A 123,880-nucleotide genomic window follows, 5' to 3' on the forward strand; every position below is an offset into this window, starting at 1 on the left:
ATCTATCTGTCTCTCTGACACACACACACACAAACATACACAAGCTACTGCCTCATGCCTTTCACGTGAATGACTACCTTATGTGTCATTGTCCTTTACAGTGTTTGCAGCTGCTCAGCTGAGAGCTGCATTCCTATCCCTGATTAGAAGATGACATGTTTACATATGTTTTCCTCTGTGTGGGTTAGTGCACATTTCCACCTTAGGATGGTCAACATCTACTCACAGCTTTCAGAGTGTGCAAAGGACATGGGTACAAGTAAGAAATCTGAGGCAGGAAGGACCTTTGGCAGCAGTCAAGAAAAGGTTAACAGAGGTGAATCAGCATGGTACTGTAAAGCTGGCATTACAATTTTAGGACAGAACAACAGGTTTTTACACACGAGGACATGAAAGGGCAGTACATTATGTTCCAGCAGAGACAGCATGACTTTTATTTTTTTTTCTTTAGCAGTCCTAAATGAACCACGACCCACTGCTCTCTCCTTTCAACTCCCGAGTTACATAACAAGCAAATACCTTTGTCTATTCTGTCTGCCCCCCCCCCCCCCACCTTCGAGTCACATCAGTCCTTTGTCACGCTCTCCACACCTTTGTCAGTCTTCTTTTCCTCGCTCTCTCTCCCTGTTCTAATCAGTGCCTGTGGTGAATAATTCACTCAGAGCAGTGGGGACTGAAGGTCTTTGATTGGCAGCTTTATTCTCCTGTCTGTTACATTATTAACATACCTCTATTGGGCATTGTCGCTATGGTAAAGGCCATTACAGGCCAGAGGAGAGTCAGTAGTTTAATGGATCGACTGAATTGCACACCCTTCATCTCTTTCTCCGTCTATCCCTCCATCCTTGTTTCCATGTGTCCTTTCTTTTTCCTCTTTGGTTAGGTTTGTCCTCCTGAAGGTCACTGCTTTCTAGTAGCACAAGGGGCTGAGCAAATGATTTCCAGATGTCCTTTTGATGTGTGTGTTTAGCTAGTCTGACTGCTATTGTAATGGACTCAGAGGTCAAGTATACTTGTTGCCCAGTCTGGACACATTCAATGTATAGAATATTGCAAAATAATTGAAATTGATTATGTGCTTGCTAAAGAAATAAAATAAAAAGAATTTTAATGTAAACAGTTTTCCTCATGTATAAGTTTTAAACTGTCTTTGAGTTCATTGTTTTGGTTTATCCATATGCAGTTTTGGTTCAGTCTCATTACATTTTGTGCAGCAAGTGGCTGTGATGATAATGTATGCTATCTCTCCAGCACCAAATGACAGATGTATACATTTTGTGTGGTGAAAATAGAGGAGCATTTAACAGCAAAAGAGTTAGTGGGAACAAAAAACAGGTTTAAAAAGAAGTGAAGACAAAAACAAGGCTCAAAATAAAAGCTAATGTTCTGCAAAGTCTGCTGAATGTAAACAGGCAAAGGTTTTGACAAATCAAAAGGTGATAATATGTCAGTGTTGTGATTAAAGCTTGTTTCTGCTGCACCCAAATGGCCTAAACAAAAGAAGTAATTTTAGACATTTTCTTGTATTGTAAACAAAATTTTTAGTATATGTGTAAAAGCTATTAAATAAAAACACTGGGTGTAAAAAAAAAAAAAAATAGACTTGGACTTCTTATGCAAAATTCGACATCTCACTCATATGAAAGAGCAAATCCCCAATCCCCTGCACATCCCATGTGCCTCACCTGAGCTTCTTCCTCCCAGGTGTACTTTCCTCCCATGTCACCAATATGTTCAGCGATGGAACCCTTGAGCCACTGTGTAATTATGTAAATGAGGTCAGGCAGAGACATGACAGTGAGATTACAACTCTGAGGCCTCCTTTCTGCTATATGCATTTGAAATTATTTCCCTGAGAACAGTCACAGTTCCTGCAGCTTCAGTTCCCCTGTGCCAAAGATGGCCTTTTTTAAATATTTCAAACAATCCCTTAGGATAAATACCCATATGAGCACGTATGGATGCACAAAAAACACATGCATCCAAAAGAGCACACAGAGATACATCCAGGATAAGGCTACAGTGGGAGATGAGCGGAGGAGTGGTGATTAAATTGAAGGATGGAGGAGACGAAGGGTGAGAAATGAAGGAAGACCAGAGAGGCATAATGGAGGACAAAATGACGCAAGGTCTCATAGAGATTGAGGACACCATAGCTGCAATGTAATGAAGACTTAACTGTGCCAATGTCATTCTGTTTATGGACTGTGTGGGTGAGTGTGCCCCTCTGTGCATTCGTGTGTGTTCATATGTTTCTCTTTCTTTTTTTTTTCTTCAGAAATTCAATTCACACCGTCTCACTTCCCCTTGATGCCCGAGGAAGTCATCTGTCAAAGTGGGTAGCTGGGGAGGTCTGTGGTGAGCGAGTATGTGTTTCTACAGCATGTATGTCTATGTGTCTCTCTGCCTGTCTTTGCTGGGCCGTTTGTGTTTGCTCTGATTCCTCCAGTTGCTCCGGCCTCCCGCAGTCTCAGTGCTATTAGCCCTTTGCCCTGTTCTGAGGGGGAAGACAGAGCAGAAATACCCCATGTACTTGGTATAACTTTATACCTCCTTTTTTGTCTTGTCTTGTCTTCTTTTGATTCTTCTGTTCTGTTCTGTTCTCTTCTCTTTTTTCTCTGAGTAGAAATAGCACTGTGTCCCAGGACAGCAGCCTTTAGTTCACCAGAGGTGAGTGAAAAGCACAGATGTACTGACTTTGTAATCTCTGAATGATGCCAGTCACTAAAATAGTATGCTGGACTCATTATGGTAAATTCTCAGGCCGTTTTAAAGTATTTCTATTTTGACTATGTTCCCAAAATAATTCAAGGTATTCGGTCTGCATCGGTGAAGTTGAAATTCAGAAATTGTCTTCTTCTTCTTCCCCTTTTGTAATAAAATGTTGTTAATAATAAGTTTTTATGGTACATATAGTTGTTACCATTGTTACAACGACGGTTACTGTAATGTAATGCAATACTGTAAATACACATGACTATTGCATTGATACAATCTTTGTATCAGAATAATCCAGTGTGCTCCGGCTGATCTAAAACGACAACCCAGCTTCCCACAGTCAAATTTCAAAGCTGATAGTGCAACATCATTCAAACAAAAGTAGACTGCAGATTTCATTAGAAATGTAAATATAAATGTGATGCTCTATTTTTTTTCCCTCAACCCAGTAGACCCCACCTGTGACCTCTTTTATACTCTGACAGATGAAACAAGTTTTTTTAGAAGCGAGTGAGACCCTTTGGTAATTTGAACGTGGCCTTTAGAAGACCAAAGTGTGACACATGATGTGATTTGTGCTCAGAGGTTTGCAAAAATGTGTTTTAGAATTTATTTTGGAGTGAAATCAGTGGAATTGTGCTACAGAGTTTCTATGAATCTTTCATCACATAAACTTTGAGTTTTACGAACTGTGTGAATAAATTGAGCTTTTTGTGTGTGCAAAATGAAGAAAAATTGTAGTACAGCATTATGAGTCCATCTGGAGAGATTTTTCTATCCATACCTGCAGAAGGAGAAATATTCAGCTGCATGACCTGACGGTATGTGTGCGTTCCTTTATGTGTGCATGTGTGAATGTATATGTGTGCGTGTGTGAACTTGAGGTAAACGTATTAGCAGTTTTTTATGGGAAGCTGTGAAAAATTGGGTTAGTTCTTTCATCACATTTCTCACAATGGGGAACAGAAAGCTTGTTTGTCTAATTATCAAGTTGAAAATCACAGACACACAACGTACCACATGACAAATACGGATTTAAAGAAAAAAACAGTGGAAAGAGAATTTAGCAATGCCTTTGTTGCACATTTACTTATTGATTTAAAAAACAGGTTGGCAATCTGTTGACGTAAACTTTAAAAAAAGCAGTGACAGTGAACGGTTTGACAGTCATAAACCTCTATGGTGATGAAACACTATAATAAAGACATTTGAAGAGCCTTTGGTGGAATAAGAGATGACTTTATCCTCCAGTAAAACTCAAGCTGCATGACAACTATGTGGGGTGGGAATTAACTGTCAAAATTTCCGCCTTAAAACAGTCCAACTGCAAATACAGTTTCCCCTAATATTCCTCTTTTATTGTAATTAGTGCCAGGCCTTCCCTTCCTTTTATTTCCATTGCATGCAGAAGGAATCACTTTGGAAAATGGCTCCAATAGCCTTTTAGATGTGCTTCTCTTGTTACTATGTTTTCAGCATTGTTGTAAAAATGTTGATGCTTGGCAAGAACAGATAGTTTTTAGAACTGCACTTCTAATGTGCTGTCATCTATTGCACAGTCCTTGGTGCTGCTTTATTGTATTCTTATTATGTTTAATCAAACTGTCCTGATTTGTACGGTAGGCGACAACTTACGCTGTTTTCATTGAAGAGTTTGTTTGTGTGATCACTGTAGTTTTGTATTCAAATGTGCGCTGAATGAATCTTGTATGCTTTTGTGCCACTCAAATCTAGAATAAAATCCTCATTTTGTTGGTGCTCAGTTTGTATCGATTTCATTGTGCATTTTTATTCTCATCGATTTCTGTTTTGAAAGCTGTGACATGCCTCATGTTTACAAAAAAGCACTGTGCTGTCACTAATTCTGTGATTGATTTTTTTTTTTTTTTTTGTTACATGTGCAGAGAGGATGTAACATATGCTATGTTTATGTGACTTGCACATTTAAATGCATGTATCTCTCTTCACAAGGGCAGAGATTTCCAAAATCCCAAACTGAATAATTTATCACGTCAACACCTTTCAGAGAGGTCAGTGATGGGGGATCAGAGTCAGATGGAAAGAAGATGAGTCAGATGAGTGAAGCAGTGGTGGTCAAGAGCAGACAAAGAAGGAAGAATATTAGTGGACCACATATGCATACAAACAACCAGGAATTATGTGGATGTAGGTTTCTGAGTGCACATTCATTGTGTGCAAATCTATTGACTGCTGAGGACAAAAGCTTGTATTTGGACAGGCTCTGGGCATGCATGTTAATCTGTAGCAGCTGAAAGGCACTTGCTGACTGAATACATAAAAAAATCTCTTCTTATTTAAGATATGATCTGATATGATTTAAATAATGAAGCTTTAATGAATGTTAACATTCATCATGTTTTTCAATGTAAACAAAAGTACATGCAAATCTAGTGACTGGCATCCCTGTGGTGACACTTTCTCTCTCTCTCTCTCTCTCTCTCTATATATATATATATATATATATATATATATATATACATACACATATATATGTGTGTTGTAATATGTTAATGAAAGTAAATTGTCATTAAAAAGACTGCTGAATCTGCATGAAAGCGAAAGTGGTCTTGACTGTGTGACCTCGTACTCAACCGAAATAACACTTTACTCATGGATTACTTAAATGTCCTCACACTCACATGCACATTTGTTTAAGGCACAAGATGTGCTGCAGAAGCCTAATAACTCAGGAGCTGATGGCAAAAATAGATGACACGAGATTAACACAAACTGATCTCAAGAGGTAAAGAGTGTGATCAGAGGTGAAAGAAGCAAAAGAAAAATAAACCAAAGGAGAAAAGTACATGTTCACACAGTTGCTGTTGGCAAAGACAGGCTGACCCACTTACTAAGGATGTATGGCCTAAGACAGAGCGTAGATGGAGGCCAGAGAGGCCACCAAGGAGCTCCAGCCACAAAGTGTGTGTGTGTGTGTGTGTGTGTGTGTGTGAGAGAGAGAGAGAGAGAGAGAGAGAGAGAGAGAGAGAGAGAGAGAAAGCTTGGTTCTATTAATGACTTATTGCCTCTGTCGAGTAAAGGCAGGCTTTGAAAAGGTATTGAACCTCCCAGGGCACCATCACTCAAGCACACACACCACCCATGCAGACACACACACTGGGCCTCAAACACTTTCCTTTTCCCTTTTCATCTACGTGTTAAACACAGCAGGAGAAAGTCACAGAAGAGAAATATGGAAATTGGGCTGATGGGTGGCCTAAGGTGGAAGCCATATTTCCCATCCTTCCCAGCCTCTGTTCATTCCATGCAGCACATACAAAAACATCCTAAGCAGGACAGCCAAGGTCCACAGATTGACACAGCTGTCACATTGGTAATAGCAGAACATGGGTTCTTGGATGCTAACAGCATGGTTCTCTGGACAGCGATGTTAGTCTGTCTGATGTATGTTTTGTTGGTCCATCACTTTAGTTCAGGCTGCAATGTACAAGTGCTGAATGGATTGCCACGAATTTGCTGAAACATCACAGCAACTGTTGGATGGATTGCAATAAAATTTGCTATGTACATGTGCAGAGGATTTTCTTTAAATGGAAGGTAAACATTGTGTCTAACAATTACATGCAAACCACATCAAACTCCCATGAAGTCAATGCTAATTAGCAAGTGTTACACTAATCTAAGATGGTAAACATCAGCTGGTTAATTTTGTCACTGTGACTATATTAGCATGCTAACATTAACATTTCGCCTACAGAACTACTTTGCCCAATTTTAGCCTCAGAACTGTTAGAAAGACTGTAGACTCTTCCTTTTGTTTCTGAATCAGCACAACTTTATAATAAGATAAGATAAGATAAGATAGTTATTAGTAGTTAGTAGTAATTAGTCCTGCAGTGGGGAAATTCTCAGCAGAGTACCAGTATAGCACCAGCTCCATGTTACATGCAAGACATGCAAACATATTCATTTAAAGCTACACTATGCATAATTTGGTAGCTCTATGTGGCTGGGTTAGTGTTTAAAATTTTCTCACTTAATAACCTGGAAGTCACTTGACATACACTGATGAAACTGTGGGCCCAATATAATTGGTAAATTCTTATCTTCTGTTCACGGCAATGAATCTCTGAAGCTTTCTCTCAGGGGAGTTCAGGCAATGTGGTGCCGTGATGTTTTCAGAGACAGTCTGCGATGGCTTTCCTGAAAAGATCATTGGTGGAAACATGTCAAAGAGAGGTAAAATGTAAACACAGATGGGTACAAATTATGTCCAGTTCATCAAAATATTCTGTTAACAAACGTATCAAAATATATAAACAAGCATTTGCAGCATTCAGCAGTTAAATAACATTAAAAGTAACAAGCTGATTTAATCTTTAATTAATTTTTTCCTTTCTTAAGCTTCATGTAAACCAATGAGCACTTTGATCTTGGTTGCACATACTTTTCCATATTAGTGAGTAATAAAGTTGCAGAAAGTTAGTGTTCTCAGTAAAGTAAGGAAAGTAAAGTAAAGGTATGTTGGCATAAGAGTGAGGAGCAAAAAAAAAAAAAAAAAAGGTGTGTTTTGTCCCCAAGGAGAAAACCGAAATGTTAAAAAGTTGATGAGAAAAAGATTATGAGGTGGGGAAAGGAGGTGAGAGACATAAAGGAAGAGAAGAAGATGATGTGAGACATTAAAGTGTGAGCAATGGCAGCCTGGAGACAAGTAGGGATGTTATGACGCTCTCCCATTTCTGCCTTTTTAATCCTGAGAATCCCACAAACATGACTTTCCAAGCTCTTTACTATCAGATCTGCCACCGTGGGTAAGAAAACACATTCTGTTTCATGTTTTATAGACTGACACATTAAGTGTAATGCACTTATCCAGCAGCTGTTCTCATGGTTGTACCTCTTATTCCCTCTGACTCTCCAGTCTGAGAAAGATTTGGTTTCTAAGTAGGCCAGAACATGAAGACAAACACTCTAATTAATAGATAATTACAAGGCTTTATAATTCATCAAAGTCCTGTGTGGTCTCCAGAGCTTCCGTATGGACAACGGTTCAACCAACTTCAGCCTTGCAGTATTTTCTCCTGCAAAAACATTATTTCTGTTTCTGTCCTCATTCTGTGTCTAGATGGAACTGATGGATGGCGTATGAGGCGGGGAAGCCCCTCTCTGCTGCAGCTGATATGCTCGGTTGGGACTGTATCTATTATGCATACATATTGCCTGCTGCTGCATCTTCATATTTGTGACACTCCAGTCATGTTGGAAACCTTCCTGGATCTAAGACAACCTGGTAAAAAAAAAAAAAAAAAAGCAGATGCCTTTAAGTGACAAAATCAGGTTGAAGACCATTAGAAAGCAAAGCAAGCAAAGACTGATATTGTATGTAAATTTATGTGGGGGGAGCTGGGGTGGAGGATGGTTGTTTTTGTGTATCCACGTGTGGTGATCCACATGCATGCTTACCTGCACCCCCATTGTTTGTTTATCCCTTTGCATCCACTCAGTGTGTAGAGATGATCATCAGGCACAAAAAAATAATAGACTGCCACAGCCAGCCGAGCTTCAGCCACACAACTCCTTCTCCCCTCATCCTTTTCTCCCCCATCCCTCCCCTGTTGCCGGGGTTACAGCAGGACCTGATGCAGCTTCTGGCCAGTCAGGCTTTGTTCTACAGATGGCTCTGTCCTCTCTCCCTCTTTGCTTCTCCTCCGTCTGCCTCCTCTGTGCCTCTGTCATGTGCAGCTGCACTCCAGCCTTGATATCTAAAGTTATGCTAATATGAGCAGTTGATTAATTAGTCCACACACATACACACAGGTGCTTTGTCCATATGGACCCCTCTTCAGATTACAGCACCCCTGTGTGCTTTTACTGTTTATGTCCATGTGGATAGGAAGAGGATGTAGGATAGATAAGGGCATGTCACTGGTGGAGTAACAGGAAGACACAGCTTATAAAAAGTGGACTGATTAGAATCTGGATCTAATTTGTCATACAGATTACTGCCGGATATAATTAGTTGTCAGGGGGGTAGTAAAGACTTGTGACTATGATTGTCAAATCTCACAATAGCAATTCATTGCATTGGCTAGGCTTTTTAACATTAATTAATTTTTCTTATTGACATGACAGGAGAGCTGCTACAGAACTGTTTAAAAGGTTGTTTCACAAATTTAGAATTTCTATGTAAACCTTACATGACATGACTCAGTAACCATATAAATCAGACTCCCACTGCTGTTCCGTTGTGAATAAAAGATGTCTTTCTGCCTGTCTCTCTTTTTCTCTGACATTAGTCTCCCTATAACTTCTCAAGGCCTCTCCTGGGAAATATAACCAGAGAAGCACTTAAAGTTTCCTCACGGCTCAAGAGACATGTGATCAACTGTCATTTATTCCAGACACACACACTGACAAGATGACTCAGTACCATCTCCTCCTCTTCTTATCATACAAAGCCCATCTTTTAGGGTTATAACTGAATATGTTAACAGATGCCCAGGCATATTTTTACCACTGGATCCTCCTGTGGCTAGCTTTGGGAATCAACATTGCAGAGAACCTGTCATGGATATCACACATCTCTACCCTGGTGAAGAAAGCTCAGAAATGACTTTGCTTCTTAAGGACACTTAAGACGGAAAAATGCCAATGCCAAGTTCCAAACTTCTTAACTATTACAGAGGAGCAACAGAAAGTATCCTGACTGGAAACTAAACAAAATGGCATGGTTTGTGCACCACCCACAACAGGAATGCACTGCAGCGGGTAATTAAAACCAACCAGAAGATTATTGGTGGTCATCTACTGAGCTCCCTGGATATCAGTGAGGTTGTGCCTGTGCAGGATACAAAAAGGATAAAAAAATACAACACCCACCCCAGCCACAGCCTATTTAATCTGCTGCTGTATGGCAAACGATACAGAAGTATCCACTGCCATACCACCTGAGCAGCTATATTCCTCACGTGGTGAGACTCGTCTACTTCTACTATGAGTAAAATTAAAACTAATAAACTCAAGTTTGTTGTGTCACTTGCCTATTATTGTTATTGTTTAGTTTATGTAAGTTTTATTTACACAGGGAACCATAAGTCAAGTTTCATTATAAAATCTTGTGCTGTATAATGGCAATTAAATTAATTGTGAATATTGCATATTTATTGTATTTGTTTATTGCATCTATAAACCATAAGCAAGTTAAAGAATTACTGTTTATGTCAGGAACATGCCTCTAGAGACGTCAGTGTTCGTCTTTAAGTCAGTCATCACTTTGGTTCAAACTTAAATATTTCAACAAATGTTGGATTGATTGCCATTAAAATTTGTAAATTCATAGCTGAGTCCTGATGACTTTGGTGATTCTCTGGCTTTTCTTCTAGCACCAGTAAGTTTGTGGTTTTGAGTGCACTGTCTTAAGTACATACTAGCTGGCTCAGACAACTCTCCTTTCACATGGACGCAACTATCAACATGGCCATAAAGTGATTTCAACCTCTTGTAATAATTGTTCTGTGCCAAGCTAAGGGCTGTGTTGGTGTTGGGATTATATATCGGGAGAGACAAGAGATGTAGTTCACTGAGCAGTAATGCTTCACTATTTTTTATGACAAATCAGTTGTAATTTGTGCTAACATGCCAAACTAAAACTGAGAACATTATATCTGCTAAACATCAGAAAGTGCATTGCTACTGCAGTTAGCAAGTTGACCTTTGCATTTACTTCAAAGCCCCACTGTATGTAAGTACCATCACACAGAGCCACTAGCATGACTGGAGAACTTGTTGTTCTTGTTGTGCTTGTTATTCTTTATTAGTGCCGCCTTTTTCTAGCCGATACAACAGACGCACAAGGAAATTGGCACTGACCCATCATTAGATCTGTTGCGAAGGGAAGAAAATCCAATGAGATGCAAGGAAAGCATATAAAACAAACAACAAGCCAAACAAATGTTCCATTACAGCAGTAGTAGCAACAGTGCAGTGTGTGGTTGTGAGGCAAATGTTAATATTTCCAAAAGAGATGGCCTCACTTTTTGAGAGAAACTAATGCACTTGAAGTCTACTTGTGAGAACAGAGCTTATGACCACATCTCATAGAAGTCGTGACAGGTTGCCAGATACGTGTTTGCACATCTTTAGTTTTCTCTGAAAGGCATTAACTTCACCCTTTTTCCAGTAATTGTGTGAACAGATTTTTCTATGCATCTCTTGCAGAAGATCCAAACCATCCCATTTTCTCAAGTGCAACCAGATGTCCATGACCTCAGCCAGCTGAGCTGTTCTTCCTACAAAATGACCCACTTCCCCCTCACATGCCCTCTGGGCCTCTCAATGCCTTTCAGTCAGACACATTCCAGTTTGAGGCATTCAAGTGCAGTGTGCAAGGTAGCCTAATTTCGTAGGTTAATAAGGGAGTTGGGGTGGTCCTATATTTAACATGGAGAGTGGAAACCACATTAAAAGGCCCTTTGGCTGTCCCTGAGTTCTTTCCCTGTGGACCAACTGGCCCTTTTAATGCAAGGCAGCTTCAATGTGGCCTCATTAAGAAAACAGACTTTACACAGTCAGTCACAGTCAGACTCCTTACCAATCACTGTTATTATGTCTATAGGCATATAATTGTCAAAAACTAAACATGCAGAACCAGAGCAAGAATAACCATCACTGCAACCTTTTTCTTAATAAACTTACATTTCATTTCCTCCTCCTACATTGTTCATTTGTGCTGCCAGTGCTGGCATAAACAAATCTCGATATAGTTTTAGTGATTTTGGAGCAATGTCACTGTAATAGAGGCAAATATTAAATAGGGAGGTTGATACTCACATAATTTATAGTTGACACGTAAGTGAAAGAGAGACTGTTTTCTTTCTTTATTTTAGATTTTAGGTCAGTTAGATGTTCCAAAACAGAAAATATATTAAACTATAGCTTCTGGATTGTAAAACTGTTAAAATCCCCTCTCTCTCTCTCTCTCTCTCTCTCTCTCTCTCTCTCTCTCTCTCTCTCTTCCCCTCAGGAGCGAAAAACTGGTTTTCAAATTCAATTCAATTCAGTTTATTCATATGGTGCCAATTTACAACAAAGGTTATCTCATGATACTTTCCAATTAGAGCAGGTCTAGACCAAACTTTTTGATTAAATTTTGCAATACGGAGAACCCCACATTCCCCTTTGAGCAAGCACTTGGCGACAGTGGTGAGCAAAAACTGCCTTTTAGAAGGCAGAACCCCCAGAGCAGACCCCAGCTCCTGGCCATCTGCCTTTACCTGTTGGGTTACCTGTTGGGGGCAAGTTCAACTTAGTGACAGTATAAATGATGGACAGACCCAATGAGTCTGAACATAGATGACAATGCAAAAGTGCCTTAAATCTGCATTCTTTCTTCTGGCCAACATGATACTCATTTGGTAAATTACAGCTACATTTAGAGCAAAATGGATGATAAAAATAGGGTGTGCTTCCTGTGATTGACAAGACGCTGTTGCTACACTTGGTTAGGATTGGCATTAGTCATGTTGCACTTATGATCAAAGTTTGGTTCAGCCATCAGGGAATAAATGTAAGTGAATGCAAATTTCCTTTCAGTACAGGTTTGCATGCGTGGGCAGGTGAGGGTGGGAATCCCTGTCAGGTTGGGTGTTGCCGCACATTGGCCATGTTGATGGGCAACTTCTCAGATTAGTCCAGTCATTTGATGCTCATTTAATTTAATCTAGAGGAAGCAAAAGCTCATGAGCAGCAAACACAGTCATCCCTCACAATTAACCCAATGTTTCTTTTCCTCTCCTCTCGTTGGTATTCTGTTCGTAGCACTTGCTGATATATTGCCTGAGTGTGTTTGTATGCAAGACTGTAGTGTACAGGGTACGAAGGTAAAATACAAAGTATTACTTACTCTGACTACATTTGTCTCCAAAGCCAGAGCAGCTCTTTGCAAAATTAGAACTTTTTTGTCCTCACTTTGGGAGCTTGTTCTCATTTCCTTCAACCTTGTGAGAATGTATTGTAGGCTTACAGTATATAAAAGCATTGAGGCCACACACTGGTCAATCAGGTCATCAAGTTCATGTGGTCATGATACTGAATAAAGGGGCAGGTAGCCTATTCTACAGTGTAATGTTTGTCCATTTGAAGTATTTAATAATTCCATCCTTCCTAAAGGTCCCCAGCTGTTTGTGGTCCACGTGTTAACCCATAGGTGATTAAAGAAAATGAAAATCAAGCCTGAATAGGTGCAACCAATAAAAGACCATTTTTGAGCATTTTGTGGCTATAGTGTGAAAATGAGCAAAAAATGCACTCAGGTCAAAATGTAAATCAAAGCAAACACCACAATGATTCTTTTCCATATAATTCATGCCCAGACCATTAGCTATTAGAGATGGCAGCTTCGTGGCTATGCCTGACTTCTTGTTTTTTTATTTTTCACCAGGCTTTAGTGTGGTTACTGTAATGCTTTGTCTCTTCCCACTCAGGTTGACCCAATCAATGTGACTGTTTCTGTCTCCAGGAGAGTTTTGCCTCAGAAATATTCTTTTTTATAAAGAAAAACACAGCAACTCTCGTTTTTCATTTCAGCACCTCGGACAGCAGCCCTCGGGGGCCTCACTTTATTAAATCCCCGCAACTAGAATCACTGGACAGTAAAATTATACAGGAGACAACTGGAGTTCCACTGGAGTGAAAATATTTTGTGGTAGTTTTATTAACGGGCAATTGAATCATTTGTCCACTTTCTATTTTCTTGCTTGTTCGTACATTATAATGATGACATTTCAATATGATAACACACAAATGTAAAGTAGGCTTTGTGGGAAAGGTAAGGATCACCTTCTCCCTCTCTCTAACTGCCTGCCTGTCTGCGTGATTATATCCAATCAAATTTGCCTCAGTATGGCGGTGGTGTGCACTGTAGATACTGGGGATAGTTTGTTGTGTTCATTGGTTTTTCATTTAGACATTGTACTTGTTTATGCTGCATATTTGTTATTGTTCTTCTTACTGAAATTTTATTTGAACAGCACATTTCTTTCTATCGACCTCTTTGACCTCTCTCTTCTCTTCCCCTTTATGCTCCTCCTCACTTTGCCATCGCCACTTCAGATTTCAGATGGGTTGCCAGTCAATCTGTTCATCTTGTGCGTAATTAAGAAACCAGCGTTACCATATTCAGTTTCCAAATACATTTAATTCCACCATGACACACCCAGTTCTTCGATGAAGCAAATATTTAACAAAAGGCAGCGAGTCCTGCTGGTGCGTGTTTTAAGATTGTCCAGGAAAAAAAAACAGGCTCTCATATATTTATGAGTAACCTATTTAAAAAATGTCCTATCTGTGGGTAATGACCTTGTTTAAAAAGAAGACTCGCTCAGTGTGTGTGTGTGTGTCGCCTACAAGACGGAGAGAAGGATAGAGGGAGGTGGGCACGCCCAAACGTTGGTGTTGAGTGACGCCCGTCTGTTGCTTCTTGTGTTCATCGGTGCGTCCTGCGATTGGCGGAGGGCAGGGAAAGGTACCCAGCGCTGGCGCGCCGTGGGCGGGTGGAAGGCCTGTTTATAAACCCAGATCTCTCCTCGTGGGCGGGAACAGCAACAGTAGAGAGTGAAAGTGAAGCGAAGGAAGAGAGTGAGAGAGAGACGGTGGAGGAGACGAGGCTGTGGCGGCGGCTGAGGTTGACCGGGGTTCGCAGAGGGGGCGAGGCGGCCGCCCCTGTATGCGTCTTCAACCGCGCATGGACGACCACCTCAGCCTCCTGCAATCACCCCCGCCGAGCTTAACCAAAACCCGGGCTGACAATCTGGTGAACCACGGATACACCGAGACAGAGGCCGACGTGATGACGGTTGTAGCGTGTGACAATATGCTAGAAGAGTCGGCGGCTCTCCCGGGCCACCACTCTCTGGACCGTTATGAACCAGACCACGAATGCTGCGAGAGGGTCGTCATTAACATCTCAGGGTTACGCTTCGAAACGCAGCTCAAGACTCTGTCCCAGTTTCCAGAGACGCTACTGGGGGACCCTAAGAAAAGGATGAGGTACTTTGATCCTCTCAGGAACGAGTACTTTTTCGATCGGAACCGACCCAGCTTTGATGCCATTCTGTACTACTACCAATCTGGCGGGCGCATCAGAAGACCCGTTAATGTGCCCATTGACATTTTTTCTGAGGAGATTCGGTTCTATGAACTGGGTGAGGAGGCTATGGAGAAGTTCAGGGAGGATGAGGGCTTCATTAAGGAGGAGGAGCGGCCGTTGCCAGAGAATGAATTTCAAAGACAGGTGTGGCTGCTTTTTGAGTACCCGGAGAGCTCGGGTCCTGCACGGGGCATAGCGATAGTGTCTGTACTGGTCATTCTCATCTCCATTGTCATCTTCTGCTTAGAGACATTGCCGGAGTTCAGGGACGATAACAGGGATCCGATCACTATTGCGCCTGTGATAAACGGCACACTCCCATATTTCATCACCCCCTTCTCAGACCCGTTCTTTGTGGTGGAGACGCTGTGTATCATCTGGTTCTCTTTCGAGCTGCTGGTGCGCTTCTTTGCATGCCCGAGTAAAGCCACGTTCTCCAAAAACATCATGAACATTATTGACATTGTGGCCATCATACCCTATTTCATCACCCTGGGCACGGAGCTGGCTGAGAGGCAGGGAAACGGACAGCAGGCCATGTCGTTAGCCATTCTGCGCGTAATTAGGCTCGTTCGGGTGTTTCGCATCTTCAAACTCTCACGTCACTCAAAGGGGCTTCAGATTTTAGGGCAGACATTGAAGGCCAGTATGCGTGAGCTGGGCCTGCTTATCTTTTTCCTGTTCATCGGTGTCATTCTCTTCTCCAGCGCTGTTTACTTTGCTGAGGCAGACGACCCAGATTCTAGTTTCAACAGCATCCCGGACGCATTCTGGTGGGCTGTTGTCACCATGACCACCGTGGGCTATGGGGACATGCATCCCGTGACAATCGGGGGAAAGATTGTGGGATCTCTGTGCGCAATCGCCGGTGTGCTTACCATTGCCTTGCCTGTGCCCGTCATCGTCTCCAATTTCAACTATTTCTACCACAGAGAGACGGAGGGCGAAGAGCAGGCACAGTACCTGCACGTGGGCAGCTGTCAGCCACTGGCAGACACAGAGGAGCTGAGGAAGACTCGCTCTTCGTCCTCACTCAGCAAGAGCGAGTATATGGTAATAGAGGAGCACGGGATCAACAGCGCGTTCAAACAGCAGCCCAACTTCCCCACCACCACGCAACACAACTCGCAGAATTGTGTGAATATAAACAAAAAGATTTTCACCGACGTGTAGCCAATTTAAGAGTCATGGCCCTGAACACAGGAGGAGGTGGTGTGTCAACACTCAGCTGGTTCTGTCGTTGCGCACCAGCGTGTGGAAGCAGCGGTAGATCAGACGAAGAAAGAAAGGAATCAAAGAGAGAGAAGAGGAAAGAGGGAACCCTGTCTGTTCAGAGACGCTGCTTTGTGCTCCATTCAAAGAATCAGGATTTTTCATTCCAGTGATCTGAATTCATCATTCTCTATGATTCCACTCGCGCTTGGAGAGAAAGAGCTCCTGGAAGAATTAGGCCTACTATTTTCTAAGTGAGGGAATGGACCTGTTGTGCGTTGTGCAATAGCCAGTATATTATCACAACAGGTAGTGTCAGAAGCTTTATTACTGTGAAAGATAAGTACAAAATGTATGCTATTCGAAGGACACTCACGTTGTATGAACATGCGTTATGAGTCGTGATTCGTCAGTCATAGCCTATGTATAATATTCAGAATCATTTAAATATGTATGTGTGTATTTAAACACATGTGATGTCTGAAAAACACAGTTCTGCATATTATTCAATTAGACCGTTCTGTGCTATGCCTTTATTGTGCGTTAAAGTCTAGTCCAGATGCTGCTGTCTTTAAAAAAAATAATCCCGTATAATTCCTTGATATGATCTGTCCTGATAGGCTACTTAATGCGTAAACGGCATCATATAAACACAGGGGCCAGCCGACTGTTAGCGTCTCATTATCGGTGCAAGACACACGTGAAAGAGGAAAACAGCCCGTCTTTCACGCACACACACAGCGATCAAAGATGGAGCGTGCTTCTCTTTGGATGCCTCAAATATAGCCCGCTGTGAAGCAGTCTCCATGGTGACGGTCGTTTCCTCGGTAACCCTGGTCACAGTTGCCATGGCTTCCTTGTTTCCACAGTAACCTCCCAGATGGCTTGGAAGCTGAGATTCTCGTCTAAAGCGCTTGTCTTCAGTCTCTAATAAGACTGTTTTGTACGTCCGTGAAAAAGACGAGTCCAAACATGACCGGCGCCAATCAACAAAACTCACCCAGTGACTTTAACACTGACACAAAAAACCAATTGGAGCAAGAAGGTCTTGTTACAAATTGCCACTACGAACTGAAAATGAACGAGGCTCAACTCAGGAGAGGTGACGAGCACGAGAGGCGGAAGGAGAGGCAGCGCGTGAGGAGTTATGAATGTACTGGGAGCACATTGTTTAGCTGTCTGGAGTGCTACTACTGCGGGCGCTCAGCAGAGGCTGCTGTTCTCCCACTGATGAAACCGGTAAGTTCTGATCTCTTTGTGAATTATCCCTTTACCGCCCCAGGCACGAAATCAGTGTTGTTTTGCATATTTACAAAAGTATTTTATAGATTTGTCAATTCAGGCAGAACAGTTCTACCCAGAGAATGAGCCTGAACAGAACTGTACCTTGTTCTCCAAACCAAATCTCCACTCACAGGCGCAAGTCAAAGTAGTTACTTAAGGTTAGTGCAGCAGCTTTAATGCTAATATCACAAAATAATTAAGTGAAACCTCGGTGGAAGTGTTTGACAATGGTGCAGTTGCAGACATGTACATCAGCCTCAGAGTGTGGGCTTTCCTATTGTCCTAAATGTCCTTGATGTCCCTGCTGTGTACCCAGGTTGTCTTTAACCTTCAACTGACTTTGTCCGTGAAACGAATTAAGGGAACCAACAGCATGTACGAAACTAGCTTATCTCAGGGCTGCCCCCTGGTGGTCACCATTTCGTGCTACCTGTTGTGTGACCTTGTTCCTCCTTTTTCTGGCTCTTCAAAGAGACATGGAGGACAAATAACATTTAGATACCAGGCAGGCAAAGCAGCGGTCAAATACTGTTAATGGTAAATGACAAACTGTGTGCTGTTTCTTGTCAAATATTTGATGAATGGAGATTGTTTGCTTTTGCAGACAATTTATTCCTTATTTCATTTGCCAGAGCAGTATGTTATGACTTGTGTGCTTGTAACAATTCATACTGCACCGTGTGAATTTTGGCTGCAGTGCCTCTATGTTGCCTTTGTTTCCCTGCATTCTTGACACAAATCTACTGCACTGCTATCCCTACAGTTTATGTCTAGATTTATGATCACTCTCTTCACTCAATGTGATTACTCTAACTGAAACAGAGACAAAGGTGAGAAGGATATAAAATTTTCAGTTTTCAAAAAGACAGAATGGGGAATCTCTGAGCCATGTTCTGAATGTATTTCTTCTATTCTTTGTGTGGCAGTACACTAGTAATATGTATACATCTCCAGTCATGGTTGAATGATAATTAAGGCGGTCTCATCAGCTGGCTAACCCTAAAGGCAGAGTGGGAGTTCCCACAGAATGACCTCTTCATCGATTATTCCTTTCCACTTTGACCCCTGACCTTGACTTCATGTTTTGTCAGTGAAAACCTAGAAATCAGTTAAATGGCCTGCTCATTTCTCAGGCCACATAAAAGCTCCAGTGAGGGGAAACACTAGTCTATTGATCAGTAAGCGAGATATATTATGGATGAGACGGGAGCTACTTGTTTATCGTCTAACTAGATTGGTCAGTCTGGAAGCTAATTTCATGGGCGCAGGCGGGATGGACTGTTAGAGACAAAAGTACAGACCACAGTAGTGTACAATGCTCACCATTCTTTTCAGTTCTCATTCTGTCCACCTCAAATGTAGCACATTTGAATTTTGCATTTGTTTCTGTCACAGACTCTAATGTCTTCCCCAAAGGTCCTCATGTCTTTCTTTAAGTTCACTACAATGTAGACATTTAGTTGACACTCTTATACAGGGTAAATAGCGGTATGTGACCTGTTAGGGTTTGCATCTGCTTCACCCAAAGACAGTGTAATGGGAAATGTGGCTATTGAACCTTCAGTAGGGACACTTATAGGTAAATTTTGTCTCCCTTGTCCAAATGTTGCCTGCCTACTCTTCCCCTCTCCTCTCCTCTTCCCTATCCTCTCCTTCTGAAATGACAGTGTTTACGGATTGATTTTTGCATGAGTGATAATGAGACAGCAGGGAGAAGAAGAGCAGTCTTGCGTTGTTAATAAGACCACTGAGCTGTGTGATGGGTCTAGCTCTAACAATTTTCCTTTTCCTTTTCCTCCTTTCCCTCCTCCTCCGCCGCCTCCTCCTTCTCTATTTCTCCTGCTCCCAGGTGAAAGGTGTTCAATTTTTTTGCACAGACCTCCTGGAACCCCTGATGATCCCAATTAGGCTGCATCCTATTTAGGTAAATAGACTGTATTTTGTCAGGAGAGTAAATATGACATGAGTGAACTTCAACTAACATTAAATGATAATTACTAAGAAAGGTTTTCTCATGTTAGAGCTGTATAGATTACCTATTAACCTGCAGTGACTTTTTTTTTCCTTTTAGGAGCGCAGTGACTCTCGTCTTCCTGTTGGGCCTGATGGGCCAAAGTTAAGAGTTGAGACAGAACTCCCACTGGATCAATTTTTCTTCCCCTACCCTCCTCTTCCTCCTCCTGACCCGTGTCTTCAAACATGGTCTTCTAACAAGCGGTGCCTAGCAGGTCTTGCAGGCCTGCCCCTCCTCTGGATCACCACAAAATGCAACAAAATGCAATTGCAAGAAGAAAAAAAATAAGTAAATAAATAAAAAAAATCCACGTGCAGTCTTGTAGCTGCAGTTTTATAACTGCTTCTGTTCTGGAGTTAAGATCAAAATTGAATCAGGTCATGACAGAATTCAGCTGGAACTGTGTTTTGGACATTTCTCCATATTGCTTTCTATATGAATTTCAAAAGGACAGATTCAGGAAACATCCAGCAGTTTTGCAGAGCACATCATTCCTGGACCTTACATGGATTTCTACATTCTGTATTCATATTTCTGGGTAATGATATTCATTACGGACATTAACTGACTAACAGCTTTTGCTTCAAGTCAAAAGTGGCAAAGGCTGAGGCCAGCCGTGATTTGCTGATATGAAACTGTGATACAAATCAAAGACTGTTAGCCATATGCCTTTCTTAGCTCTGTGTGCTCTGTATTGCTAATATGTGAAACAAACACACAAACATACGTGTGCTGGTTGCAGCCATTCCCTTGACACGGAGAGCAATACAAAGGCATTCACAAACACACCCACACATGTATGCACATGCCTGTGAATGGCTCTCTTGTTTCCCAGAATGCACTGGTGTCCTTTTTTTGGGGGGGGGGGGGTCACATTATTGTCAGGGGAAGGCTGTGTATTCCAGTATTTGTTCTGTGTTATTATGTGTGTCTTAAACATGACCCGTATAAAGAGATTATCAGTTGTAATGTCTTTATTTTGAGAGGGACTTCAGCCTGCTTTCATTCAATTATTGAGATAATGGTACTCATTTATGTCTGGCAGATTATCTAGGGTCAATAACTGACCTTGTTACCTATTCTGCGTGCATACAGTACGTTTCTATTATGTCAAATATGACTAGAGACATTTAAAACAACATAACCCTCTCTGCGTGGATGTGTCTCTACAGTTTATCCACTTCAGTCATTCACTCCATTATGTTGTTTTTATTCTTTGTTTCTATGAGCAACCTATTCAATTTGTATTTCATTGTTTAACAGGATAAAAGTGGCACACAGGCAGAGCAAAAACATCAAATAGCTGATAGTAAGGCACTAGATCAAGTGATCACTGTACTTTCACGATATAAAAAATGTGATTCTGTGCATGATAAAAAAAAAGAGTGGCATTCAGTGTTGCTCTAATATGTTCATAGGAGCATTAATGCCCATTAAAATGCTATTGATGTACTGGAAATGTCACCATGTAAGATGGTGTTTCCCACACAGAGTCTCACACAGTGACAGTGTTTTACAAGTGAAGAACAGTGTTTGGCTTTCAGCCCTCCAGAGGGCTGGTACAGAACAACACATTCAGACCACAGAAGTCTCCTCTGTTGTGCCAAACAGACAGAACAAGGCAATCTTTCATGTAACAGGGTGAGTGGGCCAATTTATTATGAAAGTGTACTGCATCTTCTTGTAAACACGACTGAAACAGAAAGACAATACAAAAAATGAAAGACAATATTCTGTCTGACAGATTTAAGAACTGTGTATAATCAGAACAACCAGGGATTTATATTTGCCTTGAAAGAATAAGAGATGGTGACTCCCAGAACATCATCTCAGATTGCCACACATTTGGCTGGTCTCTGAATGACTGCACCTTACAGAGAGCTTAACTGTGTATGAGCCCAGTGGAAAACTTCATATCATGCCTGTTCTGAGGAGGTAAATATTAACATTAACAGAGGTCTGAAGCCATCACACTGTCATCCTGTGTATCAGCATGTGTGTTTTATTGCTCTAGTGAGCCTAACAGCTTGCTAATAACTCTGCCATCTCTCTCAGCCATTGCATGCTCACGATTATCAAACTGCCTTTCCGTAAAGGAATACCGGAAATGCAGTGGTAGTGTTAGCCAGACCAAGCCAGACTTTATCATTACATCACAATCACTGACAAATCCTCACTCAGACTCTCTCTTCTTTTGCGGGCTTTGGTACTAGACCTGTTAGAGATAACTGAGTTCACAACAATACCTGATGCCTTCTGTTAATCTCCAGTAAAACACAACTGTTCACAGAAAATACCTATGATGTCATCATAGCTCGCCACCAGCCACGGCTCTACAGCAGGAAATCTACATAGCAACAAGGGAGGGTAGTTGGAGGATGTAAAGAATGACCATATACAGATTCAGTCCTCTACATGTGCACCACCTGTGTTAGTATCAGCTGGTCTACTGTATATGTCTGTGTGTATGTGTATGTCTGTGGCAGAGAATCAACATGTTGGCCCACTGGCAGGTTGGGGTTCCACAGCAGGTCTAAGTGGAGTAAAGACAATGCCAGCACAGTCCATTCATGAGCTGACAGAATCATGTTTCTGGTCACTTGGATAACAAATGTCCTCTTTTAGCTCCCTTTTTGGTCTCAGCCAACTCCTGACGGAGCTCTCAATTCTTCTGCTAGTTCAGGTTCAAATATGTTTTACAGCTAATCACTGACTGTGTCTATCTGCTGTTTGGTGCTAAGCAGGTAGTGTACATTAGCAGAGCTTTGTTGCCAGTGAAGTTGTGGCAGTGGACAGCTACACAATGAGACGAAAGTCACAATAAAGCTCTGTTAAACCGAGCTGCAGATTCAGGTGATAATTCTCTTTAGGTTCATCGTATTGACCAACCCTTTTCAAATAATCGCATTGTTTATTATGTTGATTGTAAAAATATCTGGTATAGCTAAGTTGGATGTTATTTAACTTGAAATACCTTTTAAAGTAAGTATTAGAGCCACTTGCACATAAAATGGCGTAAAATAAGACAAAACCCTTTTTAAACTTTGCTGGTACGTTTTTTGTGACATTCAGTTATGTGATATTTGCATGTTCACTATAGCAGAGCCACACCATTGCTAGCTGGGAAGGATGGTTGCTAAGGTGGATGGTGTTGTTGCTAGTAAAAATTTGATTATTTCTGGATTCTGATTGGCTGATCGGTGTCCAATTTTCAGCCACAAGGGCAGGAGACAAAGTGGGACTCCCTGCCCAGACATGTGTTCAGACACACTCTTTAGATATAGACATAGACACACTCTTTGACCCACATGTTAAAGCACATTAACAATTTTTCCTAGCTGTTGAAAGGGGTGCTCTGCTGCCAGTCATCTCAGTTTTTGCTGTCACAACAAACAGATGGTGGGGACCGTGATAGTGTAAAACACACACACATACACACACACACACACACACACACACACACACACACACACACACACACACAGATGCTGCTGTGCTCTACTGGATGACTCATCAGTCTGTCACTGTGACCTTTATCTGCTACCCTTTCCACCTCTGCTGTTGCAGTCCTCCCCTTCATTTTCATTTTCTGCACATGCCTAACTGCATTTCCTGCTGACTATGTTAGTCTCCCTCTTAAACTCACCTTTCTTTCCTGCCATTTGGACATTTCCCTCGTGTATATGTGCACATTCGATCAACTTTTGCCAAGTCTCACTGCCAAGCCTCATTGTAAAGGAGGAATCAACATCTACAATCCATATTTAGTCTTCATATCTATTCATATCAGCATAGATAAAATACTGCAAAATTTCCTCTTTAAACTAAGCCACACCTAGAGAGGTATTGATTTCCCTCATTTATTTATTTATTTATTTTTCTTTTTTTGTCAGGGTGAAAACAACAGAAAGAGAAACCATACCTAGAATCAATAGTAGAGTACTCTACTCTAAAGGTAGGGACATATCTCATCATGAAAGCAGTGATCATTACCAACATGGCTGCTCTCAACAGGCAGGTAGAGAACTTCCAAGGTCAGTCTCTAATTATAGAGGGACCCTAGAGGGAAACATGCTGAGAGAGAGAGAGAGAGATGAGAAAAAAAAGAGGGAGGAAGGGTCAAAATATGCTAAAATGGTAATTAAGTTCCTTGGCTGGTTTTTGTAGAGAAGAATGCCTGATGTTAAGTGTTATTTAGAGGCCCGCATGCCATAATTAATTTGGAACAGAAGGACGATTTCTGCGTGTTCACAGTGAATTTACTGAGGAATACCTATGTAACACAGACGAAACGTGCCACATTATATGTATATGGGCGCATTTGTGTCTGTGTATTCAGTTTAGTTTCTTCATTCTCTATAAAGTTTCCTGTCTTGTAGGCTTTAAAGAAACATTGTGTCAGTGTGACCCTGTATAAATGTGTGCATGTATTCCGGTGGTGAGCGCATACACATGCCTGATAGAGCAGCTTATTACATCTGAGTGTGCGAGTGGGTCGTAGCCTGTAAGTGAGTGATCACCTGCTGCAGCATCAGCAGAGGTCACCCAGGACGAAGCTCCTCCCCTGCGGTCTGCTGTCATAAGTTGGATCAACACCCTCTTCTCTCCATTCTGTGTCTCACGCACTCTCCTCTCCCTCTCTCGCTTCCACATTCTTCTGCGCCATAGAAAAGGGTGGAGATTTTAGGTGTGCAGGTCTGCTGACTCACATACCAAAACCAAATACGCTGGTCATCTGACGATATATCCGAACAGAACTATTTGTGTGAGACTGGAGTGAAAGTGCTCTCTAAGCAAATTGCCTGAAAGTGAACATTTCACTGGAATAATGGGTTCTGTCCACTGTATGGAGTTTCACTTTGCTGTAGTTTATCAGTATTTCCTGCCAGCTAGCGCAAAGTCCCGATTAGAAATTGACAAATTAAATTAAAATGTTTTCATACAGTGGAAAAAATGCTCGAACGTGGCTACAACAATCATGTGGGGTCATTAGTTGGAAAGCATTCTTAAGTTTCTTTGTGTGGTTCCATCTGGTCTGCTCGGCTAAACACAAAACAGAATCAATGGTCCCTTTTTGAGACTTGGCACGATCTGAAGGTGAGAGGAAAATGGAGACAGAGCTGAGGAGCTGAAATGGTTGATGGGTTAATGGCCTTGAAAACTCTGGGCCAACTGTGTGTCAGTGATATGAAACTACTAATACCCCATATAGCCGGTGCAGTGAGTTTGAGGATTTAGCTTAATTTAGTTTTGAGGATTTAGCTTAATAACATCTCCTGTATCTATGTTCACACACATATGTTCTCTTTGGCTAATTACAATGCTCCCTGTGCTAACATGTCTCTTCAACATGTTTTCTCTAGCTGCAAAGCATTCAGTGTCGGTGTTTCTGTTCTATTTTGTTTTTTCTAGAAGATCTGGATGTGTCACCTGAAGATGTAATCCATGTTTGATAAGGTTAAATAATGGTTCAGGTGTAATGTGCATAAGAGATCATTCATTTATGATAGTGTTGTTCAGACCAACTAACCAAAACCAGTTCATGGTCACGATCATGAACTTTGAATTCTAACATGCTCCAGATGTGTGCAAACTGTTAATGCACAATATTTGCAAGAGTGAAATAAAACATTACAGTCACTTAGAGGACACAACTCACCCCTCCCCCAGTCCCAATAAACTCAGCTCTGTCTCATACCCTAAGTGCTTGGTCCTACTAGTAAAACTATATTATAAATGACTGCTGTGAGTGAGGTGGTGGATGATGAATCATTACGCTGCTGACACTCAGCATTGGATATCGGTGGCTGTGCTCTTAGCTGCACCAGGTTTAGAATTGGGTCCTCTTCATTTGCATTCACAGAAGACGAGGATTAAAGAGTTTATGGCCATCAATCAGCTTGTTTATGTAAAGGTGTCGATAGCTCCTTATTGAGACCTTCATCCAGAGTGGCAATATGTGTGAGAGTGAGCTACTGCTGCAGTCCCTGTGGTACCATGTCGCCATATTAATCAGTATTTTGACATTTTGATTGGAGTGAGATAGCATATCATGTTGAACCTGACGCTGGGCAGTAGAGAATGGCCCAGTATGAAGAACACACAAGGGAAGACAAGTGGTATTGCTAAGATATTCTCTCAGGAGTCTCTTTTTCTTTCATGTACCATTTCTGCTCTCTGTCTGAAGATATATCTGGATTTTCACCTGTCCCACTTTCAAGCAGACTGTCTGCAGGAAAACTTCACTACCGGAGTTAAGCTGGCTATATTCATAGGACTCTCAGCATGAACTTCATCCAGTTTGTGACTGCCTTTAGAGCTGTTAGCAGCAGTTCTCTGTGCGTGAGCGTGTGCCTGAATGTGATTAATAGGTCTGAGCAGTAATTAGTCCACTGTGATACAGTAAACAGGTCTGTAAATGATCAGAGCATAATCACTGACTCACCAAAATATACTGGGGCCTGTGAGTGTATCCTGCATACACTCAGGACACCACATGTGACACACACACCCATTTAACTTCATATGTTAAGTTTGTGATTATTCCTGTGTTTCAAGCACTAAAATCATGATTTGTGTAAACTATGATAAAATGATTCTCGGGGGATACTGGGTAGGTAAAAGGGACTTTCACATAGTGGTCACAGACGTGCACAGATACAGTATGCTGTCTCATTATCCCTCATACCGCCCTCCTTTTAGATCACAAGATTTTTCTTGTAGATAATTTCTCTCTTTTTTTTTTCTTATTTTCCCTTATGTTTTTCTGGACCAAAAAAATCAAGATATTGTTTGTGGGGAACTTGTGTGTAGGTTGTCAAGTGTAGATGTACCAGGCCACGCTAAATAACAACATTTAAGGAAGATCTATTCCTCATCGTGTTGTCTTGCGTTTCTACCTTCAAATGCTTCAAATATTTTATTCTCTGTCCTCTCCTCAGACTCGCAGGTTTTGTATATATTTGTATCCACCCTTTGGTGGGCGATGCTTCCCCTTTAATGTGAAGCAGTGAGGACAGGAGTATCAGGGAAGCGGGGAGCGCAAAGGGATGGGGCGAGGCGCGCAAGAAGCTCTTAGTATGCGCTGCGATGCCCTACTGCAGCCCACGCGTCTCAACTATGGTGAATTATGGTGAAATATGAGAGACATGGGAAGAACAGTTGGTCGTGATGAGATGACACACCTGCTGGACAGATTAGTCAAATGAGGGAAGAAGGACAGATATGAAGGAATGGACAGACGAACCTCAAGGCGCCTTTTAAGAGGAGACAAACTGGATAAAAAATAAATGCGTCTGCGCACCAAGAGAATCAGGGTGAATTCCTGCATGTCATTATCTGAAATTATGCTGTAGTCCGACAGATAATGCTATGCTGCTTGGTTTAGTGCATGGAGTCTATTGTGGCTGCCCATGATACACACGGGAGAGAGCTGCAAATGGCTTGAGCATGTCTGGCACTTGCCACTCCAAACTAACTCATTCGCGCTTGCCAGTAACACCGTCATATAATGTCTGAATATCTCAGTGCATGAACTTGGCTGCTTTGTGTCATTTTTTTTTTTTAAAGCAACATTCTTTCACCAGTAAAAATCAGAGGAGCTGCGTTATTCTATGGATGAGTTGTGAGCGTAAGCCTCCATTTGTTACTAATGTGCATCATTGGTGTGTTCATATGGATATTCCCTATCAGGAAAAAAAACATGGTGGAGTTTACGTGAAGATTAATCAGAAAATAACAGTATAATATGCTAAAATGCAGAGATGCAAAAAACATCCGGGCGAAATACGAACCTGTCTGGGGATCAAACAGGTGATCTCGCTTTAGACTAAATCTGCCAAAGAAATGGGTGCTTACGACTAGAAAACACTGAGAGCAGCGCCTCCTGCAATCTCCCTTCCCCAGAAAGTCTCTGCAGATATCAGACTGGAGGGCTGCCTTTGCTGTTGTTGTAGGCGTATTGTTCTGAGATGAGGGCGTCATATTTTGCTGGTGCCAGCATTTAAAGATTTGCTTTGACGAGGATCACTCCATTCCCACCACAACATCGTCGTTCTCCACCAGCTTCAACCTGTAGCCTCGCTGTCTCACAGCCTGTATCTGCCGGTCATTGAGGCGACGGAGGTAACTCCTACATCCTTACGCCTTGTCCCCTCTCCCACTCCCAATGCTGCGTTGCTGCAGAGCCGGAGCTTCCTGGCAGAAAGGAGCTGCTTTGACCGCGGGGGCTGACTTTTGACCGGACACTTCTGCTGACCCGTTACGCAGCACCGTCACAAGACACAAGTGCCTGTGCAAATAGGTAGGACTTGTTGATTTTTATCATTGTTTTACAACCGTACTACACATCTGTGGCTGTGTCTCTAAAGCAAAGTAATACCATATTCAACACTACATCTTCATGCATAAATATATGCATACATAATTAACTAATAACTTGATAATTGATTTGATTGAGGTTTTTTCAGCTTTTGGGGGGGAATGTTGGTCACATCACACATACAGAGAGAGGAAATTCCTCTCAGAGACTTTATGGAGCACTCAGCACATAATCAGATTTGTTGGTTGTAATTACACCCTGGGAGAGCTGATACAGTATTACTGGCCAGCATATTGATCCTGCATTGTGCTCATATGAGAGGGGACTCATAACCTAATACACATAGACACAATGGAGCCAATTCACTCAAATGGTTCTGCCCCCCTCCCCCCATTGTTAGTTTCTTCTGTCCCACTCTGGCCTGTTAGCATCTCTGGCAATTACTGTCAGAGTTATAGTTTTATTCTGTGAAAGATGCTACGTTTAACAAAATGAAGTTGGAAGTATATGCCAGTGAAGTTAATAGATCAGTTGTGTGAGTTTTCTTTATTATCGCATTCATTATTGTAGCCTTTCTGCACTTTCTGTCCTCTTCTGTAGCTCTTTGCTGCCGGCACCTGAACCCACGAGCGTGTGGAGCCATTATCTCCTCGTGGCCCAACGTGGCCCCACCCTGTCTGAAATCTGCAGGTCCCATCTCCTTGCAGCATGACGGTTGCTACAAGCGACCCTGCAGACGAAGCGGCAGCACATCCGGGTCAACCTCATGACCAGTATGACCCAGAACCAGACCATGAATGCTGTGAGAGGGTTGTCATCAACATCTCAGGCTTGCGTTTTGAGACACAGCTCAAAACCCTCTCTCAGTTTCCAGAGACGCTGCTGGGGGATCCCAAAAAAAGGATGAGATATTTCGATCCTCTCCGGAATGAGTACTTTTTTGACCGGAATAGACCCAGTTTTGATGCTATTCTGTACTATTACCAATCAGGAGGGAGGCTTCGTCGGCCTGTCAACGTGACCCTGGACATTTTTTCTGAGGAGATCCGGTTTTATGAATTGGGTGAGGAAGCTATGGAAATCTTCAGGGAAGATGAAGGTTTCATAAAAGAAGAGGAGCGGCCATTGCCAGAGAATGAGTTTCAGAGACAGGTTTGGCTGCTGTTTGAGTATCCAGAAAGCTCAGGCCCTGCCCGCATCATTGCCATCATCTCTGTCATGGTAATTCTTATCTCTATTGTCAGCTTCTGTCTGGAGACACTGCCAGTTTTCCGAAATGAAGATGAAGAGATGTACACTTATCCATTCCAGTCCATGTCCAATGCCACCTCTACCTATGACAGCACAACATATTTTACAGATCCTTTCTTCATCGTGGAGACCCTCTGCATCATCTGGTTCTCCTTTGAGTTCTTAGTTAGGTTCTTTGCCTGTCCAAGTAAAGCTGGATTTTTTGGCAACATTATGAACATCATTGATATTGTGGCCATCATCCCCTACTTCATCACCCTGGGCACAGAGCTAGCTGAGAGGCCAGAGGACAGCCAGGCAGGGCAGCAGGCCATGTCTTTGGCTATTCTTCGTGTCATCCGTCTAGTCAGGGTGTTTCGTATTTTTAAACTATCGCGTCACTCCAAAGGGCTGCAGATCTTAGGACAGACTCTGAAGGCCAGTATGCGTGAGCTGGGCCTCCTCATCTTCTTCTTGTTCATTGGTGTGATCCTCTTCTCTAGCGCTGTCTACTTTGCAGAAGCAGATGAGCCACATTCCCAGTTCAGCAGCATCCCAGAGGCCTTTTGGTGGGCAGTGGTTTCCATGACCACCGTGGGCTATGGAGACATGGTGCCAACAACAATCGGAGGAAAGATTGTAGGGTCTCTCTGCGCAATTGCCGGCGTGTTGACTATTGCCCTGCCTGTACCCGTCATTGTGTCAAACTTCAACTACTTCTACCACAGAGAGACAGAGGGCGAGGAACAGGCACAGTATTTGAACATCCCAAGTGTGCCTAAAGCCAGTTCGGCTGATGATCTGAAGAAGAGTGGTGGTCGGAGTGGCAGTGGATCCACGCTCAGTAAGTCTGACTATGTGGAGATCCAGGAGGCTGTGAACCACAGCACTGAGGACTTCAGACCAGAGGGCATGAAAACAGGAAACTGTACCCTAGCCAACACTAACTATGTAAACATCACCAAGATGCGCACAGATGTATAATGTGAGCTACCCTGGATGGTTAACTTCAGCTGGCGTCTACAGGGACTGTAACAGAGCGGAAGACTTCCAGTACTGACCAATGGAAGGCGCCAAGTATTGGAGCCCAGAGCAGATAAGTGAGATTAACTTAGGGAAAAGGTCACTAGAGAGGACCTCATGTTAGGATGATCACATCCTAACATCCTACGGCGCGTATCATAGAACTGTCACCGTCTTACTTAGGACATTGTCAGTATCTGCATGGAGCTAGTCCAACCTATGTGACAGTAGTCATCCTGCTCGCAACAGTAGCCAAATAGTAGCCTAACCAGTAATAACCAATATTAACAGTGTAAAGGGATCAGTAGTTTTTAACCTTCTTGCTCAAACTGCCTCCAGGAGAAGATGCACAATACCAATATTTTAGATCAGCTCAACCTTTATTTTTAAACGTAATTTAATATATTAACTTGCAATTTAAAAAAAAAATGCCATTCTATCAGCCCTCTTGAGCAACTTTAATTTGCTGCTCAAACTGCCAAGGTCCTGACTCAGAGAAACACAAAATCATCACCAAGATCACAGCTGTTGTGTCAGGGGAAAACTGAACTAAGCAGCACTGAGTGAATGCTAATATGCTTTTGGCCAAATGGTCATTTGTTGCTTTCTGTGTCAGAGAAGAAGCCTGAGTGCACTCACATTCCTCCCCTGGTGCAAGCCTGTGGCCTCTATAGTGACCAACAGATAGATGACATCGCTGTGCTGTAATTCTGGACCACAACAGCAGACCACCTTCTTTTTCCTGCCATTTTTCCTCAGTGAAGCTCTAGTGGATTTACAGTATGTACACTCTTGCCATGACTCTGGCTTTTTTTTCCCCAGCCAGTGCAGGCAACCAGGTGGACAGAAGAAATGTCTCTTTAAACAGAATGAATGTCTTTTTAATTTACTAATGTGTGCTCATTTGTTGAAATGTATGTGTTTTTTGTTTTTGTTTTTTTTGTAATATGATGAATGTGTCTTTCTCACCTACAGTTATTGGTTAAAATACTTGATGTAGGAGGAGAAATAGGGAATACTCTCTGTGTAGCATCCTGAGTGAGTCCCTATTTCTCCATCCTGTTAACTGCACCTTTAAGGGTCTCTTTTAAGAGTCTAAGTGTTGAGTCTGACACCACTGACCAGTAGAAATGATGCTAATCTTAACTTCATAGCATTCCATGTTTGTAGAAATAGATAAAATGAGATTAATGAACTGACATGATTAATGAGACTGTATTTTGTTGTTTTTAAGTTTCATGGCAGCAAAATTAACTAGTTTCATGTCTAATTAATGAAAGTATTTTATTATGTTAATTCAGAAAGTTTAAGATTTCAGTATTTATAAAAGGTCCACTATCAAAGAAAGGTCTCAGTGATCAACTTAAATGAATTTCTGACACCCTTAAGTTCCATCTACTGTCATAGATGGAAATGACACCTTTGTGTTATTCAGTTTTGCAGTGTTAAGCAATGTGAGTACTAAAGTCTGCTGTAAGCTGACGGCATGATGATATCCATTTGTTCATTGGCAAAGCAGGTAAAATTGCACTTACCTTATCAAACTGATTCAAACTAAAATCATTGTGTCCTTTCTCATATAATCCTCCCTTTAAACAATTCATCAAAATTAGTGATCTTTGCCTGCCTGTATAACAAGTAAAATACAAGAAAAATACATTATTCCACTATTAGATTTTATAAAGTTTGCAGCACAGGTATGAGGTTACTGAAGGGAAATGTGCACCCACCTGGCATACTGTAACTTGGGCTGTAAATTATATCGATTTTGTCATTATTTATTTTCGATTTTTTTTTGGTACTTGAACAACCATTCCATTGGTGAGTTTTTCCTTTGTAATGCAAAGGTTATGTGTCTTTCATCAGCTTTATATCGAACAGATGCTATTCTGCTATTGTAGTGCTGCATGTGCTTTGAAGTATTCATTGTAGCATGAATCAGTATGAATAATACTTAAAAAGCAAACTAACATAAATATGTATCTGTTGAGGTATTAGCGCTATGTGCAATATGCCGTATGAAAGACAAATGTATGTTTTAGAAGTGTGTGTCATGCTGCACATATGTATCTTCTTGCCATTGCTATCAGGAATGTTGTTGAGTCGCAATCCGTGTGAAGATTTACCTGAGGACTGAGGAGGTAACAGCAAGTTAAATGAGAGAGGAAACAGAGCGGCTTAGAAGAAAAAAAACAGCTAAGTGAGATGAGAGTCCAAAGCCACGCTGACTATAGAACAGGGATAACAAAATGGTATACACTTCACAGGTTAACTATTATCTTTATAGTCAGTCTTTATAGTCCGGTTCAAAACCCGGTAACTGTGTCTCATAGTGAAAGCAAAACAACAGCTCATATCTGCTGCCAGCCTAGTGGATGCACAAAGATCCAAAGAGTCAATCAGTCAGACTTTTTGCTCAGCCAAGTGTATCATAATGCTCCCTGGGACTGTCTGAGTACCCTTATCACAGATGTATAGGTCCATCAAGCTCAGTGTGCAGTGTTGTCTGTGTATATGTGTATGAGAGAGAGAGAGAGAGAACGAGACAAAGAGACTGAGTGAGAAATAGGGAGCTTTTAGATACACAAGATGAGCGTGTACAGCTTTTAGAGACAATGTAGTAGAAATAAATCTAAAACACTGCTCTTCTTGACTCCAGGCCAGAATGACTGTGGTGCTCTATATTCTATTTCAGCCTAACACACTGTTTACAGCCTGTGTATATATTCAAAACATGCATAGTATATTAAACAAAGACAACTGAAAAGAATGCCCTGCTACACTCACCGGAGAGAATATCTGCAGACATGTTTTGACTTGTGAAAGAAGCTGCAGTATCAGCAAATGCCAGTCACTGGGAAATGAAAAGAGGAAAGACTGGAAGGGAACTAAGATTAAAACTGCCCACAACCTCCTTTGCTTTGTACTCTGACGTGTACTTGTATTTTTCTAAACTTCTCTTGTGTGCTGGAACACCTATGTGACTTTATGTGGCTTGAAAGTGTCATCTGTACTGCCGTATTTTCCACTTTTGTGACCAAACACACCAATGAAGTGACACTCCATCAAGACAAAAATCACTCTCTTGGAGAAACCAATGGGATGGCACACCAAGATCATCTGATCCAAGGAAAACACATCTTTGCTGTACTCGACAACACAGACAAGAGGACGCTTGACGCACACATACTGGCAGGCTGGCCTTTTGAACACATCTTGATGGCCACATCTGCTTTCAGGACAGACGCCTGTGGTTCTATCAAGTCCGCAAAGTAAATAGACTTAAACCTACTGCTGGTGGTGAACACATAGCCATGTAAACAATGTATCTAAGAATTCCAACAGCTGCTTTAAATGATGTCTTAAAATGCCTAAAGCTTCAGCTTTAAAACGAGCTCCTGCCATGTACCGATTCCTGTGTAGCAGGGAATCGAAGTGTATGCTTGCTGAATTAATCCAAGAAACAAAATTTGTATAGTATGTGAATTATCTCTTAGGTTTAATATGCTCCAGGGACTAAGGATGGAAGTATATTAAGAAATCTGAAAAGAAATATAATTTCTATGAGAACTAACTTATTTGTGTCATCAGACACTGCATAATCGATTTTTTTTTTCATTGTAATTTCTATTTGAATGTTATGATTGACTCACCTTTGAGCCTCACACAGTGCAGGGGCTGAGGTTTAACTGAAATACACATGCAGGCCTTGGTCAAATAGATGCTGTCTGTGCTGTCTTAATACATATTTATTCCAAAGCAGCCACCTCCACTTTCTCCACTTCCTCCAACTTCTTTCAGCTATTTGCCGGTCTCAAACGTGTGTGTATGAGATCGAGATAATCCTCAGCTTCTTCACTGTCTTATTTTCAGTCATGGTGGTACTCAACTCTGTGTATAAACCCTGTGTTGTTCCTACCATTGTAAGGAAAGAGAAGCACACTGTCCATTGTTATACACAAAGGAAATATGCATCTGAACGCCTGCCGTGCCCTTTATGAGGACCAGTGAATATAAACTGATGACCAGAGAATACATAGAGATGCTTTCATCACTCAAAACAATTGTAAATTATAAAGATATTATGAATAATTATGATCTTGACGATAATATCAACAATAACATCTTTATGACAACCTCAAGATAGTGCTGTGTCTTTCTCCTGCTCTGTAATAGGTTCTTAAATGAAAATTTAGCTAAAAATGCAACATGAATTATATATGAGGATGCCAGACCAAACCAGATGTTTGGGTGAGTGATCTATGATATTTTTCACATAACGATATTCTTTGCATGCCCAGAATTGAGTATGTGATTCCAAATACTTTGCATCGGTGACTGCTTACATATTATTCAACAACTTACTGTGAGTCCTGGGGTGACTCAAACATGCAGTTTGCAACAATTCTTACTTGTTGCTCTTAAAGCAAAGCAAATAAAGGGTTGAGAAGGAAACCAGAAAGTTCCATATACAATGTAAACTGATGTAAGCGGAGCAGCTGCTTTCATGTCCATTACCAATATATTTGAATTGACTATCGACCCTTACCTCCTCAATGGTTTTGTTCCCCACTCCTCTCCTTAAGTGAAGCTTATGCTCTCTGTGGTCTACTGAGAAAGCAAAGTGGTCTATTTACAAAACCAGCGAGGGAGAAAGTTAGGCATAGTGATTTAGGAGGAGAGACCAGAGCGAAATGCTCTTGACTCCTGGTTCAACACAGAGTGGGACAAGTACAAACATTTTCAATATCAGTGCTATTTCATAGACTCTGACACTTCCCCTGGCAGCTGGAAATGTTTGCCTCTCCTTTCGTTGTCTTTCCCTTCTGCTCTCATCTCAGCTACTTGAGTTTGTTCTCGCATTCCCTCTCTATTACTTGCCCTTCTCATATTTCATTTCCCACACATTTTCTTTTGTGTTCATCTCTCTCCATCTCTGGCTCTCCAGCAGCACTAAGCACCAAAGTAATGTGCAGTGGGTGATCTCATTCTCCTCTCAGACATATCCCTCCCTCTGGCCATCTCAGTTGGCTGGGTTCCGGTATGTCAGCTGACAGTAGCCAGGCGGCTTTCCAGATATCTGATGAGTATTGATCCACTGATTGCTGGTTGATTAGCTATGTATTAAGCAGGAGCGTTGCTGAAGTTCTCTTAGCAGCCAGACGTTCAATATTCCAACTACGTCAAACATCTGTGGTTTCTTTCACAATGTGTGTGAGGTTGTTCCCTGCTCTTGTCATGATTTACGCTTTTATTTTGTAGGGAATGTTTCGAAGAAGTGGCCACAAGAAAATAATAACATTAATATATTGCCAATAGCTTTCCCCACCCAGTTGCTCTCTGGAGGCCTGTCAATCTGATGGACGCAAGTGCACTTGCATTTGCATGTTGAGGCAATATCCAATAGACTGAGTGAATGCCTGGCATGCTCTGAACATTCGCCTACTGCAGTATGAGTTGATTTGTAGCCTAATACGCCACCCATTTGATGGCCTGTCAACCTGAGCTTTCTTTATAGCGCACCAGATTCTGTAAGTGTGTGTGTGTGTGTGTGTGTGGTGGAGGGGGAACCCCCTTTTATCAACCTCCTCTATAAATAGCACATACAGCAGGGTTCCTTTCGCTGCAGTGAATGTTGTCTGCTTGCTACTTAAACTGCCAGAGGAATGTGTGTGTTGTATAGATTATATTCATTATAAGGGTGAAGAAATATTAAGATAATTTTGCAAATAATGCAAACTGCAAGGTGAAAATAATATTTTTAAATGTATATATGTCAGCTGCGTATGTCAGGGGCAATGCAAAGGAAAAAGGGAGTGAATAATAGTGTGGGCCGAGTGGGTGCAGGGGTTAGACTTTGAGGAGAGGAAGAGATGTACAAATGAGAAAAGAAGAACACCACTGGGGAGCTTCAGCCTGTCAATATGTTTAATGAGCTGGATTGATTTATGGCTTTGGCCTACATTCTGTAGGTTACTCTTCATCATATACTTTTACTTACAGCCAAACACAGCACTAAGCACAGCTGTGTTCAAGATCAGACATTTTTACATAATTAATGAATTTCATATTTTGGCATTTTGGCATTTTAGCATTAAATTGTTTAGTTTAATTTCTGCAGCTGACTTGCTGTTGGTCTGGTAGATAAGAACAATTCATAATGGAGGAGGAGGCTTTTATTTAATTTGGTAATTTAGTGAGTATTTGTTTGTAGTAATTTGAGCAATGCTACTTCTTTTCTATACTCCATCCATCTTGCAACAAAATTAAAGATGTGGAAGCAAAACAGACACAAGGCACAGTGTAACATGTGGTGAGGAATAGTAAGCTAATCAACATACCCTAACCTACCAAGCACTGCAGTGACCTTTAGAGCAAATGATTCCCAAGAATGATGCATGATAAAATAAAGGAGTAAAGGAAGACACATGGTGCTCCATTACCTGTTTATAGTATAAATATTGCTGCTTAAAAGTCAAATGTACTGTCTGAGGTACAGAACCTCACTTACTCGTGATATCAGTTGAAACAGTGAGAAAAGAAAAGATCATGTCTTTGAGATAAACAAATTGATTAAAATAAAAAAAAGTCCTGAAAGACTCAGGACTGTGTGTTTGCCTGGATTCACCAAGATGTTGGCTAACCCAGCTGCCCTTTCATGAATTAGCTGAGGAAATGAAACACAGAAGGGGACACACTCACACTATATAGACAAAAGTATTGGGCCACCTGACCATCACACCAACAGGGACTTTAATGACATTGCATTCTAAATACATAGACAGCCCTGTCGCTAAAACAGCTTCCTTCAACTTAGACTTAGACTTAGACAGACTTTATTGTCATTCAGCATGCAACAGCTTCCACGCTTCTGGGAAGGCTTTCCACAAGATTTTGAAGTGTTTCTGTGGGATTTTTTGCCCATTCATGCAGTGGAGCATTTGTGAGGTCAAACACACATGCTGGACAAGGAGGCCTGGCTCAGGCTGTTTTTGACTTCACGCTAGTTTTGAGCCATGTCAACCGAGTCAAATCTAATGACATCTGTCCTTATCAGTCAGCAACATGTGGCCTTCTGTGGAGTTTAAAGATTCCTTTAAAGATTCACTTTTTGTCTTCATGGGCCACATGAATTCATTCAGTGACTCACACATAAATAGACACTTCCCTCGGTCATTCCCTTTTTTGCCATCCTACTTTCCTCCAGCGTCCATGAGCAGTAGTTGTTGACCGTTGATGACCATGAACAGCCTGGACAAGCCACTACTGAAAAATCTCAATTCCTGTATGTTTAGAGAAGCAAGATTGAGTGTGTGTGTGTGTGTGTGTGTGTGTGTGTGTGCGTGCGTGTGTGTGCGTGCCTGTTAGTACAATAATAGTCTCCACAGTGAGGAAGCAGGCAAACGATACCCACTTCCTCTCCTCTCTGTGCCTTCACCCACTCATTGCTCACAGACTTGATATGGGGGGCTTAAAATATCCCACCCACATAAATAATTCATAAACTCATAACTGTCCTCTACAATCCCTCCTGGTCCCCATTTTTCTTTTCTGTTTCTACATAGTTCTTTGGCCCCTTTCAGTAAATTCTGTCTTTCTCCAGGTGTACATTTACTATTCTGTCTCGCAGGCTCAAGTTTTATTCTGTTTTATTATATAAATAAATTTTATCTGCCTTGTGTGGCCATATCTAAGGCCACTGGCCCACTGGATACACAGACACACACACACACTAATCAGCTTGTTTTTGTTCACCGTACCTCTTGGCGTATTGATCAAGTATGCATCAGAAGTGGGTTACATAATAGGGTGGTGATTGCACGGCATTAGCAGTTGATGGTTACTTATCTTCAGTAATTCTATCTCGAACTCAAGTGTTCATTTACTCCCCCTCCATCAGTGTGGTCCCCAGTGTTCAAACACCCAACCCAAGAAGAATGAAGCTCTTTTTAGATTTAGCATTATGGCATCCTTTAATGGGTCACAAAGTCATAAGAAAATCTGGGATATGGCTGGAGAATATCAGGAACATATAAAGAGCAACCCCTGCCCCCCCCCTTTCAGCTATGTCTTGGTTGTTGCCTGCCCCCTACTCTCTCTGGCCTGTTTTTGTGCCTCTACAGGGAAAACAGAGCAGAAACAGAGTGTTGGCAGTAGCAGCTTTGGGAGAAATAAGAAAAACACAGAAGTGTGAGTGAGTGAGAGAAGAGCAGAAGATCCAGCCTGTTGAGACATGCAGTCTAGGCTTCCTGGAAGCAGACAGTGCTACACATGAATACGGAAAAAAGATTATAAAAAGGCCTTCCCCGAACTGTTGGAACATAGTTGGAAGCATAGCACTGCCCAAAATTTCTTGGTATGCTGAAGCATTAAGAGTTCTCTTTACTGGAAATAAGGGGTCGAGCCCAACCTCTGAAAAACAGCCCCATACCACACCTGAATTCAATAATAAGGAGCTGTGACCATGTAACTTTTTTCCATGTAGTGTACATATCAAGGAGTGTGCCTATTCTGTAAATAAGATAATGCCTCGATTAAATCAAGAAGATAAGTCTAAACTGTATGATAGGGCTACATGAATTTGGGCCAAACATCAAAAATAGGAAAACAACAACAACAACAACAACAACAACAACAATAATAATAATAATAATAATAATAGTACTGGAACCTGAACTGTGACTATGCAGTCTGCATCTCTATGCCCATTTTATACAAAAGAAAAAAAAAGAAAAGCAGGGGCCAGCTAATCAGTATGCATGTGGCTAAACAAAAATTAGACAGGTCACACCTAAAAAAAAAAAAAAAAAAAACACAAAATCAAATACAACCCAAAACTTACATTTGAGAAATGAGAATTGAGAGTATGACTGTGTCAAAGTGCAGTGGCACCAGAAACCTGCAGAGGGAAGCCTATCCATACTCAACACCCCATGTGACTCAGTACCGATCAATGCTCAGTCAGTCAGGAGCCAGACAGTGGCATCTTCTCGCCTGTCTGAGGCTTCAGGGGTCAGCCAATGCGAGCATCTGTGCCAGACGCTTCCATTTTAAGATGATGGGAGATTAATATGACAGTAAATGCAGTGAATCTTATTTAACCATGAAGTGTTCACCCTTTTGACCCGCGTGGCTATTATTACAATGCAATATGGGTGCTTTCTTATAATAGATAGCAAAGTGATTCTGGTGTACTTGTCAAAAGCAAAATGGCTATGTGGGATGCAGGACCAGAAATTGATAAAGGATGCGCTAACTTAGAACAACACTTAAATGCCCATATGTGGTTACATTTAAAACATTGTGGGTCACTCTAATACTGCAGTAAGGCAAGGCAGCTTTATTTATATAGCACAGTTCATACACACAGTACTTTACAAAGGCAAAGAAATCCTTAACAACCTTAAAAGCAATAAGCATTACATGGCAGAAATAAAAACAAGTAAAAAACTGTTAAACTGTCTTTTCTGAAAGAAACTTTAACATAAGAGATGACAAAAGCTTAAATTCTTTGTATGGTTCAGCAGTCAAATCAAGTCTGTATTTTCAGCATTTTAAAGGGAATTTTACGCATCATTGTAAAGGCTAAAGTTGCTCCAGGAAGAGCTGCACAAAAGTTGCCTCAGGTGATGCGTGACTGGAATCAGCCATGGCTGGGTCTGAAAACTATGAGTCTGAAAATAAAATAAATGTTGGGTTGTGGAAAGAAATGAGTTCACTGGACATCTGTGGCACCTCACCTCTGCTTCATAGGCTGGTGGTTCAGGTCTACATTGAGAGGTAGGCTACTAACACCATATCTCTGACAGAACTGTGTGCTGTCAAGCTACAGGTTCGACAGTATATCCCTACCCTTTTTAAACAGTCCACTATGAGCCCAGCAATGCTACATGAGCACAAGGCTAAATAACTGGATAACAACTTTTAAGTACAAATTTAACGGCTTATATTAACATTTCTCCTTCTCAAGAAAATACTGGGAAGTTAAAGGAATTTCTCAATCAAAAACTACAAGTTGGAAGACAGAAGTCAGATCAGCTGTATTTTAAATTCAGCACAGAAGGAGGAAATTGGACTTTGACTTGCTTAATTGATTTCATTGCACATATGAGCTTGACAGTGGCTCAGTTGCTCAGTGAGTAGAAATGAGAGTTATCGTGACTAATGGTGGTCAAGAGAGCATAAGGCAGCCCGAGGTTAGGAAACGACCCTTTTTTTAATCTGCTCTCCCTCTCTCCCTCCCTCTCTCTCTCTTTTACACTCTCTCCTTCTTTCGCACTCTCTCTCTCTCTCTCTCTCTCTCTCTCTCTCTCTTTCTCTCTTCCCCTCGAGAAAACGCGCCACGGCTTTGTTTGGAGGACGAAGAAAAACAGGGATTTTGCAAGCGGGGAATTGGCCAAATTAAACGTAACCATGCTGTTGTTACATCACTGTCACATCTGGCCCCGGGGTGAGTGGCCAGGGCATCTCCGTCGCGCCTGCTGCCTGTGTTGTCAGCTCGGGGGGGACATGACGAGCGTTGTGGTCAGTCGATTCGGTGCGCACTAATCATGACTCCGGCGCGGCCCGGAGCGCCAAACTTTAATCAACAACACCTGGAAGTTTGTAGGATCGTGACGCCATTGAAGGTAGGCCTCTTTTCTCTTCTCTAACAACATATTACAACAAGCCCTACAGGTTTCTGGTCGCTCCTCCTGTCTTTTTTTTTTCTTTTCTTCATTCAACCGGTTGTTGCACAATTGCGCTTGCATGAGCGGCGCTCCTGTCTGTCGCCGGAGCAACAGAGAAATCACAGCTTGACTCTTTCTTAGCGTTTTTAACTTCTTTTGTTTCTAAATAAATGAAGGAGAGGGAAGGTAATATTGATACAAACAGAATAGAGGGAAATGGCGCCTGGTTTATTCTTTAGAGCAAGGCCACCTTAAACCTGACCAAATCTGAGTTAATATCTTAAATCACCAACTTAACTGCAGAAAAAAAACCTCAAACGACATTTCTCTATAGTTTATTTGTTATTTCCATCGTTGCCTTTTCCACAGTGCAGAGTACTGAACACAGTACTTGAGGACTACTTTCACATTCCTATTACCTGTTACCTATATCCTGTTCCTGTTTTCCACCTCAGTTGTTTTCAGAGATGTTAAGGATTGAGGAAAGCCCTCACCAAGGCCTGGCATTATGAGTTTAAATGGCGACATGTAGTGTTTAATGATTTGTATGTGTGTCATGTGAATGTGCCAAGTGGTTGTCATAAAACTTGTCACAAAATGTAATGGAAGTTGAAAGAGTGATGTTTATCTTTGAAATGTGTGGAAAGGAAACCCTCAGCTGAGGAACTTAACTTCATTACTTCCTGCCTCTAGCCAGAGGAGATAAGGTGCTCTTTGGTACATGTGTGTGTGCATGTCATGAACACTGAAATAGTTTGACTTTAAGATTTTATGCAATATTTTATTTATATCTGTCTGACGCAAGGTTTCATGCAGCCATCCCCACAGATGTCCTTTTTGATTAAAGTTCAAACATAGAAATCTGAATCTGGGGTGGGAGATCTTGTGATTTTTAGATCGTGATCTTGACCTCATCATCCAACAATGGAACGTGAATTATATCTATAGCATGGTGGATGAGGAGCTTGCACCGGGAAAAGGATTATCTTTAATACAATATTGTGTTTTAATGGTAAAAATTGAGAATTTCGTGGAACTATTTCAATCTGGCTATGGTACAGGGCATCTTAAAATTGAGAAACATAATGACACATTTAGATTGTGAATTGCAATTGCTATTAAATAGGCTATGATATTATTTTTTGGCCAGATCAGCCACCCCTAATCTGAACTGAGATTCCTTGAATAATTAAGCGTCTCATTCATTCCCTCATTTTCCCCACAACCCCTCAAAACTCCACTGGCCCTCTCCATCCTCCATCCAACTGTAATGGCAGGCACACTCCATTCACATCATTCACATCTGTATAGATGGAGCAGAACGTTTGTTTGAGGAATAAGAAATGTTTTATTGTAAAGGAGGCCTGGTCTGTAGGTGTGCTTAAATTTTACATTTTTCTTAAAATATAAGCTTTTTTTGCAAGTGATTGATTTTTTTTTAATTTGTGATGATCACCAGGTGAAAGCCATAACTTATCCTATTGTCTTATTGTACACCATCAGCAGTTACATATTCAGCTGGGATGAATACACCAGCAGACTTGTTGCTTTGAGTCTGTCCACGCTGTCCAAGTTAGCCTTTAGCGGTCAAAAGTGGTACAGTGAGTGTCATATGGTTATTACTTAATGTGCATGGTGCATTTTAGCATCTGCATGTGCGTGTGTGTGTGTGTGGTGGGGGCCAGAGGTGGTGGGGTGTGTCTGGATGTCGTACACACGGGTTGCTTGTTTGTATGCCACCTGAGATTAGTGATATGTAATAGAGAGTCAGACCAGATGGCCATATTTTCCTCGTCTGGATCTGGCACAAAAAAAGGCTTCTAAAAAAACAACATAATATTCCTGTAATGAGACGGACTTAATCCCCACTGTGGAGGAGGGATGTCAGAGTGGGAGGAGGAGGGCGGCCTGGGCACACAGTGCGAGGGATGAGAGTGTATCTGTTTCAATGCTTTTGAGGTCAGATTAAATGATAATATTTAACCTTTTGGCTTTGTGGGCAAATAACCTTCTTCTCAGAGATGATAACTCCGCTTCAGTTATCCTTGTTGCAGGAGTTATGAGTGACAATGTCTACAGGCAGATCACTCACAATGACAAAACAGCTTTTAAAAGGCAGTGAAGAACTGTTTTCTTAATTCGGAATGGGAATGGAGCATTCTTTTGCCAAAATTGTTTGTTTCATCAGTTTTAGTTATTTCACACTAGAGATTTTTGTGTTTGTCTGTTTTACATTGTCACGCCTCAGCTGGAAAATCATAAGTCCAATAAGGATTTAGCAACTTTTGAATCAGTATCTGATAACTGACAGTTGTTCACTTGTTTGGTCACTGTCAACCAGTGACCAGTCCTGAATTTTTCATCTTGAATATTTTATATTCTAGAAAAAGGATGTTTTTTCAGTGCATGATCTGATGTGCTATAAATCTGATCCTGTCTTTGTCATGAAGAAAGACTTGTAGAGTGTACCGTTTGTGTACAATTATGCTTTGATAAACATTTCTGTATCTACGTGGTGGGTATGTTACTGTGTCATTTTCAGTATTTACACACCCATGCTGTCACATCAGTCTTTTTGCCAACCTCTAATTTAGGATGTCCTGTCAAGACAACAAGAGTTGACCTGTCTTCCTTTCCTTTTTTTTTTGTGACTTCACACCAGAGTCAGCCATGGCCGGAGGCATTATAATTTTGGGTCGTCATTCGTCCATATCCAGTAGCAGTGTCAGTTATTCCTCTGACTGAATGACTGTCGGTAAGCCCCTTTAATTGCCTTAGGTTTTGTCAATATCTAAATAGGCCTGCCATGTGCTGTTTTTAGATGCACTATAGGAAGTTCTTAATTCATCAGGAAGTGATTTTGGCTGTACTTTGCTCATAATGTCGTTGCTGCGTGTGTGTGTGTAAGTGTGTGGGTGTCTTGTCAAAAGGCCAAGGGAGGATTGTGGTCCCAGCTGCTGTGCACTGGGACTTGGCCTGGAGCCTGCAGACACACCCACGTCAGTATCAGCAGCTTACATCTTCTGAATGCCTCGCGGAGGCTGCTTGTCAACCAAAATCTGCTTCAGACAAACATATACCACAGAGATGGGTGATGTGGGCAAAAATAATATTGAGATGTTTTCGAGATGTTTTCTAGTATTTTGTGAAGATATTCCCCTTCATCTCTCTTTGATTCAGCTTAATGTGTTTGTGATGTTCAAAATGATGTATCAGTGAACAGTTTTAACTTCTATTCCCAGAATTCTTGATGTAACATATGTGAGACATTCTTGGCTGCACTGTGGATAATAATCAATCATTTTCTCTTGGAATAAACTTCACAGACAACACATTAAGACACACAACATAAGACAGCCAACTTCCATCACTTGGTGTTCACATCACACTCACGTTTAAACTCACAAGTCCTACAACAGCAAGTATTGATACCTTGGTATTTTGTACAACGTCTGACTGGTTTTGCCTTCATCATTGTGTCAGCCTTTATCTGGAAGTCCCACAGGAGCTTGGTCATTCTCAACCACCTTAGTAGGTATCTTCCATCCTGACCTTGGGACTCCCAGTCCATACTCAGTGCAGATGTTCCTGTTTACTATGCCAGCCGCTTGGTTATGGCGTTACATGTACACTGTTCCTGCCTGCAGCTTATATCCTGCTGTTATGTACCGAATTGTCTCAGGGGCATCTTTGCACAGCCTGCACCTGGGATCCTGTCTGGTGTGGTAGACCTCAGCCTCCACTGATCTTGTACTGAGTGCCTGTTCTTGTGCTACCATAATTAGTGCTTCTGTGCCATCCTTCAATCCAGCCTTCTCCAGCCATTGGCAGGATTTCTTGGCCATTGGCAGGATTTCTTGATATAAGCCATTTTCTTCTATCTGTCAGTGGTGCCCTATCCCTCCATGGTTGTGCCTCCTCTTTCTACTCTTCAATACCAGGTTTCTGGTGCCTGAGGTATTCACTTAGCAGTTCTTCTTGGAGGGCCATCTTCCTGATGTATTTCTGGATCTTTGTTGTTTCATCCTGGACAGTGGTTCTGACACTCACTAGTCCTTAGCCTCCTTTGTTCTGCTTAGTGTACAGTCTCAGGCTGCTGGAATTGGGGTGAAACATTCTGTGCATTGTGAGGAGCTTCCTTGTCTTGATATCAATGGCCTCTCTCTCCTCCTTTGGCCAATTTATTATGCCAGCAGCGTATCTGATGACTGGCAGGACGTATATGTTTTGATAGCCCAGACTCTGTTCTTCCCATTCAGTTGACTCCTCAATACCTGCCTGGCACTCTGTAGGTATGCGATCGAGACTGAGGTATTTGAAACTGTCCAGAACATCTGTAATGTTGCTATCTGGTAGTTCAACCCTCTGTGTTCTGATCTTTCCTTCGTTACAGCAGTCTGACCACACTTATTTAGTCTAAATGACATTCCAGTGTTCAGTGTCAGTGCTATAGATCATGATGATGTGGATGGTATCATGGTTAATGGTATCAATTATATACATATATATATATATATATATATATATATATATAAGTTGGTGTATTTACTGGGGACGCTACAGCTCATACTCTGTTAAATCAGCATTGAGGCTGGCTGTTTGTTTTACTAAACAAACGTAAGAAAAACACAGACACAACAGGAGCTGTCCCAAAATACAGCCTGTAATCTTGTCTCAAACTGTTAAATCATATAAGGCTTTTCCATTGTCACTTTAGCCCTTCAGCACTCTGATAAACAAAGATGGTCCTTCTGTATAAATAATCCTATCTCATGTGTGTACATTAATGAAAACTTGGGAACAAATTGTATCTTGTGCACGCTTAACATTTTGAACATTGAATGTAGTGAAACTTGGCTTGTACATGTAAGCTATGTATTTTTATGTATTTAAATGTTACGACACATAATTTACAGTATTGCTGGACATGGTTTTCATACACACATGCACACACACACACACTGACACTACAGTACAGACATACAATATAGTGTCATCTCATATAACTGCCACACGCTGAAGATAATTTAGGGTCCATTTTGCATTTTCTATTTTTAGCTCCCCTTAATGACAGGCGTCGTTTGGCTCTGGGCATATAAATTGCATTAACAAATGGCCTTTTGTAATTCATTCATCAGTAAGTGATTTAAAAGCTCAAGAGACTGGGATAAGGTAAAGATAGCCCAAAAATCTGTTACTTGGATAATAGGTGTTTGATAATTAAAAATACACTCTCATGTGCCATCTGCACTACTGTCTGAAAATGTCCACAGCAAGCTTGTGTGGATTGGACTGAAATTTCTGACTTTGTGTACAGTAGGTTTGTTTGTGTATTTGCATACCATGTAGCCATCTGCGCTATGTCTGTGCATCTAAAATCATCCTTTCCACATAAACCATAAATATTCATTATGGCAGTGGAAAACAAGAATTTTGTCTCCTGTGAATTATATGCAAACACCACTTTTCTGCTTTAGCAAGCTATTTTCAGCCATGTAATGAAATACCTTTAATTTGACCAACAGTCCAAAACTCAGATGTTCACTTTACTGTGTGACAAAACAAAGAATCAGTGGTTACTGGTCTGAGGGATTGTATTTCATTGTTGATCAAAAAATAAATCTATTGATTTGATCTGTTGATCAACCAAGTCGTTAATGGACTAATTATTGCAGTTGTACTTTTTATTCTTATTTATTCTTTATTCTAACCATGATCACAGTCTTTGTTAAGTAGTTTTAATTGTTTAACCCAAACTTGAATTATACTTCACCTTCCATGTAAGGATGTTTAGAGCTCAAAGGCATTAACAGTGACAGTTTTGCTTGGTCATTTTTTATATTCTGATTCATTAAAAAATATGATTCGAGCAGCATTATATTTTCCCTCTGTGTTTATCTGTGTGTGTGTGTGTGTGTGTTTGTGTGTGTGTAAGAGAGAGAGAGATAGAGAGAGTGCTACTTTCTGTGTTTGTGTGCCTGTCTGTGATGGCTCACTAGTATCTGTGTTGATCTGACGGAAGAGATCCCTCGGCTTATTGCACTGAGCTGCCCAGCCTCTATTAATCTGCTTAATAGGACCAAAACTCCGATCCAAAAATACCAGCTCTACCAACCAATGCCGTCATACAGCCAGAAACTCCACACCACATCACAGGAGCACAAAAAAAAGAACACCAAGAAAGGTCACATATAGTACAGTATTTACCGTAAATTGATGTGAGAATGCCCTTTAGTTCTTACACAGATTTAAAACATAATCGTAATGTCCACACTCTTGTGGGAGCACACTTTACAGATACACTAAATGTGCTCAGCTGGAAACATCTGGCACACTGCAGATTTATTCTAGTGATAATGAATATTATTCAGTAAAGTACTTTGGAATTCGGACTTCAGTCTGTGATGAGGAAAGTGTTTAACATTTAAAAGAGATAATTACAGGTTAGATTGTTGTTTTTTAAGCAGGAGGTGTTAAAATCGTGGTATCAGATGTAACTTTAAGTTTAACAGCATAGCGTATATAGCAGTATACAGTGTATTGTTTAGCACAGTATTTAGTTTAGTATATATATATATATATATATATATACCATATGCACTTAAGTGCACACTGAAAAAAAACAAAAAGAAAAAACTGAAGAGCTAAACATAGAGGAATAAGAGGCAAATTTCAACCCATGTGCCCAGCTGACTCAGGAGAATCCTAGCGGATATAACAAAAGCAGGTCTGCTGAGGTGAAATGTGGGATATTCTGCAGGATCAGCTTCAAGCAAATGATCACTTGAAACACTAATGAAACCTCTGAACCCTCAAGCCTGAGTGTAATTACTGAGGACACACATACACAAAGACAAAAACACACTTAAAACCCATAAAAATGACTGCACTGAGGGTTTGGCGGCATAATGGCTGTAATGCTCTGTATTTGTGTTTGTGAACCTTTTATGCTTTAAAAGGTCTGAAGTAGACAGTCTTGTTCCTCCTCAGTCAACACCATTAAAGTTGACTCAGAGTATGGACATAATGTGTTGTCTTTTAATTGGTAGGGGGCATAAATGTGACTTAAATCAGCTTAGCTGGAGCCACAGTGTGTGTATCTTTGTGTGTGCGTGTGTCTGTGTGAGTGCATGCGTGCTTGTGTGCATGAATGTGTGTTTGCAGAAGTAGATCAGCTTTCACTGTATGCTATTATACTAAATTAAGGCATACAGATTACTTTAACCTTAGTTTAAAGGCGTACTGTGCGGGATTTGTGTGTTGTTGTTTGTAAACAGTTAGCAGTAAGGGATTCAGGATGAACATAAGGTTGTCAAATAGCCATCAAGTCGAGTATTTGACCACCTGAGAATGAGACTCAGCAATCAATTATCTTTCCTCAGAACTGTCGATGCCCAGAAACGTCCTGAACACAGCAAAATAATAAAAAAATATAAGAAAACATAAAGGCAGAAGGCAGGGCTCTCTGCAGATACAAACACAACCACATGCTTCTTGTGAGTCATAGTCGATGAGAGGGATTATTCTTATACATATAAACTCTATCTATTCATTGTCTTTGATGAAAATCCTGCATAGTTTGAGTTTAACTTTGTGCCATTTTTTTTTATCATCTTCATGTTGTGTGGAAACATTACATGTGCATAATAAAGTTAAGATAGTGACAGTGTTGTATATAAACAGTTGTTTATAAAGCAATTATCTAATCAAAGCAAAAACATGTGAATTACTGACAAATGTGACACAATATTTTAGTGTGTGTGGTAAACATTGGACATATACGTGCATTTATTGCCAGCCAGCTAGCAAAGGATTGGCTTGTAGTTAAGCTAGATCTGCCTGAACATCTGTTCATGTTTACACACATGTGTTGAAGTCACAGAGGTTAGCTTACTGAAATGCACAGGAGCACAGCACAGCATGCAATACCATATTTCTGATGCACATTTCCATATTGTCCCACATGTAGTTTTTTTTCTAACGTGTGCTCTACTTGCCTACATTTATGTGCATTAGAGTTGTCATCTCCTGAGTTTCTAGTGACTGTGACTTCCCCTGTGTATTAATAGTATGGTAAGAATAGTTGGAGCACCATGGGGTGGCATGGGCCCCATATCACACCTCTGTTTTACGCTGTCCTAACACAAGTCAAGGTCACACTGTCTCCTTAGAAGCATGTTGTCCCATCTGTTACAGAGCACAGCGGTCTTTGTCCATGTATGCACTTGTACATATGTGCATGTATTTCATACAGTATAATATACGGTATATGTACAGTTATAAACACTTTTATGTGTTCAGAATTTATTCAATTTACATTTCTTTAGTTTTTTAAATATACTTTAGTAAGCCCTTTTAACCTGCCTTCCCTTTCCACTAAAATGTTAAATCATTGCAATCCAAAACTTAACCACGAAAGCTCAGACAGCCTGCTTTTTCTTCTTTTTTTTTCATGTTGTTATTAATTAAAACGAAATGTAGGTTTAAAGAGTAATCTTCAGTTTCATGTCAATACAAGTATGTTTGGTTTGATGGTGGTTGGATGGTAAAATGCATATCGATTTCAATCTCATCACAGAAAGAAAGAATTTTGGTTTTTGAACACCTGATCACTTGAAGAGCCTCACTATGTCATAATGTTTTCTGTCCTTTATTCAACCCCATGACTCAGGACCAGATGGGGAGATTGTGACCATATAGATAGATAGATCTATATGAAGATCTCTATAGACCAGATCTGGTATAGTGCATGGCAATATGGGGGCCAATTTGAGTATTCGACACTTCATTTCTTGTGTTCTGGTTTGGCTACTTATTAGTAATCAACATTAGAAAGAAATAAGTTATAACAGCAAGCAAATGCTCAAGCAATAGCTAATGTGCTAAATTAAAACTTCCATGAAGCCTGTTTGGCCACATTAATGTTAAGAGGGTCCCTGTTTAGTGTGTGAAGTCAAAGATTATGCAAGTGGTTCAGTGCCTTCAATGCATCTGTGGACCCTCCCATGAATCTGCTCATGTATGTGACAACATGCTGTCAACCATTATTTTTAACAGAGAATCACAATATGTAATGGTTTTACGAGTGACTGGAAGGACACTAAGAATGTCCTACAGAAGAATAAAAAATAGGATATTTGACTGTGTTGTTGATGCTCTCTTGCTTCCATAAGGACTTCATATTTATTCATTTTAGCCTAAATGTTTATGATAGGTTTTTATAATTCCACTAGAGAGGCTGAAAAGCATTAAAATATTCTTAAAAGATTTTCTTGTGTGGGTACTTTTAATTCATTCATTGATTCATTCAAGTCGCAAGTCAATTTGAAGGGCATAAAACAGGATTCAGCTAATCTCACTATTACACAAATAATAACGGCAACAGAGCAAGACATGTTGATTAAACAGGGTTTATAAGACTCTCCACAGCATCTGATCACACATGCTTTAGGAATTATGAGAGTGGAGCAGCAGCTTCCTAACATGTCTGTGTGTATAAATATGTTTTACTAGGTGAGGACAGAGAGGAATGGTCGAGTGTGTCTGAGTGTCACTCCGTGGAATTCAACATAAGATCATGTTGACTTGTGGGGGGGGACTTGTAGGAGCCTTTAAGAGATTCAGCTTATCCATTTTTTTCCCTGATCTCATGATTGAAGATATTAGAATGAATGTCATTAAAAATGCACATTCTCAAGGTATTCAGCATAAAAGAGTTGAAGGAGGTCAGAGGTCTGAGTTGAAAGTGAAAGGCAGGCAGCTGTGTGGGTTGTGGATGGCAGCTTTGGTTCCTGCTCTCATGTCACTCACTCATCATTCGTTCTTGCCTGTCGCGCTGAACATGTTAATGGAGTTGTTAAACATCACTTATTTATTGTGATGCTGTAAATAAGTAAGATATGGATACGGCCTGTGTGTGTGTGTGTGTGTGTGTGTGTGTGTGGAATGTAGGGTGAGTGACTCAAGCATGGAGAGATCTGAGGATCTAATTGCACTGTTCCAGTCTAGAGGGCCTTGAGCACATCATCCAGATCACTGAGAAGTGGTCTATAGCACACATAACCGCACACAAAGACACACACACACACACACACACACACACACACACACACACACACACACACATACACACACACTGACACACTGACTTGCATACAAAATATATTGATAAAACACTGTTCAATGCCAGATGTCTTTTCCCCTCTCCTTTTCTTTGTTTGTCTTTGTTCTGTGTGCATGCTGGCTTGTATGTGTGTATGAGTATGCATGTGTGTGTGCATGTGGCCTTTGCTCCAGCTCTAGTTTCTACTCCAGCATAAGGTTACCCAATGTAGACTAGTCATTCTGATGCCAATTGAGGAGGCAGCAGAAAGCTGCAGCAGTGGCGGAACTTGTGGAGGAAGCCTTACTTCCCTCGCTCTCCTGTTTTTGCTCTGTAAGCTTTTTGCTAAGGCAGGTAAGAAGTGTGCTGCTTGTTTGTCTATAAGCATGTCCAGGCAGTTTATACTGAAGGTCCCATCAACTTGTCCAGCGAAGATTTTGCATTGCGGCTTATGAAATTCTGTTCTTATCCCAGAGATTGCGTTTCATAGATTTCACTCTGTTTGTCATCTCAGCAGATTTTGGACACTACTTGAGGTAAATAGCTGAGTCAGTGTGACCATCTTGATTTATTTTGGAAACCATTTGTCTTCTTAGAGAGATGTATGTCTATCCAATGCTTTCAGAGACAGACATTTAAAAATTGTCCATTCTTTCTGTTACATTAAGCAAAATGAAATATTGACTGCATTCTGAATTATTGGAAAACACATTAAGAGTCAGTGAAGCGGATCAACATCATTGGCTAATTTTCAGCCACTTATCTAAGAGCAGCCGTCTTGTCAGTGGACATTGGGTTGCAGATTCTATTTTAGGGTCATGAGTAAGTTCTGGTTGCTGAAAGGGTCAGATGACGTCATTCTGGTCGTTGAGAGGAGAGGAGAGGTGAGAAGAGGAGGGTTTGACCTATCTTTTTCCTTTTTGTTTGGCAAGTGTTGCAGTCTTACTCTCCAACTAATTGTGTTTTCATTTTTTTTTTTTTGTTGGACACTGTGACCAATTTTGTATGCTCAAACTATTACAGTTTTTGTTTCTTTTACCCCTCACATCAAGTGTTTCCTCTGCTCTTGATAAACTACCCCTTTTCCTTGTCATGGCTGCTCTCTCATCATCCTGTCTATCCATCCGCCCACCTATCAACTCCCATTCTCCCTCATTGTCACTTTCCTTCTTTCTGCATTCTGTCTTCATCCCACCATTCCTTCCACCCACGTCCATCTTCCTAACAATTTTCATGTCATCCTCATTCTTCATTTAGCAGGATCATCTCTCTCTGTGTGTCTCTCTCAGTCCCTCCCTCTCTCCCTCTCTCTCTCTCTCCCCTCTCTCTCTCTCTCCTCTCTCTCTCTCCCCTCTCTCTCTCTCTGTCTCTGTCACTGTCCCTTTCTCTCTGTCTCTCTCTCAGCACGATTGGTATCACTGGCATTGGTTTTAGGTGGTGACTCATCTCTGGAGTCTTTAATTAAACATCTGCAGGCGTCAGCACACAGTCATACACATAGACATGTACATTATAAGTCCACTGCACAGACACACACACACACACACACAGATTTACATTCAGACAGATGCATTCAGGCTAATGTGTGTATACCTCAGACGGCTGTGTAATCTTTCTAATGGTGAAAAGTCACACAAGCTCAGGTAAAGCTGAGTGCAGTGAAAGGCAGGCAGCAACACGGCAGAATAGGAACAGAGTGGGTTTCTAAAGGAAACTGTGTGGCACAGTACAGTTTAAACATGAGCCCTGGTGTCTGGACGAAGCTAGGCCAATGCTATCACTGTACAAGCAGTTAATTATGCACTAATGTAAGCACAGCACCAGTTACCTTGCACTATCCTCTCATTCTGCTGTCATTACAGGGTGTATGCCTTGACTCCCTTTCCCCTTGAGCAGGTGTTGCGTTTGTTACAATGTTTGCGTGTGAAAAAGAGAACTAATGTGTACATACTTATGTCGGTGAATGTTTGAACTACTTAATAAGAGATATTGCGTATGCACAGTTGATTAGTAGCTGAAAGATTCATTCACTATTTGAGGAGAAAAGTCCATGAGCTTATGCCAACAATTTCACAAAGTGATTTGAACAGTCAGATATGTTTTAACACGTAACAAAAGTCCCCCAGTGCGCTACACTTAACATCCATATACTTGTTTACTGTTTTGATTTATGTTTGTTGTTTTCCTTTTTCACAGTTACATGACTCATCACAGTGCCTCCACAACAACAGACTGTGAAAAGAATCACCAAGGAGTTTTCTACTACTCTATGTCTTTCTTTGTAAAGGAGTATAATCTTTTCCTGCTAACATTATCATCTTTCTTTACTTATTCTTGCTACCACGGCCTCTTTCTCCTCTTTCTTCTTTCATTTCTGTATCTCCCACTCTCACTTGCTCTTCCTTCACCACTGGTTTCCAGAGTGATGGGTATCTAAGAAACAAGGAGTCAAGATAAAACATGTGCTTTCTGACATCATATCCTTGTCACCTGATAACAATTAGCACGAAACGAACCCTGAACAATTGAGAAAAACACAGTAACTGTCTTCCTCTCTCCGTCTCTCACTTTGCAGGTGTTGGGGGAAATAAAGAATAGAGGAGATTTCCACTTTTTCCTGTTCCTGTAAGTGCTGCTCAAGACTGGCTGCGCTGCTATTCTGCTGCTGATTCTGGCGACTGAGCCTCCTGTCTGTTCATTTGTGTGTCTGTGATTGTCTTATCCTGGGCTCCAAAGACTTTACGCTGGCTGAACGGCAGCCATGGACGTGGCCCTGGTAGATTTTGAGAGCCTGGATAACCTCAATGGCAGCATGGAAGACGAGTTGGACACTTATGCAGATGAAACCACAGCTCTCACAGTGGACATACCCCCAGAGGACAGCAGCCCAAGCAGCAACTACCTTCTGCGAGCCGCTCAGCTTTCCTCTACACCCTCCCACCACAGTCATGTGCCCGCCTGCATGTGGGAATCCACCTCATCTTCACCCACTCCACAAACACGGACACTAAGAGTGCCCCAGTCTCCATCTATGCCATCTCCAAGCAGGCAGGGACGCAGTAGCTGCGCCAGTATGATCTCCAACTGGAAATTGCTGTTAAGCAGTGAGGGCACGAAGGAGAGCGAGACCATCTTCAGCCGACTTGCTAAGGAGTGTTGTGAGGATATATTTGTAGATAAGCGAGGGCTTGATGATGGAGACCAGAAAGTCATCATCAACATTGCCGGTCTTCGTTTTGAGACACAACTCAAAACTTTGGACCAGTTTCCTGATACACTCCTAGGAGACCCTTTGAAGAGAATGGACTACTTTGATCCAATGAGGAATGAGTACTTTTTTGATCGAAACCGACCCAGCTTTGACGGGATCTTGTATTACTATCAGTCAGGGGGTAAGATCAGACGTCCAGCTAATGTTCCTCTGGATGTGTTTGCAGATGAAATTGTTTTCTATGAACTTGGAAATGAGGCAATGGAGCAGTTCAGAGAAGATGAAGGATTCATAAAGGATGTTGAGATCCCATTACCAGATAATGATGTGTACAGGCAATTTTGGCTGTTGTTTGAGTACCCAGAGAGCTCAAATGCAGCTCGAGGTGTCGCACTTGTGTCTGTTTTTGTTATTGTCATATCCATCATTATTTTCTGCATGGAAACGCTGCCAGAATTCAGAGATGACACTGACCCAATTGTGCCGACAGCAGTACAGCCTTTCAACCAATCTAGAGTTTACACGTCTGCGACTCCATCTGGCGTAAAGCCCACAACTTTCTCTGATCCTTTCTTCATCATTGAGACTGCCTGCATTGCATGGTTCTTCTTTGAGCTCTGTGTGAGATTCTTGGTCTGTCCTAGCAAAAGAGAATTTTTCCACAACCTCATGAACATGATTGACATCATATCCATCATCCCCTATTTTGTCACCGTAATTACAGAAATGGTCACAACACCACAGGAGAGCTCAGGACAGAACATGTCTTTGGCCATTCTGCGTATCATCCGCCTGGTCAGGGTGTTTCGAATATTCAAACTCTCACGTCACTCCAAGGGGCTGCAGATCCTGGGGCAGACTCTGAAGGCCAGCATGCGCGAGCTTGGCTTGCTGATTTTCTTCCTCTTCATCGGAGTCATCCTCTTCTCCAGTGCTATTTACTTTGCTGAAGTAGATGAGCCTAACACACAGTTTGTCAGCATACCTGATGGCTTCTGGTGGGCTGTGGTTACCATGACCACCGTAGGCTATGGGGACATGTGTCCCATTACCATGGGAGGTAAAATGGTGGGCACCTTGTGCGCCATTGCAGGTGTGCTGACCATTGCTTTACCTGTTCCTGTCATTGTTTCCAACTTCAACTACTTCTACCACAGAGAGACAGAAGCAGAGGACAAATTACCCTTGGCAGATGCAGTTGAGCAAGCAATGAATGCTGAGACAGGTACCAAAGAGGGTAGCAACACCTCACTCAGTAAAGCCAATGGCATCTGGCAGAGTGACAAAGGGAACTAACTGTAGTAGGACACGATTTAGAAGGAGATAATTTGCCAGAAAGTAGGAACGAAACATTAAAGAAGAAAAGAGTATAAATAAATGTACTAGTGTTATTTCCCTCATCAGATGGTCTGTATACACTGATCAGCCACAACATTAAAACCACCTGCTTAATATTCTGTAGGTTCCCCTTGTGCTGACAAAACATCTCTGACCTGTCAAGAGAAGGGACACAGGACCTCTGGGGGTATGTTGTGGTCACCACATCACAATGTTGGGTCCTTTGGGACCTGTACATTCGATAAAGTTGGGATCTGCAGGCTGTTGTTGTAGTCCTTCAGACATTCCTAAGCTGTTTTTGAAATGGGATTGGGGTGCATTGTCCAGCTGGGATCATCCACATTATTGCCAGAACCCAAGGTTTCCCCACAAACACTGCATTGCGAACAGATGATTGATGTTATTTACTTCACCTGTCAGTGGCGTTAATATTGTGGCTGAATGGTGGATACACAGCATGTGCTGCACTTACCTCTTTTATGTCTAATGTGAAAGTAACACTTGAAAAATAACAGATAAGCAGGAGAAATCATTATTGTTATTAATGTTCAAGATTGTATGTCAGCATATTTCAAGACTACTTTGTGTTAGGACTCTTTCTTTAGTGGCATACAAACAGAAAAAAAAATGTCATTGTCATAATTCAGAAGATCATTATGTATTTTTATTTTACAATTTTGGTCTTATTTTCCTTGTCTTGGCCATTAATCCTGCTGCTTATAACATTTTGGACACCAGCTTTAGTGATTTTTTTTTACAGATAGTTTTCTGGGGCCATAAAACATGGGTCTTGGACAGGTTTAAACAAATTAAATTTAATGAAAGTTAAGGAGAAAAGTTGTCACAAGCTAAAATGTTAATATGATTTTATCTGTTAACAGCATTTCAGAGCTACATCTTAATTCTTCAGCTTATGGAAATGACCTCTCTCCTGCTGGAATAGCTGATGCATCATCAGGTTTTTATGATGATTTATAGATTAGGAAAATGTGAGTAACAGTTCATGTTACTCTGAACAGCTGTGGACCTATCTGGGTGTACCACCCAACAAACACAATTAGACAATTTTTCCATCCTTTAAAACATTGCTTGAGGCTAACGTTTTGTGGCACCCAATTGATGCTGCTACAGTTGGCACATAACTGTGCCAAATCATCACTGAGAGGATAGGAGTGGTGGCCAGTCTTATGCAAATAAGACCAAAGTTGGTAAAAAAAGCGGCATAAACAAAAACAAAAAATCCTGCATTTTCCTGCAAGTGTCGTGGATGAGTAATTTGTGTATAGTTTCCAGATAATAGTCCTCCTGTATTTATTTATTTAAAAATGTTACATGATTCTATTGTACTTATTCATCCTCTTTGATGAGTAGCGTGGGTAAGAATCCTTCACTCTTGTTAGTCTAACTGACTCCACACAGTGTATTATAATGGAGTGCCTTATGTTGTGTAAAGTTGGGATATGAATTTGAATTTGCCATACATAATCTTACAGTAATATCTATGTTTATCTTGCATATGCTCAGTATTTTGGTTTAAAATATAGAAGTTGTAACCTCCCTTGTTTATGTTATAAACATCATCATGTTTGTCCATTAGTGAACATCATATTGAGGAAGTAAACTATTAATTAACTAACTATAGTTGATGAGAACATTATGAAAAAATGCTGAAAAATTGAAGGAGAGAAGGAAGAAGCCAAAGATATTTGTGGAATAAAGGGAACTCATTGCGTTATAAGGCAACCTGTAACATGTAAATTATGCTGTATCAGTGTAATGTTCTGGTGGCACGTTTTATGATGTATATCTCTTTTATAACTTGTTTTCCTATTATAAAAGACATCTTGAAAAGTAGAATTAGTGTGGTGGGATCCTGGATTATGATTATGTTTTTCACAGAATAGCTGCAGACTTGTGTCATGTCTGAAACTCTGACTGAGCATATGATCAAAAATTACATGTACGTGTATGTGTTTGTTTGTCTGTGTGTCTGACTGTGAGCTTCATGGTGATGATGACTTTACAGTAAGATGTCAGTTTTTATGATATAGTCATCCCCTCATCTGTAAAGTCTCTGTTGTGCAACAAGTTCAGAGGTCGACGGGCCTGAAGTGATCACCTGCATTGCTATCAGTTGCAGCAGGTTTATTACACAAGACCATAACACTGTATTTGTATTTGTATGTATGATAACATTTCAGTATAGAATTTACTGTAATGTATGCAATATATTCTGGGATTTTAAATCATGTCTACTAGTGTTTTATGTACCCTGATATGCTTGTAGAAAAGTGTGTGTGTATGCGTAAATGTGTGTGCGTGTGTGTTATCTCCATCAGTGTTCCCCTTCAGGGAAGATATCGTAATTACTTTCAGTGACCTGTCTCCGCTTTGACTGTAATGCAAGTGCCACACACACACACACACATGCAAACACACACACACACACACACAAAAGTAGGCTTGTGTGGCAGCGTAGCGACCATATAAAGACAACAACTGTATGCCAGTCTCTGGTTGACATGGAGTTGTCTGCTAGCTATTAATGCTAGCTAGCTTCAACCTTCTCTAAGGACTCAGCTTGTCTCAGGCCTAGAGGGCTCCTGTAAGCTAAATATATGGATTCAGTGAAAGCTTGAAGTTGTGGAGGAACTCCACCCTGGACTGTGGACAATATCTGACAGTCAACAACAGGATCTGAAAACAAGAATTTGCTTCCATCAAGTGTGATACAGAATGAAAACCAACAAACTAACTGCAGTTTAAAAAGTGTGTTGGATTTCTTTATACCAAATAAGGATGGAAACTGATGTATGCATAATTATAACTAAGTCTACACTAAGGTCGTGGGCAAAATATAGGACATGTTTCTGACACAGTGTTCAGGAAATATCGGCTCACTGATATGGTAATTGGTCATTTCTGTTGCTAATTCAGAGTGAAGAAATTCCTCTAAATAAAGAGCAAATCTACTGTAATTTACAAAAGAAAATACATAATTAACTTCAGAAAAAAACCTAAACCTGGATGCAGAAAGAACTGAAAAAATGAACAGAAGAAATGTGAGCGCATTATGTGTGATGATTAGACTTGGAGGACGCTTGGTAGACAAAATTATAGCAACTTTTTTGCAAGAAATGTCTCATTAGCAATGCAGATTAAGATGCACTCACAGGCAACTTTAGAGCTGAATTTTATTCTGCGTCACATCACAACTGTTCTGTTATTATGTCGTGTTGGGAACAGTAACACAAACAGAGTGTTTACAACATTTGACAATTCGATGCAAATTGTTATGCAACTGTTGTAAAAATAGGTTTCCACCAGGATAACCTGATAAGAGGAACTTTAGAGTATCAATGGATATATGACCCAGAATATTAGTACAAGGCTGTAAAAGTTGAGAGTCGTCCAAGGACAAAGAGTGAAAACAGAGCTGCCACTGAAAACAGAGAAAGGAGGGATGAATGACACTTCCAGCGAGGAGACAAGAGCAGAGTTCACATGCTACCTGGTCTCTGATAATGACCTGTCAGCCACACAGTTAGCTTACAAGCATGTGGAAATGGGTTACATTTTAAATAGATCCCTGGCACACATAAATCTGTATGTTCACACAAACCCCAGGTGGAAAGCAAAATTAGAAACTATCCTACTGTGGTGCAAAAAATTGAAATTTGTATACAAGAAGGAAAAAGATTTTTTTCTGTTTCAAGTTCTCTCCTGAAAATAAAACGTTAAATATTTTTAAAAGCTTTTCCCTGAAGGAGCATGATGGATACTCGGTTCACTCAACATTATATTTTAGATCCAAATGATCTCCTCGTGGCAGCTGACTCTGGACTATTATCTATCCTTTTTGTTCTTGATCTGAGTGCAGCCTTTGACACTATCTCTCACAATATCCTCCTTGACAGACTAGCCTCCACTGACACACCCTTGAATTGGTTAAAATCTTATCTTAGCACTCATTCCATCCAACTCAATCCCAGAAATTTTTAATCACTACCAGTGTTCCCCAGGGTTCTGTCCTGGGGCCTCTTCTGTTTATCATCTATCTCCTTCCTCTTGGCCTCATCATTTGCAAATTTAACCTCCAATTCCACTGTTATGCGGCTGACACCCTGCTCTGCTTGTCCACCAAACCCTCTTCCACCCACCAGTCTGGATGACAGCACACTATCCTTCCAAGCTCACATCAGTAATATCACTAGGTCAGCATATTTTCATTTCACGCCCTACTGCACTCTTAGATCTTCTTCTTCCATTCACCTCACTGTTCCATCTGCCCACCTGACCACCTTTAGAGCCTTCAGCCATTCTGCTCTTCCGCCTTTGGAGCTTCCTGCCTCCAAACCTCCTTAATGTTGATTCCCTCCCCACTTTGAAAACATGTCTCAAAACTCATCTCTTTAAAATAGTATATTCAGTCTGATGGTTTACTTCTGTATTTTCTAGTCACCTTGATTTCTTTTTATTTGTTGTTATATTTGGACACATTAACAAAATAAAATTCATTTTTATTTGTGCAAAAGCATACAATTATCATATTAAATGCTCTAACCCAGAGCTCCTCAAAGTGAGGTTTTGACATGTTGAACACAAGTGTAACTAATAGTCTTATGACAGTAATGGCTGCATTTAATTATAATAATTGTTGTGCTGGGGCCATTGCTAATGTTATTAGTTCCACCAGTGCCTTTTCCTGCCGTGACAAAATGCCTCTTCAGTTCTCAGAAGTAATGTCAGAGTCTTTTCTTCTGCTCATGAATCTAATTAATTTAAGAGGAAAGACGGGTGTTGCGGTACTCTATTCAAAGTAAAATAGACAAGAAAAGAAAAACTGATGATGCTCATCAAGTAAGCATGAAGGCAAATTTAACACAAGAAGGATTTTGAAGTGGAAAAAATCTGAGTTTGAGTAACTTGCTTTTTTTTTTTCATTTGCACTACAGAAGCTGAAACAAAAACAGTCTTTCCTGTGCTTTCCTTTATCACCATCAAGCATTGTTTTCATGCTCATCAGTTACACTGATACAACAGAGATACTGACAATAGTTCAAGGACTATTTCTAACTGTTACTGTTACTATTTCGTAACACAATTTAACAGATTTACACAGACTTTTTGGAGATTGGCTCTTTGTCTGTGATGATGGTTCAGGTTTCTAAGCTTGCAATGACAGCTGTATTTTGACTAGAAACATTGTTGAGCCTCTAAACTCAGATTTGAAAGGGACGTGCCCATCTCAAATGTTAAATCCAGATATCACTTCTCCTCATCCTTCTGGTGATTTATCCAGTGTGTGTGTGTGTGTGTGTGTGTGTGTGTGTGTCCCATATTCTCACGGCACTGTGGAGTTTTAACCACAGGCACTCAATCCGATGCATGCCTGGCAAGGCTGGGTAGGACACTAAAATTGGATGCCATTACAGCCACTAGATACCTCATCAAAATTGTAATCAGTAATAAAATCCAAGGGATTACCCAAACTCAGTAATAGATACTTCAATATTACTTTCCGTATTTCTTGTATAAATAAATAAGGTATAATATGGTATGTAATTATATGAAATTAAATATATGAATATAAAATGACAAACCCATACAAATGTTTTAGATTTGGATAAACTCAAATTCTATGTTAGATTTTACAAAGACATAAAGGTCACCACTATTTATATGGATCTGTGAATTACTCACACATCAAAACTGCCAAAGTAATACTTCTGTAATATACATTACATAAATGTGAGATGAGGCTGTAATTTTATTTTGTTTGTTTGTTTTTGAGGTGCTGTAAGCAACATAAACTGCATTGTACTCATTTTTGGATTAAAGATTTATCGGCCTCCTAAACTTCAGGGGGACTACACACCGACATACATTCATACACTTTATCTTCCACTGTGCTATACATGCACACAGCACTCCCGCACACTCCCTCATACACACATACACACACACACACACACATATATATATATATATATAATAGAACACACAGGAATTGAAACACATAATGAGATTGAGAACCACGGTGTGGCTCATACACTGGTACAGGTGCAGAAAAAAAACTGTGACTGGTTGAGGAACATTTCAGGCTTTTTTCCCCCCCAAACACTCATGATCCTGTTTGTGTTGGTGACAGTATAATGTTATCTTCTGCTTGCAGTGTCTTAAGTTAATCTGCTGGGACGACATAAAATTAAACTGTCTGGTTTTCCAAAGGCCCACTCACACATAAACCAACACATATAACTAAAAAAAAGATACACCTTCTCATATTTACACATTACATAAATGTGTAAATGGACCAAAAAAGGATTCCCTCTTGCTCCTTATAGTGCCTACCTATCAGTTTTTTTGAAGTTTATCTTCTTTATTGAACTTTTTCCCTCTTGTTATTCAAACATAAATGAATTAAGTGACACTGTTGACTTTTTCAAAAGGTGTGCATGTGTGTGTGTGTGTGTGTGTGATCTCAGGCCTGAAATGGCACAGTGGAAGATCCCTGTCAAGTGCTTAAAGATGCATGAGGGTGCTCCATCTTTAACGAGATGCTTTGATGGAAAGTTCCACACCAGAGAGGGAGATATGAGGAGCGAGTGAGAAAAAAACAGACCGAAGAGGGTACAATAGTCACAGCATGGAGAGAGAATTTGTGTGATACACAGGAAAGAACTGGCACACATATCCTGTCGATGTCATGGTGTGTGTGTGTGTGTGTGTATCTTCATCTATAATTAACAATGCCCAATCCTCTATCATAGTGTGCGCACAGGAAAGATCCAGATTGCAGATTTTAAATATATTATATAATATCTGCCACTACGGGACTCTGTCAAAACAATGAAGACAAAAGACAGATTGATGATGTAGTGAAGCAGTGTGGGATCATGGGTGTTGGTCGCCGATCAAAATCTGTCTACGTGACTCAAGCATGTTCACAGACGAGACAAGGCAACTGAATCAAACACACCCATACCTTAAATAAAACTGTATATTTTTCTGGGTTTAAGTGCTGTTAGAAACAATTGGGGTAATGTAAGTACACAACAAAATAGAAATAACAAATGTTTTCATACAGAACAAAATATTTTAATACAGAAAAGTTACATATTATATCTTTAATTCCAAAATTCCATTTAACTAAATTTAATATTTATTTTTGAAAACTTTTATTTATGTAAAGCATTTTTGTCTGGGTTTTCCATACAAAAACACAACTTTTCATTTCATTTTCACCCTTTCTGATGTATTTTTCTCAGTGATTTAAACATTCAAATGGTAATTTGTCAACGCCATGACTGGATGAGTAAACTCAAGCAAGTACGAAAACTTAAACGCAAGGAAGGCCAAATGTCTATTAAAGAAAACTGTAAATCATCTATAGTTGTATGCTGATTTCAAAATATTAATATTCTAAAAAAAAAAAAATAGCAGCATGTATATTAGACGTACATTGAACAAAGGGTTAGTGTGAAGATGTTTTCAGGCCAAACAACTGACGTGTCTCAAGAACCCACAAACGACCCACAAATGCTCCACTGGAGCATCTCAGGCCAACGAAACCGGGTGTGGTTGTACTGGGTATGAATGTGGTTAATTGTCAATGGAAGTAATTGTGTAAGAAGAGCTTTCTGGAAGAAGAGAACATCACTGTGTACGCTGTTTAAAGAAAATAAGCTGGGATACAATCGTCTCAACTGTATACTGGAACAATTTAGCGCCTTCTGCTCTTATATGTAAGTCATGAGAGAATGACACGGTTAATCATCTTCCAACTAAGTGTGTTCCTTTGCAGCCAGTCATGGGATACATCGAAGTACCCTCTGAGGTCGTGTCTTTTACGTTTCGCACGCAAGTATAACAAACTATGAAAAGGATTAGTTATAATTCATTTAAAAACACAGCATTACAAAATGATAGTCATTTTAATGCATTATTGAAACAGCTCAGATTTAAGTTGGTCATCATATGAAATTAGTGTAATTTATCTTACAAGCATTTTTGTATAAAATCTCTTAATATTTTGACAGCAATCAATACATCAAATGTTCTGACACAAAAGAGAAAAGAAACAAATCTGGTGTCTATGGCTATTGCCTGTAATAAGCCGATTCTAATAATTTCTTTCATGAAATGCTTAGCTTTGCTAAAACTATCAGTGAATTAGTCCTTCAGGACTAGCAGAGAAAAAGCAGACAAAATTTCCCAATGCTAACATGCTAGCTTGACAGAAGTGAGTACTAACAATGTCTTTGTTCATTGTTTTCTTTCGTTTTGATAATGTCAGGTGTTTTGATACATGGGAATGTGAGGTATATGGTAAGCAATGACAACAATTAGCCAACAATTAGCTGAAGTGCTCAGCAACAGCACAGCAGCAGACAGTTGTTCAGCGGCTAAAGTAAAGCTAGCACAGAGCAGTGAGCAGTATTTTGCTTGTTTTTATATAACTGTGGCATGAAACTGAGGCCTGAAGGGAGGGGTGGGCTCTTTCAGTTGAATATTTTCTAAATCTGAATTGCTTTTGCTGGTTTCTCAAATGTTACCAGCTTTAACAGGCATGATTGTTGAACTTATAGCCTAGTGATATGACTGATTATTGTCACATTGTTCCATATGCACGAGGATAAAACCATTTTTTTATTAAGCGTCTAAGGTTCTGCTTATATTTCCATTTGATCTTGAACCTACAGACATGACACTGTGGGAGATTACTCCTGAGGAAATGCTTTCTAAATTAAAAGGATGATTAAATAAAGTGATAAGATGTTAAGAAAGGACAATGGTGAAAATGTGAAGGGTGTCAGAATCAAGATAAATGGAGTGCTGCCAGTTTGTTTTACAAAAGGTATGCCTTTGCATCTGGCATCATTGTCAAAACAGTTTTGTCTCTTGACTGGGGTCTATTTGGAAGACGAAGGAGGGGGAGGAGGAGGAGGAGGAGGAGAAACGGATTAGGAGCAGAAAACTATCAGTCTGTTGCTGTTTATTACTCAGATCACAGGGTGATCCAAGATCCAGTAGGACACACATACACACAAAAAATACACTCATTCATTAAAACAAGCAAGTTGTGCTCCCCAGTGAAACCTGGCACCATCTGTTTAGGTCTGTTGATTGAGTGGACAGGATTAATCTAAATTATCCTTTCCAGATCCCACATATTACCTAACTTTGAGACAAACAAAGTCAGAGTCACAGGCCTGGGGGTCTTACGGTGAACAGTTTTCTAGAACATATATTTCACAGTTTGTTGAGATGACGTGTTCAGCGACCAAATAACCAAAATTTATACAAGACTGGAGACTGCCACCATGCTCACATTTACAATGACAATGCAATGTGCTGATGTTTGGCACGTATAATCTTTGTTTACCTAAATTCAAAGTACAGCTGAGAATTTGGGGAATGCAGTTCTGCATGTATTTATACATAAATAACAAATTTAAATATTGACCAGCCGGTGGCACGAGAGGAAAAATTAAGGGATCCCTAACCCTAACAACAGTACGACTCATCCTCTGCATCAAATTTCATGATAATCCAGAAGTTGTTATTTCTTGTTATAAGATATTTCTGTCTGGATCAAAGTGGTAGACAAATTGATTTGAGAGAAACTGCCTTACAGTTACATTCAGCAGAGACTATGATACAGATTATGATATAGACATGTTATTTTAGGAAGTAGGTGTCAGATCTGTGTGGATGTTGGGATGGTGTGTGTCCATAAATAAAAACACAATGCCATCATTTGCAAATGAACTGTGTTTACCGATAACAAAGTGGTATTGCAAAGTGTTCCAGAGCCCAGGTTATAAAACACACACACACACACACATGCAATGATATAGCAATGCACTAATGTGCACAAACATGGCGATACAGTCAGTCAGTTTGGATTCCTGAACTGAACTGAAATTCATGAATACATGTGTGCGACGGCAGACTAGAAAGAGCTATATGACTTTATTTATTAAGTCCATTGGCCTTTGGGAGAGGAGAGGAGATGAAATTTGCTTGAATTTATGAACCCTTATACGTCTCAGTTGTACACACCACACTGTGTCTCCTCTCTGCCTTTATGAAACCAACTGGTTGCCGTCTGACTCGCTGGATCAGTGGCTGGTGGAGGACAGCAGCAGATGTGTCTGTCATTCGTATGATCCATCCACACTCATTATATAAGAGGATATTTCCGCAGGTAACTGGCCATCTGTGTGAAAAGGACATGGAGCACAGAGATCAGATGGTCTGTTCCCGCACTGTGACAGCAGTGGATTAGCTGATAAAGCGTATGTGTTATACTTAGCACAGGGGCTAAGATTCTAACTAAATGCAATATCCTAAGCTTGACTGTGGATCTGTACTTACTGCAATATTGGCATGAAAATGCTCCAAGAAATACTTGTGGGTGTGGTGGATCTAAAATTCATCTACATTCACTCACCTTTCAGCCAATTACCAGGGCGGTATTTATACGGTCTTTTAAACGACTTCAAAGAGGACATTATTCTCAGATTCTTTTGAGTTTTGGTGTTTCATATAGTTTAGTAACCTGGGGAGTTTATTGTGGTGAGTGGAAAAAGCAGATACAGTGTACAAAGCTGGTACAAGTTGAATCCAAATCCCCTGACTAGAGTTTTCATTGAAGGCTTCTTCTGTTGGAGAAGTTGAAAGAGAAAGATTGTTTCGATTTTGTTTGTTTGATGTGTAGTCTCCAGCTCAGGGCTTGGCTGAGAGATCTGATATCACAGCACGTTAAATTCCCAGACTACCTGACTGTAAAGTGCTCCACCGTTGTGCTCAATGCTCCATCTTGTGGGTATTTTCTGAAAGAGAATTCCACTTGTTCAAAAGAACACTGACAACATCATCAGGAAGCAAGAACTCACAGTGTTAATTACTGAGCATAAGAACGTAAGAAAGTCACTTTAAATTAGGATGTGTGCAACAATTATTATTGTGAGCAGGGGATCATTCTTGTATTTCATTTTTTTAAAGAGGTAAGGCACACCTCAGTATAAATGATTCTTTTTCCTTTTTTTTTTTTAACTTTCAACTTAATTTAGAAAATTTGAAATCACCTCATCCTGAGACCGAAAATTGTAATATGAATTTGATCTAATGATGCCATCTCCTAATATGTGGCTGGGCAGATGTTTGACTCACCATCATCGAATAATCATCCAATATGTTTGTTGGTCAAAATGAGTTGTTGCAGGCCTGAAAGAAGATTGCCCTACAGAACAGGAATTTGTCAAAAGTGGGAATAAGTCACACATACGCAAATCACAAGCAAGTCTAAAGTCTTAACGTTCAAGTCCCAAATTACTGTGGTGCTCTCGGTCAAGCAAATCAAATCATTTCTCAGGTCAAGTATGTCACAAGTAAAGTCATAAGACATTTAAATGATCAACCCAGGTTTCCACATTTTGGTCAGTTAAAAGACAGTGGTCTAGGAAAGTTGCTTATTGTCATCATCAACAACATAATACTTGGATCTCAATTTTATTATTTTTTGAACTTGCTCCCTCTATGCCATCACTTTTGGACCAAAATTTCACTCAAAATAATCGAATCATGTTTCAAAAACAAAATGTAAGTTCTCAACATCTAGAACAAAGCAGATATTAAATTTAATAAAGTCCAGTTGAATCATCTGTCTAAAGTCATGAATACCACGCGTTAAAGTCAATCACTGTACTGTCACTGCTAGTCAAGCAAAACTTCACCTCTGACTTGACTGTTCAGTTCAGTGATGATCTTCATTAATCAATAGAGGTCACTAAAACTGAAACAGTCGCAGCAAATATATCCTGGAGCAATAAAAAGGCATTGTACAATAAAACCAACACTGGCACATTTCTCAGAATTCTTTGCATTTATTGCCGTCACATCCGAGAAGAAATTTAGGGCATGCTAGACATCACACGCTCAAGGGGATGACCAGTGAAAAAGTGCAGTGTTCAAAAGCCCATCACTGGACTAGTTGTCACCTCTCATGTGGAAATGAAATTAGGAGCAGTCCAGATAAGCACCCTGAAGCTACTCTCAGCTTGACTCAAACCACAAGTGTTGCCTCAGATGTTCCTCCTTAACTTTGGATAATTGATTTATGGCAAAATTTGTTTTTCCACACAAGTCAGCTGATGAAACAGTGACATCCACTGTTTTCGTGGTTTGCAAACAGGAATCACTGCATACTGTAAACCATATTATGGTGGTATCTGAAGCACCACTTATGCTAACTTTAATGTCACTTGTTAATTCTATCCGGTAAGCTTCATATACTGTAACTATTCTAAAAGAACAAATTACTACTACAAATAGGCCTTGAACTACAGGGCCTATCTACAGATACAATGAAAATACGAAATAAATGAAGCACATAAACTACATATACAAGCACTTACATCAAATAAAGCCCCTTTAAGCAAGACTCAGCTTTCAAGACAAAGAACACAGTGATCTATAAAAGGTCGGTGACTCTGTTTACATATACTGTAATACTGACTTCTTGTAAGCCTGTGATGGAGTTTTGAGACGTCTGTGTAGACTCCCATGCCTGACATTTTCTGAATGGGCAGAAGAGGTAAGCATATGGCAAGGTTTAGCGAGCCTCTTCCATTGTGGAACCTCATATCGTGCTTGAATTTTCACCCACTTCAACAGCAGCATAATGGGCATAATCCTAAAACATAGAGATCACAGTACAGTTCAGTGCAATTCAGTAAAGTCAGATGAGATGAGATGAGATGAGATGAGATGAGATGAGATGAGATGAGATGAGATAAAGTCTCAGTATGCAAGAACAGAACCCAAAAATTAGCAGTCAAATAAGTAAACAGTAATTCTTAAAGCATCAGACACAATTTCAAGAGTAAGATTTCAATTAAGGATGCAGACTTACCGGTTCTTTATGTTCTTCCTAAAGGTACAGAGAAGTATGTTGAAAAAAAAGAATGTAAAGTGTCTCAGACAATGAAAAGCCCAGAACACCAACTCAGGAGCCTTCCTGAACAACAACTGCTGCCTGGGAGAAAAAGAAAGAAAAGACTTGCTGTACTTATAATACAATTCTACCTACTGATAATGGTAACCCAACCATAAATATAATGGTGTTACTATAGGTCAAGCGCCCTTAATTCACATTGATTCATCAATAAGTTTGTATTATAGGGACTAGTACTATTATTGTTTGCATGACAAGAATTCAGTCATGTTTGTGAGTTCTTATTGTGTGTTTGGTCATGTGCATGTATTTGCATGTGTGTCTGTCCACTTCTATTCTCGCATACTACTGGACACATCAACCTAATGTGTTTTTGTGCACATTCATGACCGTATGCTTAAGGACCTTGCGTGGTTGCATGGATTCACACTTTTTGAATATTTTACCATATTTTACTCCTCACTCCTCTGAATCGGCTTAGCTTAGCATAAATACTGGCAAGAGAGGGAAACATCAAGCCTGGCTCTGTCTGAAAGTAACAAAATATCTGTAGCTATCTGTAAACATATGTATATATCTGATGGCCTGAGATGGGAATGTGTTGCACAAACAGAAGTAGCCATGGACACTTCTGAGCACATGACCTTGGTGTCCTCAGTGGTTGTTGCAGTCTGTGTTACGTACTGTGTGTTCAGCATATTTATTACCTGTGCCTAGCCTGGAGTGCAGCATAAAATAACAGCGTGATAGGTAGGAGCAGGTGGGATAAGATTCTTGCAGTTAGTCCAAGCATGCTCACATAGGTCACTAAGTTGACCAGCAGAGCTGCAACATAAATGGTGACAAAAGCAGTTTTTACAAGGATTTACTGTTTTGCTTCATCCTCTGTTCTGAAATGAAAAGAACCTAGTGTAAGTTACAAAACTGAGTGACAGTAAAAGCTTTTCTACTGAATGTAGTTAAGTGGTTGTTTTAGTCAATTGCTAAATCTTTAATTACATACACAGCATGACAAACAGCTTACAAATGTGTGTGTGTGTGTGTGTGTGAGCCATAACCATTCTTTCCCATGTCAAAATGGAGAGAAGGTCGATTTCCAGTGGATTCGTGCTCAGCAGAGTTGCTTGTCTGCGTGGATCTATTGTCTGTAAAAGATGTCAGTGTAGTGGTCTCCTTTTCCATCTTCATTTCCTCTCCTTCCTTTATGTCAGTCTCCAGATGGACCCACGTGTTAGTCTGGTTACAGTTCAGTGGCCCTTCAACTTCTTTGTGTATCATCCAATACGGGACAAGATCTGGACACAAGGAGGAGACGAGAAAGAGAAATAAAGAAGGTAGGTCACATTGAGTCTGTGTGTAAGAAAAAATGACAGAATCTGAATGAATCTTTAATTCCAGTTTTGTTCCCTGTAGATACAACTGACCCACCATTACTCAGAAGGAAATGAATAGCGTCTTTGTATCCACTGTCGTATGCTTGTTCTAGAGTCTAAAGAGAGGAACAACCAGACAAAAATAGAAGTAAATGTTATTATTATCCCTTATTATATCTCATAGTCTTATTTTTGGACAAGTGCCCTTAATTCACACTGATTCATCAACAAGTGTGTAATTCCTTCTGATTATTATCATATTTATTTAGGCTGACAGTGAGCTACAGCAGGGGGTTGACCTCTAAAGCCATAGGGTAGAGAGCGTTGAGGATCCTGATGCTGTTGGCCATATTGCCCTTCAAGGTGGTTCCACTCACTACCATGTCCCACATGGAAGGCGTGTCGGCAGGACAGATGTCCATCTCTCCAGAGAATGGAGACACCGTCAAGATATGACTGCAGGGTGCAGGCAGTACTGGCTGCATGCTGCTGAAACCCCCATCCACATAATACTGCATAATGCATAAAATCATATGTAAGTATTATTATTATTATTATTCATTAAAAATAATATATCAAATCAGCATATAATTCAGATCAAACAGTAGTAAAGTGAGTTTGCGTGAAGTCTGTCAGACACTCACAACTCCTTTGAAGGATGGAGGCGTCATGCCACAGTACCCAGGCACAAAGCAGCTGCACAGCAAAGCCTAAACACAATATGGGAATAAAGAGGACAATAATTGGTAATAATAATGGTAATAAAGGATACTTAAAAACTACCTAAGTATTTTTCTTACTTTTCTATTTATTGCCTCTAACCTGCTCAGTCAGATTTTTATTTTTTAATTGTTAGGTTGTAGAACCAACTGACCTGTACTACATCCTCTTTGGACTGGAAGTCAGACATAATAATGAGCTTGCTATCAGTTATCCGGGTCATAGCCACAGCAAGACGTCCAGTGGCCAGTTGGTGCGCATTGCAGGGAACATATTTGTTTAAAACTACCTCTAACCAGTGAAAAACGTTGATTGAGGGGTTAAATGGTCCAAGCGTAAAAGCCTTCATCTGTTTGGCAAAATGTAGCATCTCATCCCGGATAGAAACTATAAAACAGAAGACTCTGAGTCAGAAACAGCAATTACATGCAGCAGAACTAGTTTTAGAAAACACAAGAAGTCACTCACTCAGGCTGATTTCACAGACTACAGCAGCTGCTACTAGAGACCCAGCAGATGCACCCAGCACACAAGGTGCTGTGCGGAGTATCCACGGTGCATAAGTTAGGAAGCACTGGGCAACTCCTAACTGGTAGGTGGCCATGAATCCAGATCCAGAAAAGGAGATGGATGGAGGAACTTCACGATAATGACAACTGGAAACTCCTGGAGCCATTTTCTAAAAGCTCTGAATAATCACTTTCAATTCCTTTAATTGTATATGATAAGTGCTGTGGTAAAAACTCTTTTAAAAGCAGATAAGTAGATCAAGTGAAAGCAGGCTGAGATGAGTTATCCAGAAAAACAGTGGGTGACTGGGTGTTTTTGAACTAGTCTCATTTAGACATACCCTGTTGGTCATGCACATGTGACACAGCACACGAAACTATCAGTGGCTTGTTGTCTGTTCCCCATCTTAAAGAATCAAGAATCAAAAGTCTTCATTGTCATTATGCGAACATAACGAAATTTTGTAGAGATTCCCGGCTTAAAGGCACACATATAAATGACATAAATACTTGACATGAACACATGAACACAAATGCTTAGAAATGCACACAAAATATAAAACACAAAGTAAAGTAAATAAAGTGCACCTTGTGCCAGTCTATGGTATGCTGTGAGTGTTTGATTGTGTGTGTGTGTGTGTGAGAGAGAAAATGGGTGTATGTGTGAGGTTCCTGTGGGGGGGATGGGATGTGAGTGTTTCACTGCAGGGGGGGCTATTGCTTTTACAGCTCTGAGGAAGAAGCTGTCCCTGAGTCTGTTTGCGCTAGTTTCAAAGTTCCTGTACCGCTTTACTGATGGAAGCGGTACAAACAGTACATTACAAACATGATTTTGGTTTGCTAATTTCAGGCTCCAGATTTGTGCTGAAAAATACAAATAAACAAAATCAAAAACAGAAGTTAAGAAGCTCCTTCTTTTAGAACTGCATCCCAAGACAGACTCAAGACAAACATTTTTTGGGACATAATTTCATAAGGAAAACTAAAGCACTGTATTTAGTTATTTTATTAAATTACTTTATTAATCCCAAGCTGGGAAACCACTTCTCTGAATTTAACCCATCACTGATTGAAACACACACACACATGCAACATGCAGTGAAACACACAGAAGCAGTGGGCTGCATCAAGCACCCAGGGAGGATATATTGGGGGTTAAGTGCCTTGCTCAAGGGCACATCAGCCAGCTAATGGGAGGTGGGGACATTATCACTCCACCACACTCAAATTTTTCCTGCCCATCCGGTGGGGGAATCAAACCAGCAACCTTCCAATCACAAGCCACTTCTCCAACCTCTAGGCCACGGCTGACCCAAATTATTACATTTGCTATCAATTAAATTGAAATTATCATAGTATCATACAAGTACTTTTATATTTTTTTCATTTCTTCTTGTTTCAGGCAATAGTACCTGAAGGATGAAACTCATGGTATTTATATTTATAGGCTGAAGGTTGCTGTTCCATGGACTGCAGGAGGAGCGGATCACCATTAACCTGCAGCTGATCCACTGGTTACCACACGACCACAGCACCCCCTGCAGATACAGATGCCAGCCTTGACCGTCCTGTCAGTGTCTGTGTTTTTCTCACAAGTCACCTTTAGTTTATGAGCTGGCTAATGCTGTGAGTGATCCTAGTGATCAGACTGTAGTTCTGACCAGTTCTGTAGTTTGTGTGCGCAGTGAGATGACTTAGACAGCAGACTGATCAAAGAGGTTACTAAATTAAGGGGATTATTCTCCTCTGTGTAACACATGTTCTAAGAGATCATTCCAGTATTTGAGTATTCAAATAAAGAAATTTAGGAGGTGACATACAAAATATTTATTTTACAAAACAGGATAAACATTAACAGCTGACCTGTAGACTGTACCAAATTTGAAACTTAACAAAGCCCACGAATTCAGGTTGATAAAGAGTGCTTTGAATTTGAAAAAAACAAAAAACAGACAAAAACAAAACAAAAAAAAAAACCAAAAAAAAAAAAAAAACACAGAACTTGTACAAACCGGCATTTAATCTGGAACAGTTTTATGTGACCAAAACAAACTGGAACAATTCATTTCCACCACTTAGCTGCAAGAGCCACAGCAGACCTAAAAGAAGTGCAGTTATGTTGAGCAAGCAAAAGTTTAATTCTGATTATTGACTGTTTGAATATGCCTATTGATGTGATTTCTTTCATAGTTTTCCTTGTCCCTTTTCGTTAGTGTTCGTTCTGATCACAGTCATACATACACTGATTCACAGTAAAATGAAAAGCAATCTTAACAGCGCAAAAATTTCTAACAGTGCATACTGAATAGTGCATTTTGTTAAACCTGTATATCCATCTGCTACTTTCTGAAGCTCAAACGCAAGATAAATACACCACAATGTTCTGTAATGATGTCTGTTGTTCTATTGTACTGATTGCCATTTAATATGTTGCTCTTTCCTACGGAGGAGGCTGTGGAGAAACACGATCAGGAGAAACCTCAAAATGGCCGTCACTGAACTCATGTGCAGGACTGCCGTCTGGAAAGTCCCCATCCTGAGGTGGAGTGCGTTCTGGAGACTCTGCGGAATCCACCAGCGGTTTTTTGATGTCCTGCGGGAGTTTCAGAAACCTGAGGAGAAGCGGAGAAGAAGCGATAAAAATAGGTGTGTTTGCTGATATGAAGAAAAGACAGATGGAGAATGACAAAGAGAAAAGAACAAAGACCTGAAGAGGAGTTTTTGTCCTCGCTCCTTTTTGATGATGTTTAGCTTGTAGTAGTGCCGCAAAGCACGGGACATTTTCTCATAAGTCATGTTGTCTCGGTTCTGTAAAAAGAGTTCACACATTGACACGAGCCACATGAATATTTACTCTGTTCTTTGGTGTTCCCACCCACGTACTCTTTTTCCCTGTGAGATAAACCACACAGACGTGGGTGCTCACCTTGTGGTTTCCCCAGAGACGTGCCAGTCCGTTGGGGTCCACAACCCTGAAAACCAGGCTGTCCTGGTCTTCCCATCGGATGTATTCTTGGTAACGGTCGTCACACAGCAGCTGATACACGTAGTCCCACAGAAGTCTGCACTCTGGCCATGAGAAAAAACGCAAGAAGACACGTGCTTTGAAAAACTTATACCACTATCATTAAATACCAATATATATATGAAGCCCTATGGTGCATACGTAATGCAAAAGACTAATTTTAGTCATTTTCAAATACAACTTAATTTCAAAGCCTAGTTCATATCCAAGCATGTACGCACCTGAAAGACTGTCATTTTTAAAGCTACTTTTAGCAGTTTTCAGATTTTCTCTCTTTGCTCTGCATCCCATACAAAACCAGATGTGACACAGAAGACAGCTGAAGTAAAGATGTGACTGAAGAACGTTAGAGCAAGCCAAAGATTTATTTTCTTTGGCAGAGCAAAACTGAACAGAGGATTTCATGAATTTCTAAATATTATATGAATGTATGAAGCCAACAGCGTGTCAAGGTTTGAGTCTGTGAGTTTTTCTACCCCCTAGTGGTCAGAAAAGGTATGATGCAGGATTAATATTTTCGGTTTTTAATATATCTGTGCGCACTCTCTGGGCCAAAATAAGTTTGTTTTTGTATATTTTACAGGTGAATGCTGTAGCACAATGAATCAGTATTAATACTACCTGGGATGCGGCCACTGGCTTTCTGCAGAGGGCTCCTTGGCTTCTCTCGGCTGGACAGGTTGAGTGGCTCCTGGTTGATGCTCTCCGTTTTGGGAGGACACTGAACTTGGTTGTGTGGCAACACAGAGACAGCGGCTGATCCAGCACAGAGAGAGGGACAGGAAATCAGACATCACAGCAAGTAATTACAAGTATTTCTGATACTGTCAATTGTTATACACACTGGTATGTGTGAGTGGAGCAGGGTACGTATACAAGATCTTGGGACGATCTTTGAGAGATGACACAAGCTCTGGCTGGCTTGTGGTTACAACAGCTGCCGACACTGCAGTTGTGAAAGCAAGGGAAACTGAAGGAGAGAAATATGAGGAACAATTAAAATGAGCAAAACTGAAAGCAAAAGTGGTTTTACAGCAGCTTGATTTTTTTTTTCATTAACGTCTAATACTATATACAACGCAAAGAGGCCATTTTACTATTTACACACAGCATGTAATACAAAGTCACCAATTTGGACTCTGGTCTTGTAAGATAATTAGATTCCAGGTAGCCGTGGCACACCTACTGGCACACGTCCTGCTCAGTATAATGGAAAGCACCTTTTTTTATGGTGAAGCCAAAAGAGGAACGCACGTGTTTGTACTCCTCTACTGAAGGGAAAGGTCTTCACTAAAAGTGGAAAGTAACAAAGTAATTTTACTCAAGAACTGCTCACATGCACAGTTTCCAGGTGCTAGTACTTTAGATTTTCATTTAGTGCAACTGTGCTTTATACACAGTTATATATATAGGATACAATTACAAATAAACTTTTTACATTCAAAACTATTGAGGGTTAGTGCACTCAGGTCACACTGAAACTTTATAGACTGGTATTAGGAAGCCAAGGGATGTCCTCACAAGTACAGCAAAACTAATGAGAGATAGAGCATGAATTCCTACAGGATATGTTTTCACTTGCACATGCGGCTGATCAGGAAGTATTTGTGCCCACAATCAAACCAGGATAAGCAAGTTTTGTTTGATATGCAACACACTTAAAGAATTAGCCGTGTGTGCACTTTGTACGCACAGTATATGTGTGTTTTGTGGCTATCTGTGCCCTGTTAGCCTACATAAAACTATGGCCTTGATAAAGATAGTTTGTTGCTCTAATCTTTCCTGTATAATATGGCTAAGTGTTAAAGTTTGGTTATATAGTTTTGATTATTTTCTCAGCTATACGTATGCATCTGTATTGTCCTGTTGATTTGTTCTCCGTGCTGTGTTTGAGTCTCCAGAGAGCTACTGAGAACAGGAGACAAATTCCATGTGTCTATCAACATAAAACTGATTCTGTGTATATTCAAAAATGTACCCGTTACTGACCTTGGTTGTCACTGACTGTGGGAGGCTGAGGCTCTTGGACACCCTGACGGGGTATCTGGCAGCTGACTGGGCTCTGGATGTTCCCAGTTGGCAGGGAGGAAGATGTATTTGGGGGCTCACAGACAACAGTCCGCCTTTGCTGTTTCACACACTGTAGGATCTCATACAGAACATCACCTGTAGGAAACAGGGATGCATATAAAGACACAAGTGCAAAACTAGTGAGTGTACTCTCTTTCTGCATACACACTTCTTTCTACCTGAGCTGGGACAGCGGCGTCTGAAGTCTTCCTTGGTGAGTAGGCACAGTGCTCGACCATTCATCTCGAAACGTCCCTTTTCGGGCCGGCGAAGTGAGTACTCCCTCTGAGCCCAGTGGAGCCAGTGGGCAACATCTTCCTTATCCCACAGAGATGGATTTATTCCTAGAGTACACATGGACATAATTCAGAAACACACAGTTACAGGTGGGATTAGTGCTTCAGCAGAACGCTTCTGCGTCTGCTTTGCTGCATATATTTATACTGTGATATCTTTCAGGTAAATAAATACTACACAGAGAAAACACAGAGAGTTTGACTCACGCAGCCGTCCAGGTAGATGCCACAGGTCTTCCTGAGTGGGTGGACTGACCATGTGAAGCTGGTTAGAGGGGGAGTGATGCAAACTGAGAGGCATGTGGACTTGACTGTGCATTATGGATGAAGGATTGTTTGCTCTGTTTTCTTGCTGCAAAACATCCACGCAGATGAATAGCACTTAGTGGCAGCGAAGAAACAGCAAAGCAGAGGGATTTTAAAGAATTTTACTTAAAAGCTAAATTTTAAGTAGCCTAGAAAATAGCAGTTGGCAATGACTTAAGTTTGAAAGCTCTCAGTATATGAAAAAACGCAGTTGTGCTCCCTTGTTTGTCTTTTATAATAACAACACATTGTTAAATATTTTGATCATGCGACCTTAACTTACCTTGACCAAATATGACGGGGAAATGTTCTCCATGGAAGTGCCCTTGATCTATTCGACTGAGCGGAACAACAGAATGATTTCGCTGTTCACAAACATACAACTCGTCCGGTAAATGAAAATAACTTCGGGTCAAAACTGCCAAAACTCCATTATAAACGGATTAATAAATACATTTTCGAAGAGATAAAACTCTACTATTTTCAGATTAGATTCTTCCGGGAAATGAAAACGAAAGAAACACAATCCCCGCAGGGGGTGTGTACAGAACGGGCTGATTGGAGGAGGCAACCGCATAGGACACTTCCATAAAACATTTTAAGATCGTGACATAGCAGTATGTTTAGGTGAGCGTTGCATAAATTATCTGTTATATGGATTAGGTATGAGGGGGAAAGCCCCTGCGTGATTGCACACTTTCGCGCGCATTAATCAGCCTATTTGAATGCAAAATTCCCATGGGGGAGGCGGGCGTGGGGGGCAAATTAAAACTGAAGGAAGTGAGTAAAAGTTAAAACAAAATGAAGTCAGCAGGAGCGTGAATAGAGAATGACAGACGACGGAACAGAGCAGCGCATGCGCGTGTATTAGGACTTCCTCGAGCTCCTCCTGCTCTTACGTAACAGAACGCCAAACAAACCGACGGCTGCCACCACGGTGTGCTAAACGACAGACTGTACGGTATTTATCCGGTGAAAACATATTACAGCCGCGCAGTTTACTGTAATCGAGTTTCTTTACCATCGTCTGTAAGTCTGTAAAGTTAATCTAATATCCAATGACTAAATAAAGAATGAATATAACTGAAGTAGACCACTTAGAGGAACAAGGGGTAAAGATTAACATAACTTTATTTATTGCGAAGGCAGTCACACTGACAGCAGAGAGGGTTTTGACCGGGTAGCCCGCTTCATGCTGTATCGCACAACAAACTAGTTCAGGTTCAGGTTTGGGTTACTTAATGGACATACAGCAGTGTAAACACTGAAGTACACAGTCCAACACAGAATGACACTGAAAAAAAGGGTTTCAGCCAACCCATTTTTTCTCCTGATCCTCTGATCTGTGAAACTGTTCTGTCTGCTGATTATTTGAAAATCAGAATGAAGTTTACAAGTTTTGGTTGATTTGAACTGAAAAAAAAAAAAACCCAAAACGTTAGAAGATCTACGTTTGTTTCATCTGTTTTTTTGTTTTGGGAAGTTTATCGTGTCATAAAGATGTCTCCATTTTAATGTATTTTTATCTCATTCTTATCCCCACAATAATAGAAGGCCAGTGCTTAAACTAGTAAAGATCTATAAAACATGGCATCTCTGGCTGCACTGTCTCCAATAATTTGCTTTTCGTTTTGTTGTTGACACCACCTGTATTTAATTATCTGTGTGTCTTTTCTTTCATATTTGTTCAGTGATGTGGACTGAAAAACTGGGGAAACAGTTGGGCCACCCGACACAATCATTGGCAGGGTGGCTGGTCAGTAAGTGGCTCAAAGCGTACAACCAGGCCATTGAGGAGAATGCTGTGCGGCTCAGCGGGATCCAGCCCGGGGATACAGTACTGGAGCTGGGACACGGCCCAGGACTGGGTCTCGAGTTTGCAGCCAAACTGCTCACAGAGCCCACAGGCCGCCTTATAGGAGTGGACTACTCACAGTATATGCATCAGGTGAAACATGAATACTGACAGAGTCAAATAAAGTATTTCAATTCAAGTGTTTTTATGATATGCATGCCTTTGAAGTTTGTTAAAGATGAGTGAGCTAAAGCTTCGCCTACTAGTATGGGACAGCACTGTATCTGAAAGGCGACCATTATTTATTTTTTATAATAGAACATTTTTCTTTTTCTTCTCTTATAGATGGCAAGTAATCGACTGAAGGAACTTATTGCCAGTGGGAAAGTGACCCTACACCACTGTGACGTAGCAACAATGCCTCTGGCAGACTGCACTGTGGATAAAGTCTTTCACTGTAACTGCTACTACTTCTGGCCTGACCTCAGGAAGGGCGCCACAGAGATACACCGGGTAATGAAACCAGGTAGGAGATGGCGTTCTTGCTTCCAAGCGACAAGTCTTTCAAGGAACATTTGTCATGTCAATTAAAACCCATCTTAGATATCTTTTTAACCTAGTTTTGACTTTCTGTTTCTCTGCACAACTAGGAGGCCTAATGGTGACAACACTGAAGCTGTCCCGTGTGGCTGCAGCTGCAGGAAAGCAATTGTTGCCACGGGAGACGTGGCGCCCGGAGACCTACATGGCAGCTCTGAGAGACTCTGGCTTCACCGATGTCAGAATGGAAAACAAACAGCATGAACGCATTACTTTTGAGGCTATCTTTGCCACTGCTCAAAAATGAGACTGAAACCAAAATGTGTTCTGATTCTGAACGCCAAAACACACAAGGTGAAATACATATTATTCTTATTTGTGATTTTGTAGTGTATGCATCCACCGTGCTATAGGCCATTAGGCTATATTAGGCTACATTAGGCTATATAGGCCTAATCAAATGAAAAAACATATTGAATAATGATTTGGCCTTTTGCTTTTAGCAACTGTGACGTGACATGAATTTTCTATGCCACATTAAACTTAAATCACAACACAGAAAACAATGTGAAGATATGTGTTGCTGCAGAGTACAAAAAGTGTGACACACTGGTCTCAGTAGCTGATATGAACTGTGTGAAAAGGTGACTGCAGTCCAATGAACGGGGAACATACAGTGAATGGGTAAATATAGTAAATATGGAATAAAAGTAGAGCATTTATTAACAGTATCCTGAGTTTGACCTATAGAATAATACCTTAAGAGAGCTAAAAATGATTCATCAGTGTCAGTATTTAGCACCAGACTATCCATATACAAACTGATAAAAAAAAAACACACACACATACAAAAGTCTGCCTCATTGGATGTGGAGAGAACACATAGTATAATAGTAAAGTAGCGGAGCTAATAGTGAATCAAACACAAGGATTTTTTAAACCAAGAGATGCCGTTTCATGTTTACCTTACGAGATAAAAAAAGCGACTACAATAAAACAACAGTAGGTGGCGATCGTGTTCAGTTTGCGTGAAATTAAAACAGAAAAAGAAGAAGCTGGTCTGAGAGGGAAATCCAAAACACACCCTCGTTTCCTCCAGGATGGTGTAGTGAAGGCAGAAAATAAAGTTAAGCTAAACAGCGGTCAAAAAAAGACAGTTAAGCGGCAGAACAGTAAGTGATTGTGTATGGTGTAAACAACATCTTATTGTAACGACATTGTGGTTTTTGGAGAAAGAAAACATGGTTCCGTGGCCACATTATTTGGCAGGCTAAAATGTTAGCTTGGAGTTTTGAACGGGATATTAAAATAGGTAGTATTGGAACGCCCAGAGCTAACAAAACTGTTAGTGAATATCTTCTGTCTGATTTAAACGAATACATAAGTACATGTTAATGTCAGCAGAAATGCAGAGAGCCTCCCGTTTGAAGCGTGAACTTCAGATGCTGAGCACCGAGCCACCTCCCGGAATAACATGCTGGCAGACCGAGGACCGGATAGAAGAGCTCCAGGCACGTAAGTATTCTCAGTGTCAAGGCTTTGAAAATAAAATGGCTGAGAATCTATTTTTATATAGCAAGATAAATATTTGCTTCATCGACTTGATTATGTGTCTTTCTTCCTCGGCTTTACAGAGATAGTGGGCGGGGCAGAGACGCCATATGAAGGTGGGATCTTCTCCCTGGAGATCAAGGTCCCTGAAAGGTATTGTCTCAAAAGGTTTAGTTTGTTGTCACACCCATTTCCACGCTGTAATAACTTTACTTGTAGCCTGGGAAGACTGACCTGCCACTTCCCTTTCCTAGGTACCCATTTGAGCCTCCCAAAATACGTTTCTTGACCCCCATCTACCACCCAAACATTGATAATTCTGGACGTATCTGTCATGATGCTCTCAAACTCCCACCAAAGGTTGTAACACAATACAGATATTTTTTTTTGTCTGCTGTGAAAGAAATGAGGAGATATACCAGCTAACGTTTCTGCTTTCATATGTTATTCAGGGTGCGTGGAAGCCATCCCTAAACATCTCTACTGTCCTTACCTCCATTCAGCTGCTTATGGCTGAGCCCAACCCGGATGATCCACTCATGGCTGATATCGTGAGTCACACAGACATCATACTACCTGTTAGAGTGGCATAACTTTGATACGCATTCACTCACTGGCATTTTTTTACTTTGTCAATATTCTAATATGATTATGGATATGTGACAGTAGAGCTTTTGCAATATCTTCTCTTGGACATTGGAGTGGCTGAGAACTAAATAACGCAATGCCTAAAATTCGCACCATGAATAGATCTGAATACTCTCTGCAGTGTGCATTTTTATTAAGAGCCATATATTTTGCTAAATGCCGGAATAACTTTAGTAAACTAAACTTTAGTCTGAAACACTTCTACGTCTTGAATCGGATTTTCAGCCGCTCGAAATTGCAGTAGAGGGCATTTAAATTGTGACACTCTGCTCAGTTGTGCGTCTCCATCGTATACACCTGTAAGACAGGCGCTTACATTTTTTTTGAATGCAGTCATCAGAGTTCAAATACAACAAACAGATCTTCATGGAGAAGGCCAAGAAGTGGACACAGGAACATGCTATTCAGAACAATATGGTAAGTCATTCTGGTCTATGATTGAAGCATTTCTCTTCTTTAATATCTTTGTACTGATTGTATGTGAATATTTAAATATAGCCCACACCACTGGGTGTCCATCATTCCATTAGCTGTGTGTAATAGTATATTTTATCCACAAGGTGGTGCTGTGGTTCCTCAGTAGAATGCTGTCTACCAATATTCACTTACAACAAAGTGATGCCGATGTTTATATTTATACTTTATTATACTCAACTGTTGCCTCCACATTTAAACAGTTCAGAGTTTTGAGATGTGCAGGAACATAGATGGACAGTGCTGTCGTTGTTGATGAGTTTGTATGTTTTTTTGTTCCTTAGGGAGTTGTGAAGGGCAACAAAAAAAATAATTCAGATCAGAAAGCTTCATCCCGCAAAAGAGAAGACGTCAGTGCTCAGCAGGAGGCAGAGGAACCAACAAAGAGGACTTGCATGTAGTTGCTGTCTCACTTTTCCTTTTACTTACTTTTATTTATACATAATTTTTGTGCATGTTTTGTGTCATTAAAGTTTATTTTGAACGTAAATTGATCATTCATCTTATTCAGTGTATTATATTCAGTGCAGTGACTTCTCATGTGGTGTGGAGGTGAGTTTCACTATAGTAGCATGAGCAGCTCGGTTGTTGATGATAATTTTATTCAAACATATGCTTACCACTTGTATACAAAGTATGTACATCCTAAATAGCAAGTTTTATTTGTACAAACTAAGGATTTATTTCTTAATATATAAAATTATATATTTGCCGTTTATTATATAAAAAAGGGAGACAAACATAAGGCTGTAGTGAGTCAATACCATGCTAGTTCAGAGGTAGTTACATTGTATGTACATATTGCTAGCCTACTCTAATCTCTGCAGAAAGATAGCTACATCCCATTCAGTCTGTGTAACTGCTTTCCTTTGGGGCCGAGTTGCATATTTAAGACAAAATGTAAACCGTATGAAACTGAATGTGCGATTGTTTCCTGTTGCATTTTGGTGACTCATGAAGAATACCATTTTTATAACAGCTATTAGCACAGTTGCAAAGAAAAATATCAGAAAACCTTTCTGTGAATGAAAAATGTTAGCTTACTCTGGTAAAATGTTCAGATGATGACTCCCTTTCTTTAAAACAGACCTTAGCAATAGGATAGAACTTATATTTAAAAAAAAAAAAAAAAAAAAAGATCTCCACTCCAAGAACTCCACTTAAAATATAACCAAACAATCTGTACCCTCTAATCTGCATGTCTTATCACATTTCAGTATAAACATTTACACTTACAGTTCTACTGGTTCTGTCTAAGTTCCTCCCTGCTAAACCAATGATTTGTCTGATGCTTAGATTTTCCATGCAGTTGACAGCCTTTACTTGAGCTTTCTTTCTTTTTTTTTTTTTTGTCATGTGAGTCCATGACTGACGTAGTCCACTGGGTAGTGTCTGGAGTTGTCCTTGATAGTCTTTCCTGTAAAGGGAGCATTTAGTTGCACTCAGAGGCACTATGTTGTGTTCTCACAGAGTTCTCTACAGTCCCTGTTTAGATTTAGTCTGTGGTACTTGAGGATTGATAATCCAGAGCTGGTCTTGCTGCTGCAGTTCAATGATGGTCCTTGAGTGTCCTCAGTGTCCCAGCTTTTCAGACAGCTAGCTTGGAGGCTCATGGATGAGAGGTCAGAGATGGAGTCGTGGTAGGGTTATACAGAGAACATGTGTTATGAATCACATCTTGATCCAAACCCTTCAGACATTCATCGTCGTTCAGGCTCCCTTGTTCTGTCACCCCGTCTCTATTTCTGGCAGTGGGAGGGGATGTCTGGCAAGAGATGAGGGGAACAGAAGAAGCAGAGGAGCACTGGGAAAATCTGGCTGGATCCAGCGGGGGTTGCAGAGGGGGCACCCCACTATACAGGGCATCGGCATCAGCGAGTGACACCTGTGTCGATGAATCGGAGTAGGAGCTCTTCTCAGTCTCCACAGAAACCAGCGAGTCCAGGGTGCGGTCCCTGCGTAGCTGTGGACGTGCTTTGGGGTGAGGCCAGAAGAAAAACTGGGAGAGGTCTCGTGTGAAAAGGAGGAAGAGGAGAGGGTTCAGGCAGGCAGGCAGGGGCTGGAGGAGCAGGAGAACTGATTTTAACACCTCCTCCCCCAAAGAGAGGAGACCCAGAAGGGAGCACAGGGACAGGAAAGCTACTGGTACATAAAGGAGACCATTGGTGAATATTAGCCAGGCAACATGTTTGATCATAGCGCAGTCCCACAGGCCCTCACATTCTCCCCTAAGTAACTCCCAGTAAAGGCGAATGTATGAACCTGTAACGATAAGCAAGCACAGTGTGTTCATCATAATGAGCGCCAAGGGAAAGCCCAGGGAGGATGGAAGTCGAGATGATGGGGGTGGTAGGGGGGAGGGAAGGCAGAAAGGTGAGGACCCGTACTCTCCAACTCCAATCAGTGGGAGAGAAGCAAGGCTGAGGGAAAGAGCGAGGCAGAAAAGCGCACATGTGCGTACACTCCCAAGGGACGGGGACTTTCCATAGGCACGGGCGCATGTCACACTCACGCCACACTGCACAGCTGCCAGAGTCAGCAGCAACACACTTGCCTCAGATGCAAACACCCAGACCCATCCCGTTGCTTGACAACCAGGACCCCCCTCCCAGCGGGCACCGTGGTGACCAAACTCTCCCAGGGTTAGGGCGTCCACAAGAGCCAGAGTCCCTGTGCACACACCTGTCAACAGGTTGGAAGCACCCATGCAGGCCACAGTGAAGCGGAGCGGTGACAGGTAGCTGGGTGAGCCAAAGAGGGACAGCAGCAGGAGGGAGTTCCCCAGAAGAGACACCAAGGAGATGGACCACAAGCCCACACGAACCAACCAGCTGCCTAACAGAGAGTCACAGGGACGGAAAGGACCTGCAAACATACAAATAAACAGCTATAGTTGAACTTCTAATGATGAATTCATACCGCAGTTTCTTCATACGATGATTTAGGGCTGCCACTATAACAATTATTTTCATGATTAACGATTAATTGTTTAGTCCATAACGTAAGAAAAATCACAATTTCCCAGAGCCCAAAGTGACGTCCTCATTTGCTTTTGTTTGTCCAGTCAGCATTTCAAAACCCAGAGTCCTCATTTCCTCATTTCCTTACATTTAAAAAACAGCAAGCAACAAATGTTTGAAAAAATGTCTCAAACGATTGAGTATCAGAATAGCTGAGAGCTAATTTTCTTTTGATCAACTACTCAGTGTATCTCCACTGTAGTTGTGACAACAATCTGCAAGTCAGTTGATAAAAGCTTCATCACTCAAAGTGTAAATTCAGTTACCTGGAGTGGGTGTGCATTGGACGCTGGTCTGTAGTTTGGATTCCTCTATTTCTAGCTGGAACTCCTCCAAGTCGGGATCATCTGGAATAAAACAGTATCAGGGTCAAATACCTCAGGGCCAGTCTGTTCTGTAAGTTTTGTTTTGTCTGTCTGAGGTTTTATGGCAACTTAAACTGCGTGTGTACATATACACGGTGTAAGCATGTTAGACTCTGTGTGGCATGGACTACAGTGGGTTGGTGCAATCTAGCATTCTTTTGCAATGACAGAAAATAATACTTGATGATAATTGGCACTTGCATGAAATTTGATCATCAAGACTGTTTTTCTAATAATTAAAGGTGAATAAATTTTAATCAGTGATATGTTATGGTTTAATCATGTTTTGTTATCATTACCCTTTGTTACACTCAGAAATTGTTTATTTTTGGATTTAATGGTTTTAATTTCAAGTTAATTTTAGTTTATTGGTGTTTATATTTTATGCCTGCCACAGGAATGCATGGAAGGGTCAACACCAACTGTGTCAGCTGCCAGGTAGCTGTGGTTTCAGCGAGGCTCTGACATGTTGCAAGAATTTAGCAATGAGTACAGACATATCGGACTCATATTTCCATCTATTACTTTACCCCTCAACTCGGGTGTGTACCATGTGTGTTATAGATGGTATATATACAGTCAAACGGATACCGTAAATGTGGGCTTTCTTACAGTGTGTGTCAGCGTGGATTGGGTACATGGCAACAGGCCTCTTGTGTAAGTCCTCGTCAGTGTTGCTCTGTTCTGTATCCCACTGGCTGACTGGCTTGTAGCTGTCACAGGAACCATACACACAGCACTGATAGGCATAAGGCATCTCTATTACCCTGTAACAAAGAGATGCGACAGTACTGAAAATAGAGCAGGAAGATACAATGCCACAATAGATGCTATCAGAAATGCACAAAGAAATAGTAACAAAACCTTCAGACTTGTATAATATAATAATCATTTTAATGTGATCTTGAGCATTACCAGCTCAGCTTTTTGATGCAGTATTGGATATCTGCTAATATTTCAAATCAAGCGAAAATGTTCCTGCAATAGCTGAATACATTAAAAAAATTACCCATCATGCACAGCAAAGGTATATGTCAACTGTCACTTTCCTGTCAGTTTCACATATAAGTCTGGAAGAGCTTACTTTGGTTGTATGCAAACATTCACTGTGTGGGTGCAATACTTTTATATGGCCAGGAGTTCTGTTTTTGGGCAATGTTCTACAGCTGACAGTGCTATCACCTGCCATCTCCGTCTTTGAAACTCGCTCTCCTTTTTTACCGTGCTTCACTGCACCTTCCCAAGCCTTTGGGGAACTTTGTAACAAGAATTAACTTGCTGGTGAAATAAGTGCTTCCTCATTTTTTAGTTAGGTTCACGGATGGCTTGCAGGGACACAGGTTGTAATTAGTTTATTGTCAACCCTGGCTGCTTTTGGTAAGTTGATGATATTAATAGAAAATCGTGGGAGGAAAGATAATCGAAGGCAAATGATGCATTGTTCCTTACAGCCACAGAATACATACCTGGGTGAGTTGTCACCTTTCAATTAGTTTTTGGGAGAAACCAGAATACGTAGTTTCAATGGGAGAGAAAGAATAAATAAAAGGGTGCACGATGTGCATGTCTGTCTTTGTGTTACCTCATACGAGGGAAGTGATCAGGACTGAAGGCCTCATATAATTCTGTGTTGCCCCTCAGCTTGAGATGGGTGAGACCCCCTAAACCTGTAACAGGTAATGAGCTGAGACGGTTCTCAGTCAGGTCCCTGAGAAAAGTACAGAAAGAAAGAGAGGGAGATGGATGTCAGATCAGGTCAAGGTTACAAAATGTGTTTTCATTTCATATATTCATCCTTGGTAACAAAAAGGCCTTGTCTCTTAGATATTTTTAGCTGTTCAGACAAGGCTCTTTATCAGATTCCCTCCAGATATCAGATGTAGTGTATCTGCTTGTTTAGCTAAGCATACTTCAACTAGTCTTCACACAAAGCAACAGTTTGTATTGGCATGGCCTGAAATGAGTCTCCTGGCCACACAGAAGGGTTTTTCAAACCATAAATGCATAGCAGCGTTCTTGGAGACTCAGCCAAAGACAAGGTTTTCTGTGTCACACAGTCATGTGTGGAGTGTTTGGATAAGGCGATGGCTCTGACATACAGCTTAACTTTAATTAAAGATGCTCAATTTCAGCATGCCCTCCGAGGGAGAACAGTGACACTGCAGAAGGACCAGATGAAAGGGAAAGGAGTCTTAGTGACAGTTATGTATCTGTGCACACTCACAATTTGATCAAAGAGTGAAGCGAGGCGAAGGCGTCCGGGTGGATCCACTCGATCATATTCCAGCTCAGGTCACTGATACAGAAGAGAATTGGCTTGAAATGAATTGTACTGAAAGGAAAGGTAGTTACTCTATGGATGTCATATCACAGTAACCACTAGATGTCAGTAAATGGTAATAAGTTTGATCTTGAGCAATGCTGCACAACTTTTTTGGCTCGTGATCAAAAAAATTAATCAATGTATACTTTTGACAGCTCATCATTACTATGAGTGATTTTCGTCCCAGAGATTGTTTAAATGAAGTAGTCCTTAGAGCTGCAAAGAGGTAAAACTAACAAGTATTTCCCAAGAAAAAACAACTGAAAAAATAAACATAATTTTGTGGAGCAGAATTGTGTTTCATCCGATGAAACCTTGGATATGTTGTGCAAAGTTTGGGATCCACTGATTGAGACAATGAATTTCCAAGAAAATAAAGCATGGCGTGGGAGAAAATGAACCATTACAACAAAGGCTGACTTACAGTGCTCTTAGAGATGCAAGCTGCTGGAAGGTGCTTGACTCTATTCTCCTGATTTGATTATGCTGTAGCCCTCTGGTGAGAAAAAAAAATATATATACTTAAGTACAGCAAAAAAAATATAAGGAAACATAAAAATTAGGACTTGCCTATGCCTATGTGTGTACAGTCAGGATGGGGGTTGAATTACTCACATCTCTTGCAGTGCAGAGCAGTGGTAAAAGCTGGGAAGATGCTCTATCTGGTTGTAAGAAAGCTCCCTACAGCAATACACAAAGCACACACACAAAGCACACATAAACACAGTGACCAGCTGTGGATTTATAGTGTGGGAAATTATGGGGCTGACGGGATTATTTGGGTGAACAGTCAGTTCTGTGAATAGGGCGATATAGCAGGACAGTATTTTTTTTTTGTTTTTTTTGGGGGGGTTGATGATGATTGAATTTCATAGCACAGCACTGTACAAATGGTTGCACAATCTGGGCACAACATGCCCCAGTTGGTTTTTGTGTATCAGTTTTTCTACCTCTGGAACCCCCTACTCCCTCCCTATGGGTACTCACAGTACTCTGAGTCGAGGCAGCTGCTCACATAGATCCAGGGGGAGAGCCGAGAGACCGGCCCGAGTCAGCGTCCTATAGAGAAAAAGAGAATCCTCTGATCATTGTTGAAGTGCAAGCAAGCGAAAGGATCCCCCAGTCCTATGAGGCTAACTTGGTCAGACAGGGAGCTGTGTAGGTTCGCCAAACCTGTCACTGGCTGGCATAACTAGCTTACCCCTTCCATCCCTTTCCTTAGTCTCCGGCTCTGTCCCTTTCTCTACCAGAATCCTAAAACACACATATTCCCTGTTTTTGTTTCTCAGAGCTTTCTCTGTGAGTCTCTTTCCTACTTATCCTTATCTCTCTCCATTCTGTTATCTCTTATGTTCCTGAACTCCCGAGAATGTATTTCTGTCCTCAACCTCTATGTATTTTCACATTCTTTGTTGTATGCGATGACGTGTTGATGGCCCACGGCATGAAGTAACTCTGTGTGTGTGGGGAGACACTCACAATATTTCCAGGCTGGTGGTTCCTTTCAGATCGGGAAACTCTTGAATCTGGGTTGCTCCGTTAAGGGAACTGCAGTTGAACAGGAAGAAAAGTGTCAGGAAACTCTTTCTCTCTCCCTTTCCCGCTCACATTCACACACATACACACGCATGCACACACACACACACGTGTGCGTAGACCTTGTCTAACAGCTCGTTTCAGCCATCAAACCTTTCCTCCAACATCAACACAGGCTGTTTTGGCTGTCTCACTAGACATCATAAGTCACACCATTCAACATGTTCTTACAACACACTCTCTCTTACCACATCAGCACACAGCACAGCAATGTGCTAACACAACATCATTCAGTAGGCCATTACCATGTCCACTCAACTCTCACTGCTGGGGACAGAGGATGATTTAAACAGTGTTTGAGCTAACTCACTGGAATGATTTCCATGGCCGCATACTTACAGTGTGTGCAACTTAGGTAAGAACTGGAAAGCAGATTTTCCCACAAACTGGATGGGGTTCTCATAGAAATGACTGCAAGAAAATAAAGAGAAAAATTGATTTTGACATTTTCTGATTAATGTGTTTTTGGGATTGAGTTGTGTTGTACGTGATGTTGACATGAATTAGCAATTATGTGTTTATTTTATGCACTGTGTGCACACTGTAGCATTAAGCACTAGGCTCACATGGCTTGGAGCTGAGGGTTTCCCACGAAGGCCTTCTCAGGGATGGCTTTGATATTGTTGTTATGGAAGCCCCTGGAAATATAAAAACATACTATTAGTCAGACAGTCTGTCAATATGTTTTTGATTTTGTGTGTGTATGTGTGTGTGTTTGGAGGAACACAGAGTGTGTTTGTGAGCAAGAGGAAAGTCGTATGTCCTCATGGTGCACCTGCCATTGCACAGCTGAAAAACATTTTTGGATAAATGAGATGTAAACATGCACACATACGCTGTATCTGTGACACATATGCACACTGTGGAACATCTGCTGAAGCCGAGGGAAAACTTGGTTGTGTGTGTATGTCTGTGTACGTGTGTGCGTGCTTGTGCGTGGGTGTGTAGGCAGCACCTGCTTAGGGCGAGAGAGATTGTATCCGAGTGCCACATTAAAATCACTTAACGGGATTACTTGGGATAACGCAACCATGATAGTCATGTCAGGCAGGTGTGTGTTTGTGTGTGTGTGTGTGTTTGCACGCGCTCACAGTTCCTGAAGCTTGCTCAGTGTCCTGATTGCCACAGGGAACTCCTGCAGATCATTGTAGTTTAAGTCCCTGAGAGAGAGAGAGAGAGAGAGAGACAGTAATATAAACAGTCAAAATTCAGTATTATATTGAAACGTTAAGTCCAAGGCAAAACGGACATTTGATTTCCCTGCAATGGCAATCACAGTTCAATGTTCAGTACCGTGTGTGAGAAAGTGTGCAGAGTCTTTTCCTCTGTGATAGGCTGACAGCTGCAGAGTGTGAAGTCTGGAAGTGACTCTTGACCTTTGCAGCTCTGACCTGATTATTTAGGTCTGTCTCTGATTAGTTTCCCAGGAAACGCTGTATCAAAACAACCGTTGCTATAGTTGACACAGTTCATCATGTGGGTGGCAGGAAAAGGGGTTTTACTGTATTTCTTGTCTGTATGAGTATGTGGGTGACCTTGTGTACATGACAAATGTGTGCATGTTTGTACAGATGCAGTATGTCTTTTGCCATATTAAGACATGTGCCCTGGTATGCGTGCTTGTACTGGTGCTGTCGTTGAAGATTGTTAGACGTTCAAATCAAGGGATACCTAAAAGTACTTAAGTGAAACTCATTTTTACTCTTTTCCAGTACAAGACAGCAAAATACCTTTGATGAAGTACTTCTAGATATATATGTGTTCGCTCTTCTCCAAGCAGAAGTGGATATTGTGAAATATTTGTCCGGCCTGTGTCTGCTATGTCTTGTTTGCATATGCTGTTTCGTTTTCCAGAAGTCCCCTGGACGGCTCCTCGTAGTAATGATTTTATAATACACACTCAGGGTTGGGAAGGGTGGTTGTGATGCAGATGGCCTCGTATTTCTCATAAGCGAGGCCGCTGTGAGAGATTAACCCCTCATACCAGCAAAATCCCCACGTCAATGACACCTGTCATCTTATCCTGCTGAATCGTCTGTCTCTCCTCGCTGCTGACGGCCCAAACACTTTAACACAGACTATTCTGGTCCAGATAGCTCCATCCCTCTTTTTCTCATTCTCTAGTTTCCCTTCACCCCCTTAACCATGGCTCCTCTGACTTACACCCTCTTCCCTTACACTTCCCAGCCTGGACAATGACTTTCAAGTTGAGTGTTAAGCTGACCCTATGCTTCTGAGTGCACAGGCAGTAGTACTTGCTTATCTGCACACACATACGCGTGTGCCCACACACATGCTCATAAAAAGGAATGCTTTTTTTTTTTTTAACACTTCGACAGGTTGTTAAGCAGCATGCCAGAAACTGTGTTTTCATCAGACCACCGTGAACTTTGCAGTAGATGCAGTTTCAATGTCTCCATTTCTAGCACTTTCTTTCTCCACCTTTTTCAAGACTGTCAGTTTCCTGTGGTTTTTCATATTGGTGTGTGGTTAGGATCCAGTTAGATGCTACAACAACTCTCCTGTGGCTACTTAGCGATTACTTTTACAAAACACAGAGACTCTTTGTGGATATTACTTTCAGGTGATCAGAGAGACTTTTCATTCCCACGTTTCTGTCGTTCAGTTTTGATAAACTTTCCAGCACCTGCTAAAATTACCAGCCTACTAATCATTATGACTATATAATTTAACACTACACTTCATTATTCTTTGGCACCCAACACTTTCACACTCAAAACGAAATGGGGCTACTGTCGTAAAATGAAGGGTTATGGTTATATTGACCTTTTGAGGTTATGTTTCAGAGAGTTCTTATTATCTTCTTGTTATTCCATGGCAATGTGATTGTTGTAAACACTATCATAATAAATGAATGTTGATACTTTGTGATCACAAAGCCAGCATCAGTGTTTGGCGAAACAGAGGAGGTATTCATTTGGGCCTATGAAAATGTCCACTGTCTAAAAAAATGTGCGTGTGCGTGTGTGTATGTATGAGAGAGAGAGAGAGTGAGATACTCACAGTGTCTCCAAACTTTGTAAACCTTCAAAACATCTTTCGTCCATGCTCTGGATCTGGTTGTTATGGAGATGCCTGAAAAAAGGGCCATATTATTCAACAAATCAGACATTACCTCCTCAAAAATATTACCACTCTTCAGTTGTCACCACCCTGTCTTAAGTCAATGGAACAAATAATTTTTCTGGTGAACCTAGACTCAAGTAAACAAATCAAGGTTTCACTTACAGTACAACAAGGGCAGAGAGGTTGGTGAATGCACAATCTGGGATGTGTGTGATCTGGTTGAGAGCCAGCGTCATGGCCTGCAGGGAGGGCAGAGAGTCCAGGGCTGTGACCGGGATTTCTGTTAGGGAGTTGTCATCCAACCACAGGTGTCTGAGAGAGCGAACCCCTCTAAAGGCCCCAGCCGGAACCTCTGACAGAAGGTTAGCATCAAGACGCCTGCAGAGTGAGATAATCACCAAGTCTAAGTACAGTATGTTTGTTTATGTGCATGTGTATCCGTGCATGTGCGTGCATTAGAGGTTTGTGCATCGTGGCATTGAAACACTTGGGCTTACAGGAAGGTTATTATGAGAATTACACATCCTTAATTCTCCTTCTTTCATCTTTGCTGCAGCTTCTTAGAAGCTCCTCATTTATGATTTATTCCCATGCTAAATAAGCCACGTCAAGCCTCACCAGCACAGACATGTATGAAATGTAAGATGAGAAAAGCAGAGACACAAACATGTAGGAACAGTTGCAGCGAGTCTTCCTTATTTTATTTATGTTGTGTCAAGCGGACTTCCCTCAGTGTGTGAAAAGGGGAAAACGTGAAGGAAGGAGGAGCATTTAAAGATCCATCTTCAGCTGTTCTTCCCTCCTTCAGTCTTTCCATCACCATCAGTTCCTGATGTTTGAATAACTCATACACGAACACGACTCCTTACAGCTGATGAATTTACGACAATGGACACACACACATACACACACACTATGCTCTCACACATGCGCTTTTATCTCTTCATCCAAACGCAACAAACCTTTGTCCCCTCTCTGCCTTGATGTCCCTCAGCCCACAGGCAATGAGTGTGGACTGTGACACCCACACACACACACACACACGCACACACACCCCACGTAAATGCACCCATGCATACACACTGTCCATAGTGATGAATGATCCCCTCGGGGCAGAGTTGACAAGCTGAGACCACTTCCTCTCACTATTCTTCTTTCTTTGGCCCTTCACACTCCTTCATTAATCTCCTTTTCCTCCCTCTGGCCCCTCTCATACTCACATTTAGTCTCTTACAACTTCATTGATGCACTCCCAGCCATTGCAAACCCCTTTGCGTCTCACTCCTTAACTCTTGTTCGTCTTTCAAACATCCTCTCTTATCAGTCTTCCACTGTGGTTCTTTGATTCTTGTACTACAGTCTCCTTACCCCTTGAAGGCTTCACCAAACAAACAGCATCATCAAAGTGAAATCTGAACTTGAACTCTGAACTCTCAGTGTTTCTCCCCAGGGAAATTTTCCATCAGGAGAGGCAACTGTATACACTAGCAGATGCTCAAGCAGAAGCACACTCTCCAACATGCATGTAAATACACATGAATGCGTGTATGTGCGCATGCAAGCGGCTTGAAGAAGTTTTCATCTTGTCGACTTCCTGACCATAGTTTTTTGTTTTGTTTTGTTTTGTTTTTTTTCAGTCTTAGACATCGTCCTTGTGCATTCTGTGCGCTCCAACTGTGGACATTGTTTGTCCCTGACCCAAATCAAAGGATGAAAGCCACGGAAGACCTTTCAACTTTCTGGTTTGTTCTCCAGGGCAAAATAATAATTGCTCCTCTGGGTGGACCTGCCAGGTCTCCAGAAGGTCCAGACAGAACCAGGAATGTTCCACAGAAGCCAATAAAGCAGCAACTATTTCCTGTCCATCACATCAAAGTCCGAGGTATGATCACAGGAGAGAGAAATACAGACAGAAAACAAGAGATCTCTTAAATGATCCAGGAGATGTGTGGAACCTGCCTCTACTGGTTCAGTTCTCCAGATGGCCAATATTTTATACACTTGAAGGAGCACGTTTCACTACCATCGAGTCAATCTCCAAAAACAGGGTTACACCAATTAATGGCTTGTGGAACTCATCAGAGGTTGTTACACTGCTTAACCTGCGGGTTGCGACCCAAAACACGTCTGTCTGCTTCTGATCGTGCCGAACTTAACAACAACACTCACACTGTGTGTTGTAATTAGCCTGTTCCAAATGGTGAGACAAATTTCTTGACTCAGTTTCAGATATCTGCTGACAAAAGGATTCTTGTCCAAGATTAAGACGTGATTTATTTTGGATGAAAGCCTCCTTTATATATTTATACCAGGTTAAAGCCTGTGTGCTGTGTCTCTTTCTTTTTACCTGGCATGTTTTATGTCAGTGAGAGGCGCCGACAAGCTTCACTCTCCAAAGCCTTTCCAGTAATCTTTCTCCGCTGGGCTTATCATTACTGTAATGACAAGGTGCGTCCCTATACACTGGCTCTGTGTGTGTACTGTGTGTGCGCGTGCATGTGTTTTTTCATTACTTGAGACCATCTCTGTGTGAAGAAATTGTGAGACCACACACACTCATACACACGTGTGCACACTCATACACCCACACACAGACATAGACAGAGACATCATCATGACAGAAAATTGTGAGGTTAGACATATGCTCACACAAGGCCAGCCTGAGCCATAGGGTAGTATGTGTGTACAGATGTGGGAGTGTGTGTGCAGGCTTGGTGACTCTATTGAGAGAGAGCAGGCCTGCTTTATACCAGACAGGGAAACGCTGTAGGTGGTAGAGGAGTTATATGTGCACACCCCTCCTACAACTCCAGCAATTTGAGTGTGTGATGAAGGAAATGGCTTTATGGATATTTGCACAGAATTATTAATTTGGAAAGCAGGGATGAGCAGTACGTGAGTTGGGAGAGACGGGTAGCGGCAAGGAATTACAGATGAGGTGGTCCACATGCACCCGCACGAACATTTACACTGACACATGCACACACGTACACACGTGCACTGACCCCACAGATGAGACAATTATGCCACCAAACACTCTTATAAGCCAGGGGGATAGCAGTGTGGGTGGTGGGAGAGGAGTGGAGGAGGAAGAGAGGGGGAATTGATGGAAAATGGGGTTGTTTCACAGCTCATTGGAGATGCTCTCCCTGGCCTGCAGTGTCTGCTGTTTCCCTCATGGCTTCCAGATGCTATCATGAACTGTACTGACACAGTAAGGATGTGACTCCTGCCATCATGCGGTACAACACTGAATGCAGAACTATTGGGGTATGGTCTGTAATATGTCAGTGGTACTCTACACCTGCATTGCGGTTAGAGCTGAGACGTGTGGGTGGGTGGCCAGGGGATGTTTCATTCCCTGCTGCCTGAGGTTAAGTAGCATGATTAGTGTGTGTGCATATGTGTCTGAGAGAGACTCACAGGGACAGGAGATTGGGTAGGTCCCATGGAGCATCATCAGGAAGTCTCTCCAGCTGGTTATTTTGTAGCATCCTGAAAAACACACACAGATTACTCAGTTGTAGGTGTAATAGGTCTATTTGTGATGGAGAGAATGCAGTGTGCGTGAGGGCACATCAAGCAGAACAAATAATTCCATCGTGAGCGAAATCTGACACAAGGAGGAAAAAGGGCCAGTGAAAGCTTGAAGAGAAGCAGAGAATGAAGGGTAGAGGAAAAGAGAAAGAGAAGCTCCTTGGGTGGGCTGCTGATGTCATTCACAGAAGAATGAAGCAAAAAGCGAGGAGGAAGTGGGGAGCAAACAATAGCCCTGTCTCTCTCTCTCTTTTTCCTCTCCCCCTCTCACGTTATCTGTCTTTCACTCGCTCTTTCGCTAAAGTTTTTATCGTGACCAATCATCTGGCATTAACGCACGTGGCATTTCGCCTCAGTTTAGTCTTTAGATGTGTCGTTCTCGGCAGCTCTGTTATGCCTTTATTGTGGCATCATGGTGCCACAATAGTCAGTGCTAGTGAGTGTGTAGGTATGAGGCCTTGGGTCAGCAACAGTTAAATGTTTTAGCTTACAAAAAGATCCTTAAAGATTATTTTTCCATTTATTTAGCTTTAAGTTACAGTGCTGGCATTAGATGTCTCAAAGGAGCATATTTTGTCATATTTATTTACACAACTCAGTGTGTCACATGCTTCCACAGTCCAGTGTATTTCACAGTAGTCTGTGTAATATACGATAAATGCTTCAGTGTAGAAAAAGTGATGCTCAGGTTTTGAGAGTCAGGAGAATGTTTCCACTGGGATGATGATGCATGATAAATATACTGAACTGAATCTTTTCTTGTTTCGAATAAATTCCCTATGGGAATCTTCACTCTGGGTTCATAACTTTCTGTATGTGTATGTGTCCCTTGTGCCCCCTACACAAGGTCAGCAGTCCATTTGTGTCGGACACAAACTGACTTTAACTAATATTCTGAGGAAGGAAACCAAGAGCTCAGCTGCTCTGAGGTCAAAGAGATTGTCCAAAGGTTGCTGGGTCGTCATAGCGTGAAGCGTGAATGCTTGCTGACTTGTATGAATTCAGGATATGTGTGTCCTTCTGTAGTAATGACATAATAGCCCAGGATTCATGCCTGGTTCACCCATTCTGTCTCAGTGAGGTGAAAGAAGATCAACGTGCATGCCTGGTAATCCGCCAGACTCCCTCAGATTACAAACCACAGCTCTGTAGCTATGTGTTATAGTCTGTCACAGGGCTTCTCAAACTCTTTTCAGCCAGGGCCCAAAAGGAACTGAGTCGGTTGCCAAAGCTAATGAAAATCTCCTTCTTAATACCCTACACTAGAAATATGGCCTTAATTCATTAGATGGCCACGCTCACAAGTCAACGAGTACCATGGGTTTTATGGTTCCTTTGCACCTTTTTGTGATTTAATATTTTACAGGAGTGCTAACAGTTGGTGGCCATGGATCACAAGGCTGAACACACTCTGAGAAATTGGGTGTTGAGAGAACAGCTCTGATTGGCATTTTTTGTCACTTGCTGTAATCTTGGTGGGTGGCGTGAACGGGAGGTCCCTGCATTACACCTGCAAGTGCGTGCGTGTGAGTATGTATGTGTGCATTCTTGCAACTGAAACAGGGCTTGTTTGGGAATGAAGGAACTGCAAGCAGGGCAGGTCTCCCCCAGCCTATAAACTTTAACTGCAGTTAATGATGCATGGCCTGTGTGTTTTATTCATGGCGGGAGCACAACTAAGTCCTCCTAGAATGCTGGAGTGGAACAGCCCGTCTGGGATGAGGACTGAACCACCAGACTGGGATAAGTTGAGAGAGAGGCGGGGGGGGGGGGGTTACTTACAGAACTTTGAGGTTGTGGAGACCCTGGAGAGCATGGCCTGAGATATACCTCAGCTGATTCCCTGAGATACGCCTAGGAGGGAAACACATCAAAAGTGGAGAGTGGAGTGAAATATATAAAACATAAAATGTAAGTGAAATATAAGCACATACACAAAAAATTACAAGTCTCATAAGAGTTTCATTCTCATAAAATTTTGCCTTCTGCCTCATTCTACGTTTTTGGATTGAGCTACAATATGACTTCATCCTCCAGTTCCTGCTTTAGGGTTACTGTTGGGGCAGTATGCAAATAACAATATTCTATTCCCTTCACTGTGGTTGCTATTGGCCCAAAGCACACCCTGAAACCTTAACCAATCCTTGGAGCTCTGATGAGTGAGTAAAGACTGAATTGAATGAGACTGAGACTGGGTCAACAAGTGCAGAATCAAAGTATATTTGCTTGTGCGCATGTTAGTGTGTTCATGCGTGCGCATATAGCAAGGTGTATACTATGTATGTGCACAAGGGCACTTGTGTGTGCAGTGTGACTTTTGCTTGTGCTATTTTCCCCGTCCTTGAGGTAAATTGGGCCTGTTCTGAGGGGCCTTGAGGACAGCGAGGGAGAGAAACCACACACATTCACACAAGCAATCCAATCAGTTTGTTTATCAAACACGGCACCTAATGGTCATTTGTGAGTGTGTATAAGATGTCCAAATAAATAACATTCAGTCCAACAGAGTTACTCTCAAGGTCACAAGCTGGAAACACAGTTTAAACACAGATTTGGTCTTCACAGCACAAGACCACCCACTTTTATTAAACACACAAAGTTAAAAGTTACTCATTGGCATCCTCCTCCTCACACCGTTGCTCTACAGGTGACGTTTTCCTGACATTTCAGCTTTATGCTAAGTAGCCCGCCTCTGCCTGAGTTGTTCCGTCAGTGCCATGATATTGAAATATTGATACAGAGCTGTGCCTGCCTTTCCAAACCACTATCATCCAGATGGTAATAGACGAGGTCTCCCAGCAAACTCCCTCCGACATCTGATACTCATGTCAACATGTCTTATTACTGTGCACTGGCAAACCACACAATCCCATCCACGCCTGCCAAATCTCACACTCAGCCCAGTTTAGAACTCTTATAGAGCGTGTATTTATCAAACACACACACACCCGCACATATACATAGATGCACACCCACATCGGCAATACAAAATGGAGCGATTCTTATCCAAGCTATTGTGGTGCCATTTAGTCATGGTTCTTAAACCACAGTCAAAACTCATTCACACAGATTTTGACTGCACCACATGATGTTTCGGTATAGAGAGGTGATCTACGGTGACTGCAGCCCTTTGACAATACAGACTCCAGTATTCATTGTTATTTCAAGATAAAAGAGTTCATTTGGCGCTGATTATCACTCATAAAGAAATCGTATCCTGTGCCTTACCTCTGCGACTTCAGTACCATTTCAGTTTTTGCTATTGCACAAGCTGGTCACCGGAGACCATCTCAATAGCTACTTTTCCAGAGGTAGCGATTTCAGTAGGCCTTGTTGAGGTCCTGACACCAGTAAAATAGATCTAAGCCTCTTTCTACAAAGACCCCTAAGTGCCTTCTTTTGGTCCCTGTTCAAACACAATGATTAGTTACAGACGTGTTGGAAGGAAAAAAAGATATAGGTAGCACCAAAGGAAAATAAATGTCTTCTCAGTGGGGGGATGAGGACGGCCAGTAATTTAGAATTTCAGAAAACAAACATTGTAGTTAAGGCCATGGTATGATGTGCATGTCCTACTGCCAACCAGCCTTTCTCTATTAGCTGCACCATTGGAGCCAAAGCAGCATTAGAGTGGAATCATGCTTTTTTTTGCTGACTTCATTTGTCAAATGGATAATTATGTCGAAAGTGAAGATGGATATTGTAAAAGGGAAGAAATGCTCAGAGGTTCTTGATAGACATCAAGAGAACACCGGCATTTGCCATTGACCAACTGTTTCCATGATATCAGTGTGTGTGTATTTATGTGTGTACGTGTGTGTAAATGATCGTACGTATGAGTGAATGTTCCGCACTTAGCCGCCTAGTCATTCCACATCAATCTCATTCTAATGAAAGGCGCCTTGCTCTTGTCAAGCCGTGGCTCCGAATGTTTTTTCTTTTAATTTGATTTGGGGATGGTTAGAATTTTTCTTGGCCCTTGAACTGCGAAGATAAAAATTCCACCTCAGCATAAATCAGCTGTATTGAAGTTATTCATAGATAAAATTACACAGACCAATGTAGTCCAAAGGCTTGGAGAGAATTGGCAAGCGTGGTAACAAAGGTGAGACCACCCTGATATCAGAGCTGATCAGTAAGGGCTTTGCTGAAGTACACCAACTACTGATTATCCTATGTATCACCATGTCCTATTGCCTCAACATAATAAGCAAAGAGACAGATTAAAGACCTAGACAGCATCATATTTTGAGATATTATCTCAGGTAGTGATAGGACGTCATAGTGGCAGCAGGGCCAGGATAGTTGATCGGAGTCGATGATGAAAGGAGAAGGAAAGGATAAACAGGTCTTATCAGAGAGAGGACAGTTTGTGTGTGGGTGTGTCTGGAAGTACGTGTGCATGGATGACCTTTTTCACCCTCTGTCCATCAATAGAAACATTATCCCTCCTTCTGTTTTGAGGTACAGCCTGAGGGTCAACCACTTAACCTGGTGTTAACCTCTGAAATTATTGAAGTAAAATATAGACGTGGAAAACACTGTGTGTGTGTGTGTGTGTGAGAGAGAGAGAGAGAGAGAGAGAGAGAGAGAGAGAAGCAGATAAAAACATTGCTGGCAACAGTTAAAGGAAAAGTTTTAATTGACCTAGATAGTTCCAGCTGTGTGGTGCACTTGAAGTATAAAGAAAGCCAATATTGTAACCCCTTAACCCTCACCTACGTCATAAGCTTGGCCTATCAGCAGACAATCTTATCACCAAAACTGAAGACAAGCAGGGCAGCGCTGGCCTCCACTCAACACTTCTCTCCTCTTACATTTGCAATTCATTTGTGTTACAGTTGCAGAGCACCTGAGATTACTCTCACAGGGCTAGAGGGATATTCCAGAGAATACTGCCGAAGACGAGATCAGATTAATCAGAATTTCAGTCTTGAGCTGATAACAGGAGCTTGCACCATACTCTATGTACTTTCACTTAAGCTTGTAATATTGTGTGTCAAAAGAGGCAACATTTCAACTCTGCCAACACTGACAGAGGGTTAAAATAAGACCAGTGATTGTTTTACTTGTCGGGCCACGTTGAATAAGCGGAGTTCAGCTCTGTATTTAGAAGGCGAGCGACGGCTACAGAGACGATGAGCAGAAGAGACTCAACCCAAGTGGCTGAGTCAAAGGCTGAATGAAATGGGATCTTTGGAGGTATGAGCAGCACGGACTTTGATGCTGATGATAGGCAGAAAGCTCCTTATAAAGTGGTTTCCAAGAATGGTTTTTAGGGGGACAGTTTCACATAAAGCTACGGTCTGCTAGTTGCAAGCTGCAATTAGATCAGGAATAATGGTGCATCTTTGATATTAGAGCGGGCCATTTGAAGAGAGGGGACATCTTTGATATGTCAGGTAGATGAGTAACCAGTCTTGGAGTTTTTACTGCAATGTGGGCATTGCTGCTCTCTCATTAATCTATAGACATGCAGTCTGCCTCTCAGTTGACTCTGCTCATGTTCCGTCTGACTGACAGTTGCGTGCAGGTCTATGTTTTTGAATGAAGACATGAGGTACTGATCAAAGCATTAAATGAAAGCATAATGAGAGGGATTTGGGATCAGTAGAATAAGATTTATAAATAAGGAGTTAGAGGCAGAGAAAGGGCTCGAGGGAGGTGTAATTACACTAACGCCTTATTATCAATATTAGTGCTGCGATGAATCAAAGGGAGGCTTTCTACCTGCTTTATGAATGAATTTAATCATTTCATTTGAGGTTTAGAGGGATTAGTTGTTTCCCGTTGCTACTGCCGAACTGAGCAAAGAAATAAGAGGCAGCATGATGCAGTTTACGTTTATGAGCCATGCAGGATACTCTGAATGTGGCTCATAAGATTTTATTCCCTCTTCTCCCAATAGTGCAAAACAGGATAAAAGCTGGACTACTTGCCATAAGTAGATTTGTTCTGGTTTGTAGGAACGTGAAGGGAGACAAAAAAGGGGCGAAAAAAAGTAGAATAACTATCAAAGGCAGTTACTTGCATTAGCCTGCAGTAAAATGGAGATGGGGGTCTGTAGAAATGAATTGGGAAAGAGAGAGAGAGGGAGGGCAGACAGGGAGGTAGAACCCAACATCAAACAATTTATCACTCTACCAGTCACAACCTGCCTGGCCCGCACCTCTGCCTGTGCTACCAACAAGTGCTGTAGACCCACATCAAACACTCTCACTCTCTAACCGAGCATGTTTGTGTTTAGAGCCTTGGCCTGTTTTTCTAAGTGCTATAACTTGTTGTAATTATTATGTGTTTACCATAACCCTCCATGCTTCATCGGCCTAAACCTTCTAGACAGGTGTGGATGTCAGAAATGCATTTCTCCATGCGTTGGAACATCATCATCGTCTCAGAATGTTTCCCAAAATGGTCATCAGACTATAAAAATTGGCTTTTGGGCAGGAACATCCTCCTTGGAAGAGTTACAAAGCAACAAAATATCTTCATAAAGTGTCAGAACATGAGAGCGGTACAGAGGAGGCAAGATCAACAGGGCTGTAAAACACTGGGAGAATTCTCTCTGGACAAACACTGCAGGTGGAGCTGCATCCAAGACCCCCAGCCCCTTTTCCTCAACTCAGACAAATGTCAGCATCGATGTTCAGCATCACTCTGCTCCGTGTGGTTATGATTATTACCCCATCAGCTATATCTGACTTTACCATTTTATTACAACAGCAAAAGTTCAAATCAGCAAGTCAATGAAGGACAATAAATCAAAGTCTTGAATTTAATTCCTGAACTTCAAGGTGTCATAAAGGTTTATTGTTCAGCTTCATTTTGTTCTTCAGATCCAGTTTGACTGTGAGTCAAAGCCAACTGAATGGTGTTCCTGTTAACCTTTTGCTTTCATCATCATTAGCCCATGCCTCACAGGCTGCAGCTGCAAGAATTAGCAAAGAAAACAATGAGCTGTTCAAACACACACACACACTGATACACACATACATACACTGCAGGCTTCAGAAGTAAAAAAGAATCAGGTGAAGGCTGATATACACAAATAAGCCCCCATGACTTACTACACGCTTACACACACATTCAGACCCCTGGGGCATATCTGTGGGCAGCTTTTGTCTAACAGAGACTTAGCTGAATTCTGCTGAGTTGTCAAGTGAGATATCGGCCAGGTCGACCGAAAAAATGCTTGTGATTTTGCTGTGGCTTGTGTGCTTTCATGAGCTCTATGAGAATGAAACCATCTACTTTGTGAAGTACTGACCAAGTGTGTTCGTAGCTCAGAGCACAGAAGTCAAAAAACATAAATTTTACAGTCTCGTTTTCTTATTGTACCATATTGTTTAATATTTTATATCAAATGTTTTGCAGAAAAAAAGTTACCTGCCCGAAAAAGCACATCTTCAAGTGTCAACTCATTTAGTGTACTGGTGCTTATATCAAACCAGTTCAAATGATATTCAACCGTACCTATACTTAATGTTATAAACAAGAGAAACATAAATCTATGCTCTTTTCATTTTCCCCAATCATGACCTGAAGTTCTCCTGTTATGTCTGTTTGTCTTGGCAAACGCTTGTGTCTATGTGTGTACTGCTCCTGCTGAGCTGTCCAGCTGAAACAATGTCAAGGAGAACTAGAAAGCAGCGGTTTGGATGCCGAGCAGACAACCTGCTCTCTAAACACTTTAAGGACCATATATTCACTCTCTGAGTGAATATCAGGTTCCCTTCACCTCCCTCTTTTGTGCAGCCATCCCAGGATCTACTAGTCTATTGCTGCAGGCAGTTTCTTGGTAGGAGAGATCAGAGGCAGGTCAGAGTCATCAGTCCCCATTACTGAGGGCTGTGCAAATCAGCGGTTCTGAGAATGACTATTTCTTGTCATGTGTGAGTTGTGATGAGTGGAGGTTTATTAAATGCTTGTGATTTTGATAATTTTGTACTCACAGTTCTGATAACAGGTGCAATCGGTGGAAGACTCTGGGCTGGATCTCACTGATGTTGTTCATACTCAGATCCCTAAACAAAGAAAAAAGGGAGGGCATCAGTATCAAGGTATCAATCGGTGCAAACCTCACTGATGGTCTTTGAAGGTACTCCGGACATGTGAAATTACAGATGTTTAGAAGACATTTTTCTCATGGCGATCAGTCATCCAGAGGAGTGGGGAGTAGTGCACAGAGAGGGAGGTGAGAGGGTTAGGTAGAGAGGTTTTAGGACAAGAGGGAGGAAAGGGAGATGTAGAAGAAAATTTTCCCCAATGAATCATTGTTGGGCAGCTGTAATTTCCTCCTCGTCCCAGTGACTCTTTCTCTTTTCCAGATGTCTCACTCTACCTTCTCTGAGATCTGACCCCTCGGTCTCCCTCCATATCTACTCCCCCCCCCCCCCTCCATCTCTTGTCTTCTTTTTTTCTTCCTCAGGTTTCTCAGGAGACCACCTCCTTTCCCCCTTTGTTCATTTTTGTAACATAGACACACTCCATTTCTTTCCCTTTCTGAGACACACACACTCTGATGTGAGCGGGTGTGTTGGAGGGTGAGTGTTGACGCAGCTGCGTTGCGGTCAAAGAGGGAGAGGTGCAGGATGCTCAGATACATGCATGGACACACACACATGCAATAATTCAACACAAAACACACGTAACCTACTTTTTTAACACTTGGGCTGGTATGAGGACAGCTTATGTGTCAGCCTCCGGTAGAAAACATACATAACCCTGTGGCCCCAGTCATGTAAGGTCATCTTTTTGATAAACACACTGAAAGCAAAGAGGTGTTACGTCACTCCTTCTTTGCTTTCACAGCCCTTGGGGTCTTGCATCAGTCTTCAAGAGTGAGGCTTGTATGTGTGTGTATGTGTCTTTGTGTGTGTATGACACTAAGCATTGCTCATAAAGCGAGACCACCGGGCTAGCAAGTGTAAACTGTGCTCTCAGAAGCCCTTTGCAGTTGGGAGTTTTGACACACTCACTGTTTGTTTGTCAAGTCAGCCAAGCTGACTGGATGAATTTATCCACAGGCTCGATCTATATTCAGCTTCAGATGTGGAAAAAAAAAACCCCTGCAAGTTAATACTGGAGTTTATGTATCTTTGAGTAGCCTGACACATGCAGCGGTTGTGACAAGATAAATTCAGTATGCCAACATTTTTGGGATCTGGAGTCCCGCTGTCGTTTTGTTTGAGCTGGCAAGGCGTCTTCTTACCATGTGATGAGCTTGTAACGATAGCTGTGTCCTCTTGTTATCATACTATGTAGCCTTTTTACAGATTTGGCTCTAAAAAGGCTACATATTAGTTTCTCTGCTTATGAATTTCCTGTTATGGATGCCCCCTCCTGGTCTGAGAGAGGGGTTCAAGGTCTTACTCTGGGACACATAAGCAGGGTAGATGCTTTAGATTAGTGTTACGGGAAAAGTAGTGAATTCTCCAACTTTTGTCTGCAACTGAAGAAGGAAGGGCATTAATCTTTCAGTTTAATTAATCACACCACATCATGAGTTTGTTATGTTTTGATGAGCCGATCTGTCCTGTTTTTATCTTGTGTTCTGAAAGTCCACAGCAAGCACCGGATTAATATTATGCACATTTATGAGAGTAGTAGTGCATATTGACAGCTGGTGGTGGTAATGCACCATAAAGGGTAGCAATGGGGCCAATAAAAGAGGAGAAGATGGAGACCACTGAGCCAGAGTAAATAATGAAAGTGTCAAACGTTCATAAAAGGCTTTGCGAAACCTTGAGGAGGTGCAGCGCTTTAATGTGAAAAACGGAATGTTGCCACATTTACAATAAAAACTCCACGGGGCACCTTTAAATGTCATAGCTTCATTATATGTCCATATAATCTTTTATCTTACACAGGCTTCAGTTTACACTAAAAATACTGCAGTTACAAATGAATGACACATTAAGCAGGAGTGTAACAAATCAGCAAATACCCAAAACTTACAGTTTTGCATATAAGCTCAAAAAAATGTAGTTAAGTGTAGCAAATGACTTAATAAGTAACAACTAAAATAATTCAATAAATTTAAGCAAATTAACAAAAAAATAACAAAGACCTTCATTGAACCTCAGGCCTTCCTCTCAACAAAAGTACTGTGGTGATGTCATGTGAATCACATTTTTCATGTTTGTCTAGTTTTTGGCAAAGTCTTCTCAGCTTCCATGCAGTAATTTTGGAATGAATATAACAAGTGTGATGCACTATACTGCTTGATTAAAGTCAGAGGTAAATATAAGTGATAACAAAGTTGCCATGGAAAAGACACGGCCAGCAGTAACAGTAAACCAGCTGCCGTAATCAAGACTGGGTGACATCACGTATAACACAGGAAGCACACAGTCACCTCATGGGGCCTCATGAACAATACACATATACACTTTAATCCTGCATACTAATATTTCTCACGAAAAAAATATGTATTGGAACATTCCGAAGGATTAAATCATAGGAACACGTACACACACACACACACACGTAAGCACACCCAGCTTCTGGTGATGCGCCTGCGGATGGAGACAGCTCTCCGTTATCTGGTCCTGATTAAAGGAGCCGTAAACAAACGTTGTGTGAAGTCCATAACAGCGGCCTCACTCAGACAGAATAAACACGCAGCAATGGAGAGAGAAAATGTTTAAAAATAAAGACACACAGTGGTGAGTCATGGGGAAAGGTTGAATGCAGCTCAGCTCGGCTGTGCTCTCCAACGAGCTCATTGGGAAGCCGGAGAGAGAGTGAGAGAGAGACATTTCTGCTGTGCAGGCCAAGGCCTCCACTGACAACTTGACGTATCGTTGGAAGGCGCTGCGCTATGGCTTGTTTTTAAAATCAAATAACAGCTGTGGCTTTTTTAAACCATGATAATTATGATTGATGACTACCACATGTGCATTGTGTCGGCTGGCGCTGTGACATGCAGATATTTTCAGCGCAAATAAACGGCTGCAAAAGAAATGAGAAAGAGAAAGCTTAAAGACTTTGCAGGCTCTGCAGTGTATGGGAGTTTCACAATTAGAATTGGGATTTCAATGTCCCCATTTTATAGGCATCTTTAATGTGTGTGTTTGTGTGTGTGTGTGTGTGTGAGAGAGAGAGAGAGAGAGGGAGACTCAGTGTATGCATGTGTGTCAGTATCTGTGTCTGTGTGTGCAGTAAAAAATTTTTTTTTTTCCATTTATAGGTGACTGTGGTATGTGTGGTAAGATGTCTGTCGCTCATTTTCACACCCCTATTGTTTTCCATTTAGCCTGCAGATGTGGTGGGTACAGTCCCTGCTTGTGCTTTCACCACATTATACAAGGACGCTGCTGGGGCATGGAAACAAAATGCTGTGTGGGTCTGTGTGTGTGCATGTGTTTGTGTGAGAGAGAGAAAGAGAAGGACCGAATGGAAGTTCATGTGGTTTCCTTTCTTTATTTTTTCATGTGAGTCTTCAGCAGGGAACTGTCCTCCACTATCTTGGCCATCACGGCGTCAAGAGAGCAGCCTGATATTGCTTGCAGTACAACACATCTCTCAACCCACCAGAGACCCACAGGCCATCTCCTCCCCTCAGATCACCGTCTGCTGCTGAATGACGAACTAAAGACTCTCTAACAGTATTAGGAGCAGAGGATGCAGACATAGAGACCCGTGCTTATCCCTCAACAAACACACCCTCAAATGTGCCTCTTAACTGGTCTTTTTATCCCCCTCCACTCTGAACCTGCAGAATGATTGACAAAGCCCCCAGTGATCTCTTTCCGTTTCCCCAGAGAGGAATTAGATTTTCATGTGCGTGCACGTAGTTTGTGTGTGCTTAAATGTGGTTTTTTGTGTGGGAAATTGTCACCAATATTGCTGCAATTGCAGGAGTAGAAATTTCCATTTCCATTCCATGCATTGTTCTGTGAGGTACAAATGCACAATGCACTCTGATAGATCGTTTAGTCTTTCCTCTCCAGTGTGTGTGTGGGTGTGTGTAGATTTGTGTGCATGTGAATGTAAAAGAGGAAGGTTTGGCACGGGAAGAAAGGTAAAGCGCTGGATATTTGACTGCTTTATGCTGTGATTGATAGAGTAACCATGGCGAGGAGCTTGTCTTAAGGGCGGAACGGAAGCATGAAGACGCAAAGGTACATTTCCATTCATCATCCTTGGCCCTTTGTCTCCCTCTCTCTTATGCCACTTTATCACTCACAGTCACTCTTTCTCTCCCCATCTCTGTTTCAAATTTCAACTGGAGAATGGGGTTACACAGTCCAGTAGTTACAATAATGTGATTTATCATATTTCCTCTTCGCCGTCAACAGAACTACCGAAGTATGTTATCAACTGTCTGATCAAAGGCAGTGTGTGTGTGGGTGTCAATGTGCCCCCAGCTCTGTTGTAGCCAATTTGAAACTGGAAGCATTTCTGACGAGAGCTGGTGATTTAGCGCAGCAAAACAACTGGCCACATCATATGAGTAACACCCCTGTTTATCTTCAGGGAAGTACACACACACACACTCCAGGCTCCGGGTGGCTTTTGTGGGGTGGATGATGGACCACCCTGGCGAATGAATGTACCCTCAGAGTGGGTCAGATGCGATCAGCAGTCAGGTGTCTGTTTCTGTCATCAATAGTGAAATGTGTCAGTTAGACAAAGCTGTGCTGGAGCAGGCTGAGGAGAGATGACTTGATACATTTCACTTTGGAGAATTCCATTGTCTCAGAGTTGGGAAGAAAAACTTGTGTGGAAAAGTTTCTGGCATGTTGCTCAAGCGTAAAATTGCATGCAGGTATAGAACATAACAAAGCAGGCAAAAACATGTAAGCAAACATACTTACATTGTTGGCCTTGAGAGAGATGTTTTTCAAGACTCTCTTACACACACATGCACACACACACACGCACGCACACACAATCACTTCACAAGAGCAATACCCTGAGGTCTTCCCTCTCACTTCCTCCTCTGCTCTCTCTCTCTATCTTTTTCTTTCTTCTTGCCTCCCTGCCAATCCCTTTCTCCCTCGCTCAGGTGGAGACTCTCAGAGAACAAACAGCCAATAATGGCGGTAAGCTGTGCACCTTTGAAGGCGGCTTATCTCTGAGGAACATTAGAGTAATAGATCTTTAGTGGAAATCAACAACCAGAGCCTTGCCTCAAGGGCAGGAGTTCTGCATTAGCGGTGCTTAAGCCACGCCTTGGCTGTCTTTTACTGTAACTATGACAGTAATGTCTTCAGTCGGACTCAGCCAGTCTGATCCTCTCCGCTTAGTTCTTTGAAACAGTTAAGGCCACGATGAAAGAGGATCTTTTATTCCATACAATGCAACTGGTAGTCAATGCTCGGGCGCCGCCTTAAAGAGGGCCTAAATGGTTGTGTGCATCAGTGCGTGCATGCATGTGTGTGTGTGAGTGTGAGAGAGAGAGAGACAGAGAGAGAGAACACAATGTGTGTGTGCTGTGTACAAGGGTGAGGTCTAAGTGTGTTAGTTTTTTCTATCTGAATAGACTGACTTGCTTTGGCATTCAGTTTCTCTTGCGGTCACACATGAGCTTGCACACACACAAACACACACACACACACACACACACACATGCACACACAAAGACTCAGGAAGGAGGGTACAATGCTGTCCTCCCCTCCTCCTTCCTCTAAAGATGTGTTTTTTCTCCCGCTCTCCCAGACTTCCTGGGAGGGGTACACTGCCCTTTGTGTCCGAAGGCACTCTCTCTTTATCTTTCCCTCTCTTATTCTCTCTTTCTCTCATTCACGGGGCACAAAGACCGAGGGAGAGGGCGAGCAGAAGTCTTTCACCTGGACAAGGAGGGCCACGGGGAGGACCCGGGTACAAAGGAGCAGGGTAACAGAGAGGGAGGGAGGGAGGTAGAGAAAGGAGGAGATAACGAGACAGAGAAGGGAGATGTGTCTGTGTATTTGTGTTCCCATGTTTTGCGCTCTTTTCCGCTCGCTGCGGTTTAGAGGAGAATGACAGGCGGATGTCTGGGTTGAGAGAGCGGCTGTTTAGTCTGAGGCCATGTCATGGGAAACATATTCATGCCCTCTGGGACTTATTCATACCCTGGTATACCGCGCGCGCACACACACACACACGCATACACACACACATTTACTTGTGCACTACACACTCTATGTCCGCTCCTTGTCCTCCCACACACACACCCTGTCACGAGACGTAGGGGAGGGAGGTGAAAGGTCAAGCACTTCAGTAATGGAACAGGAAGAGTTGGAATAGTCGGCAATGCACAACATACAACTGCCTCCAACATGTGGACAGGACTGACAGGCAGCTGTTGTGGGTAGGACATAGCTTTGGAAAGGCAGAAAGGCATTCATAGCCCTGCCCACAGTCCACTAATCTGTTGTTTTGGCATGTATATTTTGTCTGGCTTTCATATATGTTCGTTACGTGACATGTGTCAGACAGATTTTTTTTATTCCTTTCTAAATTGAAGCGAACAGTTTATGCCACATGAAGGAAATGTTTCATGAGCACAGCACAAACACACGCCACTGAAATCTGTTGAAATAATGGCAAAGATGTGCGGAAAAGGGTTACAAATTTCACCACTTTTCCACACATCCTGAAAAGGTATCGCTTACAGAGAGGTGTTCTTTCCTGTACCCTGATTCGAGGCAGATTCGAGGCAGTGGATACAACAGTAAATGAAACCTGATGAGTATTAGTGTCAGGCTCTATTATGACTTCATTTGGTTGAATGGCAGAAACAGGAGGACACTGGATAGAAGACTGCTCAAATCCACTCCTGGCAAACTCCTCCTTTACTGCTGCACTCACAGATCTATGATCCGCTCATCTGCTCCATATATTTAACAGTACCCATGGATAACATCTAGACCCGAACTTAGATCAGCACTTGATGAAATCTTACCCCATCTCAATGAGGACATGTGGCTGCTGTTGGTTTAAAGAGATTTAGTCTGGCCTCTTGCCATGCGTGTAAAAAGTCCAGATTTCCTCTTTTGCTGCTTCTCAGATATGTAATAGAGACATAAGTAAGTCTGGCTGCAGTTGCAGAAGCTCTGCAATGGCAGAATTCCCTCTAACCTCCCTCTACGGCAGATGGAAAATACACCTGTGAAGTCCAGTCTCAACAAGAATTATACTATTACCTTATACCACCATAGTGACCTGACTGCTGTTTCTGCATTCAGTTAACCTAACCCTCCAAAATTAAGTCCTTTTCATTCTTTCTCTTACTGTTTCATTCATTTCTCCACCTTCTGTTTTCTACATCCTTTCTCTTCCTCTCTCATTCCTGTGCAGTACCCCCACTTGGCTGTGCTATGTTTGTGTGTGTGTGTGTGTGTGTGTGTGTGTGTGTGCATGCCCTGAGGTGTATGCACATGTGTGTGACATTTAAGTGTGTCTGTGATTGCTTCTTTGTTCCCTTTACCTAACTCCCATCCCAGTGGTCTATTCTCCCAACCTAATCCCTGCTAGCATCGCTGTATCAGCACTGCTCGGCGGGATGCTTTGATGCTGCACAAGGGGATTGGATAGAGCATTAACCATCATTAAGTCAGTATGTGCATTTGAATGTGTGTGTGAGTGTGTGTGTGTACGTACGTTGTTGGAAAGGGCATTAAGTATCATTAGCTCTTACTAGTCATCACCTGCACACTGCCAGCCCCACATGAGCCACTTTAGTCAGCAGGCCTGGCCAACGATCACACAGACAGTCCCATGTCGAGGTACAGGGGGAACTTGGAGAGCTATGTCCTACATGAACTGCTATCAGTGCTCATGTAAACACTGTCTCATGTCTAGAGCTCTTTTTTGTTCAAAACAAATGTGAGGATTTATTTTGTTTATTTGGTATATTGAAGATGTGTGGTAAAGCAAAAATCTGATTTCAGACATATCATTTACAGTACAAACAGATATTGTTTTGTACTAACTGAGATGAATTCACACATAACCAGCACCTTGATTCTGTTTTATCCTCATTTTTCTCCTCTCTCCGTTACTGAAAATCTTTCCTGAATTATTGTACTTGTAGCTCTAAAGCTAAGTGCTTCAGAGTACAAAGTAAAGAGAGTGATAAAACAGAGAGGAAAAATAAAGTTATGAGAGAGAGAGCCAAAGAAAAAAGTAGCTTTGTGATCTGAAGTTTCTGTGATCTAAAGGAAACTGAACGACTTTCGGATGTGTGGTGGCAAATCTTAAATTTGGTTGTTGATTAAAACAATTTTTTTTCCTTTTAAGACAGTGTTCCATTTTTCTGGTAAAAATGGATGCAAACCTAAAAATATTTAGTGTCATGCATGTGGTATCTGAACATAAGCACTAACACTGACACGAGTGACAGCTCACAGTCCACAGATGGACGTGTGTATGGGGAACTAGAACAGTTAGGGACATTTGTCGTGGCCTGGTCCATGATCATACAAAGCCTTCTCTGTAGTGGAAAAGAGAGGGCTAGCACACTTGCACAGATTCATGCACGCACGCACACACACACACACACACACAAACATTCCCCTGAATTCCCAGGGTTGGAAAGGGGCTGAATAGGAATCTGGGCCATGCAGGCATCCTGAATCCTCTCAATCAAGGCGAGCCCTTCACCCCTCAACCACACGTCACGGGGAGCAAATTCCTAGCCCCAGTGTCATGCTAGCGTCACGCTGCTATCACACGAAATATACAGATCAGGGCCACTGTCTGATCCCAGAAAATACCAACTACTGTTGTCCCCCATGCAGCTCATGTATTTATTCCCTCCACACACATTCTCCACTTTATTTTCCTGAGTTCCACCTCCTCCTCCCTAGTTCCCTTCAAGATCTTGTGTCGTGATTGCTTTCTACTTTTTTCTAAAGGACAGGATATGGCGCGGTAGAGCACACTATGGCCTCTGTGTCTTCTCTGCCGCTCCCGAGGGAATCGTCATTGTTTCCATTGTTGTCCTCTACCTGCCTACCTGCCGTCTGTCCCCGAGCGACATTTAAAAGCCTCCCAGGTTGCTCTCAGGAAACCACAAACCAGTGCTCTGTACACTGCTAACTGCCTATCCCTTCCCACCAACACTCTTCTGGCATAAATACCACTTTTGTAGCAGGTCCAAGCATCTTTTCTCTAAAGGTGCTCAGCATGGGTCCTCCTGGGAATCTAGGTGCGACCTGAGGAATTGGCACTTTGAGGCAAACGCTTAAAGTTTTACTGGAAGAAAGGAACAAAGATAGGAGCAGATAGAATAAGGGAGGGAATGGAGAAATTAAAATAGTTTGTGCAACTTTTAAAGCAGAACAGATTGACTATGGTAACATAAGTCACAACTTTCTTACTCCGTAGAGTCAGAAGTGTTTAACTTTCTTCCCCAACTCTGATCGCAGCTGATAGTTAGTTGGCTTGAAGCGAAAGCACCTCCTCTCCCAACTGACACACGCACACACACCTTGAAAACATTTACACTCTTTGGCTTGAGTACACACCCTTCACTTTCGTCATTCTGCTGCTCTGAGCCTGAGTGTGCATTCATTTTGACTTTCTAAGACGAATATTGCGCGTCAAACGTACATTTATACTCAGTGCTGCATGACTAGCTTCAACACCTGCTCCACGCACACGCACACACACGCGCGCTCAAACACTTAATGTATGGATTCTTGTTCTGTGTTAGGGAGGCCAGAAGAAACAGGTGAGGAAAGAAGAATAGGTGGGGAGGAACGAAAGACAGAGAGGGAGGGGAGTGTAGTTGAGGTGGGGGGCTTCCAAAGATGTCTGGAGCCAGGACACTGATGCTGGAGCTGATAGCTCTGTATAGAGCACCCTCCACTGACAGTATACAAGCACACAAACACATTATTTTTCTTCATTTTTTTCCCCTCAATTCCCCCCACCCCCATCTCTTACCAATTCTCTTGCTGTCTTGTCTCAGACATGATGTTTACAGTGTGACCCCCGGTCGCTCACGATAGGAATCATCCCATCAACATAATGGCTGAATGACACGCACACAACTGTTACAGTCACGGTCACCGTACGGGGACAGGATGTTGTCTCTTGCATGTGTATGTACAGTGTGTGTGTGTGTGTGTGTGTGTGTGTGTGTGTGTGTGTGTGTGTGTGTGTGTGTGTGTGTGTGTGTGCCTACTTAACCTAAAGTGGGTCTTTCAAAATCTTCCAATGCACAATTTTCTCTCACCAATTTCTAATTCTCTCCTTGACAGTTTTCACCTCTTCTCTTCATCCTCATCCTCTCCATTTTTCTCACACTCTTGCTTCACCTCCACTGTTAGAAAAAAAAATTCCCTCCGCAGTCTGGGTGGTCTTCACACACGCAAAAGCACACACACAAATGCAAATGCATGCGCACACTCACACACTCTTTGGTTTTCCTCTGTCTGGTAATGCACTAGCTGTGGTTTCCTGGCCTCGGCCAAAGCACTGTTAGAAGTTCGCCACACTCACCGCTACCACAAAGCATCACCTAATCGCTGTTCAAATCCAGTCACAGTCCAGCCCGAGACTCACATACAAAGCACACACACCCTTTTCCTCTTACACACACATGATTACACTGAAGACCGCTGAGGGAAGATGGAAGAAGTGTAAACATAAGCACCTGACAGCCTTAGGAACAGTCTGTACATAAATCACACCAGCCAGTTCATGAACAAATTTTTTTAACAATATTTTGTTTAAGTAAATAAGTCGAAATCTGTCACCGGAGCAGCAGACTAACTTATTTGCTTCTAGCTAACATTTGGGACAGACAAGCCTCACTGTGAAGCTATCATCATGACAAGTTACCTCTAGTGCAGTTACACATATAGCAGCACAGAGCCCTAAGGCATGCACTGTACACACTGTTTGTAAAACTCAATACACGTTAACACACACACACACACACACACTTACATACAGACACACACCTCTGGGCACTGTCTTTCCTCTCTAATCTGATATCAAAGAGAAGGTCTTTCAAAGCATCTCACATGACAGCTCATTTCATGTGTTGCCCACGGAAACAATTATTGTCATAAATCTCTGAGTTGCTTGGAGCATCATCCGAAATGTTAAATTCCTTCGGAGAGTCAACCTGTATTCACCTCAGTGTTACAAAACCATTGTTTTTATTGACTGGGATTTCTTACGTTTCCACTGGTATGCAGTGGGATTATCCCAGATGTGCAAATAAACGCTAGAAAGAGTGAATCATGCATTGCCTGGATTGCCCTTTCAGTCACTCTAGCACGTACAGTTGTGCTCACTTTGAAGAGCTCCGATGACACGGGTGAATGATGTCATATACTTTCACAGTGTTGTGTGGACTGTTTCCAAGTAAATCCCTGTGACCTCAGCATCCTACAGTGTGTGCTTGGAGGCTAATCCAGCCTCCACTCCACAGCGGGGCGTGCTGGACAGTTCGACAGATCCTGGTGAGGACTGGATCACTTCTTTGCTGTTGTAACCTTTTATACCCCAGCTCGAAATGAGAAACTTTATGTGTGTGTGTGTGTGCATCTGTGTGCATGTGAGCAGGGTTAGGAAGGGGAGGATGCTTGGTTTCTGTTTGATGATTTTATATCAGCAGTAAATCTGTGAGTCCCTATGTTCTATCTTAATTTGTTGTGGCAATTCTCCTGCTGTCCTACATTCCCTTCCTCTCGTACTACTGCACTGTGTGTGTGGGCGTGTGTGGTTGGTCGCTGAGTTTATTTATCTTATGCTAAATCAGCCCTCAAACTCACTAATTGGTCCAGTTCCACTGTTAGGTAACGAGGGGAAATGAACAATTACTCTTGTGTTTGTAGGGGATGATGTGTGTTTGTGTGTGGCTGTGGTGGAGCAGTTAAGAGCAGTGTAGACTTTTGCGGAGGGAGTCTGAGGTCATCAGCTGTGTGACGCGCCCCACTGTTGAGCCAACCGCCTGATGTTCACACAGGTAGAGCGACTCCCTGGATGGAATTAGAGACCGTATTTCAACTCCATAAACTCTACATGTGTTTTAACTTTCAAAGGAGCACAGTGAAATCTGGCAGTCGTGGACTCCCATGACAGCCAAAGAGTCAGACATCATTCAAGCAGAGTTGTCTTTTATGTGTCTCTTTTCAGAGTTGTTTGCTACATAAGCTGTTGATCTTTCCTTGTTCCCTCTGAATTCTGTCCCACCACTCTTGCAATAATTGTAGAGCCCCCAGTGAGCAACTGCTCTATCACACCCTGTTTCCTGGATTTGACTTCTATCACTTCAATATCAGTTATCACAAAGTGTCTCTAATCTCCCCTCAGAGGCTTACGCAGTGAAGCAACTTGTAAGATCCAGCTGTAATCCAAAGCAGGGTGGTGTAAGAAAGTGCTCAGAACTCCTGTCTTTTACATCATATAAGTCTAAAGCTTCTCTTATTGCCCTACCCTTATTAATGATAATGTTTTTAATTGTATTTACAGAACATGTGACTCCTCCAGCCAGCCTCTGAAACACAGGCCGACTAATCATAGTTAAAATTATGTTCCTTAAACATCCTACAAAGGGGCAATTTTGTCAAGTTATTAAGCAAACGAAAATAGTGATTTACATTTTATTTTCTGGTTCATGTGCCAACAATTTCTGTTTACTTAAACAGAAGGTTAGGTTAGGTGAATGCACATTAGTGGCACAAAACTGGTCATTAAATCTCACACACACTTGCTTCTGTCATGTGTTTGCAGCTTACACACATGCACACACACACACACACACACACACACTCCCATGCTGGTCTCCAGTTGGCGCTAAGAAATCCGATACTGAAAGAAGTGGTCCAGCACTTTTGCTTTAGTGGTCAAGGTACACACTCTCATACACACACGTTCCCGGTCGGCCCTGTCCGTTTTCATCCACATGCGTGTTCTGCCGTTGCGGTCAAACATCTAATTGCCTTCTGTTTGATTCAAGTAGTGCAAATTAAAGTTTTTTACCTAGATTTTTTTTTTTTTAATTAAAAATTGAAAAGCAGTCAGCAGATTGTTCAGGATTGACAGGCACATTTGTATTTTTCCTCTTAAATAAAATGCCAATAAACTATGATGAATGAGATGGGAGGTGTGGAGGTTTGGGAGTACTTAGAGATGAGATACGAAGGAAATCAAGGAAAACCAGCAGGACAGAGCAAGAGGCCTGTAGGTGAAAAGTCTGAAGTGAAACGTATTAAGATGACGCACACTGTGCTACTCACAGATAAGTGGTAAGTGGGTTGATGTTGGTTGGCACAGATGATAGTCCCAACTCTGAGCAGTCCACCATGATGAAGATCCCATCCTCTTCACATTGGCACGGAGACGGGCACAGCGATGCCGCCGACTCCTGCTTGTCCTCGATCTGTCCATACCCCCACACTCCTGGGGCCGACCCCCAAACTCCTCCAACCGTGTAGAGAAGCAGAAGCAGAAGCACAGGCAGCATGTCTGACTGTCCACCTGTCTGCATCTACACCTGTAGGGATTTCTGTCCTGTCACACTCTCTTTTTTTCCTCTCTGATGCTGTAAGAGGCAGCTTTGAGGAAGAGCCAGTGCTTTCTTGCTTTTTTCCGGTACTCCTTCCTGTCTATAAAAGCCCCCTTACTGCCTTTTTTCCTGTGCAGGTTGTCCACACTGTAAATTTGTCCCTGTCACAAGGTCTATCACTTCATCTCTCCTCTCTTGTCTGTCTGTCTTTCAGTCACCACTTCATCGCTAGAGGTTAGCTTTGCTGTAACTTCTTTGCCCTCTTCCCTTGTCTTTCCTCTCACTCTACCTTCTCCTTTCTCACCGTCTTTCTCCCCCAAATGCAGTCACCCTTCTCCCTCCCTCCCTGTCTCTCTCCTTGTATATATCTCTTGCTCTCTCTGTCTCTCTCTCCTTACCTATTGTAGAAGGAGCGCATGAGTTGTGAATGAGCCATCCTCATTGGCCCACAATTTAGGGATGGGCTGGAGCATCTCCGGAAAGTAGGAGGGGCCCGCGATTCTCAAACTCTTCCCTCTCTTTCTCCTTCTCTTCCTTTCCCCCTGTTAGACTTTGCCTGGAAGCTAAATGTGAACAGAAAGAGTGAGTGTTTAGCTTGACGAATGGAGCAAATAGAGGAGGGGGTGGCAGTACAGTACAGTGGTGTGAGACAAGATTTCTCCTTGTGGGACCTAATGAATGGAGAGAAAATGAGTGGCAGTGTTTATAGTTGAAAGAGAAAGGAGGGAAAAAAGCAAGCTCTGGAGGATAAGAATGAAGGCAGCAGAGTGTGTTTGGCTGTGTGAGAGAGATGTAGAGGGTCAGAGGGTGTGACTGGGAGTGACTGTTTGGAGGAAATTGGAATTCTGACACTTCAGCACCCCTCAGTCCCCAGAAAGAGCAGAATCCAGTGTCTCGTAAGTCACACCTTCTCAGGTTTCCGCTGCTGGAATGTCGTGATCGCACACACTTTTGCATGCACACACACCCACACGGACACCCATAGAAAATAACAGATTATGAGCGACTGGCACAAAGGAGCTCACATATCCATTTTCACATACACACACTCCTGCCTATAGAGAGAAGAGTGCGGATTTGTGAAGAAGTGTCAGCTGCCCTGGGCTAAAGCCTATCTGTGTTTCACACTGTGCTCAGTTGCAGGTGTTCTGCAGAATCTAGAAAATAATCTCATCCTGCCACGCTTTCTTTTATTACAACACATAATTCTTGCATGTGTAGAAGTGTTGAAGTTAGAACTTTTCTTATACACTAAGTGCAAATGAGGGCTGTATACAGCTGGAGAAGAATGAATGCTGTAATATTAGACCCTCTGCTTCATATGTACCACAACTAAGCTTTACATGCTGTGCACCTTTAAGTACAGGATATTCCACCCAATAATGCCTTCTATAATAACAGGAAAAGAAAGAAACAATCAAAGACACAATCACTGGCTTGCGATTCAAAGTAGAGCTGACTTTGTGTCTTTTTGTTTTTCTTTCTTTTTAAATTTCATTCAAATCTCCCAGCAGCAAATACTTAACAGTAAAAAAGCTGCAGTCAGGAGGGGAGATCAGGATTTTTTTATTTCAGCAGAAGAAAGTATTGCAATAAAGCACTGCACGAACTGATGATTGTGATACATTTGGGAAATTTAGAGGAAATCCTTAATGGAGGTAGCATTAAATCACACCCCATAATTCCAGTTATGGTGATTTTAGTGTCTTCCCTCAGGGATTACATGCTCTTCCATGAGTTGATAAAATCTCATAACCGCTCATAAAATCTTTTTAAATCCCACTGGATTAACTCAAAAATGCACGGTAGTCAATGTGGAAAACAAAGCTGTTTTCTTAGCTCCTGGAAAGCTGAAGCTGCAGGGGCTTTCATTTGACAGTGGCACTTTGTTACAAAGGCACACATGCAAAGGTGCAGCATCTAAATTTATGACACACAAATTCCCTGAACGGGCCTTGAAAAATGTTGCAAAGAAACTGGACTTAGAATAAGTGCACTCTATGCTATTTGAAAAATAAAAACTGTACAGTGATAGATGTCTCTGCACCCATTTCAGTCTACCCCTCCAACCGGTATGTCTGTCTGTCTCTCCATCTCTCTCCTTTGCTGTCTTTCTTTCTCCACCATTCTCTGTAGGCTGAATAGTTTCTCATTAATTAATTAACATTCCTATGCCACTATGTTTTCTGAGGGGCCTTTGTTATGGCCCCACAAAAAGTCTTTCAGAGCTGTTCTTCACATAGTCTCTCTAGCACGCTCTCTCTCTCTCTCTCTGTTCTCTCTTTTTTCCCCCTCTTTGTAGAGAAATGTCCATGTTGCTCTCTCTGTCCATTGTCAGTTGAAAAATGTTGTGTGAATTGTTTTCAAGTGATGTTTCATGCTTCTTTTTGGCCTTTGCACAAGCATTCGCAACCTCATGCTAACGAGCAGATAAACAAAGTCTTGAGTTGAACACCTTGCGTGATCTTACAGTACACCCACGTACAACACACACACACACACACATATTCCCATGGGCACAAAAACACGCACATGCTCTTCATACACCTGCAAACTCCACCTCTCCCCTTCTTGGGCGCAGAGCTCTGTCATCTTTTTAAATGCTCTTTAATTGTCTGGCCCCAGGGGAGCCCTAAAACACACATACTGTAAAAACCTGCATGTCTGGTCTCCTGCCTGTCTCCTTCTCTCTCTCTCTCTCTCTCTCTCTCTCTCTCTCTCTCTCTCTCTCTCTCTCTCTCTATCATTGGTTTCTTTATATTCTTCTTCTCTTCAATCATAAATACTCAAACTCATCTACTCATGGCGCTCCTTACTGTTAGCAAAGAAGGCTACCTATTTTTTCAATTTGCACCTGTCCTGACAGCTGTGATTCATGAGTGCAAGGTTAAATGTGAGTCAGAGTAATTCAGTTTTCTCCTACAGGGAGAAAACAAATTCCCAGGCCTGCGTATAATGCTGCAACAGCAGATTTCACTTCAAAGAGAGGGGAAATGCGTCTTTAAAATTAGTTTATAAAGTATTTGGAATAGAGACAGACATAATCTAAGGCAGATGATACTTATGAAAACATTCAAATATAAAGCTAGGCAGTGGAGTAGTGTTTTTGAGCAGAGCTGCAACTGATCCCTTAGCATCAGTAATTGAACTAAGCTAAGCTAATCTCGCATTCAGCATGCCTTCTTTCTTCACACAGACACATATAAATGGCATTTACAAGTTTGCCTGATATTGTATGCGGTTGAAAAAGGTTGAATCCCCATAAACCTGACATGTTCAGACTTTCAGTGTGTGGAATACACCTGCTTATGCCAGTAGAGCTAAAGGCAACACACAGGCAACATCTGAAAATCTGTTTGATCACATTTACTCCACGCTTAACACACTTAGACTAATACGCTCTGAGTGTCAGTTATGTTCAAATCACATATTTTAGAAATTTAAACTCAGTTCATCTCAAGACCTCAGAAAGGCTTGGTCCAGCCCGGGGTTCGGTGAAACAGCTCCAACATGCAGTCGTTCACATGTGTAGACATTTATACATGCCGCTAAAAAATGCAGCGTATGCGTGCATTTATATTCTTTCTCTCCTTCTTTCTCACACTAACTCACACACACGCTATCAAACAGTCTGCATCAGATCAAAGCCAGGGCTCCCTCCCTCCCCTCTCCTCCCCCATACTCCCTCTCCCCGCCGTGCTCTTTGGGCTGTAAACACTATCCAAGCAACAGCAGCCTTGAAGACACAAAGACAAGTAGCTACCTGACACCTGACACTAACTTGAGAGCACTCACAGTGGTCTACCTGGAAATAAAACACACACACACACACACACACACACTCACAAGGCTATCTGAGCTCCTTGCAGCAAGAAGAGTCCATTCCGGGAGAGAACAAACAAAGTCACCCCATGCAATCAACCCCCACAACACACACTCTATCCCACAAAACCTCTTTCCTGCACATCCAACACCTACCATGTGTCGACAGAAGTGTGTGTGTGTGTCTGTGTGTGTGTGCGCGCGTGCATTTGTATGTCTACAGATGTATGCACTCGCAAATGTCTGTATTTGTGCATGCCTGGGCTGTACAGAGGCAGTTGAAGGCCAACTCAGGTATACTCAGCGGAAGCAAGTGAGACGCCGTGGGTCGCCAGTGGCGGCAACCTAGGTGTGTACTCTGGCTTTTCATGTGAAACCACCTGAAAGCCAACAAAAGGTCCCTCTCCTTCCCTCCCTCCCTCCCTCTCTTCCTCTCTGCATCTCACACTACAAAGGAACGAAATGAATGAAAGAAAGAGCAACAGAGGAAGGGGATGAGGTAACGGGATGGGGATGCAGGGGTGGGGCAGGATGGGTGGAGAGGAGGGGTTGCTGGCAAGTGGGCAAAACAGGGGTGGAGGTATTTTCCCCTGTGTTATGGAACGTCAGTGTGGTTAGTCAGTTCTGTAAAGCACCTCTCCACCTCCTCCTCATCCTGCTTTTAATTGCAATGAATGTTTTTCAATATTACATGTAAAAATTACCATTTGATGTATTCCACAACTGCTACAATTATCACAAAGTTCATTTTCATCTGTCGTCAACAGCACTTTACAAATGGGACTTAATACAATATAAAACACAACAGCACATCACACAGACCCTGGCAGCAAGATGTGTATGTTAAACAAACTAAAAGAAAGAATATTTATACACGACGCAACATGACTAAGAATCTACAGCCACACTAGCAGCTCTGTGAGGCTGTACTTACGTTTAGCAGGTGCATTGTTTACTATATTCACCATCACAGTACTAAACACAAAGTATAGCTGAGTTGGGCAGGATTGTCATCAGTTTAGCATATATTTGGTTAGAAACCAAAGTGTCGGACAAATTTAAAATGCTGACCTATTGATGGTGCTAGAGGACAAGGTCTGAACCAAAAATCTATGGCAATCTTTCCATAGTTCTCAAGACATTTCATTTAAAACCACAAATTTGAACCTCATGGTGGCACCAGACAAAAGTTAGATGAAAGCCAAAGTCAGCAGGATCCTCTCCTGTTTGTTTTTCTAAAATTTCATGACAATCATTACAGCAGTTCTTGAGATATTTAGTTATGAGGCGACTGAACACTTGGATTTGTTGTAAATACTCAGAGCTGAGAAGGTTGCAGTGTGTTTATACATTTGCATAAATCAAGTGAGGGTGAGAGGGTAAAATAATAGCGATATTAGTAACATCTCCTCCTGTCACACAGAAAGCAACTTTTGCTAAAAGTTGATATAGTAGTAGTTAGATGGTATAAATAAACATATCAGTTGTCTTTTTACTCTCAGTGGTGCAATAACTAGCACTAAACATAAGAGGGAGCCCATCCTACACAGCACTCCGTGGGCTGTTACTGGAGCAGATATAATAGAAAAAAGTATACCTCTTCCATCCATCCATTTTCTATACTGCTTATCCATCAGGGTCGCGGGGGGGCTGGAGCCTATCCCAGCTGACTACGGGCGAAAGGCAGGGTACACCCTGGACTGGTCACCAGTCAATCGCAGGGCCAACACACAAAGACAGACAACCACACAGTCTCACCTAGGGCCAATGTAGAGTAGCCAATTAATCTAATGTGCATGTTTTGGTATTGTGGGAGGAAGCCGGAGTACCCGGAGAAAGCCCACGCAGACACAGGGAGAACATGCAAACTCCACATAGAAGGACCCAGACCGGGATTTGAACCTGGAAACCTGTTGCTAATAGTGCTAACCACTGCACCACCGTGCCGCCCCAGTATACCTCTTTATTATTGAATTCAGGTGTGGTATGGGGCTGTTTTTTAGTGGCTGGGCTTGGTCCCTTACTTCCAGTGAAGGGAAATCTTAATGCTTCAACTTACCAAGACATTTTGAACAATGCCATGCTTCCAACTTTGTGTCTACAGTTTAGAGAAGGCCCTTTTCTATTTCAGCATGACTGTGCCCAGTTCACAAAGCAAAGTCCATAAAGACATGGTTGGATGAATTTGGTGTGGAAGAACTTTACTGGCCTACACAGAGCCCTGACCTCAACCCCATCCAACACCATGGGATGAACTGGAACTGAGGGTTGTGAGCCTGGCCTTTTTGTCCAGCATCCGTGTCTGACCTTCTACTGCATAAACACTCCAAAATCTTGTGGAAAGTCTTCCCAGAAGAGTGAAAGGTGTTATAGCAGCAAAGCTGTCTATGTGTTTAGTATTAAAGTCCCTGTTGGTGTAGTGGTCAATACCTTTGTCTACATAGTGTAAATTCAGATGGACAAATAAAGTATTATCATCACTGACAGAAAATAAGGTGAATTATTTCTCCTGTCAACAAGGATTTAGTCTGCCTGAAGTGTGGAGCCAAAAGTAGCAAAGAAGAACCACAACAGCAACATTTTTTTAAGTATGGTTTAATACTGTTGAATTTAATTCATTCTTATTCAATTAATCATTAAGACACTATTATGCACCAAGACAGTATCAGCAAATATTGTAATACTTTGACATTTTCATACATCAAACAATATATCTGTGTAATACGCTAAATAATTCAATTAAAGAGGGCAGATTATTTTGAATGCGCAACACCCAAACAGTTCCCCTCGCATTAAGATGTCTGTCAAACGAAGATAAAGCTTTCTTGTGTTTGATCTCTGCTCTGCTTGTTTTCTCTGCACTGACAGTGTGATATACGAGGGTTAATGTGGTGAAATAGGCTGACTAAAGCGGACAGGTCTGCACCTGCACAGTGCTAAAGAGAGAGAGGGAGAAGCTCCACTCTGTTTGATGCTATTCTGAGTGATGCCGGTGGCACCGTAATCAGAGGGTGTGTGTTTTGGAGTGAGTTTGTAACTGTGTGTGTTTGTCTGTGTGACCGCTACACCTGTAAATATTTTCTATAAAAAGTTGATTGATCCAGAAATAAAGTGCTATTCACTGTGGAAAAGATTGCCTAATCCTACCTCTATTCA

General features: G+C 41.6%; 8 protein-coding genes and 1 long non-coding RNA gene across 14 annotated transcripts; 5 read left to right on the plus strand and 4 right to left on the minus strand.

Moving 5' to 3' along the window:
* The first annotated feature begins 14,138 nt into the window (after window positions 1-14,138).
* On the plus strand, window positions 14,139-20,309 carry LOC124062958 (potassium voltage-gated channel subfamily A member 3). 2 transcript variants are annotated; one of them, XM_046396105.1, is made up of 3 exons: window positions 14,139-17,293; window positions 19,188-19,262; window positions 19,410-20,309. In XM_046396105.1, the coding sequence occupies exon 1, from the start codon at window positions 14,420-14,422 to the stop codon at window positions 16,013-16,015; it is 1,596 nt and encodes a 531-aa protein (XP_046252061.1). In that variant the 5' UTR covers window positions 14,139-14,419; the 3' UTR covers window positions 16,016-17,293; window positions 19,188-19,262; window positions 19,410-20,309. The 2 variants fall into 2 exon arrangements, with proteins under 2 accessions (XP_046252061.1, XP_046252062.1); XM_046396106.1 differs by lacking the exon at window positions 19,188-19,262.
* Window positions 20,310-23,211: 2,902 nt separating this feature from the next.
* LOC124062992 lies at window positions 23,212-27,741 on the minus strand. The gene is made up of 3 exons (XR_006844031.1): window positions 27,146-27,741; window positions 23,873-24,009; window positions 23,212-23,426 (listed from the first exon to the last, which is right to left on the minus strand). It is a non-coding gene; the product is annotated as an uncharacterized LOC124062992 (long non-coding RNA).
* Window positions 26,337-33,643, plus strand: kcna2b (potassium voltage-gated channel, shaker-related subfamily, member 2b). Its single transcript, XM_046396110.1, has 3 exons — window positions 26,337-26,668; window positions 27,537-27,654; window positions 28,273-33,643. The coding sequence occupies exon 3, from the start codon at window positions 28,381-28,383 to the stop codon at window positions 29,884-29,886; it is 1,506 nt and encodes a 501-aa protein (XP_046252066.1). The 5' UTR covers window positions 26,337-26,668; window positions 27,537-27,654; window positions 28,273-28,380; the 3' UTR covers window positions 29,887-33,643.
* Window positions 33,644-40,254: 6,611 nt separating this feature from the next.
* On the plus strand, window positions 40,255-57,491 carry kcna10a (potassium voltage-gated channel, shaker-related subfamily, member 10a). The gene is made up of 2 exons (XM_046396098.1): window positions 40,255-40,553; window positions 53,273-57,491. The coding sequence occupies exon 2, from the start codon at window positions 53,459-53,461 to the stop codon at window positions 55,202-55,204; it is 1,746 nt and encodes a 581-aa protein (XP_046252054.1). The 5' UTR covers window positions 40,255-40,553; window positions 53,273-53,458; the 3' UTR covers window positions 55,205-57,491.
* A 10,123-nt stretch (window positions 57,492-67,614) lies between these two features.
* On the minus strand, window positions 67,615-71,002 carry pnpla1 (patatin-like phospholipase domain containing 1). Its single transcript, XM_046396111.1, has 9 exons — window positions 70,772-71,002; window positions 70,458-70,690; window positions 70,228-70,293; window positions 69,883-70,095; window positions 69,639-69,699; window positions 69,269-69,505; window positions 68,918-69,035; window positions 68,169-68,291; window positions 67,615-67,949 (listed from the first exon to the last, which is right to left on the minus strand). The coding sequence occupies exons 1-9, from the start codon at window positions 70,977-70,979 to the stop codon at window positions 67,751-67,753; spliced, it is 1,458 nt and encodes a 485-aa protein (XP_046252067.1). The 5' UTR covers window positions 70,980-71,002; the 3' UTR covers window positions 67,615-67,750.
* Window positions 71,003-72,624: 1,622 nt separating this feature from the next.
* On the minus strand, window positions 72,625-77,328 carry etv7 (ETS variant transcription factor 7). 2 transcript variants are annotated; one of them, XM_046396120.1, is made up of 9 exons: window positions 76,793-77,328; window positions 76,411-76,468; window positions 76,087-76,251; window positions 75,827-76,003; window positions 74,682-74,807; window positions 74,459-74,593; window positions 73,739-73,881; window positions 73,520-73,620; window positions 72,625-73,424 (listed from the first exon to the last, which is right to left on the minus strand). In XM_046396120.1, exons 1-9 carry the CDS (start codon window positions 76,823-76,825, stop codon window positions 73,253-73,255), a joined length of 1,110 nt encoding a protein of 369 aa, XP_046252076.1. In that variant the 5' UTR covers window positions 76,826-77,328; the 3' UTR covers window positions 72,625-73,252. The 2 variants fall into 2 exon arrangements, with proteins under 2 accessions (XP_046252076.1, XP_046252075.1); XM_046396119.1 differs by having other exon boundaries at window positions 76,411-76,555.
* A 4-nt stretch (window positions 77,329-77,332) lies between these two features.
* zgc:194242 (uncharacterized protein LOC100005854 homolog) lies at window positions 77,333-79,407 on the plus strand. Of its 3 annotated transcripts, none has more exons than XM_046396141.1 (5): window positions 77,333-77,465; window positions 78,201-78,457; window positions 78,650-78,830; window positions 78,955-79,250; window positions 79,286-79,407. In XM_046396141.1, the coding sequence occupies exons 2-4, from the start codon at window positions 78,203-78,205 to the stop codon at window positions 79,149-79,151; spliced, it is 633 nt and encodes a 210-aa protein (XP_046252097.1). In that variant the 5' UTR covers window positions 77,333-77,465; window positions 78,201-78,202; the 3' UTR covers window positions 79,152-79,250; window positions 79,286-79,407. The 3 variants fall into 3 exon arrangements, with proteins under 3 accessions (XP_046252097.1, XP_046252095.1, XP_046252096.1); XM_046396139.1 differs by having other exon boundaries at window positions 77,335-77,470; XM_046396140.1 differs by having other exon boundaries at window positions 77,411-77,538.
* A 448-nt stretch (window positions 79,408-79,855) lies between these two features.
* Window positions 79,856-82,007, plus strand: ube2t (ubiquitin-conjugating enzyme E2T (putative)). Of its 2 annotated transcripts, none has more exons than XM_046396146.1 (7): window positions 79,856-80,016; window positions 80,249-80,359; window positions 80,479-80,548; window positions 80,650-80,755; window positions 80,848-80,946; window positions 81,377-81,460; window positions 81,802-82,007. In XM_046396146.1, exons 2-7 carry the CDS (start codon window positions 80,251-80,253, stop codon window positions 81,916-81,918), a joined length of 585 nt encoding a protein of 194 aa, XP_046252102.1. In that variant the 5' UTR covers window positions 79,856-80,016; window positions 80,249-80,250; the 3' UTR covers window positions 81,919-82,007. The 2 variants fall into 2 exon arrangements, with proteins under 2 accessions (XP_046252102.1, XP_046252103.1); XM_046396147.1 differs by having other exon boundaries at window positions 79,857-80,016; window positions 80,246-80,359.
* A 779-nt stretch (window positions 82,008-82,786) lies between these two features.
* LOC124062949 (leucine-rich repeat-containing G-protein coupled receptor 6) lies at window positions 82,787-117,227 on the minus strand. Its single transcript, XM_046396084.1, has 18 exons — window positions 116,634-117,227; window positions 103,398-103,469; window positions 97,228-97,299; window positions 95,332-95,403; window positions 92,071-92,286; window positions 91,846-91,917; window positions 89,913-89,981; window positions 89,388-89,459; window positions 89,161-89,232; window positions 88,705-88,773; window positions 88,213-88,284; window positions 87,841-87,906; window positions 87,650-87,721; window positions 87,127-87,198; window positions 86,485-86,610; window positions 85,515-85,669; window positions 84,804-84,884; window positions 82,787-84,382 (listed from the first exon to the last, which is right to left on the minus strand). Exons 1-18 carry the CDS (start codon window positions 116,882-116,884, stop codon window positions 83,127-83,129), a joined length of 2,937 nt encoding a protein of 978 aa, XP_046252040.1. The 5' UTR covers window positions 116,885-117,227; the 3' UTR covers window positions 82,787-83,126.
* Window positions 117,228-123,880: the final 6,653 nt, after the last annotated feature.

The sequence above is a fragment of the Scatophagus argus genome, chromosome 8 (genome assembly GCF_020382885.2).
Source record: "Scatophagus argus isolate fScaArg1 chromosome 8, fScaArg1.pri, whole genome shotgun sequence".
In the NCBI taxonomy this organism is placed as follows: domain Eukaryota; kingdom Metazoa; phylum Chordata; class Actinopteri; family Scatophagidae; genus Scatophagus; species Scatophagus argus.

Coding starts and splice junctions, on each gene's coding strand:
- zgc:194242 (XM_046396141.1), top strand. CDS start 78,203: ATGTGGACTGAAAAACTGGGGAAACAGTTGGGCCACCCGACACAATCA. Junction 78,458..78,649: donor ACTCACAGTATATGCATCAG/GTGAAACATGAA, acceptor CTTCTCTTATAG/ATGGCAAGTAATCGACTGAA. Junction 78,831..78,954: donor ACACCGGGTAATGAAACCAG/GTAGGAGATGGC, acceptor CTGCACAACTAG/GAGGCCTAATGGTGACAACA.
- kcna2b (XM_046396110.1), top strand. CDS start 28,381: ATGACGGTTGCTACAAGCGACCCTGCAGACGAAGCGGCAGCACATCCG.
- pnpla1 (XM_046396111.1), bottom strand. CDS start 70,979: ATGGCTCCAGGAGTTTCCAGTTGTCATTATCGTGAAGTTCCTCCATCC. Junction 69,700..69,882: donor TCTACCCTATGGCTTTAGAG/GTCAACCCCCTG, acceptor TCCTCTCTTTAG/ACTCTAGAACAAGCATACGA. Junction 68,292..68,917: donor GCACTCCAGGCTAGGCACAG/GTAATAAATATG, acceptor TTTTTCTCCCAG/GCAGCAGTTGTTGTTCAGGA.
- ube2t (XM_046396146.1), top strand. CDS start 80,251: ATGCAGAGAGCCTCCCGTTTGAAGCGTGAACTTCAGATGCTGAGCACC. Junction 80,360..80,478: donor GATAGAAGAGCTCCAGGCAC/GTAAGTATTCTC, acceptor TCGGCTTTACAG/AGATAGTGGGCGGGGCAGAG. Junction 80,947..81,376: donor ATCCACTCATGGCTGATATC/GTGAGTCACACA, acceptor TTTTGAATGCAG/TCATCAGAGTTCAAATACAA.
- LOC124062958 (XM_046396105.1), top strand. CDS start 14,420: ATGCGTCTTCAACCGCGCATGGACGACCACCTCAGCCTCCTGCAATCA.
- kcna10a (XM_046396098.1), top strand. CDS start 53,459: ATGGACGTGGCCCTGGTAGATTTTGAGAGCCTGGATAACCTCAATGGC.
- etv7 (XM_046396119.1), bottom strand. CDS start 76,825: ATGGAGAACATTTCCCCGTCATATTTGGTCAAG. Junction 76,252..76,410: donor GCATCTACCTGGACGGCTGC/GTGAGTCAAACT, acceptor TGTGTACTCTAG/GAATAAATCCATCTCTGTGG. Junction 73,621..73,738: donor GTCTCTGGGGAAACCACAAG/GTGAGCACCCAC, acceptor CTCTTTTTACAG/AACCGAGACAACATGACTTA.
- LOC124062949 (XM_046396084.1), bottom strand. CDS start 116,884: ATGCAGACAGGTGGACAGTCAGACATGCTGCCTGTGCTTCTGCTTCTG. Junction 88,285..88,704: donor ACCACCAGCCTGGAAATATT/GTGAGTGTCTCC, acceptor TTTTCTCTATAG/GACGCTGACTCGGGCCGGTC. Junction 87,907..88,212: donor CTGCCTCGACTCAGAGTACT/GTGAGTACCCAT, acceptor GTATTGCTGTAG/GGAGCTTTCTTACAACCAGA.